This window comes from Mustela nigripes, chromosome 2, assembly GCF_022355385.1.
Source record: "Mustela nigripes isolate SB6536 chromosome 2, MUSNIG.SB6536, whole genome shotgun sequence".
In the NCBI taxonomy this organism is placed as follows: Eukaryota; Metazoa; Chordata; class Mammalia; order Carnivora; family Mustelidae; genus Mustela; species Mustela nigripes.
Genome location: NC_081558.1, coordinates 176,374,593 through 176,518,771, shown reverse-complemented (window position 1 = coordinate 176,518,771; position 144,179 = coordinate 176,374,593). Strand labels below are relative to the sequence as shown.

General features: G+C 36.1%; 1 pseudogene; it reads right to left on the bottom strand.

Annotated features, from left to right (window-relative positions):
• Window positions 1-76,636: 76,636 nt before the first annotated feature.
• On the bottom strand, window positions 76,637-78,265 carry LOC132010600 (protein NDRG4-like; annotated as a pseudogene).
• Between the last annotated feature and the right edge of the window lie 65,914 nt (window positions 78,266-144,179).

Here is a 144,179-nt window from a genome sequence, read left to right as displayed (position 1 = left end):
AACCTGGAAAGGAATTATTAGTTTCTGATGTAAGAAGTCCTAATAATTATGTGTCTTTGTAATTCTAAAAATAGCAAAAAATTAACCTAGGGTTCTTAGCATTTTGACCTCAGAAAAACTGCATTGAAGATTTGCTCCTACTTCTGGAGACCATGGAATAAACTATTGTTTATTTATGTTGTGGTTTGCTTCATACAAAGCTAACGCAAATTGCTTAAATGTTTCATAAATCCAAATAAATTGAAACTATTGTTTATAAATAATGTATTTTATTCACCATGGCTTCAGAATACAGGCTGAATATCCTAAAAGAGTATTTAATGACTTCTAACTGATTGATTGGAGGGAAAAGTGGAGAGAGAGTAATCATATTGTTTCCTATGTGAACTACAAAAATCAAGATTTATTTCAAGTTTTAAAACTCTGATTGACTAATCTATCAAAATTTAGAAGAATAAGAAAACTCTGGTTGATTATCAGAAATGCAGAGGAATTAGAAAAGTATAATAGTGATGACAGAATTTGTTGTTGTTGATTTGAGTACAGTTGACAGACAACACTAAATTAGTTTCAGGTATACAACATAGTGTTTCAATATCTCTATGCTATGCTCATCAGGAATGTAGCTACCATCTGTTATCATGCAACACTGTTACAATATCATTGACTATATTCCCTATGCCATACTTTTTATTCCTTGACTTTATCATTCCATAACAGGAAGCCTTTAGCTTTCGTACCCCTTTACTCATTTTGCCCATCTCCCGCTCCACTTTCCTTGCAACCATCAATTTTTTTCTCTGTATTTATAAATCTGATTCTGCTTTTTGTTTTATTCATTTGTTTTGTTTTTTTTTTTTTAGATTCCATGCATAAGTGAAATCATACAGTATTTGTCTTTCTCTGTCTGAGTTATTTCACTTAGGATAATACCCTCTAAGTCCATTACGTTGTCACAAATAGTAAGATCTCATCCCTTTTTATGGCTGAGTAATATTCCATTATATGTATATTTTTTATATATATATATGCACTGTATACAAACACATACACACAATTCACATATTTTTTGTCCATTCATATTGATAAACACTTGGGATGCTTCCATATCTTAGCTATTGTAAATAATGCTGCAATAAACACAGGAGTGGGTGTATCTTTTCATTTAGTGTTTCATTTCCTTCAGATAGATACTCAGTAGTGGAAACATTGGATCATATGGTATTTATATTTTTAGTTTTTTTTGAGGAACATCTATACTGTTTCCTACCATGGATTTACCAGTTTACATCCTCACCAATAGAATACAAAGCTTCCTTCTTCTCTACATTCTCACCAACACTTATTATTTCATGTCTTCATTGTTTGAGCGTAGACAGGTGTAAGGTGATCTCTCACTGTGATTTTGGTTTGCATTTCCCTGATGATTAGTAATGTTGAGCATCTGTTCATGTGCCTGCTGGCCATATGTGTGTCTTCTTTGGAAAAATAATGTCTATTTTAAATGGATTATTTATTTTTTGTGTTGAGATATATTTGTTATTTATATATTTTGGTTATGAACTCCTTATCAGATATATTATTTTCAAGTATCTTCTCCCATTCAATAAGGTACCTTTTGGTTTTGTTGATAGTTTCCTTGGCTGTGCAAAAGCTTTTCATTTTGGTGTTATTCCAATGATTTAATTTTGCTTTTTTCCCCTTGCCTTAAGAGGCATATCTAGAAAAATGTTGCTTTAGCAGAATTTTTTTAGCAGAAATTACTGCACATGTTCACTTTTAGGAGTTTTATGGTTTCAAGTCTCTGTAATCCATTTTAAATGTGTGTGTGTGTGTGTTGTCTTAGAAAGTGGTCCAGTTTCATTCTTTTGCTTGTAGCCATCCAGTTTTCCCAATGCCATTTATTGAAGGGATGGCCTTTTCTCCATTGTATAGTCTTGCCTCCTTTGTTGTAGATTAATAGACCGTATAAATGTGGGTTTATTTCTGGGGTCTTTATTCCATTCTATTGATCTATGTGTCTAGCAAACTGCATTGAACTATACACTAAAAGGATCATTCACCATGATCAAATGGGATTTATTCCAGATGTACAAGGATGGTTTAATACTTACAAATCAATCAGTGTAATATAACACATAAAGAGAGCAAAGGATAAAAATCATATGATCATCTCAACAGATGTAGAAAAAACATTTGATAAAATTCAGTATCCAAGGGCACCTGAGTGGCTCAGTCATTAAGCTTCAGCTCAAGTCATGATCCAAGGGTCCTGGGATCAAGCCCCACACTGGGGTCCCTGCTCCCACTTCCCCTGCTTGTGTTCCCTCTCTTGCTGTGTCTCTCTCTCTGTCAAATAAATAAATAAAATTTTTAAAAGACTTTATTTATTTATTTGACAGAAATCACAAGTAGGCAGAGAGGCAGGCAGAGAGAAAAGGGGAGGCAGGTTCCCTGCCGAGCAGAGAGCCCGATGTGGAGCTCAAACCCAGGACCCTGGGATCATGACCTGAGCTGAAGGCAGAGGCTTTAACCCACTGAGCCACCCAGGCACCCCAATAAATAATCTTAGAAAAAAATTCAGTATCTGTTCATAATAAAAACTCAACAAAGATGGTTTAGAGAGAACATACCTCAACATAATAAAGGCTATATATGAAAAATCCATGGCTAGCATCACACTCAATAGTGAAAAACTGAGAGTTTTTCCTCTAAGATCAGGAACAAGATAAAGATGTCCACTCTCACCACTTCTAGTCAATATAGTACTAGAAGTCCTACTTACAGCAATCAGACAAGAAAAGAAAAAGGCATCCATATTGGAAAAGAAGAAGTGAAAATACCACTATTTGCAGATGCCATGATACTATGCATAGGAAACTTTAAAGACTCTACCAAAAACTATTAGAAATAACAAATGAATTCAGTGAAGTTATAGCCTACATAATTAAAACCCTAAAGTCTATTGTGTTTCTATACATAATGGAGTAGCAGAAAGAGAAATCAAGAAAACAATTCAATTTACAATTGCACTGAAAAGAATAAAATATCTAGGGATAAACTTAACTAAAAATGTAAAAGACATGTACTCTGAAAAGTGTAAAACACTGATGAAAGAAATACAAATACATGAAAAGATTTCCATGCTCATGGATTAGAAGAAAGTATTGTTAAAATTTCCATACTGTTCAAAGCAATCTATTGATTGAATGCAATCCCTATCAAAATACCAAGTAATTTTCGCAGAACTAGAACAAATAATGCTAGTATTTGTATGGAACTACAAAAGATTCCAAAAAAAAACCAAAGGAATTACGAGAAAGACAAACAAGGCTGGATGTATCACAATTCCAGGTTTCAAGATATACTGCCAGCTGTAGTTATCAAATCAGTATGGTGATGACAGAATTTTAGTGGGTCCAGACTTACCATATATTTCTTAAAAGGTAGGAATTATAGGTTGGATAATGTGTTCTAAGAATATTATAAACCATTCAAAGTATAAAACTTCAAAATGACTTGGGCTCTCCATCATTCATATAAATTAATTCACCTAAAATACATTGAATCCCTTTAAAAGTTAGACACTAGACTAGTTTCTGGAGATTTGATAGCAGTAAAAAAAAAAATGCTTACCTTCTAATAACATGATACTTAAATTTTTTAAATTCCAGGAACGAGTTTATTAAATCTATATTGTATTCAAAAAAGTTGCTTTGTACTTTCAGAACATTTCTAAGCATACCTCTTTGCAATGATTGTTGTAATAATTTGTTTGCATTTCTTCTACTAGACGTGGTTGATTAGGGAGTTGAAGGATCATTTTCTGTATTCTGTATGTTTTTAGTGTATGCTAAAAAGTCCTAAGCTTAGAGATTGTATCCACTCAATCTTCTTTCAGTGGATGAGTCAGTTAAAACTGTATAGTTACATAGCAGTCCTATTGATGTTTGAAAATGAGAAGAAGAAAGAAAGGTACATTAGTGATCATCAAAAAATTTTGTTTAGGTTTGACTGAATCTATCCATGCTACCTTACACTAAAATAAAGTAAACGAACAAAAACAAATTCAGCATAGAAACTAAAAGCTGAAAACCTCACAAATTCAGGATAGTCAAATTATTTGTTCCTCATCAATATGTTCTTGGAGAGATGTAGATACAAATGCTTTACAAATGATTTGGGGAAGACAGTTATCAAAATGAAATCAGTGGCATGGATGGATATAATTCAGTAGTACAAAACATTTATCATTGTAAGGGAAGAATCCTTAGTTCGTGTAAGGGCAGAATCCTTAGTTCTTTGTAAAGAAGAATGTTAAAATAAACCTGAGTATAGTTGTTTATTTGAAAAAAATCCAGTAAGTGCTCTATATCAACAAAGTGCCACTATGATGGGAAGCCCAAAAAGCAACTTAGATGTGTATTTCTGGACATTTTCAGATACTGATATTATCTCTTTTGTGGATTTTAATCATACCTTCTAAATCTACAACTAAATTTTTATTGATTTATTCAATTTTGACCAATTATTAAGCATCCATTTTGTACACAACACTGTGAATATAAAATTAATATGAAAATGCTATTTCTTTCAGGAAACTTCTATGTGAAAGAATGCATTATCTAGAAAATCTTCAAAATATTTAAACAAGTGGATAAAATAAAATGATCACCATATGGTAATACAAATAAAGAATGAAAGTTAATTTTTCAAAATTAGATCATTTACTTAAAGGAGAAGTCCAGAGATGGAGAGACAAGTTAAGGAATCATTTGAACACGTGAAGCTAAGGAAAATCTAGTCAATGAGTGGAGAAGGGGCATAGAATATGCAGAAGCCTGTCCCTGTTGTTGAAATCTTGGGTAACACACAAACATTTTCTTTTCAGATCTCTACTTATATTTAGATTTTTCCTGCCTCCTGTACATCTCAAGTTTCTCTTTACTTCGGCCAATACCACAGTTGGTAGGATTCTTTACTGCATCATGATGGATCTGAAACTTTGTAGTTCTGTGTAGGGATAATACAGTGTTCTATTAAACTGTAAAACTGTATACATTAGTACAAGGAGACATCCTAGGGATCAGCTGGGTTCCATTTGTATTGCTTTCTGTCCCTATCATATTAAAGCATATGTTTTTTTCTTACAATCAAAAGGAATTATCAGACCAAATGCAAAAATCTTATTTTCCCCCTTCACTTTATTCACCATCATGAGAAACCCTAAAACACTAGATGAGTCTCTGCTTCCAATTCTATGGCATCATTTATGTCTCTTAGTGGAAGCATACCCTTCTTGGGCATAAGACTTCTTAAGCACAGACTTGAGAATAGTGAGATTGAAAAGACATATTTCAGTAAGTGTTTAGTATATGATGAAAATTTTGATCCCTACTTATACCACTTGGTTCTGTTAGAGTTATTGGAGAAACAACACCACATATTGGCTATTGACTTAGAGCTTACAGCACTGTGTCTTGCCACACTATATTGGTTGATAGTTGAAGTAATAGTACATAGTACATCATTTTTCCTTTCCCTAAGGTCAGGTATTTTTGTGTGATGTGGTAGATGGCAAGTCCTTGGACATAAAAGTGTTGCTTAACTGCTTGCTACTAATTAAGTTGCTTAATTAGAATCAATGTTGTATGTGATAATAAAATGGCATATAAAAATTTTAGTTGATCTAGGGTTAATAATGATAAAAGAAGAATGACAGATAAGAAATGCAATTCCTCAACTAGAATAAGTATTTTAGTGAAGAAAAATTGTTTATCCAAGCTTCATGGGTGGGGTTCGAGTGTAATCAACTTGCTCTCAGGTAACTATATGGCTCTTGCAACACCACAATTTGAGAAACCCATAAGGGCTGCATTTTTGATGGCTGCTAAGGGAAAATCTTATACTAAATATTAGTGATTTATTGGATTAATGGGGCAAGCCCACTGTGTGGTCCCATTCATTGACTATCTCCACTGTTGGGGATGCTTTTTCATGAAATCAATAAACATGCACTATAATGCTATACTAAAAATCTATGGTGGCAAACATGAACAGAGCAGTTCATCTTTCCATTTGATTATTAAGATCTTTATACAAAATGGCAATCTATTGAATGTGAACAAAAACATGACCTAAATATTTTTAAAAGTGGGCCCATTTGAGAGATCCACATACAACCTTCTTTTCCAAGCACCCATGTCAACAATCTTCTAATATTCCTTCTTTAAAATGCCTGAACATCTAGCCTAACATTAGTTACTGCCAATGGACAAATAAATATCATAAGTACAGGCCTCTTCTTCTTATAAAGAAAGTGTATAATCAGGTAGCTAGCTAAAAGCTCTTCCTAATATGGTTAATTACCTTTTCTACTGCTAGTGGGTCTATAATGTCCTAGCCATCCACATCTGTGCAATGCCAACATTTTGTGCAAGGCCATCAGGTTTAATTTATTTCTTTTTTGGACAACTGATGATGACACAGAATCCTCATGGGTTCACTGGTTTATGTTGATAGAGAGTTGAGTTATAGCTGGAATGCATGCCTTGGAAATATGAGGGAATTTCCAGTGTGAACCATCTGTACTTTCTGCACAGGACTGGGCATTGTTCCATGTGTACGACTTTTATATATTATAATTAAGTGATATTTTACACTACTAAAATATTTGTCTGGATAAAATAACATCCCATTTATGACTAGAGACAGGTTAAAAGGTCACTTATTATTCTATGGTCAATTGCTCAGGCTCTGTCAGGGTTTCTCAGCAAATCAAAAACTATTTTGCAAAGGAAAGATGGTAAAGAAGACATACAACAAATCCTTCAGAGTACCCACTGACCTTATCACAGATACCACACAACTTTCTTATGCACCAGAGATCTTTGGGTGCAATTAATTTCTATAAAGTCTTCATAGCCTAGAGGCAGAGATACTTGCCCAATAGCTTATATCATGCAAGAGAATCTTCTTTTTTGTGGGATCCAATTCAGACTGCAGGTTTTTAGGGCATCTGTAAGTAGGTGTCACTGGGGCACCAAATGCAGTTTATGTTATTTGAAACTACAAAGTTGCTCTCTAAATATTGTTTGTTTGTTTGTTTCTTTTTTTTAACTTTGGAGTAAAATTTTAATAGTTATTCTATTTAAATGTATATGTACTGTTCAAGAGGAACAACATTACATATTAATACATATGTAATGTCTCTTTCTTAATTGTGGAGAATGAGGGTATAGCAACTTACCCTTCATTTTCAAGTGAATGTTCTGATATGCTTAAAACCAGAAACATGTATTTTTTTTTAATGGAATTTGTTTTTAGCTTTTTCTTGTTTATATAGCTGTCTAAAATATATAGATGATTCATGAATTGAATTAAGTTGTTTTGGAATTGGAACCACATATGGAAGAGTTATTATAATTTAGAGTTACTCTCTAGTAAGTTTTATAAAAATTTACTCTCCTTTTCAAATTCTCATCCAACTAACTTGGTGAAGCAGCCAAGATACATTCATCTTTCAAGTTTCAGTGGTACTTCTCAACTCTGTCATTTTCCCAGTTATGTGGTATACCGTCTGGTTTTATTATTTTGGTAGGAGGCAGGAGTTCATAGGACTTTGTCTTTGTTATGTCTGCCATCATAATTCTCCTTCATAGGACAATTTTTCCAGTCAATATCTTCTTTAAGAACTGGAAATGTAAAGAGGCATGAGTCGGAATTCCCTGACACTGTCATAAGGGCTACAGAGAACGGTGCCTAAATGCTTTTCGAATATGTTTCTAGAACACCTCTTTTATTTTGTTTATTTTTTTCCAAAGATTTATTTATTTATTTTAAAGAGAGAGAGAGAGAGAGAGAGAGCGCATGCACGAGTGGGAGAGGCAGAGGACAGGGAAAGAATTTCAAGCAGACTCCATGCTGAGCATAGAGCTTGACTCTGGGCTCCATCTCATGACCCTGAGAACATGACCTGAGCTGAAACCAAGAGTTAGACTCTTAACCCTCAGCACCACCCAGGTGCTCCTGGAGCACCTCTTTTAATTTATTTCTTATATTACACACAAATTTCTTGACAAAATTAACAAGCTTTGAGATTACTTTAGTACACAAACCGTTTACCCTTGATGGGATCTGACTATTCTACCCAATCCCATCCCAGGCATGCTGGAATCTGATTCTACTTACACCTCTGGAGTCAGTAGGAGATAAGAGTGAGAAGGGAGCATTAAGAAGCATTCCTTCCTTCTTTCTTTTTCTTTATTTATTTCTTCTTTCTTTCTTTCTTTTTTTCTTTCTTTCTTTCTTTCTTTTTCTTTCTTTCTTCCTGATAAGGTTTTAAAATAAGGGGAAAAAAGATTTTCGGACAAGGGGCTGCTTTTCCTGCTGGAGAAATATCAGAGGGTATCCCATGCCATTCAGATCTTCAAATATATTCTTTCTAGTTTTTAGGATCCTAGGTTTTCCAAAACAGTGCCATATCCCATACAAAAGATAGCGCTTGGCTGCAAATGCAACTGTCATTAAAATCAGCAACTTACAGGATTAATCTTTGCATTTGGTTTTCAACTATCTGTCTGTGACTACAGGTGATAATAGATATTTTAACACCATCAAAAAGTCTCCAGATTTAAGTCCATTATTTGAGCTAAAAACTTAGAAATGTGATTTTGTGCTCTCTAAATCTGTCAAACTGTGTTAAGAGCAATCACAATGCTCCCTATTTCTTGAGTTTCTCATTTTTTGAAAAAATGACCTGTGTTAGCCTCTTAGGGCTACCATAACAAAATACCTCAAAGCCAAAGAGGCTTAAAACCAAAGAAGTTGATTGTATCCCTGTTCTGAAGGACAGAAGTCTTAAATCAAGTTGTTGGCAGGGCATACTTCCTCTGAAATCTGTGAAAAAAATACCTTCCTTGCCTCTTCTTAGCTTCTAATGGTTTGCAGGCAGTCTTCGGTATTCTCTGGTTCACAGTTGTGTAAGTTCAATCTTCGCTTTCATTGTCACATGGCATTCACCCTGTGTGTGTCTATCTTCCCATAGCTGTATTCTTATAAGAACACTGGCCATATTGGACTGGGGTCCCACCCTCCTCCAGTATGACCTCATCTGACTTAACTAATTCCATACACAATGGCCCTATTTCCCAAAAGTCTTACTTTGTGAGGTACTGGAGGTGAGGACTTTAATGCATCTTTTTCATGGTTACAAAATTCCACCATAACATATTCTTGACTCCAGCTACATTTATAAACCCATAGGTCTTGCTTCCAGGAAAACCTAAGTTATAATTCAGCTAATGGCTTTTCTTTTGCATGGGTGAAATTGTGATTCCTGAATATTAATAGATTTTCACTAATTTTAGACCTTAAGATAAATAATGCATCCTAGATTTCTTTTATTTCCCTAAGGGTGTGGGTCTTGAATCCCACTCCTGGTACCATAGACACACAAAGACATACAAACAACTGGGGCTAATTTAGACTTTTTTTTTTTTTTAAGAGATATATTGTTAAGGCACCTGGAGGCTCACAGTATACGTGGGAAGGCTGGCTAACTGCTTGATAGCACGTTACAGGCAAAAAAATGACCAAGAATCTGGCTAAGATTATACCAGAAAAATAATCACAAAGAGTGCACACTGAAACTATGGACCTCAGTTAATAATAATATATCAATATTGGCTCATCACTTATTAAAAAATGCCCCATACTATTGTAAAATGTTAATAATAGGAGAAATTATATGTAGGGTATTGAGGACCCTTACTTTCCATTCAATTTTTCTATAAACCTAAAACTGCTTTAAAAACTTAGTCCATTAAAAATATATGCATTGATAAAAAGAAAAAGAGTACATTGAGATAGTAAAATAGGATGGAGGTTCACACAGGGTACACTTCCATGACTATCTGCCTGAAATATTGGCTGAACTAGAACCAAGTGAAGGGCAAGTGTTGGAAGGGAAGCTAGTCTGAGGAGGCAACCTGAAGCTAAAAGATCTTTGAGCAGAGGGATGGATTGCTGCAGTTAGTTTAGAATAGCCAGAGGATTTCTGAAATTTGAAGAAACTTGATATCTTAAGATAGTAGGGGGTAGCATCTTCATCCATGAACAAGACATTTCCTTAAATTTTTATTCTTACCTAAGCAATGCCTTGTTTTAAATTTAAGATTTATTTATTTGAGAAAGAAAGAGAGATTGAGAGCACAGTGGGGAGGGAGAGAGAGAATCTTAGCAGGCTCTATGCCCAGTGTGGAGCCTAATGCAGACTTCATCTCAGGACCCTGAGATCATGGTCTGAGCCAAAATCAAGAGCTGGATGCTCAACTAAATGGACCACCCAGGTGCTGCCTACCCAAACAAGATCTTAACACCTCCTTTTTGCTACAACATACTTCTTGAGAGAGTAATTACCCTCACTGTATTCATATTCTTAGAAATCATTTTCTTCTTAGGAAATATTTTTCTTTATTTTTTCTATTTCTTCTTCTAATTTGGATTATTATTGTTTTTTATTCTCCACATTTTTCCCCCTGGCTATTCTTTTTCAGCTCACTTGTTAGTGTTGGCATTCTCTTGAGTAGTGTCTGCCTTTTCAGTGGAAATATAAGGAGGGTTCTGAATTCAGACCTCTTTTCTTTACAACATATGCCTCCTCTGTAAGAAGTCTCATATATATTGAGGTCTTCCATCTTACATTCTCTATCTCAGATGCCCCTTTTCATTCCATTTTCTTTTTTTTTTTTTTAAAGATTTTATTTATTTATTTGACACAGAGAGAGAGATCACAAGTAGGCAGAGAAGCAGGCAGATAGAGAGAGGTAATCAGGCTGCCTGCCAAGCAGAAAGCCCGAAGAGGGGCTCAATCCTAGGACCCTGAGATTGTGACCTGGGCTGAAGGCAGAGGCTTAATCCACTGAGCCACCCAGCTGCCCCTTCATTCCATTTTCTTCCTCTGAGTTCCGCAGTCAACTCAAGCACAAAATGTTTAAAACGAAACACTTTTGTTTTCTGTATAAACTTTCCACTCACCATCCTCTAACGTGGAAATCTTGTAATTATATATAACGCTTCTTCCTGACAACATATCCCGCTTACCCAGGCCGTTTATCATCAAGTTTAGTAAATTTGACTCTGAAATGATTCTGAAATGATTCTCAGGTCTACCTTTTTTTTTTTTTCCCCTACCTGGACTTCTTTGGGTATTCTCTGTCACTTACCTGAATGATTATAATGGCTTTCTAACAGGTTTGTGGTTACCAGGGTCTTTTTCCTTTGATGCCACCATTGTGTAGCTGCTAGAATTCTCTATCATGAGCATATGTGTCTATTCTAATTTTTGGAACTTTTTTTAATAGGATAAAATTCAAATAATTCAGAATGCCACACAACCTGTTTTACAGTCTAGCTTCAACATTACTGTCTAGGCCAGTGCTTCTTAAACTATCTGTGGAGAAGGCTGTTTTTTTTTTTTTTTCTCCTTCTTTTAATCTATTGTGGGCCATACTTTTATAAAATTCAATAAAAATTCTTTATTAGAACAATTATCACCTGCTGGAAGCTATAGTAACGTCAAATTGCTAGAAAAGTATTTAAACATTTTATCACATTTTCTCTAGTGTCACAAAGTGTGCATAGCCTGCAGTCCAGCACAAGAGCCATGGATCTAGGATAGTATTTTGGCTTTCCTCATAATACTTTTTTTTTTTTAATTTTATTTATTTATTTGACAGACAGAGACCACAAGTAGGCAGAGAGGCAGGCAGAGAGAGAGGAGGAAGCAGGCTCCCTGCTGAGCAGAGAGCCTGATGCGGGGCTCGATCCCAGGACCCTGAGATCATGACCTGAGCCGAAGGCAGAGGCTTTAACCCACTGAGCCACCCAGGCACCCCTCCTCATAATACTTTTGTGTAACTTTTGTGGTAATCACAAAATTTGAGAAGTCTGATTAAAGTTAATGCTTGCTGAATAACTCTTTAGTGTGTAAAAATGACACACAAATAAAGGAATTAAACATAACTTTGAGTTCCTATATTTGTAATTTTAGAATATTGCTGTCATTGATAGTAACAGGAATAAGAACATGGATATTTTAAGAATATTAGCTCTATAAATACAAGATACACAATTAGATAGAATTATAAAATAATTCAACCACTTTGGAAAACTGTTTGGTAGTATTTATTGAAGGAAAATATACATATCCTCCATGACCCAGTCATTCCAGTACAACACGTAGTGAAATAACAGAAATATTGTATACTCCACAGCCATAAATAAGAACCCACACTATTCATGATAGTCCCAAACTGGAAACTGCCCAAGAGTCTGTTCACCATAAAATGCATTTAAAAAATTAGTATATTCATACAATGAAATTTTATTTAGCAAGAATATAAATGTATTCCAACTAGCCTCAACAGCATAATGGACATCTTAAAAATAATGATGAGTGAAAGGATCTAGTTACATAAGCGTATACACTTTATGATTCCACTTAAATCAAATACAAATAAAAACAAGAGTATTTGAGCATGTTAGAAGTCAGGATAATGCATAGCCTTAAAGATATAGTAGCTAATACAAAGCACAACAGTGAATTCTTGGATGCTACTGATATATTATTTCTCTATATTTTTGCCCCACAGATCCTCATGCTCCATTTATAAAAATTCAGTAACTTATGCAAATATGGTTGCACATTTTATTTTGTGTTTATGTTGTACTTTAGTATAAATTTTACTTTAAAATGTTAGTTCTAAATTGAGTTTCTGCTGAGGACATATCTAAGAGGAGATTACCTATACACAGGTGATAATGAAGGACCAAAGAGTAAGAACTTAGCTGCTGAAGTCAAAAGGAAGTAAATGCTAAAATCATTCACATGGAGGAGCTGTCATTTTGGATGAATATGTGTGGAGCTAGAAACTGGAAGTCAAATATTCAACTTTAAGTTGTGCATCATTTTATGTCAGAAAGAAAAAATGGCAACAAAAAGGGAGTCAAAGATAGAGGGAAGGGGAGAAATTAGAAAAAAAGTTTATGGGAGTTGAAGGAGCTAAGAATTTATTTTGAGACTATACCACTTACTCCATGATATTAGAAGAAACACAGGAAAAATCAGTAAATGAGTAGTGAATAATCTCACAAGGAATCACTGGTCTTTTTGGCAAACTGTCAATGGTTTAGCCATAATTTAAATCAGATTTAGGATTAGTGATAAAATAGGTAGTGAAGAATGGAGGCAGTAGTCATTGCACACATTTTGAAAATTTCACTGGTTGGGACGCCTGGGTGGCTCAGTTGGTTGGACGACTGCCTTCGGCTCAGGTCATGATCCCAGAGTCCTGGGATCGAGTCCCGCATCGGGCTCCCAGCTGCAGGGGGAGTCTGCTTCTCTCTCTGACCTTCTCCTCGCTCATGCTCTCTCTCACTGTCTCTCTCTCTCAAATAAATAAATAAATAAAATCTGAAAAAAAAAAATTTCACTGGTAAATGTGAAGGAAATGATGACTTTGTAAAGAGCACTTACAAAGTTTCCTATAACAAAAAGTACAACTCATCAAAATATCAACCAATCCTTTATTTTTAACTTCACTTTTTGACAGACATCAATATCAGAAACTTTAAAATGAAAACATCTATAAAAAACTTCTGCCACCTTCATAATTCTTCTTTTAAGTTATATATTTTAGATATATCTATGGACTTAGATAGTTCTTAGGGTGACTAAAGATAATAAATGTTACAGAAAGATACCAAAAATTCATTTGGGTTGCTTATTAAAATTATGAACACATGTAAGCATTTTCAAAATAGACAAATAAAACCTGAAATATGTAATTAGCTATGAATTGAGTTATCGATGTTCAGACAGCATAACTGATTCAATGAAACATGGCTCCATGCACTTCACATTTGTGAGTTTATTACACTTATTACAAACTAATTAGCATTGCAGTGTAATAGTATAACCTAAGGGGCTGGCTTGCCTTCCATAGTTCTGAAAGTAATGGAGGTTGAAAGCTTGTCTATTCTGGTAAATAGTTCTCCTCACTCATGAGGTATCTTTTTTTTTTTTTTTTAAAGATTTTATTTACTTATTTGACAGACAGAGATCACAAGTAGGCAGAGAAGCAGGCAGAGAGAGAGGGGGAAGCAGGTTCCCTGCTGAGCAGAGAACCCAATGTGTGGCTCGATCCCGGGACCCTGGGATCATGACCTGAGCTGAAGGCAGAGGCTTTAACCCACTGAGCCATCCAGGTGCTCATGAGGTGTCTTAATGCAATATATGAAATAAGAACATGATGCAGTATAAACCTGCACACTTAGAAAAATGTAAGATGAAAATGTTGGAAGTTTTTAGAAACAAAGCTTAGGATGTGTCAAGTCATGTGTCTATCAAGGAAATAAATATATAACTAGAAACACAGAACTAAACAATCCCTATCTCCACCCCGCCACTATAGGAGGTGATGGCCTTTCTCCTGGAATCAGCTGCTATCTACAGTCTTCCAATTACAGAGCAGTGTTGAAAAGTAGTCGACTGGAACCCTATTGCCTCAGTGCAAATCCCAGTTGCACCACTTCCTCGTTGTGTGACTTAGCCAATTTTTAAAATTGCTTTCTACCGCAGTTTCCCCAACACTAAGAGGGGATGTGGTAATAGTCCCTTTATCAGAGGTAAATGGTGAGGACTGATGATGTACAAAAGCATTTGAATAGCCACATACAGAAGAATGAAACTGGACAACTTTCTTATACCACACACAACAATAAACTCAAAATGGAGGAAAGACCTGACTGTGAGATAGGAAACCATCAAAATCCTAGAGGAAAAACACAGGCAGCCACCTTTTTGACCTTGGCCACAGCAACTTCTTGCTAGAGGCATCTCTAAAGGCAAGGGAAACAAAAACAAAAATGAACTGTTGGGATTCCGTCAAGTTAAAAAGTTTTTGCATAGCAAAGGAATTAGTCAACAAAACTAAAAGGCAGCCTTCAGAATGGGAGAAGATAGCTGCAAATGATTTACCAGATAAAGGGCTAATGTCAAAAATCTACAAAGAACTTACCATATTCAACACCCAGAAAACCAAAAAATCCAGTCAAGAAATGGGTAGAAAACATGAGCAGACAGTTTTCCAATGAAGACATACCAATGGCTAACAGATGCATGAAGAAATGCAAAATATCACTCAGCATCAGGGAAACACAAACCAAAACCACAATGAGATACCACTTCACTCTGGTTAGAATGGCTAAAATAAGTCAGAAAAATTCACTGCTTGTGGGAATGCAAACTGGTGCATGCATTCTGGAAAACGTATAGAAGTTCCTCAAAGTTTAAAATTAGAGCTACCCTGTGACCCAGCAATCACATTACTAGGTATTTACCTAAAGGTTACAAACAGTGATTCAAAGGGACACTGCACCCCAATGTTTATAGTAGCAGTGTCCAGAACAGCCAAATGATGAAAAGAGCCCAGATGTTCATCGACAGATGAATGAATAAAGAAGATGTGGCATATATGTACAATGGAATATTACTCAGCAAACAAAAAGAATGAAATCTTGCCATTTGCAGTGATGTGACTGGAACTAGAGGGCATTATGCTAAGTGAAATAAGTCGGTCAAAGACAAATACCATATAATTTCACCCATATGTGGATTTAAAAAAAAAAAAACAGATGAACATAAGGGAAGGGAAGGAAAAATAAAATAAGTTGAAAACAGAGAGAGAAGCAAACCATGAGACTCTTAACTGTAGGAAACAAACAGAGTTGGAGCAGAGGTGGATGAGAAGAAGGAATAATTGGGTGATGGGCATTAAGAAGGACATTTGATATAATGAGCACTTGGTGTTTTATGCAGCTGATGAATCACTATTCTACCCCTGAAACTAATAATATAGTATGTGTTAACTAAATTGAATTTGATAAAAAATTTAAAGAAATAATTTTAAAAAATCACCCGCCCCCCAGAATAGTCTGTCATACAGTAAGTGCTAAATACTAGCTCCTATTTACATTATTTGACCTAGGTCTTTGGATATTTAAATGGAGGTCTGAGCTTACAGTTAAGGGCTAGAGGAAGTATATTGTTCTTCATGATACAATCTAAGCATTTGTGTGTTGCTATTGTTACTGAGAGAAAGAGCAAGAAAAGAGAAGAATTAAATTAAAGAGGAGAGAAAGATAGGGTCAAAAAACATGTGAGACCATAATTCAAGAGGGATGGTATTTGAGTATCTTTCATTAAATTGTATTTTATAGAAGAAGATTATTTAAGAACCTTTCAGTATAGAATTTTTCAAACATGCAAAGAAAGAAATAGTATGATGAATCTTGTCGCCCCTGACCCACCCACCCACCCCGCCACTGCCAATGTACCTATCTCTATTTCACATGTTGCTAATTGTTTCATTTATATACTCTCTGCTTCTTCCTCCCTCCAATTGGATTATTTTAAACCAAATCCCAGCATCAAATCACTTCATCTTTGAAGATAAGTTCTCTTGATATATATAAAAATCACAATTTCATTGCCACAATGTAACAAAACATAATTCCTTGGCATCATCAAATATTTATTCAGGTTCAGATTTCCATTTCTGGTATGAGTTTGGATATTTTGCATGCAATTTAAAATTGGTTACCTTGTTAAGATGTAAACCATATTTTCTCTCAGGCTCTAAGGGAAATTGGTTATATACATAAGCTTGCTTTGCATGGGTATGTGTGTGTGTTGGGGTGGAGGAGGTTGGTTTACATTGAAGTGATGTGAAGTGGAAAGTGCAACGGATTCAGGAAATAACAACATTTGGATGTTATACTGAACTAATCTTTCAGATGATTAATCTGGTTCAAAACCGGAGGTGAATGATTCATTCATTCAATGACTATATATTGAGTACTTTCTATATATCAAATGTATGTGTGATCACTAGGAATCCAGCAATCTTGGGAGAGTATAAATCTTTTTTTTTTTTTAAAGATTTTATTTATTTATTTGACACAGAGAGAGATCACAAGTAGGCAGAGAGGCTGGTAGAGGGAAAGGGGAAGCAGGCTCCCTGCTGAGCAGAAAGCCTGATGTGGGGCTCAATCCCAGGACCCTAGGATCATGACCTGAGCTGAAGGCAGAGGTTTTAACCCACTGAGCCACCCAGGCACCCTAAGGGGAGAGTATAAATCCTAAAAAAAAACCCTTGGAATAAGATTCAAACAATGTTGTATTTATCTTAGTGAACAGAATTTCCCTAACTGGCATATGGATTGCAAAATTTCTTGAAAAAACTAACATTAAACTTGCTGAAAGAGCCCCAACACAAGAGAGGAGAAGAGACCATCAGAGTAAATTTGTAAAATACTTCCAAAAATGTCTTGGTCACTCTCAGAACAGAACTTTATAAAAGACACAACATGTTACAGTCATACAGGATGAAGATTCAAACTAAATTAAGATATCTGAACTTCCCTTATTTGAGCAAATCTCTCATCTTCTCAGTTGAATGCATTCCTTTCTTAGATACCAGCAACTGGCAGAAATAATATTTATATTTCAGATATACTTGGTCGTTCATTTTTGTATGTAGATCTCTAGCAAATGTTTGAATAATGCCATATCAAAGAAACATTGAATCCTTCTCTTTAGAGATAAATTTATCACTGTCTTCTCATTAGATTTATTTATTTATTTATTTAAAGATTTTATTTATTTGTTTAAGAGAAGAGAGCAAGCATGAGGAGAGGGAAGAGAGAGAGAGGGAGAAGCAGACTTCCGGTTGAGCAGAGAGCCTAACCTGGGCTAGATCCCAGGAGATCCCAGGGCCCTGAGATCATGACTTGGGCTGAAGGCAGATGCTTAACGGACTGAGCCATCCAGGTGCTCCATCATTAGATTTTATTTAAAGAATTATTTTTTGCTGTGTCATAGTCAACTACAACTTTTTCAGTTGGCATTTACAGAACAACAGGGACCAGCAGGGCCTTGTGGCAGTTACTGTGTTGGATGTACAGTTGTTTATATGTTGTTCCTGCCTCATGAGGGAGAACATCATACACTAAGTATCATTTGATGACTATTAACTAAGATTTATAAGAATAGATGAAGAGTAATCTGAAAAAAAAATGTGAAAGACTGAAAAAAAAATTGAGATCCTAATTGGCAGGAATGGCATAATTTACTTTTGTTGCTGTAACAAATTATTATCAACTTTGTGACTGTAAACAACAGAAATTTATTGTTTTATAATTTTAAAGTCCAAAATGGTTCTCACTGGGCTAAAATCAATTTGTCAGCAAGACTGCATTCCCTTTGGAGGCTCCAGGATAGGAATTGTTCCCAATGGAATAATCTCTTCTTTTTAAGTGCAGGTGGAACCTGTGATTTGCTTCTAACTGAAGGAAAAAAAGGGGAATGAATTCACTTCCAAAATCATTCTCCCTGTTGGCTGAATTCAGTTCTTTGCAGTTGTTGGGCTGAAGTTCTCATTTCTGCCTGCAATCAGCCAGAGCCTGGTCTTTGCTCCAAGAGGCTGGCCTCATTTTTTTCTCATGGCCTGATCCATCTTCAGACCACCAGTGACATGTTGAAGTCCCTTCTTGTGTTTCCACTTCACTTTTTATTTTTAACAGGGCCTGTGTGCTTTAAATCAAGTACATGGCCTTCCTATGTTGAAGTAAATGTGTGCTGTATAAAGTAACACTCATGAAAGTGATATATCTCACTATATTACCAATACAGGAGATTAGGACATGAAATCTTGGGAGCCATTCTCAGAATTCTGGCTCTGAGTTCTAAATTTATAATTTAGACTCCATCTTAGCAGACTGGTGAGAGCCTCCTACTGGCCTTGAAGAAGCAAACAATCATGTTGTGAACTGCCTATGGAGCGAGATATATGGCCAAGAACCACAGGCAGCCTCTAGGAACTGAGGTTAGCCTTTAGTCAACAGTCATTAATAAGTTAGGACTCAGTTCTATAACTACAACCTCAAGAATCTAAATTCTGCCAACAACTGTACAAGCTTGGGAGAGGACCCTGAGTTTCAGAAAAGTAGATAGCCTGGTTGACATTTTTATTTCAGGCTTGTAAGATCCTGAACTACGCTTGACCCACAGGAACTCTGAAATGGTACAAGATAATACATGTGTTTTGTTTTGAGCAACTACGTTGTGATGATTTGTTATCCAGCACTAGAAAACTTATACAGGGGACTCACCTCTGTAGATTTTGATTCAGAAAGTCTGGGATCAGAATCCAAAATCTGTAATTTAACAAATCAGACATGGGAATGTGATGCAGATAGTCTCTTAACTAGTTGGAGAAACACTGACTGACTTCTCACAATTTCCATCTTTCATTAAGATGTGGGAAAAGCTCATCACTGTGATTTTGTGCCTTGGAGAACTGCATGTAGCCAGAGTTTTCATTCCTTCATTTCCTTTAGGAGAACATTATTCACTGAAAAGAGCTTAAAAATCTGTAAAAACCTGAGAAAGACCCCAGAGCTAGAGAATCTACAAAATCCATGGCACTCGAGACATAAAACAGCTTGTTCCTTCCAAAGATTGGGTAATTCAATCATCTTCCAGAAGGCCACCAGCAGGAGAATGATAGAAATGACATATTTGCTGTTCATGGAAGAAAAAAAAATGTAATTGGAAGGAAATAAGACAAGATGTTCACAGATAAAGGAGGAAATATCTGCTGGTTTAAAAAATTGTGTGCTAGTTTACTCCTCTGCCAACAATAAGTTTCTATTTTCATTTTCACAATTGAAGCTTGGTTAGAATTAAATGCAGAAAGTTTGTGCATTCAACAGGAATTTTTTTTTTTTTTAATGCCTAGAGATGGATCTATAAAGAATAAAGGTTAGTCACTTTAGCAGAGCAAGGACCTGTTTATCACTTCACAAACCTAATAACTGATTTCCTAAGAAACAGTAGTGAGCACTGGGGCTGTAGTTATAACTCCAGCACATACATTTTGGCATTTAGGAGCAAATTCGATTTTGTGATTAGCAAGCAAACTGCCTCGCCTGTGCTTATTGGACTATATATTTTTGAAGTGGCTTTGGGGCTTTGGTCTGTGAGCTCTTTTACAGGCTGTATTAATGACTTTTTTTTTTAACTCCAAGTATACTTTGACATCAATGAGGAATCATTATAGCTAATTCTGCATTGAGGGCAATGTCTAGTACTGTGTTGATACTAAACTTGTTAAATCATGGCATATTCAGGTAGAGAGGATCACACTGTCAAATTTGTATGTCTATTTAAATAGGTACATGGAAAGTTTTCTATTTGTCACTCATATCACTTGAAATGAGAACATAATATTGAAGTACTTCTTTAAAAAATAAAGTTTTATAATTGATGAAAGGTAGAAAAAAGAATTTAAGGCCCTATGACAACTTTTGAGGAGTGAAGACAAGAGGTCGAATAAAAAATAACATTTTACTGGAAATAACTGAGAGGCTTTTATTGAACTAGATTTGTACTATTCGTAAAATGCATTTGAATGACGCATTAGGATTTACCAAACAAAATTTGTTAAAACTTGACCTGTGACAGGAGACATTGCTCTAGCGGTTAGCAAGCTAGAGCCTGTGGGCCTATGAAGTTCACAGCTCAATTTGGCATAGTTGATAAGCTAAGAATGGTTTTTACATTTTTAAAGGATTGAAATAGAATATGCAGCAGAACTTGCCTGTGGCCTACAAAGCCTGAAGTCTAGCCCTTTACAGAAAAATAGTTTGCTGATCTCTGTTCTAGAACTAGGTAGGACAGTTTGCTGAGAACCACATGGCTAGTTATAAAATTTATAAAGATCTCTCTTATAAACACTCTCAAAGGCTTTCCATAATAAAGTACTACAAACTAGGTGACTTACACAGCAGAAATTTGTTTTCTCATAGTTTTGGAGGTTCCCTGGAAGTACAAAATCAAGATGTTGTCAGAGTTGATTGTTTTGGGCATCTGTGAGGGAAGAGTCTCTTCTAAATCTTACTCCTTGGCATATGTGGCTATCTTCTCCCTGTATCTCTTCACTCAGTCTTTCCTCAGTATGTCTCTCTGGGTCCAAGTTTCCCATTTCCTACCAATCATCTTGGATTAAGGACCCATTCTAATGACCTCATTTTAACTTGACTGCCTCTATAAAGATCCTATCTCAGATAATGTCACAATCTGAGGTACTGGGGCTTCAGATGTTAATATATGAATTTGGGGAGGGAAGATACAATTTAACTCATAATAGTAGAATTCTCTAATATCCTCATCTCAAATAAAATTAATTTGAGGGGCGCCTGTGTGGGTCAGTCAGTTAAATGTCTGTCTTCAGTTCCGATATTGGTTCCGGGGTCCTAAGATCAAGCTGTACATTGAGGTCCCTGCTCAGTGGGGTCTGCTTCTCCCTCTCCCTCTGCCCCTCCTCCCTGCTCATTCTCTCTCTCTTTCAAATGGAATAAATAAAATCTTGAAAAAAAATTAAAAAAAATAAAAAATTTCAATTTGAGAGAGGCCTAAATAGGTTATATGATTTGCCCAAGGCCAAATGTCTCATACCCACAGAAATAGGATATGACTCCAGAATTTATTGCCCCAAGTATATTTTATATTTCTTTCAATTGCCCTGAGGAACGAAAATAATAACCATATCACACATTATTCATTCATTCAGTTATTCAATTCTATAAATATGTGTACATTATATGACATGTATGCTTATATAAATAATTCATCTCCCTCTGTATCAAGGGATATGCATGTGCAGATATTTGTAATAAAAGGTAAAAGGTGATGAATGTCATTACAAAATATCAGTAACTCAAAGAAGAGAAGATTTTATTTCTTCATAAGTACACTTTTAGTTCAAATGGCTTATGTCTTATGATGTGTGTCACTTCAAGATGCTGTTAAGATAGAAATCTCCCCTCTTCACACTCCGGAACCAGAATTTTGAAAAGCCACTACAAGTTAGGGTCTATCTTTTTGTGGTATCTTTTCTAGTAACACATGGTAGGATTCTTTAAAGTGGGACGTTGGAAAGATAATAGAAGAGAAAAAAGGTTAAGAATGAAATCTATAACATGCGATGAGAAGTGTATAGCAAGCATTCATAAGAGCTCCTGCCGCAAAGTAAATATGCACTGTGATACGTTACTATCCATTCCTGTCTTATACTTTGGGAATCTAGTCACCAGGTAGCTCAAGTCAAAGCGACCTATTTAGTTTAGTTCTGTTTGTCTGCTGTGATTGCTGTTGTTCTTGTCATTCTGATATTCTGAATCTTGTCCTTGGAGTCTGCTTTTCTCTGATCTCCTTAATTTAAGCTCTGATCTATTGGATGGCCATTTTCGTTCTTTTTTTTTTCCAAGTAGGCAGAGAGGTGGTGGTGGTGGTGGTGGTGGTGGTGGTGGAACAGGCTCCCTGCAGAGAGCCCGATGTGGGGCTCGATCCCAGGACCCTGAGATCATGACCTGAGCCCAAGGCAGAGGCTTAACCCACTGAACCACCCAGGCGCCCCAGCCATTTTCTTTTATTAAGGAACTTAATGTCATTGTCAGGGAATTCTCGGGATCACTGAGCAATTTCTCAAGGTTTTTATGAAAGGGGGAACCCTTTCCCAAAACATGGTCTTTACAAAATGCTGGCCTCCTGCCTCCATTCTCTGCACTGTGACACGGGCTTGGCCTCCGGCTAAGCTAAGCTAAGCTACTTGGTAGAAGGACTTTCATAGCTCCTTGATTTTGGCAAGAAGAGAACCGCTACCAAGATGAATCTAAACTGAGAAAGTTTCATCCACTGAACAGATGTTATTGATTTACTTATATTTCCTGTGATAAAATATTGAATGTCTCCTCCTAGCCGCCACCACCTAGAGTTTTATTGTTTAACTACAATAAACATCCTATTTTTGAAACATTTTGAAACATCCTATTTTTGAAACATCCAACTGTGATACATGAGTTCATCATCTTTTTTTTTTTTAATTCATTATCTTATTAGAGACCAGAGGAAAACACACATTTGAAGTAACTGTTCCAACTTAGTTTGACCAGCTTACTCTCTGTACTATGGTTTCACCAGAAAGATAAATATTAGCTTTTTTTCTGAGTTAGCTTACAGAGTTATAGGTGTCTAAACAATTTGAACAAAATACTTACATTGAATTGTACAACCAGCATTTTGTAGCTGTTGGTCCAAATTGTACTAAGAAATGCCAAGATTCCATGTTACATAGTGAATATTTTTTAGACATTTACTTGTATGTCTGAGTAAATACATGTAAACATTTACTCATCACTCCTCTCTTCTATCTCGGTAAAAATATTAAATTGATTTCTTTAAAAAATCTATTATTATTTTTGTATAGAATATCACTTTAGTTGTATTTTATATGTAATTTGTATACGTAATCTGTACATAATTACAGTGATTTACGCTAATTACTATGCCTTATTTTTTTTGAAATTAGGAAATCAACAACACACATTAAAAATGTGTGTGCCATGCTATTTTGCTTTTACAACCTAATGCGAGGGCTTCTGCTCATTAGAACTCTTGAATCGTTGCACTCTTCCTTCCGTGAAGATCCTGGCTAAAGTTGAATAGAGACTGAAAGTGGGAGAGTGTAAGACTTCTCGGTGGGACACTGTGTCATTCCCACCACACAGCATATTCCCCAAACCCTAGGAAACCCATGTCAGGGAGTGGGATTTGAAGAGTTCTCCATACTTGGTAGTCATGGTGGAATTCCTCCCAATTCCAGGAGGTATGGGGAAATCTCGACGTGATTCTCACAGTAAAGTTTCCCTGGAAACCTGTGGAAACCACTGGAAATCTCAACATGCTCAGTTTTGAGGATAAACTGAATTTGCTCTCTGCAGAAACTTCAAAGTGGAAGGGAGCTTTTGTGGCTTGAGGACTACTCTAATATTGTGTCTGTCTATGATTTAGAGGGGATTGCTTCTCCCCACATGGCCAAACATGTGAGTTGCTAAAACAGATAAAAATACATCTGTCTGTAGGTACTGGTAATGCTTCACATGGATCCTGCAAATCTTAATTTAGTGCCATGGGTTGAGGCCCAGAAACTTCCATGTTCAACAAGCATTCTGGTATTTCTCATTCAGGTGATCTTTCCTTTGAGAAACCAAATTGAGAAAGTAACAATTTTTAGTATTATCTCATTATTTGCATAAGTAGAAAGAATTATTTTGCTGTTAAATCAAACAGGAAAAAATAATTTGAAATAATAAATAATAACCCTGTATTTGTCCCGTCTATCCCAGTAGATTACATAGGATTTTAAAAAAATAGATTTTTCTTTTCAAATTACCTAGTAATGCTATTTTGTCAATTCTGTGGAGGTATAATATATGTAAAATTATTATCTACGAAAACTGCATCCTATTTTAAGTGTACAATTTTATGAGTTTTGACAGATATATACACCCATAAAACCACTGCCACAGTCAAGAAATAAAACATTCCTGTTACCCTGAAGAATTTCCTCCATACTCTTTACATTCTCTCTCCCCCAGGGCTTTTGTCCCCAGACAACTGCTGATCTGCTGCTTCTCACTTTCTCATGTGCTTATTGACCATTCTTATATTTCTTTTATTAAGTGGTCAAATCTTTGTCCATTTTCTATGGATTATCTTCTTCTTACTGGATTTAAAATTTCTTTATGTTATTCTGGATCCAAGTTCTCTATCAGCCATTTAGGTGAAGAATATTCTCTCCCAGTCTATGGATTATGTTTTCGTTTTATTAATAGTATCTTTCAAAGAGAAAACACTTTACATTTTGATGAAGTTTAAGTAGTGTCACATTGGGGGCTCAGCATTCACTGATGTGAGTAGCGGATGGGACATTCGGGGTCAGCAGTAGCCAGACTGGCCCTAGCACAGCAGTAGCTAGACTGTGTGCTAGAGGACACATGTGTAACCTCTATCTCTGCTGCTATGGCCACTTCTCTCAAGCGCTCATCAGGCCAGTACTGGAGTTGCCAGTCGGGAAGGCCAGGTAACATCAACAGGCCTAATCATTTTGTCTGTTTGTTTATGTGATGCCTTTTCCATGGAGGGGAATTTTTTAATGATAGGCTAAAATATACTGTGATACAAAAACCGTCACACATTTTGCCTCTTTTCATTTCTCCATCTTGTTTCTACGACCTCTAATCTTGAATCTTCTAATTTTCTTTTTTTTCTTTTTACTTCTGTTCATTTGGTCATACAATTGGTGACTGCCCACAAATCTCTATATATTTTTTGCCTTGAGCCACTTTCCTTTGCCTATAAAATAAATGTCTAAGTACACCATTTACTACTCTGTCCATAAAGAATATTTTCCCCCTCCAGCTGTCTTTCTATTACAGACATGTATTATAATCCAGCTAGTGTCTATTTTTTGGCTTGCGTGCATATCTAAAATCCGAGCTCAGGTTTTTCTTCTTCCTTCATTTGTTCTTATGGGACATCTTATATTTTGAGTCATAGGTACCAACTGGGGAGTGGTGCTGGTACAGTTGTGGTGAGTGACATGGACATTTGTGCTTTCTACTCATGCTCCTTACTTACATCTGGTCCTGTTCAGGATCTATCCCAGACATAACTTTTTCTTCTTATTAAGGATTGTTATTGGGCCCATCCTGCTTTAGGAACTGATGCATCCAACAGAACACAACTCAAACTGAGCAGTTTTATATGTAAAATCATGTAATGGCTGTGGTTAAATGGCTTGTCTTTACCAGAGCCTAGTGATAGAGCACCTCATTCTATACAATTTTATTTCAGAGTGATTCTCCTAGAGGCATTTGCCAAAAACTCTACGTTCTTTCCCCACAAATACTAAGATCCACTGGATCGTGGTTACATGCATGGTTCGTGTCGTAGGGCTGATTGCAATTAACCTAGACGCACTGTGGAGCTCTTTCCTGCTCTAGGTCCCACTCAAAGCTGGCAAATATATGTATCACCAGGACTGACATCTAATGAAGTATTCCTAATCATGGACTATTTTGCTTCCAGAACCTAGAAAAGCTTACTGGACACTGCTGATGCAAGATGCAACATATTTCTTAAACTTTTGGAGATAATATCCTGGTATTCTGTGAGCATTAGATCCATAAAATCTTCACAGAAGTGGTAGCTACTGACCCTTTGTAAGGTTTTCCTATATTCTACTGTGACACATGTGTCTTATTAAAGCCCCCAGTGTACTAGCCACCTCTTGTTCATGCTTTTTGGTCAAGATGATATTGTTGATGTAATGTATCATCTGTGTAATGTTCTGTGGGATGTCTTGGCAGTCCAGATTTCTTTGGACTATATTATGACAAAGTGAGAGAGTTGATGTAGATCTAAGAGAAAACTGTAAATGAATACTATCATCTGTTCCATGAGAATATGAACTTTTTCCAGCCCTCTTTTTTTTTTTTTTTTAAGATTTCATTTATTTACTTGACAGAGAGAGATCACAGTAGACAGAGAGGCAGGCAGAGAGAGAGAGAGAGAGAGAGGGAAGCAGGCTCCCCGCTGAGCAGAGAGCCCAATGCGGGACTCGATCCCAGGACCCTGAGATCATGACCTGAGCGGAAGGCAGCAGCTTAACCCACTGAGCCACCCAGGTGCCCCTCCAGCCCTCTTTCTTAATCAAAATGAAAAAGAATGCATTCACCAAGTCAGTGATTATAAGGCATGTACCCAAAGTTTTATTAAACTACCTTAACAACTGTATCATGTCTGACATAGCAATTGATATTGGGACAACTGATTAGTTAAGCCTACAGTTTTCAATCATTCCTCAGGATCCATACAGATTCTTCAGGGGCAAGTATGGTAGGATTACTTGAAGATAGAAACTACCAGTTATGCCTCCCAGTGGACCTTAATGGTGGTAGCAATCTCCTTCCTCCATCTCCCCTGGCATGCAGTGTTGATTTTAACTTTATATCTTGGCCAGTGGTGAGAAGTTTCAGATGCTTCCACTTGGCCTTTCCCACTATGAAAGATTTTACCCTATAGATCAGTTATGTATTGGTGGGTTATACTTCAATGGCTAAGTATTATAATTTTAATTATTTACTTGGAGACTGGAGAAATGACCACTGGGTGGGTATGAGCCCACTCCTATTTGGATTTCAGTCATAATTCCATTCTATTATATGGTGCCCATTAGCTCCCATTCTAAAAGGGGGCCATAATGATGCTTTGGATCTCTAGATATCAATAACCTATCTCCAACAGTACTCAAAATGTTTGAGTATTCTTTTCACAGTGTAGTCAAACTAAGTAAATGGTTTGGGGTTCCTTTGGGTAAGGACTGGAGAAACCATCATATGTATCACTATATGTATCAATGTGTTCTAGATCTGAAAATAAACGTAGGTCTGGGAACTTAGCAATAGATCATGACTTTTGACAGAGAGAGAGATCACAAGTTGACAGAGAAGCAGGCAGAGAGAGGGGGGAAGCAGGCTCCCCACTGAGCAGAGAGCCCGACGCGGGGCTCGATCCCAGAACCCTGGGACCATGACCTGAGCCGAAGGCAGCGGCTTAACCCACTGAGCCACCCAGGCGCCCCAAGATCATGACTTTTATATTGGGACAACTTTCCTTAGATCCCTTCTCCTTCATTCTTGTCTTTTAAATTTTTGTATTGGATTCTAATTAGCACTTTTGTAAAATATTGTCTAGTTTCTAGTTTGCTGCTAGGGATGCCACCATGCTTTATTAACCATCTGTGCAGTGGGTACAGCCTGCTTCAGTGCTCCTCTTACCTAATCTTATCTTACCTTAGGGCCTCCTGGATTCTTGTAGTTAAGTACTAACCCCTCACCCCATTATCCCCATGGATATTAATGAGGTCAGCTCTATGGCTGCCTCTCCTTCCATCAACGTGAACTCTGGAAGGGACCATATTGTACTTATTATTTATACTGGTCCTTCATTCACTAGAGCATACATAATGGCCTTAATGAATGATCTGGACTGCTTGTTTCCTTCTGGGGAAGATAGATCTCAAACATCTTCCAGAATGGGGAAAGGTGAGCTGCCTTTGTCAGGTTTGAAGGCTTGAGGGGCATCTGCTGAGCCAATATGATCAGGGGAGTTCATCCAGAGGTCTTTATGTCATGTCTCAAAATCGCACATTACTCATTACCAGGGCCCTGAGGCTAACAAAACAGACCTGCCATGGCTGAGATTCAAACATCTCTCAAGCTCTGCAACTCTATCAGGTCATCACTTTCTTGATTATCTTTCTCCAGATGAACCATTTACTACTTGTCAGTGGTCTTCAGTTTCTCATAATCTCTCTTTAAGCCATTAAAACAAATTAGCAACAACCAGTCAACTTCACTGTCATTGTCTGTGGGGACTCTCCCCATTTTCCACTCTATTTTCTTTTCTTTTTTTTTTTTTTTTAAAGATTTTATTTATTTATTTGACAGAGACAGATCACAAGTAGGCAGAGAGGCAGGCAGAGAGAGAGGAAGGGAAGCAGGCCCCCTGCTGAGCAGAGAGCCCGATGTGGGACTCGATCCCAGGACCCTGAGATCATGACCTGACCCGAAGGCAGCAGCTTAACCCACTGAGCTACCCAGGCACCCCTCCACTCTATTTTCTAAATGCTTGGATCACTAGACCTAGAGTGGCATTCCCATCCACTGAGACATATTCCCAGGTCACTACCAGTGAAAGTTTTAGCTGTTGTCTTATGCCAGGGACTCATCATACCTCATCTATCCTTTCTGTCCACTATGTGCTGAGTCCTAAATTCAAATTTTATTGCCTGTGTTTTCTTGGACCACTCCCAGTACCACTAGTGTTAGTTTGGGTCCTGTGAGAAGCAGGTGCTAAGATGGGATTGTATATCTAAGGATTTATTTGGGGAAAATGCCTATCAGGGAAAATGGGATGAAACCAGAGGAGATGGTGGGTAAAACTATGAGACCATAATGCAGGAATGACCTCTGCAAGGTAGAGAAGGAAGGGTTATAGAGGAGGAGTCTCAGAGTGCAATACATTCTAGGAAAATTTTGACCAGGCCCATGGGGAGTCCTTAAACCAAAGTCACTTGACAGAGAAGTCCCACTTCTCATAAGAATGGACCTGCTTTAGTATCACTGCCATACTCAGTAATTTTCTGGGAGCAGCTGTGGGAAGCATGGTCTCAGTACAATTGCAATGGCTTCAGAGTACAGCAGCTGAGGCTGTCTGTCAATTATGTTCCCCATAGCAGGAGATGTGAATGGTCTATTTTCATGGCCCCCACACACACTTAAGAAAAAAACATTTCCTGGCAAAAATAAAATTCCTTTCAATACATGTAGAGATGTTAAATATATAAAAACAAATCACATTATTTCATTTGAACATTATATTTGGCTGCACATAGCTTAAAATTTGTTATATCAGTGATTCTGGAAGGTCATTTGATTTGCTAAATACAGCAAAATAGGGTTTGGAATGGCATCATGGATCTTTTACTGGAAAATTTGACATTGGTTTTGGAAACTTAGAATGGTGTATAGGTGAGAGGCAGAATTAGAGATTTTACACTAATAGATGAAGGCCAAATGGAGTTCAAGGATGAACTTCTTAGGTAAAGAGTTCAGGTTGAGGGGATGAGGGAAAGGTAAGACAGGGGTTTAATATCTGACCTCCATACTAAGGGTTATAAACATGTCTCAAAATTTAAAATACTATCAGCAGTAAAATCCTAATGATCCAAGAAGAGACTGTTTCTTTAGGAAGGCTCTGGTCTCTTGATGTCTCTGGCATTGGTTGCTTGCTGTTGTTTTCCCATACCACTTTTTCTTCATGTGTGTATGCTCTATTTCTCTCTCTTTCTCTCTCTCTCTCTCTCTCACACACACATCTGCCTCATTCTTTCTGTTGGTTCTTTTTCCTTTTTATTTTCTACTTCTTAGTCTCTCCTTTCTTTTCTCTTTGCATCTTTATTTTTTTCTCTCCTTTAAGGTCAGGATGGTTGAACCACAATATTATGTCACAGTGAAGTGAGAAAAAGAGAGATTGGCAAAGCTGACTGAAAATAAGCAATCAAAAAGGTTATGGGAGAACTGGTAATTATAAATGAATTCAATCTAATAAATTTTATTATACAGAGAAATATAAAAAAAAGCTAGTAAGCTTTAAGGAAGTCTGGATATGAATCAGATTTTAATTAGTTTTCCTGTATTTGCAGGGAGCTCTTAGTGCTTTCCTGTCAATAAAATTATCTGGAAAAATCTTTCTGTTCAAATTGTACCAACAAAGGAAAAGCTTACTGTTAACTGGGAATTAGTTTTTCCCTTGGGAGTCTGGTTCCAGTTGTATAACACTATATGGAATAATGAAAAAAGAAATATGTTCGCTCATAATTATTTTGCAAACCAATGAAAAATAAAATTTGAAATAGAAAAAAAAAGATATCTTAAGCATATTCTGAAATAAACCGATGATGTCTCAACAATACTGAGTGTGAAGAACATGGATAATCTATAGTCTGAATTTCTAAAATTAATTTGTTTTGATAGAACTCATCACTGATCTTCAGCTTTTATGAAATTCTTAGACCACACTGGTGATTTTAATCATTCTTCCCCACTCCATACGTGCAAAAAAAAAAAAAAAAAAAAAAAAAAACCAAACCAAAATCAAATTAGCTTGTAATATTAAATTGGTTCTTATTCCATTTTTTTAAATCCTCTTCAGTACTAAGCACAATGCCTTGCAATGAATTCACCTCACTAAAACTGTGAGATGCCTATCCCCAGACAATTCACATGCAAAGACTTTTGGAAAACTAGATGCATTTAATGATATCTCATTCAAAGAAGGCAGCTGTTTAGCTGTCTGAGAGTAGAAATTATTTTCTGTGAATAACTAGGTATTTTTTGCCCAATGTTTGGTATCTCCAGGGGCAAAGTGAAATGAATTTAACTGAGATTCTTATGGTTTTTTTGGAGATGAGTTAAGTCCTGAGTATAGTCAAATATGAAGCTAGGACCCTCTTCAGCTAAGTATTTCTCATAAGGAAAGGGCAGTATCTGATCTTTTGCACAAGAATAAGCTACAGATTCTTATCTCCTTAGTGTTCCAGTGGGGACACCAGCTGACTTGCATTTTCTCATTCTGTCACTAGTCCCTCTTGCTGCTGTTGTTGCTACAGTCTTTCCGCCTTCAGGACTTTGTATGCTTTACCCTGTCAGTGTCTGTCAACCCTAAATTCACCGTTACCCTTTCGTGGGTTCTTTTGTTTGAGCTTTAAATTGTTGCCAGGTACTGCTTTAGAGGTAACTTAAAAATTCTTTTTTTAAATATCCTGTGTCAAATGCCATGTGGTATTAGCATTTTAGTTTTTTTTTTTAATTTTTTTTTTAAATTTATTCATTTGAGAGAGATAGAAACAGAGAGAGCTGAAGCAGGGGGAGAGGCAGAGGGAGAGGGAGAAGCAGGCTCCCTCCTGAGCTGGGAGCCAGACATCAGGCTCCATCCCAGACCTCAAGATCCTAGCATTTGAATATTTTTTAAAGTAGTACATAGTGGATTAAAATAACTTGTGGGGAAATCATTCAAAACAGACTTCAAAAGTACCCTAGATGTTTAAAAATTAATTAAATGTATTTGAGAAACTGTTTATGTCCTGCTATTGCTTCTCATTTATTGGATATTTTGAAATTTAATATAATATTAGTTTCTGCCTAATTAATATTGAGTGCTAAAATTGTTGTGCTTGTTTTTGTTGGTGAAGTGAGTTCCTAGTGATGATTGTGAGCAGGTCAGAATAATAATTATGGTAATGATATCTGTTGAGAGATTGAAATTGTAAAATACACCTGGCTCAAATGCTGAAAAAAATAGAAAATTATGAACTATGGCTATTTTTAAACTGTTAAAGTGAGAGGGAAGCTTTTATATCATTAACTTAAAAAGAGAGAGAGAAGAAAAAAGTAAGTGATTTCCTTTTATTGAGGTATAATTGACATATAACATGTCATTTTCCTATGTACAACATGACACAATGATTCAATATTGGTATATATTGCAAAATGATCACCACAGTAAGTCTAGTAAATATCTGTCATCATCCACAGTTAGGAAAAAAAAAAATTTGTGATGAGAACTTTTAAGATTTACTTTCTTGGCAACTTTCCAACATGCAGTATAGTGTCATTAACTATAGTCACATTAGATCCCTATGACTTATTCATTGTAGAACTGGAAGTTTGTACCTTGTGATCACCTTCACCCATCCCACCTATGTCTGGCAAGCACTAGTCCAAAAAAGTGACATTAAAGAAAGAGTGACATTTTAATATTAGATCATCTATTTGGGCCATCCATTTTGATGTTATGCAGCTTCACTATTATTGCTTGTGAACTTCTGAAAGGGGCCAGCAATATCTTAGAAATGCCAAGCATTATTGATCGAATTTTCTTCCTATCTGCTTAAACGTTCCAGAGGCCAGATGCGCTGCCTGTCGCCATTTGGATCTCCCTGCCTTGTTCTTTGCTGCTTCTTACTACTTTTCCACTGCCTACCTAATCACTTTACATTTAGCAGAGCACTTCACCCAGAGCAAGGTTATCTAAATCCTGATTTTTGTAGTCATTTTAGGCATTAGTTCTGTTATACAAAATTTGAAGATATTTTGTAAAAGTGTTAAAGCTCATTAGAAATCATATAGTCACACTTTTTTTTTCCTGCAGATAACTTACCAAAAAAAAAAAAATATATATCTAGCAAAGAAAAAAGGGAGGAGGGTGCCTGGGTGGCTTAGTTAGTTAAGCATTTGATCTTGATTTCTGCTCAGGTCATGATCTCCAGATTATGAGATGGACTCCAGCATTGGGCTCTGCATTGGGGTGGAACCTGCTTAAAATTCTTCTCCCTCTCTCTTTGCCCCTTTCCCACCTTCCCTCTCTAAAGAAAAAAAAAAAATCTAGCAAGTTTTTTGTATTTTTTATATTTCAGTAAACATTGCTTTATATAGTGGTGAGCTGGTAAATGTTTACCAAAAGAAGGTTTCTCAATAGAAAATATTTTTAGAAAAAACTGATATGTAGCATTTGCTGATTGCCACGGTATAAATCCTTCCGCCACAGCTGATGTGAAGTCACTGAATAGGAACTTAGGGAATGATGTGCATGGTAAAATCTGGGAAGCGAGTGTGAGCCGGCTACAGCACCCCACTGCTTCTGGCAGAAGCTATCATTGTCTTATCCATGTTTCTTAAGACAATACAGTTTCATTGTATCCTGCCCTAATTTCCAACTGCTAGCTTTTGCATCTCTCTGGGAGTTATCTGTATATGTGGGATCTGTTTCTACTTGAGCCAGAAGTGCCAAGAAATTATTTTCCCTAGCAGCTGCGTTTGGCCAACTAGTGACAGTAGTTGCTGCATAAATTCACCATATCCCTCGTCTCTCACCAGGTAAGTTAGATGTCAGTGCTCTAAATGGCTCCCATCATTCCCCAGCAGAGTTTCAGGGCAATGCATCCTATATTGATTGTTTTCCTTCACCTTTGTTATAGTCCTCCTCATTTACAGGTATTTCCTGGAATCAACCTTAATAAAACTATTTGCATTGAATCCTTTCTCAAGATCTACTTCTGTTGGAGCCCAAACCAGTTCAAACTCCTTCTGCTCACTTCAATTTCTCCTTTTTGCAGATCTCTTTGGAGTATAACTATCTATATTCCTTATTCATGTCTCTATTTGGTATTTCCCATCATTGCTTCAAGCTCAAAATGATCTCTAATTCTATCAGTTCCTTTTCTTACCATATCATTTTCATCAGAGGTAGGATGGCTTCAGATACTTTTTGCTCTGGCTAAAGACATCATATATCACAGCATTAGGCCTCCATTAAAGGCTTTTTAATGGAGAGCATTTGCTATCAAATATGACCTACTCTCAAACCTGGACAAGATAGACTTTGATTCTTTTGTTGTGATTCCAGACTGTATTTTAAGAAATGTGGAGATCCAAGTCTAAGCAAAGGACTGTATGTGGGGGGAATTAAGTCCAAAGAACAGAACAAGAGAGACATGGAAAATATTTTACTAATATCAACCAAACTTAAATTTTTTGAGGTGTTTTTAGATCTAATCTGTGTGTTCTTATAACTGCTTTCTCTTTTTTCCTCTTCGATGGTGAAATATTTTCTCTAAATGACTTCTAAACATAAATTTGTTTCATTTTGTTTTGTTTGTCAAGTATTTTTGTGTTACTTTTGTTTTCTTTTTTTTTCCATACCAAAAAAATCTTGTCCCAAATACAGCAATGGTCACAAAAGAGTAATTTTAATGTCAGTCTCCATTTTCAAACTGGGACTCAACATTTACCAGGAAAATGAAAAAAATCTGCTAGAAGGAAACTTCTGAAATGTTTGATTTGTGGGGGCGGGGGGGGAGTCTCTCCTACAAGCCATAACACATGCATAATGACAGTTTCCTTCCTCCACGCTGGTAATGTAAACCACATAAGAATAGGAGCAAAAACTCAAGGGAGAATATGCAAAAAAATTATATTTTCCTCTCTCATGATGTACACTTTGCCTAATTATGACGGAAAAGATGCCATCTGTGAGAGACTGTTGGCTCAGAATTGCCTTTATTCTTCTCATGTATGCCATGGGAGCCATAAATCCTGTGGTAGTAAAGATAGGAAATGAAAGTATAGTCAGATTTGAAGGCTGACTTTCAGTGCTTCCCCTAGTTTATTAAGTTGTGGGAGTGATGCCATAAGAGGGTGACATAGGTTACTGACTTTATTTCCTTCATAAGAGCAACTATTCACAAGAACAACTATTTAAGAACAAGACACCACTTACCACTCGAAGAGTCTTCAAACATGGGGCTGAGGCTGAAGCACCCCCCACCCCAAACCTGCACCACAGAGACCAAGATGGACTGCATTATAGAGGTAGAAGGAGTGGCTGTGTGTTGACTGCATTGTCTCTCCCCCACGCCAACCCAGCCCAGCACCTTGAGAGGTTTTCCCTGAGCCCCTGGTGTCTCCAGTGGGAAAGAAAACAGGGCCGGGGACAACCAGCTCCCTCCCCCCAGCATTGGGGTGACATTGTAGAGAACATTTACATTTACTCGGATCTCACACCATGAGGATTGCAGAGAAATATCTGGGGGCTCAACCACTGGTTTTCTATGACAGAGAAGCAGGGAGGAGCTCAGAACAAGCAGCACACAGATCTCAGTAGACCGAGTTCATATCTGCAGTTCTCAGTAGTAACCCCAGCAAGTGGTTTTGCTCATCTGGAGAACAGGGGTGGGATGCACTCTGAACAGGGAACTTGGTGGGGTGCAGTTGTATCTGATTCAGATGCTCAAAAGAGAAATTTTGCCTACCCTCAAGCCTGTTTTGCCCACACCCTCACAAGGAGAAGAGTCACAGTCCCCCTGCTGTGGAGAGTATCTTCTGGCCCCTTATGAGCAGAAGGGCTGGCCACAACTCCTGGAAGCTGTGTGGCTCTGGGGCACTCAGGCAAAATTAATCACCCCTAGAGCAAAGTCAGTACTGGGCATGGAGACTCGTCATGCTATCACAAGCAGTAGGTTTAATTCATAGCCAAGACCTAGGGTAGCTCTCAGCCCCTTCCAGTCACAGAGCCTGTTTGGAAAATTGAGTGTAGCTAGAGTGGCCCCTCACCTCTTGCCTAGGCTGGAGAGCTGAAACATAGCCCTTCCTACAGTGGAGAGTATCTTCCAGTCCCACCTGACCAGAAGGGATGGTGACAACTCCTAGAAGCTGTGCAAGCCATTGTATTCCAATCTAGAAAAGGACAAGCAGAGTCAGTAGTTTGCAAAATGAAGCCAGTGTCCCTGGCTCAGCCAGGGAAATTGGGGTGCAGGTTGGCTTGTGTTGGCATAACAAACAAAGAGTTTTCCCAGCTTAAAAGTTTCTTCTTCCACTGCACCTGGGCGGGAAATCTAATTTGTTGCCCTAGTCATCACTGAATACAGCCTTTAGTCTGTCAAACCAGGGAAGCTAACCAGAGCAAATGGGAAACTATAGCCCATGCAACAGCCTTATGTCTAGTGCCACTTGAACAGAGAACCCAGCCTAGGCTTCCCAGTCTGCAAATCAAAACTGGTGGTCTCACCTGACTAGGGAATTCAGTGTATACTCAGTCCTGATTTGAGCCCTTAAACCCCAAACTCTATAGACCCTTGGGCCTGGCTTATTTCCCTACCCAGACAGGGAAACTAATTCATAGTCCATTTAGACTAAAAATATGGTAACCTGTCCTGACCATCCAGTACGCCTGACCCAAGAATCCAGTCAACTGTGGAGCCCAACCTATAGCCTCACTCAGGTAGGGAACTAAACCAGCAGTCTTATCCAGCTATTCTCAGCCAAAGGCACACTCCTCCTCTATCCCCATCCTCAGAGCTCAAGCAGTTGCCTTGTCCCCAAATAAACCATAATAGCATGTCCCACCTGTCCAAGGACATTGCCAGTGGACACACCCAAAGTGGCCTGAGTGGTAAAGAATAGTTTCTACCACCACAGAAAACCTGTAAAGTCTGGAAGAGGAGCCCAATTACAAAAAGGCATGATTACCAATAGAAGGAATCAAGGATCATGGGAAATCAGGTAACTATGACACCACAAAGGGAAACTAATAATGCTCTAATAACTGAGCCTAAAGAAATGGAGAACTATGAACCATCAGGCAAAGAACTCAGAAAAAAAAAAGAATCTTCTTAAAGTCTGGTGAACTACAAGAAAACACAGACAACTAAATAAAATGAAGGAAATAATACACGAATAAAATGGGAAATTGGACAAGAAAATAGCAACCATCAAAACAAACAAATCCTACAGTTGAAAAATATAAGAACTGAAGAATTCAATAGTTTCAGAAGTAGACTTAATCATGCAGAAGAATGAGCAATTTTTCTTTTCTGAAAAAGAAATTAATCAATCCCATTTACAGTGGCATCAAAACCAATAAAATCCTTAGGGACAAATTTAAGTAGGTGAAAGATCTCTATTCTGAAAACTACAAGATATTGATGAAGGGAATCAAAGAAGTCACAAATAAATGGAAAGGTATTTTCTCTCTCTGTCAAATAAATAAAATCTTTAAAAAAATATTGTTAAAATCTCAATACTAGCAAAAAACATCTATAGATTCAATGCAATCTCTATCAAAATTCCAATGGCACTTTTACAGAAGCAGGAAAAACAAAACCAAAACCAAAAACCACTCCTAACATTAATATGAAACCACAGAAGACATGAAATAGCCAAAGCAATCCTGAGAAGGAAGAACAAAGCAGGAAGCATCACCCTTTTTGATTTCAAGCTTTCCTGTAAAGCTGTAGTCATCAAAAAAGTATGGTACTGGCATAACAGTAGATAAAACAATAGAACAGAATCAAGAGCCCAGAAATAAACCAAGCGTATATGGTCAACTAATGTTTGGGGAGCCAAGAATACTCTGTGCAGAACAGGCCATCTCTTCAATAAGGGGTGGTGCGATAATTGGATATTCACAGGCAAAGGAATTAAAATAGATCCATATCTCACACCACTCACAAAAATTAAGTTGAACTGGATTAAAGACTTAAACGTAAAACATGAAACTCTGAAAAAAAGAGAAATAAACCTCCCTGACATGAGTCTCAGCAATGATTTTTTGAATATGACACCTAAAGCACAAGTAACAAAATAAATGGGACTGCATCAAACTAAGAAGCCTCTGTACAGCAAAATAGACATAAGCAAAGTGAAAGAAACATCCTATAGAATGGGAAAAAAATATTTGCAAACCAAATATCTGATAAGGGATTAATATTCAAAATATATAAGGAATTCATGCAATTCAATAACAGAAAAGCACCCCAATTAAAAAATGGGCAAAGGACCTGAATAGACATTTGTCCAGAGAAGATATATAAAAGGCCAACATCAGTCGCTATTCAGGAAATGCAAATTAAAACCACAATGAGCTATTACCTCACACCTGTTAGAATGGCCATTATAAAAAAAGACAAGCGGTAAGTGCTGGCATGACTTATCTACTGCTGATGAGAATGTAAATTGGTACAGCTACTATGGAAAACCACACAAAGGATCTTCCAAAAATTAAAAATAGAAATAGCATACGATCCAACAGTTCCACTTCTGGGAATATATTCAAATGGCATGAAAACACTAACTTGAAAAGATATCTGCACTCACATGTTCATGCAACATTATTTACAATAGCCAAGATGTGGAAACAGCCTCAGTGTCCATTGATAGATGGATAGATATAGAAGTATATATGTATGTGTGTGTATATATAATGGAGTATTATTCAACCATAAAAAATGGGGGAAATCCTACCATTTGTAACAAAGGGAACTTTAATGTATTACATTCAGTGAAATAACTCAGAAAGATAAATACTCATTTATGATCTCACTTATACGTGGCATCTTTAAAAAGAAAAAAAAAAAAACCCTCACAGAAAAAGACATCTATGATTGCCAGAGGTGAAATGTGGGGGTGGTGAAACGAGGAAAGTGGTCAAAAGGTACAAACTTCTGGATATAAGTCAGTACTAGGGGATGTCATGTATAGCACATGACTATAGCTAACACTGCCATATGACATGCAGGAAAGTTGCTAAGAGATTAAATCTGAGTTCTCATCATAGGATAATTTTTTTTCTCCACTTTTCTTCTTTCTTGTTACTGTAACTATATGGGGAGATTGATATTAGGTGAACCTATAGTGGTAATCATTTCACAATATATGTAAATCACACCATCATGCTATACTCTTTAAACTTAAAGAGGGATGTATACTAATTATTTCTCAATAAAGCATGGTGGAAGGGGAGATGTAAGTTCTACACTTAGCCAGGTACTTGAATGTCACAATGTCTTGTGAAGTCAGTTTACTGACACCTGGAGTGAGTCCTTTTTTAGACACTTGACAATGATATGTTTTGGGGTCAAAATTAAATCTTGAAGTAAAGTACTTCTTGTCAACACATGATTTGCTTTGGCTGTTATTACAGGTTAGCTGTTTTCATTTTAAGTGGAATTAGAGCTGCATTTTTCTTTCACTCAGAGCCCTTAGAGTAGCTTTCAATCATCAGTCGGTTGTGGAGACTGAGGGTTGGGCCTTGGTGAGAACATGTGTTTAGCTAGTGAATGTTGAATTAAAGGAAAATTAGGGAAGGTACATGTGGAAGAGTCAAGCAGTGCATGAATTAGACACATTGTTTTTGATATTTTGAGTTAATAGACAAGTCATTCAATGATGTTTTTTATTTCTTTGGCAATAATGATCCCAAACAGGGAATGCCCAGTAGTTGGTTTTATTGGCACTAGATGACATTGTTAGGCTTTATAATAGAATGAGAGTAGTACAAATCAAATAAACTTCTTCTTGGGAAATTTTTATTGAGATTTTTCTACATGGGCAAGGATGCCACTTTTCATAATTATATCATTTGGTATAAAATGTTTTATCATTATATGTTTAATGCCACAGTTTCTTATATTAAGACTTCTAATCTTTGATTTATACTTGTCTTTGGTACCAATTCACATTTCTAAACAATGGCTGAAGTGGGTTTTTGATATTTGTTTCTGAAGAAATTGTTCTTTTCTATGACTGCCATTATGGCCAATTGTTAAAGAGAAAGGGCAGCAGAGAATTTATTAGGGAATAGTATCATGAAAATGTAATGAAGTTTTCTGATATAGAATCATGTAAGTGGCCCATTATAGTTTTCTAATACTGGATAGATTTTGTTCTTAAGCATCTTTTGGCATTTTAGAACATTTTTTTTCACAATGCCAAAATGACATATGCCTATGGAAAAAAATGAAAAAAACAAAGTTAAAAAAAAAAACCCTAATATAGTCCTAATAAAACTCCAAAAATTTTGGAGTCCTCAAACTGAACACTGCATACAACCGAATGCTTCTGCAGGATCTAGAAGAGCCGAATTATCATTAATGGAACAGTGTTGGGTTATCTAATGGTCTAGGCAGAATTTAGGCTGATATTTTCTTTGGTCCCTTTCCAATTTCTAGGTTCTACTTCTTTGTCCTATGTGTAGTTCCTTATGCTTTTTTCTTGATACTCATTAACTCCTATTTTGACAGTTTACTCAAGTGTCTCCTAACAGAACTTTAATTTGTTTAGAGAAACATTTGTTAGTTGAAAAACAGAGGCATGAATGACACATAAAGCTAAAGCTTTCTGGGTACAAATTCTATCTTCCAGTGCATTCAAATCAACCTCTGATTAGTCAAGCTCAGTTAGGTGAAGGCAGATTATCTGAGAGTGAGAAACACATAAGCAATCCTCCAGCCCCCTCTTTTATTTTCATCAAACCGATGTGTGGCTTAACCATCTTAAACCTCAACCATTTCAATGAGGAAATTCATTGAAATCATAGAAATTTGAAAATCTTTAATGTAGAAAATGATCAAAAGCTAATTTTTATGTCTAATGCAAGCACAGAAACTCATGGGCTTGAAACTAATACCCGAGAATTTTGAGATTTAGGTTACAGAAACTATGTGCTTGGGAAAGCCACTTAGATCAATGTTTTCAAAATATATTCAGAAGAAAATTAGTCTCACAAATTCTACCCTTCAAGTCGTATGTCACTCTCTACTCCCAACTTCATGAAAACAAGAACAAGTATTTGATGGTCTTGAGAAACCCATCACACTGTATTCTCTCTTGGGGAATTATAATGTCAATTAGTAAAGTAAAGTCCTACAATGCTCTGCCATGGATTAACATCTCTACTGCTGTTTAAAGTTCAACATCTTCAAAATCTATTTGAATCAAGAATTATATATATATATACATATATATATTTTTAAAGATTTTATTTATTTATTTGACATATAGAGATCACAAGTAGGCAGAGAGGCAGTCAGAGAGAGAGGGGGAAGCAGGCTCCCTGCTGAGCAGAGAGCCTGATTCGGGACTCGATCCAGGACCCTGAGATCATGACCTGACCCGAAGGCAGAGGCTTTAACCCACTGAGCCACCCAGGTGCCCCAAGAATTATATATTTATCAGTATACTTTTTTGAAACTGAAACAAAATATTAATCTTCCTGGGGTGGTATTTTTGGTACCTATAAAATGAAGGATCTGAAAATAAGTGAGTAGTTAAAACATAGGTTTAATGATTATCTAATGGAAAAATTATATGGAGAAATCTATCCCCATATGGGAGTATACATAAGATGATCTCTCTTTTTCATTTTAATTTTGTGTGATTTTATGACTATATGAACTCCAAGCTTGTTTCCAGATCTAAAATGTCTTAATTCTTAGCAGTCTATATCAGTTAAAGTCTATATCAGTTGAATATTTTACTTAGTAAGTATTCAAATGGTTCATGAGAAGATTTTGAAGATTTTCAAAATACAATAACTTTATTGTATTAATAATTTTGTGGATTCATTCAGGAGTAGACCATTAACATGAAGGTTTACAGGAGCAATTGCTGCTTTTTTCATTTTGGTGTTTGGTTTTGGCACAATTAGGAATTATCTTCGGGGTTAGTGAAGTTGTCTAAATTTCTTTTTTAATGTTGGGTGACATACCTGTAGGCAACTGATGTTGATGTGTTATCCCAATTTCTCACCATGCGCACATTTTTTTTAAACTTATTTCTCTGGGGCACCTGGGTGGCTCAGTGGGTTAAGCCTCTGCCTCCAGCTCAGGTAATGATCTCAGGGACCTGGGATCAATCCTCACTTCGGGCTCTCTGCTCAGTGGGGGGCTGCTTCCCCCCAACCTCTCCCTCTGCCTGTCTCTCTGCCTACTTGTGATCTCTGTCAAATAGATAAATAAAATCTTAAAAAAAAAAGAAAAAACCCACATTTTTCTTTAAAAAAGTCTGAACTATTTCTCATGTTTTTTGCAACTTATTTTTTCTTTCTCCTTCCTTTAGTTTTCCTTCCTTTTTTAAAAATTTATTTTTATCTTTTTTGTTCATTTCTAAACCCTGTTACAAGAGCAAGATCCAGGTAATTGCTAATACAACACTTGTTCAAACATCTTTTCTCTCTAAACAGGTTGCATGGCAATTACATTTCTATAGATTGATTTTTTTCTTTCTCTTCTCTCTGTATTACAGCTTCAGAAACTTAGAAGGGTCACAGTTTATGCCCAATATTTCCTTTCTATCTCCTTTTTATAAAATTTCATTTCTTTAAACTCATTCTACAGGACATTTATGTCTCAAAAAATGAAACAGACAGTGTTAAGCACTGTTCATTACTACTGTATTCTTCTGTTTCACCATTGTAAGATACACTGAATGCCATGTTCAATTGTGGATGTGTCAAAACAAAAAGAGAGAGAAGTTTAAGGCCTCTGTTCATTTCCCTCCTATTATACTTGGACTATTCTATATTTTGAAATAGCTTTCAATTCATAAAAGAAAATTAAAAACCTTTATTCCTTTTTCCTTTTCAGCAAAACAAGACAGGAATTTTTCATTTAGCCATCTTTTCTATAAAAAAAAATAAAAATAAAACAAGTTTTGTGCTTTTGTGTGTTAAGGACCAAACAAACATGATACAATGCCTGCTATTATCTTGGAAAATTGGCTGAACAGCATTCAAAGGCTCTCTTCCAAGAGCTCACAATTCATTTCTTAGAGTTTTGAATAGAAATTTGGCCAGGCAGATATATGAATCCAAGAAGATTTTTTCCCTCAGAAATGATTTTTGACATCTCCAGTCCTGCTGTCTATCTTTATATGTCTGTCTGTGTAGCCTTGTAGAAACTAGTTTCATGAGACCACAATTTTCTGTCATACAGAAGACTTCTACCTTAGGAGTCCCACATATTCAAGAAGCTGTGTATCCAGGCAAGAATGTAGTCCACTGGGAACATTCTTAGGGAATGTTTGCAGTGAGAAGAGTTTTATCAATAATGTGACTAGCAATTTAGACATGATTTTGTGGCCCATAATAAATGGAAAGAGTCCACTGTCTATGTAATACAGGGTTACCATACACAAACTGAATCATGTTCACAACTGTTTTCAAAATCAACCTAGCTTTAGATAGGAGCAGATAGAATGAACAAATCTAGGGAAATTTTAGACTTTCAGGATGAATGATAAGAGGGATTTGTAGAAGAGGCAGAGTGAAAAGTAAGGCATGGTGTGGAAATCCCCCAGTGGGTTAGGGAAGTCATGGTTGATAATCTTTTGAAAAACCTCCGGTGGTGTAGTGCAAACTGTGCTGACTAGACCATAAGACAGACTGGATTCTGAGAGTTTTGATCAAGTTTCTTAACTTCTGTGAGTCTCAGTTTTCTCAACTGTAATGTCAACCTGACAGTATTATTGATAAGATCATGAAAGATAAGGCTTATAAAGTGCTTGACTCAATATCTGACAGCATGTTAGTTACTAAGTTATTATTGCTATGAATATGCTTATCATTACCCTCCTCTCCATTCCTTTGTTCAGGAATGAAGTTATATCTCTTTACATTGCTGCAGAAAACAACAATGAGAAGTCAGGGCTATGAAGAACAAGTTGTGGCTGTGGAAATATAGTCATTTCCCAGACGTTGTGCTGTGAAAACACTATGGAGCATGTAATTAATTTATGAAGACTAAATCTGAGAAAAGTATGTTCATTTTTAAAAATGACATGTTCTGTTGCTTGTTTTGTTGAATAAAGGAAAGCAAAATCTACAAGGTAGATTTAGAAGTTTTTCTGAAAACCACCAGATTGTGAAGATGCTCTATGCAGTATATTGTAAAGAGTGATACAAATTTAAATATGTTTCAGTCATGGTCATCTTCCTACTCTTTTCACCATTTGTTCTTAGTCTCCACTTTTTCATTATCCCTTTTATTCCACCCATTTCTCTTCCCCCTTTTTACATTGATTTCTTTTGTTATTATTATTATTATCTCCATTTTCCTTCAAAATCTCATTTTTTTAAAAGATTTTATTTATTTGTTAGAGAGAGAGAGATACAGAGCGCAAGCACAGGCAGACAGAGTGGCAGGCTAGAGGCTGAGGGAGAAGCAGGCTCCCTGCCGAACAAGGAGCCCAATGTGGGACTCGATCCCAGGATGCTGGGATCATGACCTGAGCTGAAGTCAGCCGCTTAACCAACTGAGCCACCCAGGCGTCCCTCAAAATCTCATTTTTAGAACATTCACATACTAAATGAATGTTCTATTTTGGAGGATGTGAATGGGCCTAGATATACTCACTAATATATTCAAATTAAGTTTTCATATTTTGTGGTATTTGAAAAAGTTGTGAAAGACATTCCAGCATGATTTTTGTGTGGGCAACAGAATGCTCTATCTCAAATTCATCCCTAAAAATTTTAAAAATATTTAAAGGCAGACACTGATAAGCACTATGGTTTAAAGACTTAAAGGAGCTTTGTCTCTCCAAAGAGAACCTTGAATTTTGTATTTGGGAAAAAGTTGTCTTTTGAATGGGGTTGGATGCTCAGGGTAAATTGTGTTATATGGGGCCCTGTTTATACTCTTAAAGCCAATAAAACCATCCATTATTAATGAATAAATAGTGAAATAAATCATAGGCACTTGTATTTTAGATTGAGAAACCAGTTTTCTCACCCAATAATGTGGAATATTCTTAATGGTTGTGCCACAGCTACATGTTGGAGACTTTTTCATTACCCTTGTATGGATTATAACGCACTGCCCTTGTAAAAGTCTGCTTGTTCTGGTGTGTGTGTGTGAGAGAGAGAGATGAAGAGGTAGAAGAGTTGGAAAAGTAAGGAGATGCTTAGATTTAATAATCATCTTTTGCTGAAGAAGTAGCTAAAAAAGAATTTGTTAATCTGCCAAGTTCAACACCAATTAGTAAGTAGCTGCTTATATCTGGATGAAAGAAACTGTCTTGCCATTAGACTCTTCAGCTCTGATGTACGTGTCCTATTTGGGTCCACGTGGAGTACACAACTCTGCTTTTTGGGGGTTGCAGATTTTCCCCAAAGCAACAACTGTTCCCACAGAATAAACAAACTGGGATGAGGCTTATCCTTGGGTAGGAATTGATGGCTGAAGATATGGATAATTATTAGTATACTCAGAGCTCTCCTGTTCGGGATGTTTGGATCTGGCAAGGGAAGGCTGATCACTAGGCTCTTAGGGCAGTAAGTACACAGTGAGAAAATCTCAGCCATGATATGGAACGGAAGGGTTGAGCCTGCTCCGATTGGGAAATGTGGCAAGAGGAGGGTACTGCTCTTTTACCTCCTTCCAGATAGACCACCTTTCTATAGTCACTGTTAGTTCACTGTCCCAGGGGCTTCCTGGGTATAATATGGGAAGAGACCTGAGAAAGAGGCAGACCACTCCAGATTGGCAGGTGGCAGGTTCAACTAAGCAAGGGAATTTGTATATGAGGCTTGTCTTGGGCAGCCACCATATGAATAAATCTCTGGACCCACCTTCCAGAATCTCAGAAGTTATATAGAGGCCTTAACTGGGTTCAGTTACATACCCAGTCTGCATAGCCTCAACACCACATTTCTATCTCGAGGCTATATCCTGGGTGTAGCTTCTGGGAGCAGGGAAGGGAAATGAAATAGACATTCCAAGGACACAGGAGGGGATGGGGAGCCTCCAATTGCCCAAGTCCAGCTCATGGGTCAACTAGTGGTTACGTCTTCTTGTTGACCTCCAATAGACTCTTCTTGAAGGGAAGAAGGATGGTCACAATGGTGGTTGAGTGTGGAGGCTGAGGGAGATAAAACAAGACTGATGTATTTGTTTGTACCAGATAGAACAGAGAGACCCCTGCTTGATTCTCTGATATACATGGGGACTCTGAAATGGCTTAATGCCTACCGTAGAAATGTAACCCCAGATAATATGAACTGGGGAAGAATGGATTACCCCCCTCAAAATAACCCCAACTCTGAAGGGAGGCTAATCTCTTTTGAAAAGTAATAGGATGAAACAGTATCAATTAAACATAGAAAATTCCTTTTGTTATTGAAGTCTAATGAAAATACTTAAGGGCAATTTTATTGATATGTAATTTACATGCAATAAAATGCAAAGATCTTAAGTATATAGCTTGATAATAAAAATGTATACGCTATGTAACCAACACATCAAACTGTAGAGCTCTTTTCTGTCTGGCGTTTTTTTGCTCACATGTTTTTGAGATTCCTCTATGATGTTTCATTTAGCTATAGTTCTTTCCTTTTTGTTGCAGGCTAAAAAGCAGTTTTAATCTGTTTTCTTTGTAGAATAAAGAAGTAAAAGAAAAATACAACTCCCTTTTTAAAAAATTTTATTTATTTTTTTTCCTAAAGATTTTATTTATTTATTTGATAGAGATCACAAGTAGGCAGAGGCAGGCAGAGAGAGAAGGGGGGGAGGCAGGCTCCCCGCTGAGCAGAGAGCCTGATGCAGGACTCGATTCTAGGACCCTAGGATGGTGACCTGAGCTGAAGGCAGAGGCTTAACCCACTGAGCCACCCAGGTCCCCCAATATAAGTCATTTTAGTTTGAGTAACAAGGAAATAAGGATTATGCTTCTGTAATTTTTCTGTAAATTGGATTTAAATATTTTTAATAAAAATAAATTTTAATTAGGTGTGAGTTAATGAGAAATACAAACTTCTAGAAATCAGTAGGAATTTTCCAAAAATTTTACATGTCATAGAACTATAATTCATTATACTAAATATCAAATCATTAAATTGTTTTATGATAAAATTTACAATTGAACATGTTTATTTCTTTTATTTGTGAACTAAATCTGTTTCTCTGACAATGGAGATGTGAATTTACTCATAGCAATTTAAATATGTTAGTTTTCTGATTTGATGCTAGAGAGTTTGGACAGAAGAGTGGAAATACACACTATCTGAAAATATTTATAAACTGGTTGATGTGATTATGCTCTGTTAGACATTTATCTACACCCTGTCTTTGGTTCCAGTGTTTTGCTGGATCCTTATTCTAGAATTACTTCTTTTTATTTTTATTTTTTTTCCCTATCATCAGCCTGTCCCTTCCTACTAAGTCCTTGTCTTTTTTCATTTTTCTTTTTTTCTTTCTTTAGTACAATGCCTTTCTTGCATTACTGGAGCAATTTGGCCAGATTGCCCCCTTTGGGGGAAGGTATTCAAGCACGCTCAGCTCTTTTCACCTTTAAAAAACAAAACAAAAACACATTCCACAAATACATAGAAATGCCCACAACTTCCTCAATATCACATTTCCCTTCAGTGTTCCTCTATTCATTGATTTCTTTCCCCATCTAGATTTCTTAAGCGTTATCTGTGTATTCTGCCTTCAAACATGAACCCCAGACGTGTTCTCCAAATCACTGTAATCTAGATCTCACATCACCACCGCTCCTTGTCCTCCCTAACAGGCCTCTCACTAAGGTGAACAATGACTTCCGTATAACGGTAGCCAATGCATTTTTTTTTTGATGTTTTAAATTTTTTAATTTTTTTATAAACATGTATTTTTATCCCCAGGGGGACAGGTCTGTGAATGCATTTTTAACCTCTCAAGCAGCATTTGACACTCCCTTGAAATTCTTCTTTTGGATTCCAGGTCATTTTCCAGGGTTTGTTCCAAATTCGGTCTGCAGTTTGCCAGTCTCTTTGCTGGCCTATGCTCTTTTACCCAGCCTTTGAATTTCAGTTTATTCAAAGTCCCTTTCTCTCATTCTATATTCTCCCTCTAGGTGCTCTTATTGTTACCATAGCTTCAATTACCAATATAGTAACTCCCAAATATTTATGTCCAGTTCTAACCATGCCTTTGAGTTCTTGTTTACATATTCAATTGCTGATTTTATATCCCTAATTAGTTGACCCAGAGGCACCACAAATATAAGATGGCATTATATCAAATATTCCCGCAATAAACCTAGTCTTCCTCCAGAGTTCTTGACCTCCATCAACAGCCACCTTTATGTTTACATTTGTTCAAGCTCAAACTCTTTTATGCCTTTCTTTCCCTCTTGTCATATTCAGTTCAAAATGCAGATAGTTCTTCCTCTTGTAAACATTTTGCATCTATTCATTTCCATATCCTCCATATAACACATGTTAGGAGCTACCATCATTTATCGCATGGGCTATTTTAGTAGTCTTCTGAATTTTCATTCATTCACAACCTATTTTCTAAAACATAGCCAATAATATTGCATTTTTAATCCAAATCTTGTCATCTCTCTGATTAAAATCCTCTGATGCCTCACATTTTTTACATTAATAGGCTCTACCAGTCATGCAAGGTCTGGCCTATTTCTACAGGCCTGTTCCATACCAATGTCCTCTATCCATCAGCCTGTGTCTCCTTGAGTTGCTTGAGTATCCTGCCCACCCTCCCATTTACTGGCCTTCCACATACTCTTTTCTGACCCAGAACATGAGTCACTTCACTACCTGCTCTGGTTAGGACATGCTTTCTTATCCATCAGAACTCAGATGAAAAGTCATTTCTGTAAGAATTCTTTACTGACACCCATATTACAAAGCTCTTTGTTTCTTTCTTTATCCTTTGTAGCACTTTTTTCATGGGTTATAGGTAATGACTAGATCCTACTCTAAACTCCATTAGGACAAGAGCATTGTTTTTCTCCTAGCTGTATTCTCAATTCCTGGCACCGTGCTTAGTCAATAAATAATAGGTACTTAATCAATAATTGTTACAAAGATGCTTAAATACGGAAAGTATTTAAAATATCTTCTCAGTCATGGAAAATGTTCTTCATATACTACTAGATGTTGGAAAAATCTAGAAGGTCTATGAGATGTTTATTTTTAATCAGGTATCAGAATGACATAACTTATTGACATAATCACTGAACAGATACATAAGGGAGGGGGTGTTTACATATACAGGGATTACTCTGACATTTTGAATAGTTCAAATATAAGTTGTTACAGAGAAAATAAGAGGTCAATAAAAGACCTATTCAGGTTTCTCCTTTTTTTTTTTTTTTAATTAGAAAAGCATGGAATACAGTATTTCCCATAGTATAGGTGATATGGACTAGTTATTACCACTGTATTTTAATGTTAACATGTGAAGGATTTAGAAATACCCAGATGTTTGGAATGTTTATATGTGTATTATTTCACACTTTATGTGGTTTACCAAGTCATCTTTATGTGTTCTCAAATAATTGCTTTGTTTTCTAGAATAAGAGGATGTAGAAATCCCTTAGACTTTGTCAAACACATGAAACCAAATCTTGTTACAACAAGCTGAGTTTCAGAGGTCACTAGTCCTGGTGTGTAGGCAAGAACAAGCCTTGATTGGATCTGGCAGGCCATCTGTTATATCTCAGGTGTCCTAGAAGCCTCATTTCCTGTATAGGTAGGTCAATTGATCCAGCATATGTGCCATACTTCTGAAAAGTTAGCTTCCTTTCTAAACCACCAGAAGGAAATAACTGGTGAATGTTTTTTTGGAAAATAATCACTGGCACTAGAATAATATCTTTATCAAAATTTATTATTCATGCCTACCTTCTCTTTTCCCTTATTGATTTTTTCCAGTTTTCTATTTCTAACAAACCCTCCAAAGCATCATGGTATGAAGCAACAACTTTATTGTACTCGCAGTTCTGGGAGTCAGAAAATTGGGCAGAGCTCAGCAAGAGCAGCATATCTCTGATGCATAACGACTATGGTTTAAAACTGTTGGAGACAGCTGTGCATCTCTCGAGTCTTGCTTCTGTTAGATGGGTTCCTTCATTCATATGCACATCAGCCTGCTGGGGTGAAATATCCAAATGCTTCTTTACTCACATGTCTGGGTACCTGGGCTGGGAAACCTCTAAGAGCTGAGGCTGACCAGGCATCTCATTCTCTACACATTCTCTCTACATGACTGGCTTGGAGCCATGTCAGGGAATTAGGACTTCCACAGGTCCCTAGCTTTTTCCTAAGAGAGTATTCCAAAAGAGACCAAAGCAGAAGCCTCAAGGCTTCTTATAACTTTGCAAGCCCTACCTTGTCACTTTTCTCCCTCATTCTGTTGATACACAGAGACAGCTCCTATCTATCTATTTATTTATTTATTTATAAGGATATTTTATTTATTAATTTAACAGATAGAGATCACAAGTAGGCAGGGAGGCAGGCAGAGAGAGAAAATGGAGGAAGCAGGCTTCCTGCTGAGCAGAGAGCCCAATGTGGGGCTCCATCCCAGGACCTTGGGATCATGACCCGAGCCAAAGACAGAGGCTTTAACCCACTGAGCCACCCAGGCGCCCCAAGACAGCTCTTATTTAGTGTGAAGGTCTGGATACCAGGAGGTGTGATTTTAAAAAGTGGTTGCTGTTTAGGCTCTATCAGCCACATTTGTGGTTTTGGATCACTAATTTTCTCTACATTTGTTTTCCCATAAATATTAATCATTATTGTATTTCTTGAAATACAAAGGAAAAAGGATTGCTGTCTTGGTTTTCATCACTGAAGTAATCAATGAATCTAAGGGGCTTGTTTGGAGAAAGTTACATCGGGATTGTGAAAGACGTGGGTGCAGAAATAATTACATACCTTTACCTTCTCTCTTGATGGCTAGATGATATGTCCCCTTAGGTTTAAACAGTATAAAAAGAAAAACATGAATATTTTATATATTACACTGTAATTTTTAAGTTTAGAATTGTTACCAGGCCAAAAAAACTACAATAAATTGAATTTTTAAATGATGCTGCATAATATGTACATAGCACTCTACTGTTGAGTGTAGCCAAGTGAAGTGTTTTTCGGAACATCCTTGTTCTTCTATTCCTAGCGAGTTTTATTTTTTTAAAGATTTTATTTATTTATTTTTTAAAGATTTTATTTATTTGTGAGAGAGAAAGAGTGAGAGCGTGATCACATGAGCACAAGCTGGAAGAGGGGTAGAGAGAAAGGAATAAGCAGACTCCCCACTGAGCAGGGAGCTCAATGTGGGGCTCTATCCCAGAACTCTGAGATCATAACCTGAGGTGAAGGCAGGTGCTTAAGCAACTGAGTAACCCAGGTGGCCCCATAATGAGCTTTAGAATGAAATAAAAATAATGTTTCTTGTATTTATTTGTTTTTAAGAAATAGTGCCTAAGAGACCAATAAGTAACTAACAAAAATGAATTTATTATAACATCCCTTCAGATGTAAAAATTCAAAATCTTAGTGGTTAAAATATACATAAATATATTCTGTCTTAAGGAAAAATAGTCTTTGCCTTCTTTAGCCTGTCACAGATGTTTTCTTTTCTTCTTCTTCTTCTTCTTTTTTTTTTTTTTTTCCCTGAGCGATCAAAACCAATTTAAGTTCAGGCTATGTTTGTACAACATAAAGGCTATGCTTACAACATGGAAGAGAAAAATTGCCATAGTAATTTCTTCACTGTATAAACCAAACCAAAACAGATAAAGCAGACTTCACTGTGTTGATCTACTCTTAACACAATTTAACAAATATTTATTGAGTGACTACTACATGTCAGGAACATTAGTAATGATAGTTACATTAGTAATTAGTTACATTAGTAATGATAGTTATTAATTGAAAATTAGTAACTGAAAATATGGAGATGGATATGACATAATCCTTGCCATTAAAAAGTCTATGCTTCAGAAGAAGAGATAGGCATCTAGACAAACAAATGGAATATAGGTACTCATCAAATGTTGTAGAGAGCTTTTAGGAGTCCTTTCTTTAGCCAGTTGTGGGAGGTGAGGAGAAGTTACATAAAGGAGGTGACATTCTGACGTGCATTCTATGGCCAGGGGATATACACAAGTGTATGAGCTTTCTTCCAAATTAGAGTTCCTAGTGTCATATAAAGATAATTGTGCTACCTCAAAAATAGAGATGAAACAAGTGAGAAATAGGACAACAGTGTTTCTGTATAGCTTGTTAAATGTCTTTCCATGGATCAAAAGAATTAAACAGAAAATACTAAGAAAATCATAAGAGAAGATAAATTTCCAGTATTGTACTTACCAAAAAATCTGTATGTAAGTGGACCTAGGCAGTTCAACCCAGTTGTTCAAGTCGTAACCCTTGAACAATGTAACTGAGTATTTTTAAAAAATGGGTTCTAAGTTAAATAAATCATTCAATTTCTTTTCTTTGAAAACAAAAGCATCTACATTTTATATAAATAATCTCATATAGGACTCTTAAAAATTGGGGTGCCTGGGTGCTCAGTGGGTTAAAGCCTCTGCCTTTGGCTCAGGTCATGATCCCAGGGTCCTGGGATCTTGGGATCAAGCCCCACATTGGGCTCTCTGCTCAGCAGGGAGCCTGCTTCCCAACCCCTCCTTCCTGCCTCTCTGCCTACTTATGATTTCTGACAAATAGATAAATAAAATCTTTAAGAAAAAAAAGACTCTTAAAAATCACAAATATCCAATCACCTTCATCTAAATCTTAATCTAAATTAGTACTACATGGGAATTCTTGATTCAAAGCCAGATATCATTCAGTAAGGTATGCTTACCAAGTATATGTGTATTCCAGCTTTGCTGATGCTTAACTTGATTATCGAATGTTTATTTCTTGTGTTTCGAAGTTTTCTTTCCATTTCTATTTTTTTGGAACAGTTTGAGAAGAATAAGTATTAACTCTTTAAATGCCCAGTAGAATTCCACTGGTAAGCCATCTTGCACAGGACTTTTGTTTGCTGGGACATTTTTGGTTACTGGTTCAGTTTTTATGCTGGTTATGGGTCTGTTCAAACTTTCTATTTCTTCCTGTTTTAGTGTTGGTAGTTTGTAAGTTTCTAGGAATTTGTCCATTTCTTTGTGGTTACCTGGTTTTGTTGGCATATAAATTTTCACAGTATTCTCTTATAATTATTTGTATTTCTGTGTTGTTGGTTGTGATCTCTTTCATTTGTGATTTTATCCTTTTGGGTCTTTTTTTTCTTTTTGATAGTCTTGGCTAGGGCTTTATCAATTTTATTAATTCCTTCAAAGAATCACTTCTTAGTTTCATTGATCTGTTCTACTATTTGTTTCTATATCATTTATTTCTGCTCTAATCTTTACCATTCCCCTTCTTCTGCTGGCTTTAGGCTTTTTGCTGGTTTTCTAGCTCCTTTAGGTGTAGGGTTAGGTTGTGTATTTGACAATTTTCATGCTTTTTGAGGTAGGCCTATATTGTAATATACTTCCCTTTATGATGCCTTTGCTGTATTCCAAAGGCTTTAGAATGCTGGGTTTTCATTTTCATTTGCTTCCATGTACTTTTTAAATTTCTTCTTTAATTTCCTGGTTCGCCCACTCATTCCTTAGTAAGGTGTTCCTTAACCTTCATGGTTTGTGGTCTTTCCAAATTTTTTCTTGTGGTTAACTTCTAGTTTCATAGTGTTGTGGTCTGATAGTGTGCATGATGTGATTTCAATCTTTTTATATGTGTTGAGAGCTCTGTTTTCACCCAGTATGTGATCTCTTCTGGAGAATGTTCCATGTACACTGAAAAGAATGTGTATTCTGCTGCTTTAGGATGAAATGTTCTGAATATATCTGTTAAGTCTATCTGGTCCAGTGTGTAATTCAAAGCTATTGTTTCCTTACTGATTTTTGCTTAGATGATCAATCTATTGCTATAAGCAGGATGTTAAAGTACCCTACTATTTTTTAAAAAAATTTTAAGATGTTTTTTATTTATTTGACAGAGAGAGAGGTCACAAGTAGGCAGAGAGGCAGGCAGAGAGAGAGGGGGAACCAGGCCCCCTGCTGAGCAGAGAACCCGATCGGGGCTCGATCCCAGGACCCTGGGATCATGACCTGAGCTGAAGGCAGAAGCTTTAACCCACTGAGCCACCCAGATGCCCCGCTACTACTTTTATATTATTATCTAAGAATTTTTTCTTAATGTTTATTATTAATTGATTTATATATTCAGGTGTTCCCAAGTTGGAGGCATAAATATTTATAATTTTAGATCTTGATGGATATACTCCTTAATTATGATATAATGCTCTTCTTCATCTCATTATAGCCTTTGTTTTAAAATCTGATTTTTCCGATGTAAGTATGGCTACTCTGGATTACTTTTCAGGTTCATTATTATGATGGGTGACTTTCTAATCCCTCATTTTCAACTGTAGGTATGTCTAAAATGATTCTCTTATAGGCAGGATATTAATAGATTTTTTTTAATCCATTCTGATACCCTATGTCTTCTGATTGGCACACTTAGTCCATTTATATTCAGAGTAATTACTGAAAGATATGAATTTGGTGTCACTGTGTTACCTATAGAATTAGTATTCTTGGTGATACTCTCTGATCCTTTCTTGTCTTTGTTGCTTTTTTTCCACCCCTCTCAAAAAGTTCCCCCTTAATATTTCTTGCAGGATGGTTTAGTGGTCACAAATTCCTTTAGCATTTTTGTTTTTTGTTTGTTTGTTTTTTGTTTTTTGTTTTTTTGTCTGGGAAACTCTCTCTCTTTCTATTCTGAATGAAAGCCTTGCTGGAAAAACTATTCTTGGGTGTATATTTTTACCATTCAGCACATTGAATATATACTGCCATGGTCTTCTGGCCTGCCAGATATCTGTGGACAGATCTGCTGCAAACCAAATCTCTTGAGGGTGAAGGACATTTTTCCCTCTTGCTGCTTTCAGGATTCTTTCCTTGTCTGCGTATTTTGTGAATTTAACTCTGATATGGCTTGGTGATAGTGGGCTTTGTTTCCCCTCTTCCTTTCAGCTTCATTATTTTCCATAATTTTATCTTCTGTATCATTGATGTGTTCCTTTACCTTATCCATCCTTGTTTTTATGACATCCATTCATGTTTGCATCCCAGTTAGAGCATTTTAATTTTGGCCTGGCTAGATTTTAGTTTTTTACCTCTATAGAAAGGGATTATCTAGTTTCTTATATACTTTTTCATGCCCAGTTAGTAACCTTATAATTGTTTTATTTACTTAATGAATTTATTTATTTTTGTTGGTGGGGAGAGGTAGAGGAAAATGTTAAGCAGGCTGCATGCCCAGCATAGAGTCCAATGTGAGGCTCTACCTCATGGCTCTGTGATCATGACCTAAGCCAAAATCAAGAGTTGGAAACCTAACTGACTGAGCCACCTAGATGCCCCCTTATAAATGTTTTAAATTGCTGTTCATACACCTTACCTGTAGCTCTATTCATTAAATCTCTGCCCATCATTTCTTCCTGGTTCTTTTGGGGTGAATTCCTCAGTCTCGTCATTTTGGAGGAAAAAATAAGTAAGATAAAACAAACTAAAAAATTAAAAATAAAATTAAAAAATAAAATTAAATATATGAAGGAAACTAGATCCTAAGTGTGTTTTTGTCTGCTTGTTATGAGAGACTTGATAGAACAAAGAAAGGAAAAAGAAAAGACAATTTATAAAATATATAAAACAATAAAAAATAAAAATTACTATTTCTGGGGCACCTGGGTGGCTCAGTCGGTTAAGCGGCTGCCTTCAGCTCTGGTTGTGATCCCGGGGTTCTGGGATCAAGCCCCACATCGGGCTCCCTGCTCGGCGGAGAGCCTGCTTCTCCCTCCCTTCTGCCTGCCTATCTACCTGCCTATCTACCTGCTTGTGCTCTCTCTGTCGAACAAATAAATACAAAAATCTTTAGAAAAAAATTACTATTTCTTTTATAGGTCTTTTTTCCTGTTCGTAGACATGCAGTTTTGTTCTCTGAGACTTCCAATCTATTTCTTGGGTGTGTAGAATGTTTTGATATTTATCCAGTTGTGTTCAAGGGAGGGGGCAAACATAGGGTTGCCCTACTTCTCCACATCTTACCCAAGGATAATCATTATTGATGTTTTTTAGGGCCATAGGATGTATGCTGTGCTTTGTGTTCACTAAATGTTCAATTAATGTTTTCTGTTTGAATGCTGAATGAATATCAATATGATACATATGCACTTCTAAAGATATGTTGATATTCATATTTTAACATGGATAACTTAGTTCTTTTGTAAACATTTGCTTTATCATGCTTGATTAAAATTTAAAACAAATGAAATAAGATGTGGTGTGCAATATTTTGCAAGTTGTTATTATCTGATGGAAATTCACACTTTCTCATCCTATTTATATGATGCCATTTTAATTACATGTCACTGCCTAAGCAATGGATGAGTGAGTGATTATGCCTACAGGAACATTTAGCACATGATGGGGGAAAGGCAGAAGATTTTCATTTATTATGACTCACTCAGGTACAAAATGTGACACTCCTGGACAAGGACTATGTTATTGTCAGCTTGTCACTAGCACTAATCCCTGATCCATCACAGGAATTTTCTTAGCAAACCACTTGAGAAAAAAATCACTCCCTGTTCAGGAAATCAACAGTTCAATTTAGAGAAAGGTGAAGAAATGGGGAATGGTTTGTACTGCTGGCTGAACAGTATGACTTGGTTCTTGTATCAGGTGACATTCCTAGAGAATAGAGCTAAGGATCCCTGATGATGGTCAAGAGGAAGTGAGAATTTCAAGAACAGACTAGTGGTAAATAAGGATCTATCACCAGGGTATGCCTTGAGGTAACATTCTGGGGGCTTTCCCAGAATTATGTTTTCTTAATATTTCCAAATTTTTCCCAGTCATATTTGGTGATTATATCTCAATCTTCCCAGGACATTAAGAAAGTGAATATATCAATATATCTCTTCTTTTCTTTCCTGGGCAAAAATTCATTGATACGTATATGTTTGTTTGTTTTTATATTTTAACAAAGCCCTTAAGATTAATTTGCTTACTCTTGGTAGTGAATCTATCATATTTAAACTAAAATGAAGCTATCAGAGAGAAGGATAATAATTCAGACTACAAACTATGCTCTCAAGTCATTAACTTTCTATAAGTAATGAAAAGGGAGGTCTATATAAGTTACTTTAAAGTGTATTCTAAAACAAAGGTAAACTATCATGTTTCCAAAAAATATGTTGGCAAGTCCCATGTAGTAGACTTGAGTGAGAGAAAAAAGGGAAAAGGTAATAAAGGGAAAGAAAGTTTTAAAAGAGAAAGGACTAAGTGTGAAATTGAGAGAAAAATAAATGGTTCTAAATCGATCTCCACTCATTTCTAGTTTTATGACTAGGGGCACATCTTTGTATTTCATTTTTCTTATCCATAATATGTGGTTAATAATAGTAGTTGTCTCATAGAGCTATTTTGGAGATCTAGTGAGTTCATATATTTAAAGTGCTTAGACCTTTTAAGAGAGTGACTGCCACATAGTAAGAGAGAATAAATGTTAGCTTTAATCATTACGTCTTGATTAGACAAGCCTAATAGGAGTTAAAAGATAAATAACCTAGGAATAGCAAAGGGCACCTGTAATATAAATACACGTTCAGTGTTCTAGGACATTCTTTTTTTTTTTTTTTTAAAGATTTTATTTATTTATTTGACAGAGAGAAATCACAAGTAGGCAGAGAGGCAGGCAGAGAGAGAGAGAGAGGAGGAAGCAGGCTCCCTGCAGAGCAGAGAGCCCGATGCGGGACTCGATCCCAGGACCCTGAGATCATGACCTGAGCCGAAGGCAGCGGCTTAACCACTGAGCCACCCAGGCACCCGTTCTAGGACATTCTTGTTAACTTATTCAAAATGAAGGAACTTTTGCTTCCCTACCACTAAGAAAGAGACAGCGGCTAGAATCTATGTATGTGCATTCTAGAAGATCCATATGCTGCTTGAAACCTATGGTAAATAGGGGATTTACTGAATTGTCTTCTGTGATTTTAGGAAATGTTGTCCTTCTTCAGTAGATTCATTTTGAGAAAACTCTCCTTATTCTAGAGGACCCTGGTAAGATCAAATGCCTGAGCACTCATGCACAAGTGAACAAGCACCCCAAGGGTTTTGTGTATGACAAAATGTCTATTTTGAACTAATTGTTGTATCTGTCCATTGAAAAATTTAAATGCTCTGTTTAGCATTTCAGAATTTCATAGACTCTGAAGCAAATACACATCAAAGCTTATACCAGTTCTTACATAGAGAATGCACATTCTTATGTCAGATTATAAATGTCTTCTCATTTCTTTGGGGAAGAAATTTTTGAAAGAGCTATAGGGATGGACATTTTGGAATAGACTCAGAATTGGAAATTTTGATATCCCATATGAATATTTACCAAAAAAAATCAACTGTATAAAGAGTCTCAAATCAATTGAACAAGATGGTCCATTCTTCTGAGGTCATCTGCATTCTTTAAGCCACTGTATTCATTAAGCCACTGGTACTGGCTTATTGGCCTAATAAAAAATAAGGCCTTGGAGTTATGCCTTGTTAAAACAGCAAGCATTTCCAATCTGGGTATCACCATTGCCAAGTGGCCAATTTACCAGAAACTGAGTCTCTGATATGGTTCCCATGTGGTGAAAAATAGTCAGCTTCTTGAAAGTGATTCCATTATATGGGTACCCTCTCTCATGAAACCTTCACCCTTATAAGTTACTATTCTAGATTTGGATTAGATTTGCCTCCTTTTCATCTTTTTTTAATTTCACTATCTGATACACACATACACTTAACATTCTCAAATTCATAAACTGTATTTCCATCCAATGACACATCCTTGGCTAAGGCATTTTCCTTATTTATGGCTGAATTTATGGTGAATGGATGGATGGATGGATGAATGGATGAATGGATGAAGATGTTTCAACTCTGTCTGAAGAAGTGTTAAGCCCATTATGCGGATATTCAGATGAAAAGAGACAAATTCATCTAGTCATTCATGTATTTCCATATATACTGATATACAGTGTTATATCAGTAAAATGCTTAAAAAATATTTGATTTTTGATGGTACATTTTTTTGTCATAGGTACATGGACATTTAACTTAACACAATTCGGGTAGTTTGGTATACTCATAATAAATTATACACATCCTAAATAATGTTTCACCAAAGAAATTAGTTCTTAAATGCAAGTTGCATAAAGGCACCTGCTTACCTCTTCTTTTAAGTCCGAAGCATGATTTGAAGATGTAATGTAATTTGTCATGCTCTGATTTCCCAAACATGCCTGTCCTTGAATGTCACTTTCTAAATGATGATTAAGGAAACAAACACATTCTTCTACAATAAAAAGGTGTTGAAAAAGTATGGTTTTTGCTCATGTCACTGCAATGTAAAGTTGGCTAGCTTCAGGACAATGAATATTCCTTAGCAATGGAACCACTATTGAACATGATGTATCAAAAGCCAACGTATTTCCTTTCAATCAATGTCTGCCCTCCAGTATATAATTTTTATTCAGTTTATCACTTATAAACCTATTTCAGGGGATTTGTGAAGTTTAGCCAGACTTTGTCTTTGTGAGAGAGATTATTTTTAGAAAAAAAATGACCATGTTTGTTTAATAACCTTTAGCAATGAAGTTTTTAATATATACCTTCTAAGGTCACACTAATATATGAGCTTTGGAGTTACTAGCTGATTTCTGAGAATTTTGAATATATCAAACAATAGAACTGTAAGATTGGAAGTGAACTTATATATCAAATATCCCTTGTGACCAGCCTGTTACTCTACCCCTTTTATCAAGCAATTATCTGTGTTGTGGATATTCTAGTGAACTAGTCACCTGCCTATGCAGCCTCTTACATTTTGAATTATTTCAAGGTTTGCTTTTCTTTTTAACTCTGTAGAAATAATGTCTTTCTATAATTTCCATTTATTAGTCTTAATTCTTCTTTCAGATGATACTGCTTCAGATATTTGAGGACTGCTGTTATGTTCCAATAAGTAATTTCTAAAGTCTTGAGTTCTCCAGCTCTTCTCAATATTATATTGAATGAGTGGGTATATTGTTTGTAGATTTCTTGACATTTTTATTACTCTCTTTTGGAGGTTTTGTTGTATTTTGTTCTCTTGATCACAGATAACTAGACTAAAGAACAATTCATGTTATGTACAGTTTTATATCTGGCTACTTGGAATTTGGGAACCAGTATACTATGGAATAGACAGGATGTTTCAATTTTTATTATTTTATGAATATTATAGTATCATATATTCTTATGTGAATATAGCTGTTTCCCTCAGTTTCTTTCACAACAGTTTTACCTCATGACAGGTTTGTTAAGAGAGGAGATCGGGGATAAATATACCTATTTTTCCTATTGAGTAGACTCCTATTGACTCCTATTGACTCTCCTTAGAAGAGTCATATTTTGTAATACAAAATCAGTGTGGAGGAGACCCCAAGTACACCTCACCTGGGAAAACCTTACCTACATGCTCCATTTGAAATGAACAATGTCTCCTCAGGGGACTCATTGTGAACAGATGCATCAGGGAGATCTAGAGCAGAGAGAGGAAGAATTTGTTTTGAATGTGGCTCCATTTTGGATTTTTAAACAAATTTCATCATAGAAAGACAGATATGAATATGCATTCTAAGTCTTCTGCATTTGGATAGAAATAGTCAGCATGAAAAAAATGACTAATGAATGTCAAGTTTAGATTTGTCACTTGATTTCTTAACTGGATGTCCAATACCTGTCAAAAATACTTGACTACAGGGTGCCTGGGTGGCTTACTTGGTTAAGCAACTACCGTCAGCTCAAGTCACGATCCTGGAGTCCCAGGATCGAGTCTCACATCAGGCTCCCTTCTCAGCAGGGAATCTGCTTCTCCCTCTCACCCTTCCCCTTCTCATGCTCTCTCTCTTTCTCATTCTTTCTCTTTCTCTCAAATAAATAAATAAAATCTTTAAGAAAACACTTTACTACAAATAAAGGACAGTCTCTTTTATAATTATAATAACCAAAATTAAGATATTAATATTAATACCTTCTTACCATGTAATCATCAGACTTATATCAGTTACCCTAATAGTCTCAATAATGTACTTTATGGCCAATGGATTCAGCTCCAAGTCAAGCACTTTACATTTAATGTTCGAGTCTCAGTCTGGAAATATTCCTTTGTCATTCCTTCACATAAAGTTACTGCAGAGTGTGAGCCAGTTTGAGTTTGATATTTCCTTATAAATAGAGTCAGGTTATGCATTTCTAGAAGGATAATCATAAAAATGATGTGCTTTTCTCATCTGCATTAAGGTGAAAGACATTTTGATTTGTCTCATTATATATGATGTTCAGTTTAATTACTGGATTAAGTGGTACATGTCAGGCTTATCCAATGTAAAGTTATTATTTACCCTTTTTAACTATCATGTATTTCGTGGGCAGTTACTTGCAATCTATATAAATTTTATATTCATTAGATATTTAATTAAATCTTGATTTATGATTTCCTATTTTATTCAGTGGGTTTTGATCTATTCCTAGCAGCTTTTATTTTGATGTTTAAATCGTCTCTGATACGAGCAGGAGGAGCCCTTTCAAGCCAGGTTCTGTTTTTTTCCTTTTCACATGCACCAGACTTTTTTATGTGTGTCTTTTTGAGCTCTTCCTTGTTTTTTTGACACAAACAGATATTCCTGGTTCACCTTGTGTTTTCTGTACCTTAGCCCTAGAGTCAAACATTTCTCTGAGGAGCCATTATTCCTTTTCCTGGAGAATCATGTTTAGAAGCCAACACTCAGCGCCAGATGTGCTCATTGTTATTGAGGTTTTGCTTCTCCTACATCCCCTTAGTGGGCAGAATTAGGGAATAAATTCATGCATGTGCATCTTACATGCATAAATATGTGGGAACATAAACTATATGCACAATACAATGCACACACATGCACATGACATATACACTTTATTATTCACATTCATTTTTCTATCTCTATCCATCAGAAATGTTGCAGTCATGTTGATATTTCTAATTCTAATCCAATCAAACAGGGTTCATTCTAGTTCTTTTCTTCCTTTAGCTCCCTTCTCTGACAGTGGTAAATATGGTTTCCATTACATTTAATATATTAATAATTTGATCAGTCTTTCATCATACAACCAATCTCCCATATCTACTGCCACACTCTCCCCCAACCTGTACTCTTCTTACCTACTAGGGCTCTGACCCTCCATGCTGTGCTTCCCCCAGGCAGACACTCTCTGTACTCATCTTGGGCTCCAGTACACTAGGTGGGGCTCTACCCTCTGTGTGAGAGATGTTCCCTCCCTTCTCAGGCTCTGCCACTCTGATCCGGGCTGTGTGTCTACCTTCCTCAGAATGCTCAGGCTCCAAAAGCCTACATGTCTTCTTTTCAGGGGCCATCTTTCTTACTCATCTTACTTGGGCACTAACATCTTAGGGGGCTGGCCCACACCTACCCCTGGCATGTGGTGTCCTTCTGCTCAGGCACTGACAGCCCATCCCTGGTTAAGGCCCCACGTGGGCACCCTCCTCATCCTGCTTGGGCTATGATTCCTGAGGCCAGGTTGCCCCTCATTCCCCATGTGGATGCATTACCCACTCCACTTAGGTGTTGACATCATACAGCCTACTGTCTCCCCCAAAGAAAGGCCTTTTCTTTCCACTTGCACTCCAGCATCCTATGCTCATTGCCATGTGTGCAGTTCTTGCCCCACTCAGTTTCCGACACTATGTGGGTCATACTCTCTCTCTCATTTCTTCTTTACCTAACAGGTTCTCATACCCTGTGCTGGCTACACCTTGTGTGGAGGTCTTCCTCTCTCTGCTCAGGTTCTGACACCCTGAGCCAAGCAGACTTGCTGCACCATTCAGACTGTAACACACAACTCTAGGTCATGGTAACTTCTACTCCTCACCCCCATTCGCTTGAAAGCCTGCTTTGCTTGGTCCACCTAATGGCTTTAGAGCTGAGTTGTCTGGAATGGAAAGAAAGAGGAAGGGGAAGAGAAAAGGCTAAAAGATATCTTATTTAGAAGAATTTAGTTAGTAGCCTATATATAAAACTAACTGCATTTTTCCAATGTAGAGTTTATTCATCACTCTGCTCCATTCAGTTCCCTTTCATTTCCAATAGATCTGAAAAATGTACTAATTTTAGAACTCTGGAAAACTCAATGTGAATAGGATCTTGGGAGGAAGAGTTGGAGTGTTTCCTAAGTTCTACACTTTCTGTCTTTTAATATCTGGACACATACACGGGAGATACTCTCTTTTGGTATTGGGAAAGTGTTCACTTAGACATATGCATATTTCTAAGTAAACTGACTTTGAAATCCTACAAAAAGTCCCTATGCTATCAACAGTTCAATGGTTCATGCCAAGAACACAGCTAAACTAAGATGTGCTTCTGCCTTTCTGCATTTTATGCCAAAAGCAATTAGAGTTGAGAGAATCTTGGGCTCAGAAAAGTAGGAACTTGCTCATGTTGACACACATTTGCAATGTTGATGCTTCCAGTCCAGCACAGATTTTCTATTTAAGTCCATTATGTAATCCTTTTCTACTGAATTGAAAAAAAAAAATACTGAATGTAGACTAAAAAAGACCTTGATGTATGAAAGCAATCATTAAGATCTACATTAAAACAAAGCATGTAAAATGTCCAATTTAACAGTTTAAGGTATCTTTCCCAAGCTAACCCAACTGCCAGGGCCTTGTAACCTTTTTCTCCTTTCTCTAGTCCTTCTTTCCTTCTTCCTCTCCTCTCCTCTCTTTTTCCTACTCTCCTACTCACTGCGTTTCCCTCTCCCTGCTCACCTCTCTCTCTCTCTCAGAATACACTCTACTTCTTGAATATCATGATTCTCATCTTTCACAAATTTTGGAGACTTCTCAGCTCGTATTATTTTAAACATTCTCTTTCTCCCCTTCTCTCTGTTCTCACATGCTGGAACTCCACTAAGTTTAGGTTGGTATTCTTATTTCAACCTTCCTGTCTTTCAGATTCACATGAATTTTCCATATTCCTTTCCTGTCTGTCTGCTGCATTCCTTATCATTTTCAAATATATGTTTTCCAAGTCATTATTTAATTCCTCAGAATTATGTGTTTAATAGAAGTCTAAGTGTCTAATATGATGTTTATTTCATTGATTGAGTTTTAATTTCAACAATCCTCTTTCTTATTCTTGTAATTCTTTTTGGTTCATTTAAAAACTTGTCCAGTGTTCCTTGCATGCCATTTTCAAGTGTGTTTATATATTTTTAAGGTTTTATATATAATACATTTTATATTCTACATGTGATAAATCTAATAACTAAGGTTCTTGGAGATTCTAATTTTTAAAATTTTTTGCTGTCATTTTTATTCAGTTATTCTTTTGTTTGTTTGTTTGTTGTGTTTTTTAGTTTTATGTAGTTCTTGGTAATTAACATGTATTTGGCTGTACTTGTTCTGTGGGACTCCAGAGCCTGGGAAAAAGTGAAGATTTTTAAATTTTAATTCTAGTACAGTTAAAAATGATTTTCTAAGGGAAATTTTTGTTTGTTTCTACCAGGTAGTGGGCATTTCTATCAAGCCTGGACAAAGGTAATTTAATATATGAATTTTATAAATATAAATTTTGACCCCTGAAAATGAGTTTATACTTAAAAATTCTTGTACACAAGTACTTTTTCTCTATTATCATTATATTAATACATCATCATCTAATGGGACTTATGACAAACATTTTTTGACTATATAAAAGTAGATAAAATGTGGATATTGAGAGAAAACTACAAGAAAAAATTCTATAGGTTGTTGATGGACTGAGAGCTAGAAAGAGAATAGAAAATATTAGAAAATATAGTACAGGAAAAGAGTTATCTGTGTCAATCTTTAGATGATTGGTATTCCCAATTTTCTTTTAACAATAAAACTTAATTCAGAATATTTCTTTTGAATTTCCCTCCTGTTAACATTGCATTTTTATTGCCTTATCAAACTAGGTCATGTTTGTCATATTCTCTCCACTATAATCCATTGTCCATATTCCTGTCAGAACTCACATTTCTAAAATACAAAAATGAATGTCTTGCTCATGATACTTATATATATAAAAAAAATATTGCTCAGATGGCGTTTATAGTTGCCCACAGTCAAATTTTACTTCCTCATGCCTTTTAGTTCTGTGATACATGTAACCCTGCAGGCAGCCTGCATTTCTCTTCACTCCACAAGCACACATTTCTAGCACTGCTCTGTGAGTTTGAACACCCCCCAATTATCTTGCCTTTCCCCCATCCTCAGTGAAGATCTTCTACTTGTCATTCATTCAATATACAGATTAATTACTCTCTTCTCTATAAAGCATTCCCTTGTTACTTTCCAGGAATAATTAATTGTTCTTCTCAATTCTTTCACAGAATTTTATATAAACTAAGTATATTATATTATATTATATTATATTATATTACATTACATATTATATTATATATTGGTAGTCACACTCTCCATGTTAGAACTTAAAATTTTTAGTGAACAAGGATAATGCTTATTCATTTTTATATCTTCAGAATCTTTCCCAACACTTAGATTCATGTGATGTTGAATGAAAGAGTGAACGGTGCCAAGAATTAATAAATCATCAAGTCCCAGAAGGTGGAACAATAAATATGATATTTTAGGAAGATAAATATTAAATGTATAAACATTGAAAGTGAACACCTTTGAATGCAAACTGAGGAGTAGGGAGACTTAATAATATTGGGAAAAGTACCCCTATGTCCATATTTTTACTCAATCGGGCATCTATTTTCAAGTAAAACACCATTTGGTAGCAGTTCATTCTTTTTAATGGAATTTAGAATAAGTCTTCTATAGCAAGAGTAGAGAATATCATCACAAAGAGGCTAAACATAGCTGAGGACAGAACATAGAACTACAGCATGATTCTGCCATTTCTTGTTAAAAGCAGAGGAGACTGCTAGTGTTTTTATAGTGTACAAGAGAAAGTGGAAAGTTTTAACAGTAGAATGATAAAATTGTCATAAAATAAAATCATTTTTCAAGTGCATAGACAAGACTAAAGATTTTCTACATTTTTTTCTGAAAGCTACAATCCCAAAGTAGGTTTTTGAGCATTATGGCATTACAGAGTAGAATATTAAAAAAGAGAGCAGAAGCTTACAAAAAGAAAAATCACAAAGGAATCAGGAGATGGAAACTGCTTTAGCCATGTTAATAAAGACTTATTAACACCTCCTTCATCAGAAGTACCTGAAGTTTCTAATAAAACAATCTATTATAGTATATCTTGGTGAATTTACAAGTTTCTACAATGTTTTTTTTTTTTAATTTGTTTGTTTTGTTCTGTTTTTTTGTTGTTTGTTTGTTTGTTTTTATTTTTGTTTGCATGTATGTGAATTAAGATATCTTTACAATTTGATGCCATGTAGGTGAGTCTGTATGCTCTGAAATTCTTGTTTCTCTACCTTGGTGCATCAGCACACCCAAATCCTGTCAATTCCAATTAAATCATTAAATTATGATGTATAAAAACACATACCTGATTATTGGTGAGACAGAAATTAAATTTTTCTTCTGAGAGATAAAAAATTCAGGTTCTGTTCTTCACAGAGAAAGTTATCTTGAAACAGATTTTCTTTTTTTTTTAAATTTTTTATTTTTTATAAACATATATTTTTATCCCCACAATTATGGACATTGAAACAGATTTTCTTAAGGCAACCACCATCTTGGTTCTAGGGATGGGCCTAACAAGCTTTTGGGCCTGGAGGCTGCCTGCCCTTTCGGTCCCTCCTTGTAATTCATTGTCTTATAGGTGTAGAAAATTTGCAAAGGTGTTCCAGGGCCTTCTGGAATGCATAACACTAATACCATGATGTGAGATTAGGGAAATCTGTTTAAGCAAATCCAAAGGAACTTTACCAAGTTCCACTGGTGGGAAAGGATTTAAGAGCCTGGTGTTTGTGCAGAAGTGACTAAAGTCCTATCATGAGTGGTTGAAATAGCTGTGATGGTTAAAAACAATATTTTTTTGTGAAATGAAAAAATATAACTTTTAAATAAATAAAATTCTCTGTAGGACTGTATAGTACTTTCCTGAAGAAAAGCTAGAAAATCATATTATCAGAGGTTTGCTTGGTGAGTGTGGAGCAGAGAGAAAGAACATACAATATTTAATGGCATTATTAGGTTCTAGGAAGTGCAGCATCTGCCTCATGTTCCCATGGCTCATGGGGAGGATCATCCCCACTCTGGGCAAGACTTGGATGAACCCAAGTAGGCATCTAATTTTTTTTTAATTGTTTTATTGCATTGCTGATTGCAATGAATTGATGAATATATATCGGTGCAGTAATTCTTAAATTCTTGGGTCTCTGGACCCCATTATAATGACTGTGGACCCCAGAGAGGTTTTGTTTCATATGGGTTATATCTACCAATATTTACTGTAATAGAAATTAAATGAAGAAGTCTCTTATATTTACTTACTAATTAAAAATAAATGATAAGCCCATTAAATATTAACATAAATAGCATTTTTTAATAAAATAACTTTCATGAAAGCACTGTTTTATATATATGTATATATATATATTTTAAAGATTTTATTTATTTTTATATGAGAGAGAGAGAGTAGGAGGGAGGGGCAGAGGGAGAAGCATGCTCTCTGTTGAGCAGGAAGCCTAATGTGGGAATTGATCCCAGGACCAGGATCCTAGATCATGGGATCCTGGATCCTGGGATCATGACCTGAGCTGAAGGCAGATGCTTAACCTACTGAGTCACACAAGCGCCCAGTTTTATATGTTTTCAAATCTCTTCCATATTTGGCTGACAAGAAGACAGAGTCTTTCTCATACACTGTTTACATTCAGTCTGTTGTAATATTTCGTTCTGCACCAAACCAGCTCTACAGGAAATATTGAAAGGGGTCATCTAAGCAAAGAGAGAGCCTACAAGTGGTAGATCAGAAAGGAACAGAGACGATATACAGTAACAGTCACCTTACAGGCAATACAATGGCACTAAATTCATATCTCTCAATAGTTACCCTGAATGTTAATGGGCTAAATGCCCCTGTCAAAAGACACAGGGTATCAGAATGGATAAAAAAACAAAACCCATCTATATGTTGCCTCCAAGAAACTCATTTTAAGCCCGAAGACACCTCCAGATTTAAAGTGAGGGGATGGAAAAGAATTTACCATGCTAATGGACATCAGAAGAAAGCAGGAGTGGCAATCCTTATATCAGATCAATTAGATTTTAAGCCAAAGACTATAATAAGAGATGAGGAAGGACACTATATCATACTCAAAGGGTCTGTCCAACAAGAAGATTTAGCAATTTTAAATATCTATGCCCCCAACGTGGGAGCAGCCAACTATATAAACCAATGAATAACAAAATCAAAGAAACACATCAAGAATAATACAATCATAGTAGGGGACTTTAACACTCCCCTCACTGAAATGGACAGATCATCCAAGCAAAAGATCAGCAAGGAAATAAAGGCCTTAAACGACACACTGGACCAGATGGACATCACAGATATATTCAGAACATTTCATCCCAAAGCAACAGAATACACATTCTTCTCTAGTGCACATGGAACATTCTCCAGAATAGATCACATCCTCGGTCCTAAATCAGGACTCAACCGGTATCAAAAGATTGGGAACATTCCCTGAATATTTTCAGACCACAATGCTCTAAAGCTAGAACTCAACCACAAAAGGAAGTTTGAAAAGAACCAAAATACATGGAGACTAAACAGCATCCTTTTAAAGAATGAATGGGTCAACTGGGAAATTAAAGAAGAATTGAAAAAAATCATGGAAACAAATGATAATGAAAATACAACGGTTCAAAATCTGTGGGACACAACAAAGGCAGTCCTGAGAGGAAAATATATAGCGGTACAAGCCATTCTCAAGAAACAAGAAAGGTCTCAGGTACACAATCTAACCCTACACCTAAAGGAGCTGGAGAAAGAACAAGAAAGAAACCCTAAGCCCAGCAGGAGAAGAGATATCATAAAGATCAGAGCAGAAATCAATGAAATAGAAACCAAAAAAACAATAGAACAAGTCAACGAAAGTAGGAGCTGGTTCTTTGAAAGAATTAATAAAATTGATAAGCCCCTGGCCAGACTTATCAAAAAGAAAAGAGAAAGGACCCAAATAAATAAAATCATGAATGAAAGAGGAGAGATCACAACTAACACCAAAGAAATACAAACTATTATAAGAACATACTATGAGCAACTCTACGGCAATAAATTTGACAATCTGGAAGAAATGGATGCATTCCTAGAAACATATAAACTACCACAACTGAACCAGGAAGAAATAGAAAGCCTGAGCAGACCCATAACCAGTAAGGAGATTGAAACAGTCATTAAAAATCTCCAAACAAACAAAAGCCCAGGGCCAGACGGCTTCCCGGGGGAATTCTACCAAACGTTTAAAGAAGAACTAATTCCTATTCTCCTAAAACTGTTCCAAAAAATAGAAATGGAAGGAAAACTTCCAAACTCATTTTATGAGGCCAGCATCACCTTGATCCCAAAACCAGACAAGGATCCCACCAAAAAAGAGAGCTATAGACCGATATCCTTGATGAACACAGATGCGAAAATACTCAACAAAATACTAGCCAATAGGATTCAACAGTACATTAAAAGGATTATTCACCACGACCAAGTGGGATTTATTCCAGGGCTGCAAGGTTGGTTCAACATCCGCAAATCAGTCAATGTGATACAACACATCAATAAAAGAAAGAACAAGAACCATATGATACTCTCAATAGATGCTGAAAAAGCATTTGACAAAGTACAACATCCCTTCCTGATCAAAACTCTTCAAAGTGTAGGGATAGAGGGCACATACCTCAATATCATCAAAGCCATCTATGAAAAACCCACCGCAAATATCATTCTCAATGGAGAAAAACTGAAAGCTTTTCCGCTAAGGTCAGGAACACGGCAGGGATGTCCATTATCACCACTGCTATTCAACATCGTACTAGAGGTCCTAGCCTCAGCAATCAGACAACAAAAGGAAATTAAAGGCATCCAAATCGGCAAAGAAGAAGTCAAATTATCACTCTTCGCAGATGATATGATACTATATGTGGAAAACCCAAAAGACTCCACTCCAAAACTGCTAGAACTTATACAGGAATTCAGTAAAGTGTCAGGATATAAAATCAATGCACAGAAATCAGTTGCATTTCTCTACACCAACAGCAAGACAGAAGAAAGAGATATTAAGGAGTCAATCCCATTTACAATTGCATCCAAAACCATAAGATACCTAGGAATAAACCTAACCAAAGAGACACAGAATCTATACTCAGAAAACTATAAAGTACTCATGAAAGAAATTGAGGAAGACACAAAGAAATGGAAAAATGTTCCATGCTCCTGGATTGGAAGAATAAATATTGTGAAAATGTCTATGCTACCTAAAGCAATCTACACATTTAATGCAATTCCTATCAAAGTACCATCCATCTTTTTCAAAGAAATGGAACAAATAATGCTAAAATTTATATGGAACCAGAAAAGACCTCGAATAGCCAAAGGGATATTGAAAAAGAAAGCCAACGTTGGTGGCATCACAATTCCGGACTTCAGGCTCTATTACAAAGCTGTCATCATCAAGACAGCATGGTACTGGCACAAAAACAGACACATAGATCAATGGAACAGAATAGAGAGCCCAGAAATAGACCCTCAAATCTATGGTCAACTAATCTTCGACAAAGCAGGAAAGAATGTCCAATGGAAAAAAGACAGCCTTTTCAATAAATGGTGCTGGGAAAATTGGACAGCCACATGCAGAAAAATGAAATTGGACCATTCCCTTACACCACACACAAAAATAGACTCAAAATGGATGAAGGACCTCAATGTACGAAAGGAATCCATCAAAATCCTTGAGGAGAACACGGGCAGCAACCTCTTCGACCTCTGCCGCAGCAACATCTTCCTAGGAACAACGCAAAAGGCAAGGGAAGCAAGGGAAAAAATGAACTACTGGGATTTCATCAAGATCAAAAGCTTTTGCACAGCAAAGGAAACAGTTAACAAAATCAAAAGACAACTGACAGAATGGGAGAAGATATTTGCAAACGACATATCAGATAAAGGACTAGTGTCCAGAATCTATAAAGAACTTAGCAAACTCAACACCCAAAGAACAAATAATCCAATCAAGAAATGGGCAGAGGACATGAACAGACATTTCTGCAAAGAAGACATCCAGATGGCCAACAGACACATGAAAAAGTGCTCCATATCACTCGGCATCAGGGAAATACAAATCAAAACCACAATGCGATATCACTCACACCAGTCAGAATGGCTAAAATCAACAAGTCAGGAAATGACAGATGCTGGCGAGGATGCGGAGAAAGGGGAACCCTCCTACACTGTTGGTGGGAATGCAAGCTGGTGCAACCTCTCTGGAAAACAGCATGGAGGTTCCTCAAAATGTTGAAAATAGATCTGCCCTATGACCCAGCAATTGCACTATTGGGTATTTACCCTAAAGATACAAATGTAGTGATCCAAAGGGGCACGTGTACTCGAATGTTTATAGCAGCAATGTCCACAATAGCCAAACTATGGAAAGAACCCAGATGTCCATCAACAGATGAATGGATCAAGAAGATGTGGTATATATACACGATGGAATACTATGCAGCCATCAAAAGAAATGAAATCTTGCCATTTGCGACAACATGGATGGAACTAGAGGGTATCATGCTTAGCGAAATAAGTCAAGCGGAGAAAGACAACTATCATATGATCTCCCTGATTTGAGGAAGTGGTGATGCAACATGGGGGCTTAAGTGGGTACGAGAAGAATAAATGAAAGAAGATGGGATTGGGAGGGAGACAAACCATAAGTGACTCTTAATCTCACAAAACAAACTGGGGGGAGGGGGTTTGGGAGAAGGGGGTGGATTATGGACATTGGGGAGGGTATGTGTTTTGGTGAGTGCTGTGAAGTGTGTAAACCTGGTGATTCACAGACCTGTACCCCTGGGGATAAAAATATATGTTTATAAAAAATAAAAAATTATATTAAAAAAAAAAAAAGCCCTTTCAGATCGTTGTGGATATTTGATCCTATGCAAAATTTAACAAGTGGTAGTCTCTGAAAGGTTAAGTTACCAAATGTATTTTGAAACTATCAGTAAACGTATATCCTGTTACATTGAAATCCACTGGTCTTTCCTGCACTGGAGACAGTCTTCTACCCATGCAAGATTTTTTTATTATCATATATTGGTAATTTGGAAAATACTGGTTCATTAGATTATGCTTTCCTTCCTAGAGTTGATTTATGAGACTACACTCCTTCTATCAATGTATTAATATTTAAGCCACTGGCACTTGGGTGGCTCAAATGGTTAAATGTCTGCCTTCAGCTCAGGTCTGATTTGGGGATCGATCTCTGGGTCCAGGGATCGATCCCCAAATCAGACATTCTGCTCAGTGGGGAGCCTGCTTCTCCCTCTCCCTCTGCCTTTTCCCCTGCTTGTGCTCTGTCTCTTTTTTTCTCTCTCTCTCAAATAAATAAATCATATCAGATTTTATATCAGATTTTATATATAGATTTTAAATCTATATGAACCAGCCTGTATTAAAATACTCAACTTAAAAACTAAAATATGTGTTAGATAAGAAGAAATATATTTTAATATTTGCAATAAAAATTTAAAATCTAGAATGTAAGAATTATGCCAAAAAACATTAAACACACACACGTACACAATTCCAATCTGGAGATAGGAGTATATTCCTAGAAACTGGAAAGAAATAATTAATTTAGAATAATTAAAAAGGCTAAGATTTTTTTGTCAACAGATACTGTGTTTTATTTGTTATTAGATATGTAATGGAGATTAGAAGAATGCCTGGAATGTTGGAATGTGATAGATGCTCAATAAATATTTCTTGAATGTTTAACTGACTTGAATACAAAGATGCTTATGACTGTTTTGAGGTTTATATAGTGGGTGACAGATGGCTGGGTCTTTTTTTTTTTTTTTTTTTTTAACTATTCCCTAGCAGAGACCAAAAAAAAAAAAGCTCTTAGATAAGAATCTGACCTTAAGCCATTCTTATCATCTTCACAGATAGACATATTCTAACTTCTTCGTGTATCAGTTGCTTTGTTCTTCAACCTTGGCAGGGAAGTGATAAGAAATTTTGTAGTCAATACCTTAAAATGGTAGTACTTTCCAGTTTCACTGCGATTTGATTTGTGCTTTGTTTACTGCCTGTGACATGAAAAATATGATTTAGTTGGTGCTAACTGTTGTGATAGTTAAGCCGCACCCTGCACTTTGTTTTCAGATTTTATTTGCAGTGACCAGATAGGCAGCAAGAGCTATTGATCCATTCTCAGTGGAACAAGTGAAGTGACCTATGGCACAGAGTTCTCATTAGGAATTTTGCACTTTTTAAGTGCTTGAGTACTGATAGCACAAAATCTCATTCTGAAGATTTGTGGCTTCATACCATTATTTTTCCTAAATTGTGTTTTGCATGACCATTTTGCCATGTGAGGATGTCAATTCACACAATGAAATGTTATTTCTGTCTCTCAGACATCGTGCCAAAGTACTGATGCCGAGTGGCATCTGTATGGAAAAGTTAATTTCTAACACTGAGTGTTATGGGTTGAATTGTGGGCCCTCCAGATTCATATGTTAAAATCCTAACTCCCAATATCTCAGAATATTACCTTATTTGGAAATAAGATCTTTACAGAGGTAGGGAAGTTAAAATCGGTCATCTGGTGTTCTTTCAGAAAGTGAACAATTTGGAGAAAGACTTGTAAAAGAAAGAGGATTAAAGTAAAGTTGAAGGCAGAGATTGGGTGATGCTTCTGTACCAAAGACTGATAATAAAACCACCAGAAGTTTGATGAGAGGCAGGGAACAGATTTATTCCTCACAGTCCCCAGAAGAAACTAACCCTACTGAGTCTTTGATCTAGACTTTGAGGCTCCAAAATTGTGAGAGAAAAAATTTCTATTGTTCCAAGTTACCCAATGCATGGTATTTTGTTATAGCAGTCCTACCAAATGAATACATTAAGAAACGTAATCATTTTTTTAAAAAGATTTTATTTATTCATTTGACAGAGAAAGACATAGTGAGAGAGGGAACCCAAGCAGGGGGAGTGGGAGAGGGAGAAGCTCTGCAGGAAGCCCGACATGGGGCCCTATCCCAATCATGACCTGAGCTGAAGGCAGATTCTTAACAACTGAGACATCCAGGCAACTCGAAACTTAATCATTTTTTATTATTGAAATAAATTACTTTTTTTTTTCCAGCTCCTAAGGCTGCATTCCCATTTAGTGGATGGGAAGCTCATCTAGGGCTAAAGCAATGTCTTTCTTGTCGAAAGTTTGTGAATGCTCTGTGTGTTCGACATGAACATTGGCATGATGAAATTATTTTGGAGGTTATGGAAAATGAGACTGCTGGTATTTGCAAAGTTTATTGAGGTTTATGGATAAAACCAGCAGATGAAGTATGCATTATAGGTATTATAATCAGCCTTAAACATACTGAGAGTCAGCTAGGATTGTGCCCAGTGGGAAGCTGACTAATTGCAGTACCTTTCTGATTAGGGCATAGGAAAGATACCTAAAATAATGGATTCCCTACTTGGTCAGTTGATTATGTTCTACCATCATTTTCCCTAAAATAGGTGACTCACATGGGATATAGTCAATATATTGAATGGCGTCTTACAACTCCCATGTTCTGTGTTGGGATCTCCAAGGAAAGAAATCACAGTTTAAAATCATCTCAGCATTATGTCAATGTGTCAGGCAGAGTAACGGTCCTCCAAATAAGTCCATGCCCTAATCCCCAGAACATGGGACTGTGTTACCTTACATGGCAAAAAGGACTTTGCAGATATGATGAAATCTATGAACCTTTAGGGGTGCATAGCTGGCTCTGTTGGTGGAGCATGTGACTCTGGATCTCGGTGTTTTGAGTCCAAGTCCCATGCTGGGTGTAGCGATAACTTGAAAATAAAATCTTAAAAAAAAAAAAAAGGTATAAACCTTGAGATGTGAAGATAATCTCATATTATTCAAGTGAGTCCAATTGAATCACATGGGTCCTTATTATTGGACTGAGTTCAGAGTCAGAGGGAGTTCAGAGTCAGAGGGAGATGTGATGAAGGAATAAAGATCAGACAGACACATTATCGCTGGTTGTTCTTTTGAAGATGGAGGAAGGAGCCGTGAGCCAAGAAATGAGGGCACCCTCCAGTAGCTCAAAGAGTCTCTCCCCTGGAGACATCAGTAAGGAATATCGCTCTGCCAACAACATTTTAGCCCAATGGGATCTATATTAGACCTCTAACCTATAGAACTTCAAAATGCTAAGTTTGTGTTGGTTTAAACTTTAAAATTTGGGGTAATTGATTTCAAGAGCAACAGGAAATTAATATAATCAATAAATTGTCAGTAAGTATTTTTCGGTTCTCTAATTCTGCAAGGTGCTTTAAAATTAGATGTAGCAGATTATAAACAGTAATAGTTATAACAATTTATTGTGAAACTGAATAAGAGATGAGACTCAATATTTTCAAACCCCTTTTATACCCATAGCAATCCTTTTTTTTTACTTTGACAAGCATTGTTATTTATTTTACATTTTGTCATCTCATAGTTTCATGACATTAGCCACCAGAATACACAAAAGTAGGTTCTTCATTTCATACAGAGAGGAAAATAATGAACTCCATTAAAAGTTCACCTTGACCAAAGAGACAACCTCTGATGGAAAAACCACATGCAGGAGAACCTGATATACCTATATTTATAGATATCTCATCTGAAAGAACACAGAAAAAAACAAATTAAATATTTGCAGCACTACCTATAGTAAAGAGTAATTTACCAGCTTTATAAACAGTCACATTCTATGTTCAAAGGAAGCACGTGAGTGAAGACAATTGGGGACAGACTAATATTCCAGCAAGCTCTAGAACAGTCTAGTAATGACCTAAGATTCTAGAAGGGAGCGATATGTGCAAAAGAAATGTGGATGCAGGAGTCCTCTCAGTCTCAGAACAGTCCCCACACAGCTGCCCCCCACCTTAGCCCTGGAGTTTTTATTGCTTTCTCCCCTCTTTCAATTGTTTTAGGGTCTGTGGCAATTGATTTAGGCTCCAAGAAAAATGGCTCTGGTTTCTGGGTCAGGAGATTCTCCCTGATAATATGCGTGGGCAGGAAGTGTATGGCACAGTCCTGGGCTTCAGGTAAAAGGAGAGGACCCGGGTACCTGGAGAGCCTTTCTCCTCAGCCCGGTCCATGTTCACCTCAGGAATCTTCACTTCTTACCCCAGGACCCGCAAGCCCCAATCCAAGCTACTCCATTAGTCCTGAGATGGTGATGCAGGGCTGCAGAAGTCACACTACCTTGGATCATATCTCTCCAGATAAACTGTATTCTTTCTTAGAATCATAAGATGTTGGCATAGCTTGATCAGAACACTCCTGAGCAACACCATGTTTCTAGTGGCCTTGGACACACTGCTTCTATTTAGGTTATAGTCCATGGAACCTGGGGGCAAAAATGGAGATCTACTGGGACTCTTAGGCAACACAGTCTCAGCCACATACTGGCTTCCAAAGGTAGACACCATGAAATTCTCAGGCAGTGTGTTCAACCCTCATGGGCTATCCCAGCATTTAGCCTCAAACCCCTTGTCAGGTTTCCATGGGGACGGAGGATCAGGCAACTTTCTACCACAAGGCCTTGGCTCAGCTAGGCAAAATGAGGAGGACTGCAGTCTATGAACAGGGGCAGGTGGGTGTCTTTGCTGTGTGAAGAGCTCCAACAGGACAACTCCATGGTGTGACTGATTGGGCCCAGCCACTCACCACTCTCTGAGTGGATCCAGGCCAGGAGGTGGCTGCCTTCCACCGAGCTGGCACCAGTTAGAGATGCAGGCAAGCCTGGTCCTGCTGGCCAAGGGGATGTAACCTATACCTTGCAGGAAGTATTTGAAGGCCTCAGTCAGCTTTTCTGACTATGTGACCTGGGGAAGCCCCTTAGAATTTGCCACCTAGAAAGGATGTGGTGGTTGGATCTGGTTTGGAGTTGCACTCCACCACCCATCCTCAGCTGGCACCAACCACCAGCATCACCAGGCAGAGAGTGTTGTTGGCATTGGGCACTGCCCCAGGCAGGTTAATGTCCAGGTCTCTGTAGTTGTTGTACGTGTTCCAGAAGAGCTGTGAGTTGGCTCCCTATGTTCCAATCTGCTGCCAGTAACTCTGAACCTGCTCTGTATTGTTCACGAGCTCCTCCTGGAGGAAGAGGTGGGATAACACTGTGTCAGTTAAAGTGCAGATTGACTGCAATTGGACTACTGGGTATTTACCCCAAAGATACAGATGAAAAGAAGTGAAAAGAAGGGCCATCTGTACCCCAATGTTCATAGCAACAATGGCCACAGTTGCCAAACTGTGGAAGATGCCCTTCAACTGATGAATGGATAAAGAAGATATGGTCCATATATACAATGGAGTATTATGCCTCCATCAGAAAGGATGAATACTCAACTTTTGTATCAATATGGGTGGGACTGGATGAGATTATGCTGAGTGAAATAGGTCAAGCAGAGAGAGTCAGTTATAATATGGTTCCACTTACTTGTGGAGCATAAGGAATAACACGGAGGACATTGGGAGATGGAGAGAAGTGAGTTGGGGTAAATTGGAGAGGGAGACAAACTATGAGAGACTGTGGACTCTTAGAAACAAACTGAGGGTTTTGGAGGGGAGTGGGTTGTGGGGTTGGGTGAACCTGGTGGTGGACATTAAGAAGAGCACATATTACATGGGGCACTGGGTATGGTGCATAAACAATGAATGCTGGAACACTGAAAAGAAATAAAATAAAATAAAATGGAAAAAAATAAAAAGTGCAGGTCAGGCCAGAGAGCTTGGTGGCTATGCAATCAGTCTAGTCCTTGCTGTTAGGATCAGGGTTCATCAGCACCAGCTCCTCCACCAGGCTGGGGAAGATGAATGCCAAGTTGGCCAGCACATAGGCTCTGGATCCCACTTGGAATCCAATTATGTACTTGAACCCAAAATACTGTGCCTAGGGAGCATGGCAGTCAGCTGCTCCTTGGAAGGGTACTGGTACCCCTGCAGAAAGAGTGAGCCCCCACCTGCTGACCAGGGTCATCCCTGTGGGACACCAGAGTGCTGGGTGACCTCCTGCATGTCCTCAAAGTTGAAGAAAGTGTTGGGTCACAAGTTATGTGATTGAGGCCCACGTCCTGGGTGGTGAAGATGGTAGGGTGGTTTCCCTTGGGGGAGACCCAGATCACCACGTGCAGAGGTGATAAGGCTTCCCAATATCGTGTTCCCCATCCCAGCACTTTACCAGAAGGCACTCTGCCTCTACCAGGAAGGATAAAAGAAGGCCTGAATCACCAGGTTCCACAGGGAGGGGGCAGTGCGAGGGGGAGGCGATGGCTCTGTGTTCCTAGCAGTCTTTTAAGCGAAAAGGTATAAGTGATTTTTCCCAGACCACAGAATATTCGTCTAGTTTTGTCAAAACTCTTAGCTCCTCTGCTCTGCTGCCTCTCAGAACAGCTGATACTGAAGCGCTAATACCCTACATGGGTCACTAACTTGGGTAACATGTTTATATTTAATAAAAGTGATATTCCAAAGAAAACTTGGATGTCTCAAGAGTAAACAAGTAATATTTCATGTATTATTTTTATTATATGTAAATATAACGACATTTGTGATTATCTTAATTAAAATGAGAAATAAAACTTATACAATATCTTCAGAGTATATCTATCTGGAGAGGCGGGGTCAAAGGGAGTTTGAAGAATATAGTTTTTGTTAATGATTTTGTTTTTAGTTGGCTGCATCCTCTTGGACAAAGCAAGAAATGGTCCTCAAGTCTTCTACCTATGGAGCATAAAACTCTTTTATAGGCACCTCTTACTTCATAGAGTTTAAACACAGTATTTTTTTGGCCTTTTCTTTGGGAAGGTCATGCATATGTCAGTTGGGGACCTCTTCTGCATCTCAGGGATACAAGTTTACCTTATGTGTCCCAATAGCATGATTTACAAAGTCCAAAATTCTTTCTAATGCAAGTTCCCACGGGACTTACATTTTCAGTCTTCTCTGCCTCTTGGGCTTCTGATTCCATATATGCTGAACCACACTGATCAACATTAGCCTAAAAAATTTTACAACGTGAATATTATTTTTCTAAAGACTTTAGTGGTAGAAAGCAGTGAGGTTTGTATAACAAACAACTTCAAATGGAAATAAAGACATCCTAATTCTTGAAAATCTCTTTCCCGCCATTGTTGACTTCCAAAAAATATGTTTCATTGTGATAAAATAGACATCACACAAAAGTTACCATTTTAACTGTTTTTAAGTCAGTAGCACTAAGTAGATTCATAATCCTGTGCAGCTATCACCACCATCCATCATCCAGAGCTTAACCATTTTCTCAAACTCAAACTTTGTACCCGTTTAACTGTAAAATTAACTCCTCATTTTTGTCTTCCTTCAGTTCCTGGCAACCACTATTCCACTTTATGGATTTGACTATTCCAGGTACCTCAGATAAGAGAAAGTCTACAGTATTTGCCCCTTGGTATCTGGTTTGTTTCATTTAGCATAATGTCATAATGTCATTTAGCATATGTAACATGTCAGAATTTTAGTCCTTTTTAAGTCTGAATAACTTTCTCTTGTGCCCATATGCCATATCTTGTTTATCCATTTATTTGTTGGTGGATATTTAGGTTTGGGCTGCTATAACAGTATCAAAGACTGAATGCCTCATAAACAACAGAAAGGTATGTCTTGCAGATCTGTAGGCTGGGAAGTCCGAGATGAGGATGGCAGGAGATTCAGCATCTGGTGAGGGTCATCTCCTGATCCATAAACCACTGACTTCTTGCTGTATCCTCACTGGTGGGAAGAGCTCCTGGGATCTCTATCATAAGAGCATTGAATCCATTCATGAGGGTTCTACCCTCATAACCACATCGCTTTTCACAGGCTCCACCTCCAAACAAGATTTCAGTGTATGAATTGGGGGATGCATATTCAGTCTAGAGCAGCACTTAAGAAGTATCTCCCCCTGAGATCATCTCACTCTGTCTTTTCTTCTCAGTGCTATGATCTTTCATCTTGCTCCACCCTCTTCACAACAATAAAGACATTTTCTCTCTTTATCTTAAACAAGGCAGTTTGGCCGTCTCTGAAGACTTTGTAACACCCTGCTTTTCTTGGATCTAAATTGTTACTGTAAGGGTTGCTGAAGCTATTTTTCCAAATTATTATAGTTCCCATACTAAGATGAATTCCTAGACCATCTACTAAACCAAACCACTTTTCTATTCCTTCTTTATAGGAGTTCATAGTTTGTTTGCTCTGAGGGTCTGAATTAAAAGTGGGGATGCCAATTCAGTATGTTTTCCTTTATAGTTTATTATTCTGTGTGGACTAATGAAACAGAGAAATATTTCCTAATTACTCTGACTGGCGTTTTTAATGTAATGAACTATTTATTTTTAAATAATATGAAATATTGTGTAATTTTTTAGCCAGAAAGAGTAATTGAAAAACTTGAACCTCTAAAATATATGGATAGCATGATTATTTTAACCCAGGCCACAGAATACATAATATTTCAGTAAATATCTACAGTGAGATAAGAACAATCTTTGGAGGATGCAAAAAATAAATTTGGCAGAGGCAAAACTGGAAAGAACTGTTGCTATTGATAATAATAAAAAAAATTAATCAGGTTTTCACGTTACAGACGTTGATCTCCTGAAAAATTTGTTTTTCCTGAGCAGTATAACATTTTTCACAAGGCTAAGTGTTAGAAAAGATAGTGCTCTATCACTGGACTGAAATATCCAGTATAATTTTACACAGTGGTATTCTTTTTGTTGTAAAATAGCAGAAAGTATGTGTATCTACAATGACATCTATTATCTGAAAGGGTTGTTGACTCATGTAATGGAAGAATCTGGGAATAGATCTTACTTCAGGCAGCGATACCTTTAAATTGGAAGGGAGAAAAATATGTAAATCCATCCTATAACAAATTAATATTGATAGATGATGGATGAATAGATAGATGACAAATAATAGATGGTGGATAGATAGATAAGAAGAAAGAATTGCAATCTATTCTAGATAAGGTTTTAAATAATTCAGACTAGAAAGTGGTAATTAAAACATTTGATGGGAGGAGAAAGAAAGATTTTTATCAGGAATCTTTGTTTTTGTTTGTTTTCCTGAAGCCTGAGGTTTTTATGCTTTTGTAGTGATACTATTTATAGTGCCTTTCAGCTTCTACATGGTATACCAGAGAATAGTTTATTATAAATACTTATGGATTCCAAGACATAGGTAATAAACAGAAATATTTAACAGTAATAATAATAAACAGTAATATCCTTGAATATTAAAAAAGGAATAGAGTCTGAGCAAGCTTCACAGTGTATTTCAGGGAAAACCCCCAACTATATTAAGGAATCCCATCTTGATATTGAGTATCTGATTATTTTGGATTATATGCGGTTTCTTTCTGAAATATTGGTAAACTCTGAATTTGTTAGTCAATTGAGATGTTCTTTTTTTTCAGAATAGTTATCCTTAATCGTTCAGATCTTGTGGTCCCATAATTCTAAAAATGGTTTAGCATTCTTTAAATACCAAACGGTAGTTAATTCTTTCTAGATAAATTTCAAGTTCTTACAAAAATGCTGGTGGAGAAAAATATTTGCATTTCAAGTAAACTAATTGTGATAACTAATAATTCAGGCTATTTGACACCTGATGCAAATATTGAAGAATAGCTTCTACTTGTCTCTAGTGTGATTCAGCAATAAAGAAATATCATCTACTTCCTAAAAGGTCAAGTGGATTATTAATTAAAAACTAATTACACCACTTGTGAATTGTGTTGTTAATTTGTGCTCAATAATTCTTGATACTAGATTCATTAGGCATTGTTTTTCCAGGCTATTGTTAATTTTTTAGATATGTTCATCATAATATTTATAGAAAATGAAATGTATATCAAAATTAGAAACCAACAAACTTTTCCAGGTTCATATTATAAGCTAGCTAAAATGAATGCCTTTTAACACTCAATGAATCAGGTACATTTATAATTAATTGTATTTCGATTTATGAAAAAAATGTATTCTTTGCATAACTTACTCCTTTTGTATTGCTGCAGATTTTAGTATCAATTTTCGCTACACTGTAATTTTCACTGATTTATTTTTCAGATATTTATTTTTCAGATACTGATTACATTTTGGTATGAATCTCTTTTTTTCACACACGGTAGTACATTATCATTTATTTAAAGGAACATGTGTGTTTTGATTTTGAGTATGAAAATTAATATAGCTTGCCTCATGTAAAAGCTATAATATTCATGTTCTGTATCAATTCCTATACCTATGCTGCTATCCATAAAGTAGACTCAGAGGCCTCACGTTATCTGTTCTCCCTCTGAATTCTCTCCCGAAGTAGGAGAGACTTTGAGATAGGCTATGTTGTGTTATCACAAATTGTGGTCCACACATGGAGTCCATAATTCTCTTGGAATATAACGGTAAGTAGGACTCGAGAATATAGACTTCTACCTGGGATGTAATGATATTTAGATTAATTCAACTCCTACTGTCCACAAAACGTTTTATAAATATTGACTCTTTTCATCCTTACAACAACACTATGAAGTAGGTATTATTAAATTTTGACTCGTTACATAAAGAATTAATGGAAAGAGCATAGACTTTTAAAAAATATTTTGAATAGGACTTGGATTCTGGATTTCACTTTCCAATGTTTCAAAGTTTCTTGGAATTTTTTTTTGTTTCAGTTGTTTTATTTTGAAAATAGTAATAAATACCATCCAATGACAAGATTGTCTACCAAATCTTATTAGAAAGTATAATTATAGGGACCATTTATCATGAATTTCTTAGGTACCAGGCATTATGCTAAGCAGTGGTTTTTTTTTCCCCTTCTATTACTTCATTTGATTGTTGCAACCACCATGTGAAGTAAATTATAAAATAACTCATATTTATGTTCTGCTTACCATGTTCTAGACATAGTTGGAAGACCTTCCATATATTACCTCACTTGATAATCACAAGGCATTGCAAATGAGTCATCAACCTTTGTTGTCTTTGGTCTTTTTAAAAAATCTTTTTATTTTTTTTGGATTTCATTGTTTATAAATGTATTTTATTTTTTTATTAACATACAATGTATTATTTGTTTCAGGGGTACAGGTCTGTGATTCATCAGTCTTACACATTTCACAGCACTCACCATAGAACATACGCCCCCCAATGTCCATCACCCCGGCACCCCATCCTTCTCACCCCCTTCCCCTCCAACAACCCTCAGTTTATTTCCTGAGATTAAGAGTTGCTTATGGTTTGTCTCCTTCTCTGATTTCATCTTGTTTCATTTTTTCCTCGCTTCCCCTATGATCTGTCTTGTTTCTCAAATTCCATATCAGTGAGATCATATCATAATTGCCTCTCTGATTTTGCTTAGTATAATACCCTCTAGTTCCATCCATGTCATTAGCCTTTTACAGGTGAGTCCACATTGGCATAAAGAGTTTAAGAAACGAACTTAAGTCACATGGCTATTCAGTGGGGGAGCCAAACTTCAAACTTAGGAAACCTGCCTCCAGACTTCATATCCATCACCCCTACATTTACTGCTCTCTAGTAAATAAATCTCCCAGCAGAGCACTGTAAGCAAAGTTAGGTCAATAAAAGCTGCTCTTCTCTCTCCTTTCCCTCCCCAGTTTGCAAGGAAAGGAACTGAAAGAAAAAATTAAGTAACCTGCCCAAGGGATCAAACTAGGGAAAGGGAAGCTGGACTCAAAACAGTCTTACACACTGGTTTAGTATCTTATTTTGGTTTATTGCCTTCCTGACATCTCTCTGCCTTGTCGACATTCATGTGATGACTCAGGCTTTGGCAGACAAATGTCTTGATTATGTACATTGTAGTATTTTGGAAGACACTCTAGATTCAGAATATTTTCAAAAATAAATTTCTTCTCATATCTTATATATCTTGGACAGAAATCTCACAAAAATGTTAAACTGCCAAATCTCAGAAGTTCCCAAAACTAAATACAGTCTTTCACAGTTAACGGGCTACTTCTTAAGCATTTATGCAGGATATTAGGCCAAGATATTGAAGAAGCCTTAAAAGACGGACATAAATTTACACAACAGTGATTTGAGTGATGGCACTCTTCTTAAGTATTAAACCGTCTTTGGGTAGAGGCTGCACCAGAAGCTCGTTCTCCAGTTTTATTAATTTCCTGTGGGAAAATAAATGAGCATTCTCACACTGGAGAAGAGTCACTTTATAGGAGAAGATCTTGACTTTCAAATATTATCTTACCTTTTGCATTAAGCTGAGCTTGATTCAGCTGGATTCCCTCAACAATCCCTAGAATGTGCTCGGAACAAACAAAACTCCTGGCTTATTCGGGTTTGCTTCCTAGCGCTTTGTTACCCTAAACTTGCTCTTACCTGCCTCACTCTGCCCACCTGTGCTCTGAAAATTATGTCCTTTCACTACTTCAAGGACCACACTTCGTCAGGTCTGCTCTGTCTCCTGTGCCTTCAGCTCATTTTACCCAAAAGTGTTAAACATATTGTGCTCTGTTCATATTAAAAAGAGCTCAGTAGTCTAGTCGCAGAGCTCCCTCAACACTGGCATCCTCCTGAGTGAACACACTGTTGTCTTTCAAAAGCCAACACCCTGGTAGAAATAATCCATCCTTCTGATCACCACTTGTAACACATTTATGGTCCAACATATTACAGTCTGGCTTCCAATAAAACTGCTCTAATTATGATTACATGGTTATTTGTAACCACATCCTGCCTCTGTTAAGTGGACGAACACTATTCAATCCTTATTACCGATGTTCGAATCTGTCAATACATAGCAGCATTCTCTTTCATGCCTGAGTTCTGAAACAGTTGAGAAATAGGACATGGGTCAGTGGAAATGGAGATTAGAATGTCAGCATTATCACTTACAACACCTGATTTGAAGGACATGGATTTTGTGTGCAGTCGAATGGGCTTTCTAAACCTCCATGAATCAAATGCATCCCAGGCTGTAAGCCTCCTTCACAGAGGCAAGCCCCCTCTGCCATGCAGGACATGTGTGGGAAGGCATGGTAGCTGCAGGCTCCTTTACCATTCTCCTTTTCTCTGGAGGAAGAGCAGTCAGGAAAGTCACTTGAAGAGCACTTTCTTTACATGGAGTCATGAGGCCAGGGTACAGGAGTTCCCTTTATAACACGTTTCTTCCTTGAGCTCTTCGGATATATGGCAGAATTATCATACATATATTCACTCTTCTCTCTCACCCATGGCGACAGCTCTTTTATTCTAATCTTTGATGTACATCTTTTGTTGTTTCTTGTCAATGTCCTTAATAAATTTTTATATTTAACTTGTTAAATGAGTTGCTCTGAAAGGTTCCTTTCTCCATTTTCCTTTACGCATTATGTGCCGTACTTGGGTCATTATATCTATTCCTCGGTTTATCTCCCACTTTTGTGCTCTTGATTCTAGGAGAAGTATCTCTAACCGAGATCTCTTTTCAGGGCTTAAAATCCATAAATTAAGCCATCTACCAAAATGCTCTTGGGATGTCTGATAAACAATTCAAATTCATTTTCTATACTTGAACTCATCATATTTCCCTTGAAATTACCTCCACAGTTAACAGCACAAAAATTCACATAATTGCCCATTACAGAAACTCAAACATTGTCTTTATCTACTCCTTTCTTACCCTACAAATCCAATATTTTCAGTGTGTCATGGACTTTTACTTTCCTTTTATGTGTCTTCTGAGAATTTTAATTCGGGTCTTCATTTTCACTTTGATTAATATAACAGCATCTGAATTTGTATTCCAGATGCAGTTATTTCATTTCCCTCTAATCAGTTTTCCACATGGTTGACAGGATAAACCTTTTCAAATGTGAATCTCGTTTTACTGTGTCCATACTCAATGCACTAAGTTTCAAGTAATGTGGCTCAAAAGAGCACAGTCAATCACCTGGTAAAAACAAGTTGATTGATCACCTAATTTCACTGAAACTGAGACTTTGTTAAAAATAAAGATCTTCAGGGTTTCTTTTTCTAAGTGTTATAAGTATTATGACCAATAGGGTAAGATGGGGCTGCTTTTAAGTTCTTCGTATGACTGGAACATTTTTGTCTCTCTGAAAGTGTTCTCCAAGTCAATTATATTTGTTTGCCAATGAACATAATTGCAAAATCTGGAAGCAATGTAAATATCCCCAAAAGATAAAAATTATAGAGAATTTGAGTACTTAATAATAGAAAATTGGTTGACTACAATTTCTGGTTAAAAAACCATGTACATTTGAAAAAGATCTATATCAAATACATACAGAAAATCTTAAAATAAAATAAGGTCATGATAGAGGAAATGTCTTTTGGTTAATAGGTGACTTTTTTGTGTTTTTGCTGGCTTCTCCTATTTGTTTTTATTTTCAATGAGGAATTTAACTTTAAGTAATAACTGTAAGTCATTAAAATGATAATTAAAAGTTAAAAATTGTTTGAAATAAAGAAAAGGATCTGGAACTTTGGGGAGTTTTTAACCCTTGAAGATCATTTTTAGGCACTTATTTTGACCTGCATGGCATATGTTTTCATAATTTTAAATATATTCAGAATATTAAAAATAGCTATTTACAGTTGTTGGTTTGTTTTTTAAACTTTTCTTTTCATATTGTAGTAACTATTTTATAACCTGCCACAATTTAGAGGCAGCTTTGTAATGTCAAACAATGAATTCTTTCTCATATTTATTTATTAACAATGCAGAGAAGAGATAATTTTTGGAGAATAGATTGAAAATATAAAGCAATTTCCACTAAGATCAGGACCACGTCAAGGATGGTGTCTCTTTCCAGTTGTGCACTGCAAGTCCTAACTAATACAATATGATAAGGAAAGGAAATAAAAGGTATTCAGGTTGGGGAGGAAGAAACAAAACTGTCCATTTTCACAGATAGCATAGCTCTCTATGTAGAAAGTATGTGTAAGACTTGGATGAATTTTTGAAGCAGTGAACAAGTGAATAAATGACATTTTGTTGAACAGCTGAGTGACCTAGATTAATTTGGGGCGCATGTGGGTACGTATCTGGAGAGATGAAGCTTGATTCCAAAGGACTCTTCCAGATACTATTGATTTTACTTTTTATTTTTTTTTCTTTACAAAATTAAATCCTTTTTCTGTGTCTTTTTTTTTCCTTTTTTTGAGAATAGCTTCTCCATGTTGAAGAGCTGTTTAATCTTCTTTTCTTAAAAGACATTTCAAAAAACAGTGGCTGGCATTGAAGTGTGTTGACCTAGGTGGGTAGGAGAATGTAAACTTCTCGATGGTTTACTGTACTAATTTTCCTTTTCACAAGTGAAATACTCCGCATGCTGGTATTATTATTTCCAATCAAGCATTAAATGAACAGCACATCAGAAATGAGTAAACATATAAGCTTTTAACTCTGCAAAATTCCACACAAACACAATATTAACTTCTATAATTAACAACTGAAAGTTGATTCTTTAGGTTCTAATGTGGTAGAGCTCAATCTTGCACTACTTTCTGAATTTCATCCCCTTTCTTGCTTTTCAAAAATACTGACTTCCCTGAGTTTTTATTTTCTCCTCAGCATGCCTATCAGAGGGCAAAAACAAATACTAATAGCTTGCAATTTCTGTCTCCAAGTCCAGCTCTAATTGTTAAAATGCATGTGCAATGTCACAGAAAGAACTTGGAACACCAGAAATGCCCATCACTATTTAGACTTGATTCATTAGGAAAAACAAAGAAGTTATGTTCCTATGTGTGTTTTTTTTTCTCCTGTACTGTTATGCAATGTTGCCAAAACTTTACCTTCTTTAGGGTAAATCAGCACTAACAAGGATTTAAACCTTCATCTGGGAAACTAAACGTACGCTCCAATGCTATTCCTATAATGACTGATAGACGAGGTGGCAGCTGTCACCAACAAATGTCTCTAATGCTTTAGTGTAGTGTCTATTCAGCAGCTGAATACAAGACACAGCTTGACACTCATAATGGCTGCCAAAAGTTTCATTGCCTTGATATTGCCTTTGTCTTTGAAAGACACAGTTTTCCCCAGGCATGGTCAGTAACAGAAACAGTTTTGTCTTCTCTACTAGACAGAATCAGAGCTGCTCCCTGTGAAGTGGACACATTACGCTGCTCAGAGAGGGGTGCATCTCAGAAAGACATTCTCATCAAAGGGGGGTTATGTTCTTCGATCAAATGCATCTTCAAGGTCAACTATGTTACAGTTAAAAGAGAGAGAGGAAAAAAAATTGACATATATATTGGATGTCAAAAATCCCCTTGGTAAAATTACTGTTTCTGACTATTTGAAAATTTGGGGTTCTATTGTTAAAATCAAACTGAACATTTATACATGTGACAGCACAGTGTCTCCAGTTTTGTTTTGTTTTTAGCCAAGATTGCACAGTTTTGTTTTGTTTTTGTTTTTGTTTTTCCCCATAGAGAATGAGTGTTGCCTATGTATCCTAGAGTAAGTCAACATTCTATCTTCTGAAATATAATCATGACAGCATTTTAACCTTCCTCTTGAGAATTTTGGTTCTGGTTACAGGAGAAAGGGAAGTGTGTCAAGGCTTTCATCATATATTGTGTAGAAACAGCTCTTGTTCTGTATCAAAAACTTTGATTTCTGGATTAAATAGTCTTCAACGTTCTCCAGTGAGAATTTGAGTTTGATTTCCCTAGAATTTTATGCTTAATTAGAGGAGACAAAAGCCATTGGAAGGAAAAATGGAGAACTAAGATGCTAAGGGGCTGGAGTGATGAGGGCTGTCCTATTTTTGAAAGTAATAAGGAGGAGTGTGTGGGCTTGAGAGAAACCCAGATTAAATGAGGTTTCAGTGTCTCCTTGAAAATGAAAATCTTTGAGCTTGTATTGGATAAACTTCTTTGGTGAGATCTTCCCTTATGAAACTTTCTTTTATTCATTTACTAGTAAAAATCATTCAATAAACTTTAACAGCCTGTAGTTCTACTCTACTTAAAAGAAAGGTCTCTATGTAGTATTATATCACCTGAAATTCTTGTAAATCTCTACGAGAAGCAATAATGTATCCAGAAGCCTGGAATTCCAAGATCTACTTTTGTATTTTATTCTACCATAAATAGAGATAATGCAAGACTAAAATAAAGTTTCTTTTATAAAGAAATATATATATTCTCTCTATATGCTATTTTACCTTTTATCTCTAATCATTAGATATTTTTTATTCCTTTACCTTTAACCATTTTTATCATGGTATATTTTCTTTAACTTAAGCTATTGTCCTGACAATTACATGGACAAATACAGATATGAATATATGCCTGGGACAAGGTCAGCAGTCTCTTTCCAGGGGGTATAGCAAACCTAGCCCTTCCATTGATAAATTTGTTAAATCAGAAGTTTAGCCTCTAGGCTAAGAAACTTTGCTATGATCAATATACCAAAAGCCAATATATCATTTAGCTACCAGGGACATACCCACATTTACTAGGTTTGTAAGATTATTGTATGAAACCAGAATGATGATTTATCCATTTAAAATAAGATTTATCATGACCCACAGATGGAAACCTCCAAGTTAGTAAGTACACGTTACCCTTACTTGGTCAAGTCGGATTGAGTACAAGTTCCTAAACACACCATGTCTTCATATTGTCATACCTTTCTAACTTGTGTCCCTGAGTTTTTCTCAGCGCACAACATTCTCTAGAGGGAAATCCCTAAATTAAATTTCAACTATATAACTCTGCTGCAAAAAAACAAAAACAAAAACAAACAACAACAACAAAAAACCCTTTAAGATAGCCACACTACAATCAGGATAATGTCTATGTTCCATAACCTAATTTTCCATAGACCAGAATGATTTGGCTTCTGCCTGTCTCCCTACCCATTTCTTTCACAGATCCCTTCTACCTTGGAAGTCTCTACTTTAGAACACTGACTTTCTTTAATTTCTTGAAAATGTTGTGCTCTCTCTCAGCTCAGATCTTTGCCCATGTTATTCTTCTCCCTAGAAGAGTGTTGCTACATGCTCGTCCCCCTCCGCCCGGCTAGCTATCTTTTCATCTTAGCTTAATGAAATTTCTTCCAAGAGGTATTCCCTGATCCCATTTTAAATATTAAGTATATTACATGCCCCTGATACACACCCATTGTAAGATCCTGATCCCTATAGTCATAACACTCATCACATTTTATTGCAAGCAGTTTTGTTAACTGTGTAAGTTCTTCCCTAGAGTGTAAGCTCAGTGAGAATGGGGACAATGGCTGTCTTGCTTCTTTTTATCATCTATCATAATTTACCTCATTATAGAAGGCTCTTAAAATATTGGTGAGTGAATAAAAAACCCTCTCAATGTCAGTTTCTGATTTTAAAATAATTTTAATATCCCATGAGAGAATCTGAAGTTCAGTATGAGAAGTACATGTTTTCTCTACAATAATTGGATTTCCATGGGGATTCAAATCAGAAACAGAATCTAGATATTGGACAGGAAACAGATCAAGGAGATGAATTTAGCTTTAAAGACACCCAGGGAAGATAGCCTGATGCATCTCTCTGACCATGAGTTCACCCCCAACAATAGCTACCAAACATGTTAGACCACTGGCTAAGGTGCCCTTTCCTCAGTAGTTATTTAGAAGGGCCTAGGGAAAATCTGCTTCTTTGATTCTCTCTCATATACACTATCCCAGTGATTGATAAATTTGCCCCTGGCTGACATAATCTTTCTTCAAATATATTGAAATTATGGTTCTATTCTCAGAGGCAGCTTGCTTTATATTCCCAAAGAGCTGGAAAGGATGCTATTCATTGTTCTTGAACTGTCAAATGCATATACAAAGTAAATAATTCCTGAATAAATTAATTAAATGACACAGACATTCTTGATAATACTGGAAAAGTTATTTAAGGTCAATAGATAAAAACAATGTCTGTAATTCATGATCACATAGGAAATTTTGCAAAAATATAGATGATTCTTTTCTCAGATAGATAAATTCAGTAAATAATGAAATGATCAAGGATTTTATAGAAATCAACAAATTTCAAAAAAATCAGATTCTTTGATTTTTTGTTTTTTTCCTTTACTTAATGAATATAGCATCCAGATAATAGACTTTGGCATTTTCACTTTTATAATCTTACTATAAGATTGTATGGATTAGGTGTTTTAGGTAGCAATTATTTCCTTAGATGAGCTATGCTAGATTTCAATGTTTATAGTACAATGTGTGTGTGTGGATATGTATTTATATCGATTCACGTGAATAGATATGATTATGAATCAGATATCAGATATCTCCTGATATGAAATAAGCAAAGTTTGTTGTCTCCCTGAAGGCTTCATTCTAATCTCATCTTTACTGGCAATACATTCTTATCAGACATTTCACAGAGTATTTAATTTATAATGCTACAAAAATACATGAACATACTTAAATTTGAGGACTCTAAAATCTAGATTATGCAAAATTTCCAACTTGATTGAAGACCATTTTAATTAAACTGCACTTTCTAGCTTTAAGCCATAATTTCTATAACTTAGATTTTCTTTATAGCCAGTACATAGATACATATATATCCATAATTCTAATAGTTAGTGAAATTATGACCAAAAGAAGCAATATCTTAGTAAAAATAGAAATGACTTGACTCAGTAACTGAAAAGATTTCTGTCTGGTACAAGTTGTGCATACCAATGTACAAGTTTTTTAAAAAGTATAGTTTATTTACTATATACTCATTTTTTCTGTTTATTAGGTACTGTTTAAAAAACTAGAGATAATAGGAGTAAGTAAGGCTGATGTGGTACTTATCCTCATGGGACTTAGAGTCCAGTATTTAACACAGCTGTTAAACAAATATTTATTTATAATTATGATACATACTATGCAGGAAAAGATCAGAGGAACCATTCAGGAAATTTCCAATAAAAGAATCATATAATATGTGATCTTTTGTAACTGTTTTTGTTTTAGCATAAGTTTTAGCAAACTTAGCATAATGTTTCCAAGGTTTATCCATTTTTTTTTTAAGATTTTATTCATTTGACAGAGATCACAAGTAGGCAGAGAGGCAGGTAGGGAGAGAGAGGAAGGGAAGCAGGCTCCCTGCTGAGCAGAGAGCCTGATGAGGGGGGCTCTATCCCAGGACCCTAAGATCATGACCTGAGCCAAAGGCAGAGGCTTTAACCCACTGAGCCACCCAGGTGCCCCTATCCATGTTTTATCATCTATCTGTACTTCTTTTTACTGGCAAATAACATTCCACTGTGTGGATGCATCATATTTTATTAATGGAATTCTTGCTGTGTCCTTTGGTAGAACCATGCTATGGAATCCAAGCCATCCAGACCCATAGAGCCTAGAATTTCAGGGAAGAGAAGTACACATTTTCTAAGTGAGTCCACTGGGCATGATAGAAGCAGGGTCACTTCTACTTTACCCTGCGGTTCTTGAACCATATTCTACCTGTTAAGATACAACACTTATGATTGTCATTGATTTAGGGCATATACCACATTTTGGGGGATGGTTCTCTTTCTTCTCAGGGTCTTCACTCCAAGATTGCAGCTCAAAAAGTGTTTATCCTTTTGTAAACTGGCAGCTTCTGAGCAGTATGGTATGTGAGAAGACTAATGGATCCCATGGTTATGTACCCAATACCGAACCTCATTTGCTCCAAAGCAGATCATTCTGTCCAATGAAATATGCAGAATTCTATGTTGGTGACTCAAACACTGTAAACCTTTGGAAGGTGGTATTGGCTGAAGCCCTGTGGAAAGAATAAGCAAATTCATATTCAGAATATTGGTTGGTATTTGTCAAGATGATTATTTTCCCTTGCAAGGTAGATGTGTTCAATGACAATCAACCTGTCGCCAACTCACTAGTTGGTCTTCTTAAGTGATGCTGCTCTTGTTAGTCTACACTGTGAGCATTTCAGTCACTTGGTGACAGCAGTGCCTGCATTGGCATTAGTAAGTGAGAATTTGTGCTATTCAATCTATTTACAGACTCCATTTTTGCCACCATGGGCCATTGTACTAGTGTTGAGGTGGATCACGATAGTGTTTGGCTATTATCAGCTACCCATTATGATGTACTTGGCTGTATGGTAAATTTTCAATGGCTGATGCTTTGTAGAGGCTACTAATATGATACAAAGATTTTCATACTTTTTGTTCTGTAAAATCTATTTACATGCCTCTTCCCCAAAATTTCTTGTTTTCAATTTTCCAATTATTTTTCATTCACATCACTGATCACCCAAAACATTTGCCACTGCCCATTAATCGCTCTCTATTCTTGCCTCATCCCTCTTTTCTTTCCACACAAAGTGAATGAACAGGTGCCTAGCATTTGGGAAGCTTTCCCCCCCCCCCCCCTCACTGCTGCTTTTCAGGCCACTGGAGTGTTGAAGAAATTTTGTATTGCACTCACATCTGAGCTGACTATTTTGTGAACCAAGTCAGCCTTTTTTCTTCTCCTACAGTTGGTCATTAGGGATACCCCCTTCCTGACTTGTGTCCATAAGCATGAGCTAAGGATAAATGAGTTGAGGGGAGATGATGCCATGGTTTCTGAGTCATCTGCTTATGCATCTTACTTGTGCTTCTGATCCTGTTTATCATTCTATCGTATGATAAATTGCTGTTGACCTCACATAAGTTTATTACTTTGTGTATCTAACCACTCAGATTTTGAAGAATAGTTCTAACTGCGTGGTCTCTGTATGTCCCAAAGTCAGGCTCTCCATCACCAAGACCCACTAGGAATTCAAGACCTACAATTTGAATGTTATATTTACTGCTGGAAAGGGCATTGTCATGCAGGTGACTTATTAGGAAGTACTTTTGGGAATAATACTTACAAAAGATGGGACAAAGCAATTTTGGACAAAGAGAATTTAAACTGTGTTGAAGAAGAGTGTCCTCAGCTAAGCTCTTAGGGATCTTTGAGGCTGAGGTTTTTCAGAGATATTCCAAAATGAGATAAGGGCTTTGGTCTTTATATCCATGTGTTTACCCTTATTGGAAGCTGACTTCCCAGGAAGGGCTTTGCCCTTAGACAAAGCAAACATGGGAACTGACTCAGTTATGGAAACTGGGAAAATGATCTGCATACTCAGGGATAGATCAGGGTGGTGCACCAAAATTTTTGAGACCTGTCCCACTCCTAAATAGACATTTTTTTTTTTTTTTTAAAGAACACAGATGAAGACTAAACATTGCTGTCCATATTTGGTATTTTTCTCTTCTTTCTATTGCCTTTTTAAAAGTTCTGTGCATGCTATAAACCTATGTAAATATAAGTTGCACCTTTCAAATACCCAAACTTCTGACTGTCCTTACCAAAAACTGTTTTCAAGAGAAATCAGTAAAGGGATAGAGGAACCAGGACAAGAAAGGGGAAGAATTTCTATGAGACTGGGGTTCAGACAGTATTCCACAGAGGGTTGTTTCTCCTGATCTTGGAGGATGACTCTGGTGTAAATCACACTTCAGATGTTGGAATTCTACTTCCAAAGCTCTACATCCTGCAGTCTTTTGTTAGCTGGGTTGTAAACTCCAGGTTTCCAGGCCTCTGCTCTGAAGACAAACAGGCCCAGCTACCTCTGCACAGCACACAGAAGAGAATCAGAGATGTGGGCCCAAGAGGCAAACACACAACAAAAAAGAAGACAGCACATTGAAAGAGTCAAAAACTACAGGCAGAGGGGAATATGGAATGAATATACCAACAGTGTTGGCTATGAGGAGTGCTGTGGAACATCCATTTCAAGAGTAATGATTTAGGGGCATCTGGGTGGCTCAGTCAGTTAAGCATCTGGCTTTGGCTCAGGTCATGGCCTAGGGATCCTGGGATTGAGCCCCATCTCGGGCTCCCTGCTCAGCAGGGAGTCTGCTTTTCCCTATCCCTTTGCCCTAGCTCCCACTTGTGCTCTCTCTCTCAAATAAATAAGTAAAATCCTTAAAAAATAATGATTTATAATCTAAACTACTTCATTTATCTATTTTTAAAAATTTTATGGTTCTTGTTTGTTGGTTTGTTTACTCTCTAACACTCGGAGGTATTAGACTATTCAATAACCCTACCTTTATCCATTAGATAGGGTGATGCCTCACCTTTTTGCTTAGAATGTTTTACTTTCACTTTTTTCCAAGTTGATGCAGAAAATTAATGTGATTTTTGTATTGATCTAATTTATTGATTTTGGAAATTGGAGAACACCTCCGAGATATTTCAAGTATCAAAATGTCAAGTAAAGGCCTGAACTATTAGGAAACATTTCAGTTTTTATGTGGAATAGATAAGATGCCAAGAGCTTGCAAAAGAAGATAAGACCTTGGAGAATAATAACCTCTAATTAAGGGAGAGTGTTACATTCATAGGCTGATTCCTTCCATATCTCCTGCTAATATCTCTTCTGCCTGACTTAGGATTTCTCTTGTTATAATACTTGCAAGAGAGCAGGAATTCGAATAAGGCAGTGAAATGCCAAAATGAGAGTAAAGGGGTGTGTGTGTATTTGAGTGTGTGTGAGTGTGAGTCTGTGTGAGATTTATATGCATTTCAAGTCCAAAGCTAGTTCTTTGAACCAGGTTGGAGATCTCATAGTCTTGTCTCCATTAAATAGCAAACATCAAGGCATAAATAAAATATTCTATGATTTTAAAGTCAAATTAAATCCATCTTCTTTTTGGTATTTTATAATCCCGAAAGTCCATTGAGGCTCAAAGATATGGAGTGGTTCTGATCCTTTAATCAGGATTTCTAAGGACTAACTTCCTTTTAAAGCCTTTTGGCTAAATGACCATATTTATGGCCATTTCTCAGGATCATTTTCCACTTTTCGCCTGTATCATGCAATTGTTATTTAACAAATTGATATTCCACATTAAACAACCTATTAATGCAATGCATATATACATATTCAGTGTATGAGTATGCTGTGTTTCTTTCTGATAATTTTCTTTTTTTAAAATTTTATTTATTTATTTGACAGACAGAGATCACAAGTAGGCAGAGAGGCAGGCAGAGAGAGAGAGGAAAGGAAGCAGGCTCCCTGCTGAGCAGAGAGCCCAATGCGGGGCTGGATCCCAGGACCCTGAGACCACGACCTGAGCTGAAGGCAGAGACTTAACCCACTGAGCCACCCAGGAGCCCCTCTGATAATTTTCTGAAGGGCATATATTAACATATAGTTCTTTCAGTTAAAGTCTTTAATAGGTTTTCATTGCTTTTGGGAAAATTGACAACCTCCTTCCATAAGGAGGTTGCCACCCAGGTTTTGCCTAGTTCTCCGCCTTCTTTTGGTATATATATTATATATTATATTATATTATATTATATTATATGTTTTATATATATATATCTACACACACATGCACATACACACATATATATAACACAAATAAAATATACAAAAATATATATTATGTGTATATATTATAAGTATGTAAGTATACAAATGCATACATATTTTAATTTTAACTTGTCATGTTCATTACTGTACTGAGTCAGGAGAGGGAGAAGCAGACTCCCCTCTGAGCAAGGAGCCTGAAGCAGGACTTGATTCCAGAATCCTGGGACATGACCTGAGCAATAGGCAGACGCTTAACCGACTGAGCCACCCAGGGGCCCCACACTCCTGTTTTTCAGACCTTTTCTCATGTCCAGAACATTTTTAAAGCTTCCTTTGCCTGTTTCCTGGCAGGATGAGTTGAGAGATCTCTTCCATTCTTCTGCATGTAAATAATATTGCACCTGTTCCACTGGGTTGCAATTGTTGGTTCACTTGTGTTTCTGTCCTATCATAATTTGTCAAAAGTATTTTACCAAACATATATCATGTTCCAGTCCCTGGGCTTGTGGTACAAAGATGAACGAAATAATCTCTGGTCTTTAGGAGCTCCAAAAGAATCACGATTATATTATAACATAAATACAAGCGAGATGTGAAAAAGAACCATAAGAACGTATATGACTAATGATTCGGGAGGAAGGGGCAGTTTGAAAAGGCGATGGATGAAGGGTGACATTCAAGCTACACATGGAATAATGAGGACTTTTTTTGGACTGAGTTCAGGAGTGAAGAGAGTATTCTATACACGAAACAGAACAGTCAGAGGAAAGTCAGGATGACATTTGGTAGTGTTTCTAGAACAAATAATAATTTGAGTCAATGAAGAAACTAAATCTATGTGAAATGAACAAGGTTTCTTGTTGTTTCATTATTTCCCTTTCTTTTATAATGTTCATAAATGTACTGTTTTGAAATAGGACATCATTTTTTGTCGTATTATCAGGTAATTGAGAAAAAAATAGAATGCATTAATACAGCCGCTATACCACCATTCAGAAATAACACTGGCTACGTTTGGTGAACATTTCTGTATGCTTCTCTGTGGTGTATGGGGTTGGGACAGAGGGGAGAAGGGTAAAAGGGAAAGAGAGGGTGTTTTTTAAGAATGGGATCATGATATTTAAGACATTTACAATAGAGAAGTGTTAAATTTACTTTATGAAAAAGAAATGTGAAGCATCACTGTTTAGGTAACTTATTTACTTATGTATTTTTACTGTGATGTGCAGTACGTTCAACAATGTCTCTTTAAGATTAAGTAAAAATATGATCATTTATAAAGGAAACAGAGACTTATTTTTATCATTTATTTATTTATTTAAGGTTTTTTTTTTTTTTTTTTTTTTTTTTTTTTTTTTTTTTTTTTTTTTTTGACAGAGAGAGATCACAAGTAGGCAGAGAGGCAGGCAGAGAGAGAGAGAGGAGGAAGCAGGCTCCCTGCCGAGCAGAGAGCCCATGCGGGACTCGATCCCAGGACCCCGAGATCATGACCTGAGCCGAAGGCAGCAGCTTAACCCACTGAGCCACCCAGGTGCCCCAGAGACTTATTTTTAAAAACAATTTCAGTAAATGACAGTAGAGATCAACTTCCTGCCACAAACTTCTAGTCAATTAACAGTTTTACATTTTCTTGCACACCATGGGCAGTCAGCTTTATTTTTGCTTTTATTAGATTTATTTTGTTAGTTATTTCACTAAGATTCTATTCTAAAGTAAATTTCTCCATTGCTGTGATTTATGTATTCATTTATTGTTATGTGGGATTTTGTAGCTATTTCCTTATCTCAGGGAATTTTGACCTCTGTTATTATAGAGGAGTCTACAGCCAGCCTGATGCATACCCCTCCCAATAAGTAGCTTGTGTTTTAGACCTGAATAAACTAAGTATTTTTTCTTTACTTTAAAATTATATAACAATATAAAAATAAAAAATAAAATTATATAACAATATAAAATCATATAACAATATAAATCAAAGCCATTAATATGGCTGTGATTTTGATCATTTTATATCATTTTATATCATTGTTTGTAGCTGAGTTCAGTGGGAATCAGAAGTGTATCTATGCTGTGTAACAATAAAAACTCTTTCCTTCTCTGTACTTTTCAAATTTTATTATACAAGGTAGAAGTCTTTTCCTTATTTGGTGCTGCTGGTGACTTTTGGCCAAAAAAAAGCCTCTATGTTTTCCAACACACTTGGGTGTTAGATAAGGGTCTCTGATCAGGGGTGCCTGGGTGGCTCAGTCAGTTAAGTGTCTGCCTTCTGCTTAGGTCATGATCTCAAGGTCCTGTGATTACGCCCTGCATGGGTTCCCTGCTCAGCGGGGAGCCTACTTCTCCCTCTCCATCTGCCCCTCCCCCTTGACAAGTTCTCTCTCTCTCTCTCAAATAAATAAATAAAAGATTTTTTTAAAGTCTGTGATTATAGTTCACATTGCCATCAATATCTAAAAGACCACTAGTTTGAGTAACAAATGACTCTTTTTTTTCTTTCCCTGCCACGTTTTTAGCATCTAGAACAGTGCCGGGTTAGACCAAGAATTTACTTATTTATTATTATTATTATTACTATTAAAGATTTAATTTATTTATTTGACAGACAGATATCACAAGTAGGCAGAGAGGAAGGCAGAGAGAGAGAGAGAGAAGGAGGAAGCAGGCTCTCCACAGAGCAGGGAGCCTGATGTGGGGCTCTATACCGTGCTCCATCCCAGGATCCTGGGACCATGACCCAAGCCAAAGGCAAAAACTTTAACCCACTAAGCCACCCAGACAACTCAGACCAAGAATTTATTAAACATTTGTTGAACAAAGAAAAAATAAATGAGCAATTGATATTAGATTATGAGGTAAGAATCACCTATTGGAAATATTTTATTGCAAAATTTTCACAATGGTATTATTTGCCTCATTTTGAATCTTCCAGGTTTTATTTTACTTTCCTTCATTTCACTACTATATTGAGGAGTTGTCAAACTATTTTTCCCCTGCATTTTCATCTTGAATATGTTTATAAGGCTAAAAAAATTTGTTTAATAATTCTCTAGTAAGCTTTCTTTTTCCTTTATTCAAAAAGGTATTTTAAAAGTTATAAGACTTTTGTCTAAGTTCTAACACTAAAGAGCTTGGAGTTCATCACTCCCATTTTTTACAAAAAGAACAAGCTGTACACATTGGAAATTAATCACTTTACTTAGATTTTTCAAAGAACTGATGTCAGGGCAAACCACCACCCAAAATCTGGAAAGGCCTTAAGATATAGCACCTAAGATCTGCTTACTTAAAAGGGAAGTCACTAAAGCCATAATCTGAAGATACAAGAGGAAAAACAAAAAGCAAAACAAAATCAACTCTGTCTAAAGAACAATGATAAAAATTATGCCAAGCTTCTTGTCAAAAATCATGCAAGTCAATAGAGAATGGACTGAGGTATTGAAGAAGGTGCAACAAATTAGAATTGTGTACATTCCGCAAAATTATTGGCAAAAGTAAAGGAGAAATAGGGTTTTTCAGAAAAACAAAAACTGGGGAAATTTGTTGACTTGTCTTCCAAGAAATGTTAAATGAATTTCTTCAAGCATAAGGAAAATAATAGAAGTAAGAAACTTGGATTTACATAAAGGTAGGAAGAGTGCATGAATATAATAAATAAAAAATAAAATACTATTTTATTTTTCTTATTCTTTTTTATTTTATTTATTTATTTTTAAGATTTTTATTTATTTATTTGACAGAGAGAAATCACAAGTAGTCAGAGAGGCAGGCAGACAGAGAGAGAGGGAAGCAGGCTCCCTGCTGAGCAGAGAGCCCAATGCAGGACTCGATCTCAGGACCCTGAGATCATGACCTGAGCCGAAGGCAGCGGCTCAACCCACTGAGCCACCGAGGCACCCCTCTTATTCTTTTTTAAAGTGTTTATTTATTTATATTTTAAGATTTTATTAAAATCTTTTTTAAAGTGTTTATTTATTTATATTTTAAGATTTTATTTATTATTAATATTATTATTATTTATTTATTTATTTGAGAGAGAGTGTGAGAGATCACGAGGAGGGAGAGGTAGAGGAAGAAGCAGAGCCCCCCCCCCATGAACAGGGAGCCCGATGTGGGGATTGATTGACCTTGGGATTGTGTCCTGAGGTAGGCAGACCCTCAACTGACTGAGCCACCTACGCACCCTCTCATTCTTTTTGTTGTTGTTGTTAAGATTTGTTTAGAGAGAGGGATAGAGCAGGAGCAGGAGGAGCAGAGGAAGAGGGAGAGGGAGTCTCAACCAGTCTCTGTGCTCAGCACAGAGCCTCATGATGGCCTGGATCTCACAACCCTGAAATCACAAAACCAAGAATCTGATGCTTAACCAAATACACCATCCAGGTCCCCCTATTTTTCTTATTCTTAATTGAACGAAAAGATAACTGTATCTTTAAAGCAATAAGAATAACGTATCAAGCAGTTATAACATGAATAAATGTAGTGAGTGACAGCAGTGCTATAAGGAACAAAAAGAGAGCAACTGGGAATGCTTCATTATAACATGCCTTGACTCCTCATAAAGCAGTATAGTGTTATTTGAAGGTTGGACTTAGATTATATTATTACAAAATATATATTGTAAACTCAAGGAAAATCATTGGGGAACTGGTTGATTCTGGGAGAGGGACAGGACAATAAGATGTAACTTCAGCATCTTGCAGTACTGGGAGATAAGAAGGTGCTGAAAAATAAAAGAATTAAAAAATAAAAGAATAAAAATAAGAGACACACAGTAATGAGAGTATGTAAAAGGGACACAAGAGGGAACTGAAAGAGCTGCCAGTGGCCAAAGCTGGAACAATTTGAACAACATAAATAAAATAGAATGGATTATAATAGAAAGTATAAAACAAATATCCATAGTCCATTCTGATAGGAAGAAAAGATTGATTAAAATGAGAAGAATAGACAAGTCTCTTGAAGTATCAAATAATTTATGTAGATTCCCACCTCCTTTAAGAACGTAGAGCCTAACTCTTTACTTCTTTCCTGTGGGATGCATAGCGTGACTTTCCTTCAAAGTCTACCATATGGAAAGGGGAAAAAGACTAACCTCACATTGGAAAAGCCTGGCAAACACTACCTTAACCAGATAATCAAGGTCAACATCATTAGTGATAAGTCATATAAATTGCAAAATTCTTAATATGATGTGATGAGAAAAACATCTGACAAACACCAACAGGGGGACATTTGACTTAATACCTGAGCAGTATTTGTCACGATCACCAAAAAAGTAAGCAAAATCTCAGAATCTAGAGGAACCTAAAGAGACATGATGACTAAATGTAATGTGGTATCCTGGATGGGATCCTGAAATGGAGGGGGGGAGTACATTAATTAAAACCCAGGACATCTGAATAAAGTATGGATTTATCTTAATAATAATATATCAACATTAGCTCGTTAATTATCAGAAAATCAGACATGAATGTTTAGTATTTAATGTGATAGTAATCAATAACAGCATCCTTGTCAAGAATAAAAGCAAGCATTATTAGTGGATATACATTTCTTTCTTTCTTTTTTTTTAAAGATTTTTTAATTTATTTGTCAGGGAGAGAGAGCGAACACAGGCAGACAGAATGGCAGGCAGAGGCAGAGGGAGAAGCAGACTCCCTGCCGAGCAAGAAGTCCAATGTGGGACTCGATCCCAGGACGCTGGGATCATGACCTGAGCCAAAGGCAGCTGCTTAACCAACTGAGCCACCCAGGCGTCCTGTGGATATACTTCTAAACTTGGTAACTTATTATGTTTTTGATTATCTCATTAAACTTCATCACCGTTTTAGGATTTTAGAGCCACCTAATTTTAGAGACAAATACTGGAAGAATCTTGGTGATGGAGAGTACAAGTGATAAGGAAAAGGATTGCATTTTTATTTCATATAATTTCATAAAGAGAATCTGAAATATGTGGCTGGAGGTGAACAGTACACTTACCTGGTAGTTGAAAAACACAGTGGAAGGAAATAATCTTCTAAAACTAGCATTTTCTCTGCTTAATTCTTTATTATAACAGATGCTTCATATTCTCTTTTCAGTTTAATGAGCAAGGAAATCCAAATTCTGAATCTTTAGTCAAATTTATGGCATCGCTGAGCAGGAGTACACTCTGTTAATAAGAGTAGTCTTATCTACAGAAAAAAATGAAAGTAGTAGAGAGTTGCCATATAGCCCAAACCCAATTCGAAAATTCTGGCAGTTTTTTGCTTTATAGGTTATATTGTATATTACATCAAAAACTGTTAAATACTTTTAGCAACTTGTTTCTTTTGACATAAAGTTTCCCTCACTAGGTTAAGGCATTTGTCTTGGATTCTATTTTATCTTATTTTCTTGAAGTTAAACCATCTATCTTTTACAAGATTTTGCCTATTTTTAAACCCTTAATTTTTATTATTTTAATGTAACTTTATTTTCTACCTTTTGTAACAAACACACTGCCGGATTTTATAAAATTTTAATTTTTATTTTGTAATGTTGAGTTAAATCTATTTGTATTTATTAATAACCTTCATATTTGGACTCATGTCCATCTGGGGAGAGCATTCATTGTCCAACCATGTAAATAATAGAAAATCTCTTAGTTCTAGCACAAAATATTCTCTACTAAGTGAAAAAAGCAACAGAATATTGATAATCTGCAATTTGATTAGAAACACACATACACATACACACACATATATACACAGAAAGTATTTCTGGAAAAATATATGAGAAACTGATAAAAGTTTTTAATATGACAGAAAAGATGTGGGTGGATATATGATATATATATGCACATATATGTGCATATATATATTTATTTGTTTTCTGGTTAGTGCTGTTGCTAATATTTGGTTTGTAAGATATCTTTATTGACTTTATCTTCTTTAATAAGCTTAAATTTTGGTTTGCAAACTCTTGTTAGAGAGGATGTTCTTCTCTTTCCTTATAGTTTTAGTTTTTTCCTCCCTAACACCTCAGGTAAAGGGGAATAACTTTTATGTCATTTTTAAACTTTGTACCATATAGATGTAATACTATTTAAAACATTAGATAAATGAAGACAGATGTGCCATGTGGCAGAATGCAAACTTGAAATTGAAAAAAAGAAAAAAAAGTATAGTTACAGAAAGATAGAACCATATTTTGCATATTTAAATTTGTGCCTGAGATTCTTATTAGCCAAACAGCTCTTTTTGTGTTATCATTATTATTTCAAGAAGGAAGAGGAAGGTAATGAATTAACAACAACAAAATATTGTCCTGGGAGTTGAGATAGTGGGTTTAAGTCCCAGGGATCTCATGGATCAACTGTTTGACCAAGGTAAGGTCTGAATTGACTCAACTACAAATTGGAGTGATTGCTTTAAGTAATGTCTCAAGACCTTCCTAGCCTGAACTCATTTTTGTAACACAATAGCCCCAACTCAAGTGTAAAAGTGTTTTAAAAATGACCTGAATATGTGAAATCGTGATGGTAACTCTTTCTTATAATCAACTAATATTAAATTTATGGAGCCTGAGTTCCTTTGCTAGGGCTTTTGCTTTGATTTTATATTATATTAGTGCTAATATAACTCAGTGATTATGCAAGTTATGAAACATAACTTGGATATCAAAGGGAATAGAGACCTCTTAATAACAATTTTTAAATGAGCTTCAGAAATAATTTTGAGAGAAGTATGACCTTTTTAAAAAAAATTGTACTATCTGAAAATAATTAGACACAAGTGTTCTCTCACTTTTTAGAATTTAGTTACTTTCTCTGCTCATTTGGTTTAGATCATTGTTCCTTTCTCAGGGCTGCTGTAACAAAGTATCACAAATTTTGGGCTGGCTTAAGGTGAAAGAAATATTTATTATCTCCCAGTTCTGGAGGCTACACTTCTAAACAGCCAGGCCAGGCTCCCACTGAAATCTGTAGGAGAAACTCTTTCCTTGCCTCTCATGGCCTTCCTAAGATGGTGGCCGGTCCCTGACTTTTGGTGGTTTGTAGCTGCCTTATTCCAGTCTCTGCCTCTGTCACCACAGGTGTTCTTCCCCTCCATTTCTTCTCTCTTCTTATAAAGACACAGATTGCATTGCTTTAAGAGCCCACTGTCCACTAATGCAACCTTACCTTATCCCAGCTAATTATATCTGCAGTTGACGCCATTTCTAAATAATGTCAAATTCTGATATATTTGGGGGTGAGGATTCAGCATATGTTTTGGGGGAAGCAACTTGACTCCTAATAATAATGCAAGGCAGATTAAATATGCATAGACATGCAGGCACAAAATAAGTATAAAATCATATTTTAAGTGTAACAAGCAGAGTTGTCGCCATTGATTGATGCAAGGGGATGGTATTGGCAGTTCAGCCTTAGTTCAAAATTAAGTAAACAAGTAGTAAGTCTGGAAAAAAGTGAAGAAATTATTTCTTGACGCCTAAGCATCATATCACAATTCTTCCCAGGAAGCAGTTATATATTAAGCTCTTACTTGACTTACAGAAAATAATAGGACACCCTTTGGTATTCTTATTTTTTTTTTTCGGCAGAATACATATGGTATATTCATGTAGCTTTCTGCCATTTCATGGAAAAGATGGCACCTGTGATATTCAGACAATAAGAGTCAGGCCCTCATTAGGGCATGCTGTTTGCTGCTGCCCAGGGCTCAGTTGATGACCATGTGAATGATTCACTGGCATCCTGTTAGTAATTTCTGATCAACATGTGGTCCCTGACTACTTTAATACATACCACCAGAATGCATTAACTTCCAAAGCAATTCCTTTTTTCATTAGCTCTCAGACAGGAACCACTTAATTTACACAATAAGATAAGCTATTGGAAGTCTTTAATAACTACTCTTTTTAATCACTGCTGTGGCTTTTATCAAACTTTCAGTATAGAACTTTTTGGGGAGTATTTATTTTTAAAATACCATATTTTTATTTTTTGTAAAATGCTAGACATTTTATATTATTTAAGACATTTTGTTTTGATTCTTTTTTATTTGAACAGCATTATCAATAAAACTCATCAATAAATGACATTTGTGAATATAATTGATTTTTTTTCATATCGGTTAAAAGCACATAACATAAAATTTACCTTTTTAATCATTTCTAAGTATGTAATTCAGTAGTGTTAAGTATATTTACATTGATTTAGAACTTGAATATATTTTTGTAAATTCTACATTTTCTTACACTAATTTATGTGTAATACCAGCATGTGTATGTGTGTGTGTGCACAAATTGCTACTTGATAGTTTCTTTAGAAATCTGTATTTACACATAGTTTGCCAGGTGACACCATGTGCGTGTGTAAGGTATAATTGAATATGGGTATTAATTTTTAAATTATGCCCCAATATAGGTCACCCTCAAATAAACAATGTGCATTAAATATTCCAACTTTTTATGAGTATAAAATCAGGTCGTAGAATTTAATTGTTAGAAAAAAAACTATAAAACTGAGTTTTAGTCTTTGCTGGTAAGTGAATTGTGTCACTATGACCTTTGTCTTAACACTAGAAGAAGGATCTGTTGCTTAGTGACTGAAACAGAGACTGTTAAAAATATTAGCTAAGTCTATTGGTTGAATCTTGAGCCAAATTCATGCTCTTTTTGTAGCTGGGGCACAAAGGTGCCAGAGCACCTGGTTGCAGGGGTCCCAGACAGGACAGGTTCAGCCCCTTGGGACTGACAGAATCCCAAGGTAGGGAAACAAGTGGTGATGAAACAAGAAAGTAAGTTTATTTCAGTAGGGCCAACACCAGGAGGACAGTCTTCCAAGTGCCAAAGCCAAGTTTATACAAGGAAAAAGGTGGGCCAAAGATGGGTGGATATATGCAGGTAGATGGTGAAGGTAAAATTGATCACCATGTTGGAATCCATCTAGGGTAGGGTCTTGCAGGCTCAGGGCAGCGCTTATTTCTTCAGGGGGTAATTTCAGTTCCCATCATGGGATGCTCAGTCCTCAAGTCTTCCCCCTCAGCCAAGAGACAAGCTGGAAAGAAGAACCCAACTGGAAAGCCTGAGGTCAAATAGAGCAGCCAAGTCCTCTTTCATTTTTGCATGGACTTCGTGCTAGGGATTTAGTAACTAAGGCAGCTCATTTCTTTAATTAAGTTGACATCTGTTTCCTTTCTCTGTGTCTGGGCTTACAATTTATTCCAGTGATAGTCCTTCCTGCATTTGAGGACTAATGTCATAGGTTGCCTTCACATCTATAGGTTCCCGTTTTTTTCAATTTTCTCTCCAGAAAGGAACAAACCATCAGACTCTTTCCTGTTATCCTGTGGATACAATTTAGATCATCCTTTTCCCACTTAAAGTGTGCTGCAAAAAAATGAAAATATTGTTAGAATCTAAACACCAACTGTTGCCAGGAGGACTGGGGAGACCTCCAGGCCCTGAGGCCTCCACCCAGCCCCTCAAGGGACATTGCTGGAGGCTATTAGTCTCTTTGCAAGAAAAGAATTCAACAATGGACCAGGCAAGGTGGTTGAAAAGGGTTTATTAAAGTGAGAGTACACTCTCAAGATGTGAGGGCCTGTGAACCTAAGGAATACCTACACACATCCCTGGGGCTCGGGTTTCTACTTTTACTGACAGTTATTAACAAGGAGATGGAATCTTTACTGGAAGTTGTGGCTTGGTCTACTGGGTGTTGACAGTCATTTCTTTCAATTTTGTTGTTTTATTTTGTTTTGTTTTTTGGTCAGGGTTGGTGCAGACCAGCACCTGGAGATCTCCCATGAAAGGCTTTGTTTAACCTCTCTGGAAGAATGGATCCGCACACAGAGTGATGTGTTAGCCACTATATAGACTCTGATTTCTGTAAGAATGTAGTGAAGGGCCTCTTGTAGCCAAATGGCTTGCTGCCTGATTTTATCGATATGGGTTTTTACTTTCCAGGAGGAGTTAATGTGGGTATAGCAGATAGTGTTAGGCATCATATAGTCTCTGTTTTGTTTAGCAAGCACTCAGGTGATTAAGAAGAGGCATTTCTATGGAAACAAAAGGAAGACACAGGTAAATGTTTAGAGCAAATTACAACCTAGTGTCTGAGTTCAGAGTGCTACCCTGAAATGGTTTCTAGATGTCAGGCTTGAAGCATCCTCACATGGAGTGAGAGCAGGCAGTGGCAATCTGATGGGCTTTTTTATCGTTGTTGTTGTTCTAGCTTGTAATTCAGATGTCTCTGGTGAGTAGCCCACAGAGCAGCAAGCACTAAGATTGTCTATACTTGAGTTTTGTAGCAGTTCCTCTGAAATTGACCTCAAGTTGTCCACCTTGAATTTGTAGGTCTTCAGGAAAGGGGGCAGTTTTAGTTTTTAATGATTTTTAAGTCAAGAGACTGGGAGAAAATTGGAAACCTTAGGTTGGAAAGTCATAACTAGGTGTCCGAGGAAACCAGAAGAATTTAGGATCCAGCCCAGTTTTATAGGCAACAGTAAACAGTCAAAAATGACTAATCAGAATTAGAATCTAACATCCACAAAGGTGTATTATTGAAACATAATCTTTCCCTAAAATCACCCTCATTTCTATCAAAGATAGCCAAATCAAGACTAATTTGATTGTAAAACAAGTCTGGTGTTAAGAAACTTGACCTAATTATTTACATAAACTCAGCAGGAATAGTAATTGATCATATAGATTCTTTAAAGTCTGCTTTCCTTGAACTTTTTACAAGTAATTTCTGATTGAACTTTTAACAGCCTCTCGAGGTCAGAATCCAAGCCAAATACTTGCCATCAGACTCGCCTGTAATACTTGTAGATTTAAGTGACTTTTTCTTCTTGAGATTCCCAAAATATTCTGAGGTTTCCTATACCTGCCAGGAAATAACATTTTATACTCAACTGGGAAGACTTCTGGAAACTCTTGGAGCAAAGTATGAGGCCAACATTTCCAAGGGGCTTTATTGGCTCCTTAAAGTCAACCTTAATCCTTTAAAGTTGTCTAATCATATCTGAGTCACTTCATGTGTTTCTCAAATATGACATTCCAGTCAAAGCCTTGGTAACATACCAAAGTTTCCCGTGGTGTCCTGTCATAATGAGAACTGATTCTTATTGAACTTATGCAAATAATTATAATTGCCATGAAAGAAAGAATACTCACTGTGACTTTCTGAACTCTGAATATTTCAAGTAGAGAAAAAACTCTTAAATGTTTCAATTTGTTCACAAAGGTATATTTTACCGTATTTCTGTAAGTCATAGATACCCTAAAGGAAATTTCCTTAAATCTCAAAGACCAAACATTAGAGAACTGGCAGTGTTTCAAACAATAGTCATAAAAACTATAATCATCTTCCTCAATTCATTCAGTCCCATGTCATTATTTCTTGTTTTGTTTGAATGCAGCTATTCCACAAATTCTTACCCAGTTTAATTTTATGATTTTAAAAATAGCATATACCTGTATTTGTCAAAAGTTATTTTCATGAATCTCCTTGATGATGAAACACATTTTGCAAGAGCATCAGAACAATAAATATAAATGATAAAAGACTCAAAATGGAAAAAATGGACATGGTTTAAGATTTGATGAGAGTTCATTATAACACATTTGACAAGAAAATTTTGTTATTTCTGTGACATACAACATTTCAATAATTAGAATATTTAGTGATGCCTTTATACCAGGACACATTAAAACTTCAGGAATTTCACATACTTAATCAAAAATTGGATAAAGACAAAATATAGAAACTGGTTTTCTGGGCAGACAAAGAAAAAAAAAAAAACCTGTTTATAGTTTCTTATCAAGAGCGACAATCCAAGGAAATTTTGTCTTTTTAACAGAGAGAAAAGCAGAGTTTCACTAGTATGATAGTGTCATTTTAAAATCCGTTCATTTCAATCTTAGTCCTTACCACACATAAAATTCTTTTCCAAAGTTTTTCCTTCACAAGGTTTCTATGACTTATTCATTCAGCTTTTATCTTAAGTCCTCTCTCTCTAAATAACCAGCCTCATTTTAGAACAAAATTAATTTCTTTTTTTCCTCAACAAAAAAATATATTCCCATTCCTTTTACCTTTCTTATACATCTTCTACTCTCTATATACAGAGTTGCTTTCATTATTTCCATCACCCTTAATTACGTTTAGGAGAATTTTAACTCAAAGAAACCTTATTCTCCAGTGAAAACTCAGTAGTAACCAGTTGTGAACCAGAATTCTTTCGATTGGAAATTTATGAATATATTTCATAACTTTTAATTTGTAGATTTTTTTAAGTCCAAGGAAGCCTGTGGGCCACTTCACAGTCCTTGGATCCCCTAAAGTAATGTGGGTCAGGGTTTGGTATAGGGCCATTAAGGCCTTATGAATCTCATAAGGAGGTGACCCAACAGGTTAGGGTGCTGTTTGCTTCTTTGATAGTGAGGGTAAGAGGAACAGGAGCCAATGGTGCAGAGGCACCGAGGCACCGAGGATGGTAGAGGAACCGACTATATGAGCACCATGGGTGGTGCAGAAAAAAACAGGAGGAAGGGGGAAGCAGAAGCAGAGGAGGGGAGGTGACCCCAACAAGATTGGAGATAGACAAAAACCCAGACAGAGAGGACTCCAGGTCTTAAAACTCAGCAGCTCAAACAGAATAATGGATATATGTTTTCTTTCCACCAACAGAAAGTGAAAATAGGCAGTCCATATCAGGCCAGAGAAGTCAGGGAACCTCCCTGAAACAAGAGTTTTGGCAGCTGCTTGGGAATACTCCTCAAAATTTATGTCTGGAGGTAGCATAACCACAGACAATTGGCTCAATTATCATAGCCATTAACCCAGAAACAATGAGAGAGAAGGTCCCAACAAAAGTCAGGCAACATTCATCCAGTTCTCTTAAGGCATATTTCCGATCTGACACACAAAAGAGAAAGAAAACAAAGAGGAGATGACTCAGGAAAAACAGAGGGAGACATGTAAGTAATTTTGGCAGCAACCTGTTTACAACAGAGACAAAGGAAGGCCACATAGAAAACTTGACAGAACATAGGTATGGTGGCAGAGAACAGAACTAGAAGGGCCCGAGGCAGCTGAGTTGATGGTGGATTGTAGGGTTGAAGGTGAGAAGAGGTAAGTCCTTGGATCCCCTAAAGTAATGTGGGTCAGGGTTTGGTATAGGGCCATTAAGGCCTGAATATATGGGATTGCAGTCCATTTCTCCTGTCTTTTATAGAAGAGATCAAGTTGCACTACGGTGTTACAGTTAAGAGTACCATTTTCTGGTCAGATTTCCCCACCCTCTAGTTTATATTGGGGCCAAGAACATAAGCATTTTTCTTTTTATTCTTTTAATGGGAGTTGATCCTAGTATCTGAAAATACATCCCAGAGGGGAGCCTTTGAGGTGGAGGTGGAATTTCCCATTGTCTTCAGGGAGAGAGTTGACTCTGATTAATAGTGTCACTCAGTGTGCTGCTACTTTGTTCCCTCCTGGTCACCAAAACAAGGAATTGTAGAGGACTACCAACTCCATTGTTCAGGAGAGTTTCTGTAAATTCTTGGAACTAAAATCCATGTTATCCCCTTAGGAATGCATTGAACAGGGGCACCTGGGTGGCTCAGTGGGTTAAAGCCTCTGCCTTCAGCTTAGGTCATGACCAGAGTCTTGGGATTGAGCCTGCATTGAGTTCTCTGTTCAGCAGGGAGCCTGCTTCCTCCTCTCTTGGCCTGCTTATGATCTCTGTCTGTCAAATAAATAAATAAAATCTTTAAAAAAAATAATGAATTGAACATCACTTTCTCCCAGTGACAGTTAAGCTTTTCTAAGAAGAATAAAGTTAAGAAATGTGTGATAGTATCATTTTGGTCAAAATTAAAAATAGAAATTATTTTTATAACTCTTGTTTCTGTTTAAGTTCTCTTAAAAAACTCAAATTCAGAAACTATTTTGGTTGAATATACAACCACTTTTGCTTATAAAATAAAAACCATATACCTTTAAAAAAATTTTTTCTGAGCATAAAATTAATATGCATTTATTATTTCTTATAGTACAAGAAAGTATAAAATACAAAATAATTCCAAAAATCATTAATATATTTAAAAATCAGAACTGATCATTGTTACACACACACACACACTCCTGTGTATTCCATGAAAGAAGATATTGCTTAGGCTACTTATTTCCTACTCCTTTTGCAGTACTGTAGGATCTCTCCAACTAGTTATGATAGAATTTAAATTCCTTTAAAATGTAATATAAATACAAATTTATCTTATAAAGCCCAGGCAGTCAGCCTCTCACTCATTGCCAAATGTTTCTTGGAAACAGAGGGGGAATCAACTAGAAAAATAGATCCTTGTGGTATGTATTTTATTCTTATTTAAGTGAAGATTGTCTTCCTGATCAAGAACTCAACATCAGTTCAATCATAGCTAAAACCTCACATTCTAAAGCACAAAGAAGTTTTATTTTAGTTGACCTTAGAATTCTAAAAATTAAAGAAACTTAAATGGACATGATATATATTTACATATGATGCATAGGGATTGATCTTACTATAAATTATGCACAAAGCATATAAATTTGCCTCGAAGTTTTGATAAATGTTCCCTAAACTGACTATAATGTTTATCATAATCACTATTTAAACAAAAATAATGTTATTTTCATTTGTAAAATATTAACACAGTTTGGGTCAATTATATGAATGACCTATGATTCTTAAAAATAAGAGATATCTCAAAAATTTGAAGTAATTCCATTTTTTTCTTTTTTATATCAGTAATCAGAGACATTCAAGATATTGCTCTTGACTTTAGAGAGCTACCTTCAGAATATTTTGGAATTACTTCATTTATTGAAACACTTCATATGCCACTGGAAAGCCACAAAAACTATTGTCTGATCGTCTATCAGGACTTTTAAGTAGAAGCTCCAGTGTAGTACTGCATGTAGAAAGAGGTTACTTGGAGTTTTACACTCATTCTATTAACTCAGTTTCTGTGTGATCTGGAGTAATTTACTCCAACTTTTGGAGATTCTTTTCCCCTTATTTGTAAAAAGGAGTGAATCCAAACAGAGACTGTTTTCAGCTTAATAAAATCCCTTTAAAGAAGTACCATATAAAAAATGTACAGTAGTCATATAGTCCCTAAAATTATACTTCAGGAATGTTGTTGACATAGTCCATATGTATAAGTTTGAACTTTGACTTTACAAAATTTTGAAGTAACCTGGGAAAAGAAGATGTGTGTGTGTGTGTGTGTGTGTGTGTGTGTGTATCATTCTGCACACACATATGGTCAATTGTAATGCTGGCCATTTTCCTAGCAACACAGAACCCCCTGCCAATACAACATCTTTGTCTATTGATTTAACTCCACAAGTAGTTATATTAAGATAGATGTGTGAGCCCATCCAACTATTAAACTCAAAAGTGGGAATGACTTTTTATCTGTGATAGTTCTTATATCAGAGCCCTATTTAGTTTGAACTATTTGTCAAATAATAAAGACAAAAAATGAAACTAGGACAGTGTTATCAAACTGATGATCCATGAGCTGAATTCTGTCCACAGATGCATTTTTTTTTGCCATCAAAAAATGATTTAAAAAATATATTTCCTAGTCAAAGGTTACCCATAAATCATCAACAGCAGGAAGGCAGCATTCTTTGGTTCCTACCTACAAACAATTGTCTGTAACTGAGAGCAGTTGCTCACTTATCAAGGGACATGCTTTCTAGACCACCCTACTTAGTCTGATTTACCCAGTTCCAAATCCTCTACCCCAAGTATAGAACTTTATTCTTCCTCCATACTGTTTCTTGAACACTGTTGATTAATTTCATGATCACTGTTATTGGTACAATTGATAAAATACCAAGGGCAGAGCCTTCCTTATATTCGGGTTCTGTTTTCTATCTTAGCTTTTGTCCTTTTCCTCCTCCTTTCCCTGAACCTGTTCTCAAAATAAAATCATGTTTAAATTGTACTCAACCTTTTTTTTTTTTTTTTAATCTCCTAACTCTGAGAATGGAGAAAGCAAGGAAAATATTCCAGGAAAGTGTGTGGGCTCTGTGATGGTGTTTGTTTCCCCTTGCGTATGCTTGAGATTCATGGATATAATTTATGGACATTTTGTGTGTAGATGTTGTCCATGTTCTTGTTGTCTCATTTCTTTCTGTTTTGTTTTGTTGTTGCTTGGTATGGATTCCAAGACATTAACGAACTGTGTTGCCATTGTCATCTTTCCATACTTCATAATTCAGTTGTTGTTTTTTGATGTGGGGCAAAATAATACTTAAAAAGAATTAGATAAAAAATTTGAGTAAGTTCTAGAAATAATTATAGCCAATTATAGCCATGAAGGTAATAATTTCTCAACATAGGGAAAAATATACAATCAAATTTTGTCAGAATTTAAATTAATTGGGACTTTATAATGCTTTTCTCTTCTTTCAGGATTATAATTAATAACTGATCAGATTCCATCATACTATCTATTTTTTTACTGTTTTTTATAGGTAATTTTAACAAAACTAAATTAAATCAACTATGTAATAAATCTCTCTTTTTGGTTGTTGTTTTGCTTTCCCTGTGAATCTTTTTTTTTTTTTTTTAGAGTTTAGCATAAATAGCTTTAGGCCATTTTCTCTTCCTTTACTCTATGAAACACCATTTTTATACTCTATCAATATTTATCTTAAACTTATTTTTAATTATTTCTAAGAAGTAAAACATTTGAACTAAATGACGTGCTTCCTTAACATCCTCGATCTATTATATAATGCTAAAATTCTATCGTTCTCTACACTGTTTCCCCAGTGCTACCTAGGAAGAATAAACTTCCCATGAAAGACACAGTCCTTCTCTAGATGGTGTTGGAGATGTAAGTAAGAAGGATTTTATTTATGTGGATAACCTTGACCAGACTGTAATTCATAGAAAGCAAATCCTTCCCACAGTATGGTACCTTAAATATTGTTTGTAACAAATTACCTGTAACACATCCCTGTGACTGATTACAACACACCAATTTGTCATTGCTCTGTACCTGAAAACCACTGGATTACAATTTGACCTTTCCAATGGCTTTTCTAAAGGGTTTGTGCAAATCTTACATTTTAAAGGAAGCTCCTTGTGTGTGTTGTAAAATGTCATCATAATTTGTCTTCACTCCTGTAGGTATTTTTATTACTCAGGAGAATTACCTTGCCTCAGGAAGAAGATTTCTGTTCCTGGCATTCTTTTAACTTCACCAGAGAGTAATTTTTACAGAATGCCCTCATAGTAACCATTCTGAAGTTCATAAACATGGACTTATTAACACACAGTTCTCCTTTGGTACCGGAGCAGTCATATGTAACTGACAGAGTTTTGTGGCTCTGTAGTTTGGGAAGTAATGGTATTGTAAATAGGTGTTGTTGTTTTTCTCATACGGGTATTCTCTGATTTCTGTTCAAAAATGCATTGAGATATGCTTAGGATTTTACCCTATCCATTCTTGTTAATTGAAAAATATTATTCTAAGGTCAAAATAATTTTCATTTTAGGAGAGATTTGAGATAAGTAACGTTTTATTTCTTGGCCCGCACAAAGTTTCACTAGCCATGGAGCTAGGAGAGAATACAGTTGATGGTGTTTTCTGTGTTTGTTTTTGTTTTTTCTTTAAACTACCTACTATATGACCTCAGCTGCCAAAATGTCATTTTATCTTGCATTGGAACACTTTCTCTCCTGCTGACTGTTACCTGTTTATTCCCTAATATGCATTTCTTAAAATGTGATCAAATGTCATTTTTATACATCTTTATAAACAGTGTACCTACCTAAGTAGACTCAACACAGCGTCATAAAAATGGAAAAATTCTCATTATCTTATTTAATGCAGATACTGTTATAATTATTTGAGTTTTATTTTAGAAATATCCACCTGTTCCTTTTTAAGTTAGTGAAAAAAAATGACACAAAACACTGAATCCCTAAATAATAAATCTTCATTCTTTCTACTTTTTAAAAAATATTTTATTTATTTGTCAGAGAGAGAGAGAGAACACAAGCAATGGGAGTGTCAGGCAACAGGAGAAGCAGACTCCCCAGTGAGCAAGCAGCCTGATATAGGACTCGATCCCAGAATCTTGGGGTCATGACCTGAGCCAAAGGCAGATGCTTGACTGACTGAGCCATCCAGGCAACCCAGAAGCTTCATTTTATCTAAAATAATGATTTTTTAAAAATACCAAACCCCTTAATAGAACTTCCAATCAATAGTTTTATTATTTATCATCAATTTTTATCGAAAGTTTGATGAAGGGAATAGAACGGATAAAAATAACAGCATGTTTTTCTTGGGTGAAAAAAAGGAAATATTGAATTATGAAATTAAGAATCATTTTCTAAATAGTTTATACATTTTAAAAGAAAAATAATTGTCGTTTGTCTGTTGATCACCGTCACCCCATTACCCGTGGTTCCAAGTGATAAGCCACAGAAATGATTTGGGCTATAATTACTAGAAAATGAATTTATCAGAAGGATATTAGGTAGTTCAGAGTATTGCTAAGATTTTAGGAGACTACGCAGGCTGATAATTTCCAAAATTAAACCACAGATCCAGTTCCATGAGGGCACCATTCTCTACTATGAGCACATACCCTAATTTGAAACCCGTTTGTTCACCATGCACACTGGACTCTAGATGCTGTGGAACCAGAGTTGCCAGTGTTTTTCCTTTAGGAACTGCTTATTTTCACTGCTGTAGCATCTAGGAAACACAGTCATTTTTCCTGTTTCATGGTATGGGGCAAGCATTTGGATCTTATTGGAAGGATCTGTGTCATATGCTTATACCCAAGCTGCAAAAGAGTCTGGAAAGTGGATATTTCTATTATTGATATAAGTTTTGCTTCCTACAGGGACATATAAAGTCACACAAACATAGAGAAGAAGTTTAGATACTAGGTAAAAAAATTTTTTTTTCTAGATGATTTTTTTTAGAGCTTATTTTTTTCTTTTATGTTTATTGGTGCCAATCCTTCAAATACTATTGAAACTCAACAAAAGTTACTGCTACATGTTAAAACCTAAACATGACCAAGTAATTTCCTTCAGTATTTCAAACTATTTGTGTGCATGTGTGGGCATGATAGCTTATGTGTGTTATTAAGAGAATACTGTATTCATTTGCAGAACCTGAATTTCTTAGTATTTTTTTTCCTTTTGGCTTCTTTTTTGGCAGAAAAAGAAAGCTCTTCCCAATGACAGTTGTCTATTCATGAAGCAATTACTTTGACTGTGACAGATTAATCGTCAATCAATGTGTCTTTAACAAATTGTAAAAAAGATGCACTAACCTTTTCAAGTTTCTATCCTGAGCTTGGCCAGAGGGCTCAAGTGATTTAGTAACTCATTTGATTTTCTCTTCCTAAAGTTGAAGAACACAAAATTTCTTTGATTTTGCCTTTTATATTCTCTGTGTTGCTTCCTGGACTCTGACTTCTGACAAAATGTCAAATAACTTAGGGAGAAGGTTTATTAAATGTTGCCTTTATGCCCTGCCACCTGGAGGTAATTCTGGTTCTGGTTCAAATCCAGACTTCTGCCGGGACTTGGAAAAGTTCCTACTTGGCCTTGGGTCACAGTCAAGCTGTGTATACTCAAAAGCCTCAGAAAATATTGAAAATGGAATAGGGGATTCAGTCAGAGATAAAAGCCCTCAGCATGGCTCATTGTTGCCTGAGAGAATCCACTGTCACCATCATAATCTACTATGAACATTTCACTCTTAAGGATATATACCGAATAGAAATGTGTGTATTTATTCACAAAATGCATGTCCCAGAATGTTCATAGAATTGCTATTTTTAATAACCCAAACTGGAAAGAACCTAGTTGTTTGTCAACAGTACAATGGATAAATAAATTATTTTGTAGTCAGCAAAATGAACACTAGACTGCAATGGGAATGAATGACCTATTGCTATAATAGCAACATAGATGGATTACAGAAAATATTTTTGGGCCAAAGAAGTAAGACACAAAGAGTATATGCTGAAGAAGTCCATTTTTTTTTAAGTATTAAAATAGGCGAAATCAGTCTGTACTAATAGAAGTAATAGTGTCTAGAAGTAATACAAGGGGGGTTTTAGTTACCAGCATCGTATTTCTTGATGTGAGTGCTACTTTTATGAGGTGTTCACTTTGTGCAAAGCTCTTTAGTTGAACACATAACTTTGTACTTTTCTGGGATGAATTGTTGGAGTTCAGTAAAAGTTAAGTACGCAATTCACTTAACTGAAAATAGTTTACATTGATGCATTTAACTATTGCTTTGACTTTTATTTTTTAATTTTTTTAAGATTTTATTTATTTATTTGACAGATAGAGATCACAAGTAGGCAGAGAGGCAGGCAGAGAGAGAGGAGGAAACAGGCTCTCTGCTCAGCCCAATACAATGCGGGCTCCATCCCAGGACCCTGGGATCATGACCTGAGCTGAAGGCAGAGTGCTTTAATCCACTGAACCACCCAGGTACTCCTTGTTTTGACTTTTAAGTCTGTGGTACTACTCTCTAGATCAAGGTAACTTTCAGAATTTTTTAAAAAGATTTAATATTGATTCTGATTCTCCTGAGTATCGTTACCATTCTCTATTTATGGGCAATCCACTAAGCTCCTTTATTAGAGGGTTATCTATAATGAACTGAAAATAAATAATCAGTGAGTGGCATCATTTGGAAGTAAAATAATGAAACACAAACAGTCCATTTTATTTGGCTTTCACAGGAAAATGAAAGACATGCTGTCTGAGAAATATTCAGTGGTATGATGACACAGAAAATGTCCCTCTACAGTACTTACCCTTAATTCAGATTTTCTGTACTTAATCACATAAATGCATAATATTATCTGCCTATATAAAGGCTAATTGCTTATATTTTGTTTTAATATGAAGAAATACCAAAGTCTTAATATATGTTCTTACAACAATATCTAGTACCTCCCCAATTGTATTCTTGTCATACTTCATTGTACTTTCTTGATTAACTGCTAGTCTTTCTAGCTATAATGCAAGCTCTATCAGGGACTACACAATGTTCACTGTTTAATCTCCAGTTATTTTCTGCAATAAAGGATGTATATTAAATATTTCAATTAGATATTGAAGTATATTTACAGGTGACTGAATGTAGTCATCCAACTAGAAAATTCATGCAGAAACATCTTTCTGACTTCTCTGGAAGAGAATCTCAAATCTCAAATCCTGATAATAAGCAGTTGACAAATTGGAAATATAAGAAAAATTATTTACAGTTCTCCTGTGAGATTTAGACCATAACTATAAATGTAGACTACTGATTTGAAGATTCTATTCATAGTAAGTCAACAGCAAGAGCAGAAAACACTTATATACATTGAATATTAAGGTCAGCATTTTTGAGAACTAGAACAGGAGTATGTAAGAATAAACAAGTTACTACATAATCAGGAAGTCTTTTTATAGCAGTTAATATGCTAAAATGTGTATTTTTGACCTTAACTTTTGCTAATGGTGAATCATTCTTGCAAATTAAGATAAATAGATTGATAGATATTATACTTTGTACAAATCTTATGAATGGTATGCCAAAAAATAACAAATAACAAATGTAGGATGCTAAATACTTACATGAGCAGTTTTAACACATGATTCTGAATCAAACTGTTACTTCACTAGGAGAGCAGAACCATTAAGTCTTTCAAAGACTTCCCAGTAATGTACACTGATGTTTTCCAGTATTTGAACTTTTGCTGAGGTTAAAATTCTTAGTAAATATAACTAAAATTGTACTGAAATAGTAAACAACAGTACTATTACATATTGTACTAAAATACTAAGTACTGAACTTCCCTTTATAAATGCTACAAAAATGCAGAAATTTTCAAGATTTTAGGATTTCCTAGAAATTCCTGGTTATTCCAATCATTGTTCCCAAATTCTGAAGATTTAATTTCTGTTGGACTCTTAGGAACAGTAAATCCAACTAAGTGCTTGATCTGAAGATGCAGTATCTATTTGGAAAGAAGACACTACTTAGAAAATATAAATTATCTAGATGGCAAAATATGCAAGTACCTCTGAAAATAGGTACTTGACTACAAAGTTATAAGATGTAGATTTCAGAAGCGTGGAGGATGCGTTAGTTGATGGCTTTGGGAGGTAAGAGGTATTTGAGATTTCAAGTCTGGGTTGCCCTCAAATAAGTGGACAAGGGAGGAAAAGAGGGAGGTAATTTTAGGTAATAAGAATGGAATCATCAAAGTATATAGGAAAAGACTTTCATGGCTAAATCATTGAACACATTTTTCTTTTCTCAAAAAAATGAGAGTTCATATTATATATGAATAAAACTTAGAAAACCATGGTGAGACAGATAAAAATCACTTGTGTTGGTACATCAATTGTTGAACAGAAGTACTTGAATGAGATCAATGCTGGTCCAGGTTTACCCTAAAGGCTACTGGAGTTTTGATGAAGTGTGGGTAAATTCTGCATGTAAGGAATTGAGAGAAGCTGTTATGAATGAATCCAATATTAATTTTAGTTAAAAAATAATTCCCAGGGCACCTGGGTGGCTCAGTGGGTTAAACCTTTGCCTTCAGCTCAGGTTGTGATCTCAGGGTCCTGGGATCGAGCCCCACATCGGGCTCTCTGCTTGGTGGGGAGCCTGCTTCCCCCACTCTCTCTCTGCCTGCTTCTCTGCCTGCTTGTGATCTCCATCAAATAAATAAATAAAATCTAAAAAGAAAATTTCCATCCTTATTTTGAATATAGTTATTGAAGCACAGTGAATTCCACTATTAAAAATTAAAATCTCTTAAATAAAACCTCCCAACAGAGATGAAATCTACAATATGGCTTATAACATTATTTGAAATATAAAGATACTTAGAGGGATTCAAAAACCAATGTGAAATATATCCAGTATCAAATTTACTCATTCCATTGTTTATTCATATGTCCATCAAATATTTAATGGTTCCCTTCTATTTCCCAAATAGTAAAAACTGTTGAATCACTTAGATTCTCTAAATGGATTCCCTAAAGTGGGAGTATGTCTGGAATTCTTTAGGGATAATATGGAGGTCAGTGTAGATCGGACAAAATGAACATGGCTAGAGGCTCCTAATAAGGGAGGAGATCTAAGAGGTAGGAACAGGGCCACAAATGGTGGGGTTTAGGTTCAGTAGGGCCTTGAAGGCCTTTGGGAGGACTATGATTTTTACTCTAGATAAATGGGATACTCTGGGATATTTGAAAAGAAAAAATGACATTATTAGGCTTATGTTTTTAAAAGATCCTTCTAAGGCACCTGGGTGGCTCAGTCAGTTAAGCATCTCCCTTTCACTCAGGTCACGATCTTGGGATCTTGGGATTGAGCCCCATGTCATTGGGTTCCCTGCTCAGCAGGGAGTCTGCTTCTCCCCGATCCCCCCTGACTCCTGCTCATGTTGTCTCTTGTTATCTCCTCTCTCTCAATTAAATAAAATCTTAAAAATAAATAAATAAATAATCACTCTAACTAGCTTGAGAATAGATTGTAGGAAGAAAGAATTAAAAGCAAAAAAGACCAGTTAAAAAGCTTTTGTAATACCATATGATTTCACTTATATGTAGAATCTAAAAATAGAAAACAAAAACACCAAGCTCACAGATACAGAGAATAGGTTGGTGGTTGCCAGAGGTAGGCAGTGGGGGGAGGGGTGCATAAAAGGGGGTCAACAGGTACTAACTTTCAGCTATAAAATCAATAAGTCATGAGGATTAACTATACAGCATGATGACTATAGTTAATAACATTATTGCATATTTGAAAGTTGCTAGAAGTGTAGTCCTTAAAAGTTCTTATCACAAGAAAAGTGTTTATCACTACCTATGGTGATGGACATTAGCTAGACTAATAGTGGTGATTATTTCCAGTATGTACAAATATCAAATCATGTTGTATATCTTAAACTAATATAATGTTATATGTCCGTTATACCTCAATAATAATTTTAAGAAAGTTAAACAACCAAACCAACAAAATAAAATAAAATAAACCAACAAAATCAACCAACCAACCAACAAAATACACAAAAACATCAAAAAACCTAAAAACCAAAACCATAAACTTTTGCAATAATACAGGGAAGAAATAATGATGGCTTGGTGATAGTTGGAGTGGCAATCAGAAAAAGTGATCTGATTCTGGGCACATGGCAAAGTAGAACCAACCAATTTTCTGAAACATTGAATATGGGTTATGTTACAAATGAGCATTCAAAAATAGCTCCAAAGTTTTGGGAGGATCAAGTTGCCACCAGTTATGATTTGGGATATCTTGAGTAAAGCCATAATTTTGGGAAAAGATCCAGTTTAGTTTAGAAATGTTAAGTTTGGGATGTCTGTTAAACAAAGGTACAGTTAGCAAACCATGATTTGAAATCACTGATTTCCTTTTAACATTACATACAGTCTAGCTTTACTTTTATTATGTTGACTATCTCAATGAAAACAATTTACAACCGTATTTGGTATTTTTAAGAATCCTCAGCACAAAAGTTACATTTGGAAAGCTTATGAAATCACTGTTCAATTGTTTTCTTAAGAATTCCTCTTTTTGATGAATTTAGCATTTAAGACTGAATCCAGAAGCTTAGAATAACATCATAATTGAAGGGCTCAGAAATGTTGTGGTGGAATGAAGTAAATAATCATGGAAAATTAATAAAATATTTTTTCTATTTTTAAAAGCTCTTCATTTCTTTCAAGTCTTCTGACATCCTCCTTCCTTTTCTCCTTTCTTTCCTTCCTCTCTTACTTTTCTTTCAATTATGATTTATCTAATTGAACATTTGTTATATTCTAGGCATAAAATAAGCATTTAAAATGATACAGAGTTTGGGTCCCTGGGTGACTCAGTCCTTAAGGGTCTGTCTTCAGCTCAGGTTATGATCCCAGGACCCTGGGATCGAGCCTGGCTTTGGGCTTCCTGCTCAATGGGAAGCCTGCTTCCCCTCTCACATCCCCTTGCTCATTCCCTCTCTCACTCTCTCTCTCTGTGTTAATAAATTAAAAAAAAAAAATCTTTAAAGTGATACAGAGGTAAATAAGTTTCAGGTACATTTAAGTAATTGAAACACTTATTACAGGATATAGAACATTGTCCTTGCTAAATATAACACAGTGTTGAAGATATTGCATGGAATGAGAAAGGAACAGATAGATTTTTGTAATTTGTTATTTCATGTTGTCCATATATTCCATCTTATATAAATAAACTTTATGTGGAAAAATAATTGTCAGTTATATGATGTGGCATGCCAGGTCTCCTAATGGTACACTATGATTTGTCATCAAGCAAACTCTTATTTGTTAGGCATTAAAAACTAAAGTGTAGGGGGGTGCCTGGGTGGCTCAGTGGGCTAAGCCTCTGCCTTCAGCTCAGGTCATGATCTCAGAGTCCTGGGATCGAACCCACATTGGGCTCTCTGCTCAGTAGGGAGCCTGCTTCCCCCCTTTCTCTGCCTGCCTCTCTGCCTACTTGTGATCTTTCTCTCTGTCAAGTAAATAAATAAAATCTTAAAAAAAAAAAAGCACTAAAATATAAACTTTCCAAACATTTTTCTGTGACTATAAATATTTGAGAATAGAAGAGAAGTAAAGTGCAAGGAAAATTGAATTTTTAAAATCTATATAAATATTAAGTACATATCAGGCCTACATAAGTCTTGGAAGGGTTCTGTAGAGAGAATCAGCCTCATTTGCACAAATGACTGTTGGCAGGCATTATATCACAAGGTCCTTGAAATTCCTACTAATAATCTTGTCTGTACATCACATGAAACAGCTGGGCTTAACTCTGAGTTTCATTTGCCATTGACTTACTGGGTTACTCGATTCAGAATCTGAATTTAGTTCTCGGACACTGTGAAGACAGGGTAAACAAAATACAGAGTCATGTCATTAGTTTGAATAAAACATGTCTACTCTGAGAAGGCCCATTTATCTCTATTAAACATAGAGATCTCCTGGGCTGAAGAAAGAGGTATAAAGTCATGGATAAGGAGGATGTTGTACAAAGTATCTGAGGAAGTGGATTAGAATTTTGTAGAGAAGGATTTCAAGTAATTCAGACAATTCAGTGAAAAATTAAATGAAGAGTTTGGCAGGCTTCTTATCATGGCAAAAGTATGATATTACAATTATATACTGATATGTGGAAATTTAGAAATGAGATATTAGCATCTAAACCACTATTAGAGGACACATTGGTAACCCCAGCATTGAGAATATGGTGACCCAGCCTTGACTCCCAAAATGGGTGAAATGCTAGGTGAACAATTTGAGAAAATGGATTCCAGAGACTTCAACCAACATATAGCTATACTCTGTTCCTAAAAAAGATAATATGGCTATGAAGCACAAGATGTCTCTGGATATAGAAGTATGTGTCTGTTGATGGGTATGAGACTGACTAAGAACACAGTTAGTATGGAAATGAAGAGTAAAAGTTTGAACCCTCACAGATGTCTGACCAACTATGTCTGTCTCTTGTTATTTCAATAGCCTGTTGAGATCAGGGTAGAATTTTACTTTAGCCTGTTGAGATCAGGGTAGAATTTTACTTTAGCCTGGACCAAATCCTGGATCTTTGTACTTCATTACATATATCTGTCTTAAGATTTTGCCAAGATTTCTGCAATATAGCAGAAGCCCTACCTTACATTTCCTGGGTTTTACTCAAGCTAGATTCCTGGCTTTGGTTTATTTCTGATGTAGCCACACTCCTTCCTAAGACAGCTGATATAGCTCTTTAGGGAAACAAACCTGGTTATCCTAAAACTAACAATTTTAAAAAAGAAAAAAAACCCCAAACTCCATTTTTTTAGTATGTGTTAGCAGCACTCTGATAATAATTAATGCCCTCAGTATTTGCATGCTACTTTCTCTATACAAATAATCAAGATTTTTTAAAAATTTGAGTAAAATTTTATTGGAGTTATAAATTCCTTGAAGTGACTCTCTGATAAAGTCACTCCTCAATTTGATTGTAATTTTTCTCCAAATGGTTTCCTGGATTTCCTCAAAAGACAGTAAATATCTTTGAAACTTCATAGTTGTATTTATTGATATGACAACTGCTTGCAACTATGGGACGAGGACAGAGAATGCTTATCAGTCCTTGTGTTTCTTTTTATCCTCTTATGTTCAATGTTCCTCAGTGTTTCTCAGATCACTTACACTTACATTAGGGACACAGAACTGAGTTCTGGCCAATGGAATGTATACAAAAGTGATACAGACCACTTGGAGAACTAGCCCATAAAACTCTCTTTTCCCATGGCATGATGATGGTGGAGACAACACTAAAAACTCATAGTGTATAAGATGAAAACATCAGGGTACCTAAGTGACTCTGTGTAACATAGCATTCCTCCCTTACCTAACTGATTCTTTTTGGAATTTGCTGTCTTAAAGGGAGCCACATCTGAGATGCGGCTGAGCAGCACAACATTTTAATGTCTAGTCTTTCAGTTAGAAGCAAAGATGAGATGGAATTTTGAGTTTTCTCCTTTGGAGAGGATGTTCTGTGTATGGAAAGAGAAACAAAAGAAAGACGTGACCATTAGGTAAGCCATCATTGAGTTAAGTTACTGAGATTTTGGGGTTGCTTGTTAATAACAGCATGTAGCAACTTGTTATAATAGCATATAAACAATATTAAAACTGGACTATCAAAATATACAGTGCTGCTGTAAGAAAAAAACAACTCAAAATAGATGATATTGGCATAATTGTCTAAATGTGGGAAATAGATATTGGGGAATGAAAATATGGTGATACATGTTAATGAAATGCCAGGTATTTTTTACCAGGTAAAAATGTTACCTGAACACAGTCTAGATACCTACTGAGTGAGTACATCTGAGGGAGTTGGCTGGGGGAAAAAAGCATTAGTGAGTATTGATATTGGCTATATTTAGCATTGTATTTCAACAAGTGATGAGCATAGAAGAGATTTAGAAGTTGGATGGTTTAAAAGCAAAACTAAAAAATAGTTCAGAAATGTAGGGCCTTAAGTAAAAGCCAGCTGCTGCTAAATATCATCTATTTGGAAACAGGATAGAAAATTCTTTTTACCATTGGCAGTCCATTAACACCCAGCCTTTTTCAAAGATCAGATAAAAGAATGCTCTCTCTCTTTCTTTCTCTCTCTCCCTGTAGTAAGATGAGGGGGAAAAACATGGAGGCAAGGAGGCAAATCTGTAGACAATGTGAGTCATGTCTAAAAAGAACTTCATGTGTATTTCTGGTACATGGAATCATTAAGACCAAATAATTTAGAAGTCTATGAAGATTTTGATGAAATTATACTGATAAAAATCATCTGATCTCAGATTTTAAAAGCTTTTGACATTTCTAGTTGTAAAAGAGCTTTTAGGCCCCCAGACTTGATCCAGCAGGAAGTTCATTTTTTTGTTGTTGTTCTCTATATTTTATTCCCTTTTTTAAAAAATTTATTTTCAGCATAACAGTATTCATTATTTTTGCACCACACCCAGTGCTCCATGCAAGAAAGTTCATTTTTAAAAATTTATACAGATCCCAAACAAGGTATGCTCCTAAATCTGCTTTTCAAATATGTCCAGGGACATCGTATTTCTGATTCATTATGGAATTTGTAGTATGGGGTTGCAGAGTAAGCATATAACTGGCTTTATACACCTAAAGTTGCTAGAGCAAGAGTACCACATCTGACCCCAACAAAGATGACTGAACAACACAACTTCTAAAATTTCTAGTCTTTCTGCTGTATGCAAAGACTAGATGAAATTTGGGGTTTTCTCCTTTGGGGAAGGGAGAGAGGGTGTTCCTATGGAAGGAAAGGACCAAGATTGTATTTGGTTATAGAATGCTAGAATGTGGTACAGAAGGCTAGTGCTTACAAATATTTTCCCTCTCCTTTCTAGACACATAAAAATGTAGGGCGCTTTCCCTTCAAGTAGGTTGGACCCGTGTACCTGAGTTCTGGTCAATGGAATATGGGTAAAAGTGAGAGGAGTTGCTCCCAGTCTCGACCCATGAAAATCTGTCAGGTGTTATCCTTCATTCTGCAGTAAAACTGAAAATCCAAGGTTGGAATTAAAGATGATGGTACCACAGATGGAATAAACTAGGGGCTCTGAATAATAGGTTGAGTAGAGTCCCCTTCTATTCCCTTACTCCTGACTACCCAGCACAGATGGGATTGTGACTTGGGACACAAATAAACCTTTGCTATGTTACTCTGTTGATATTTGGAGTTTGTTTTTTACATGGCTAGAATTTTCTATTAAATACACACACAGGGAATTGAAATTGGGATTGCCTCAAACATTTGAGGAACATAGTGCAGTGTAAATTCTATAAAAACTTGCTGCAAGAAATGTGTTGGAAGATCCATATTATCTTTGTCATCTGGGGAAAAAAAATAAATAAGAGAGACCAAATTTATAGGAGGTGAATTTACTGAGAATGGATGGTGTATGATGATTAGGGACTAAGTTTAAAATATTTTCACTTCTTCTGTCCTGAAGACCCAATCTAATCATGGAAATAAAAAAATACAGAAAAATCCTAGACAGAGCCTTTGAAATTCATAGAATAATGTAGCATACATAACAAAGGGTTACGACCCAGTTACTCAATACAAAGGAATTCTATTGAATAAAAAAACAGGGAGGGAAGAGATAGAGGACCTCATATGGGCCAAAACTATCATGTAGTTATTGTAGAAATTAAAATGTGCCTAAAATGCTAGAGCCTAGGGGTTCTAGAGGTCCAGGAGACAAGGATAGAACTGGCCAGGAAGTAGTAGTGTAGTGAGTCCTGGAGAGATGCAGAAAGCCATCACTCAGTAAGTTTGTGGAAATTCCTAGATCAGGAACAGCTTATATTTAATTATGTCCAGGTGATGAGAAGCCATATGATAAACTAAAGAGAGGTGATACAGGACCTCAGGACCCCCAGGTACTCCTTAGGGACTGTTGAAGTAGGTCAAGAACAGGGTTTACATGAATACATAGGTTTGGGGGCTTTTGTTTTGTTTTAGTTGGTTACTGCTTTTCTTTCACTGCTGCTCCTCCTATGCAACCAAACTTTATAGAGACTCTGTATCTGTCACCTAGAATAACATTTGGCAAATGGAAGGTACCCAATAGTATTTATTCAATGAATAATAAATATTTTCTGTTAAAATGCCTTAGCCTCCCAGTCTGTATTCCGATATATGTATAGTTGGGCTTTCTTTGAGGGGGGCAGGGGGGCAGTAATTCAATGTTAAGAAACAACAGAAATAAAATATTGTATTTCAAAGTTAGAATCTGATGTCATGATTTATATAAAACTATGATTATATATTATTATACTATAAAAAACTGTACTGATTTAATTTCATCTTTGCTTTTTTTACCATGGTATTTGGGTAAGAAACTAAATCAGCTAGCTTATTTCGGAATTGCATTGAGAATTTATTATTGTCCTACAAGTCTCTAAGTATGTTATATTCTTACTTTATCCTGACTTTTTGAAACAATGATTTATTTAAGCTTTCTCTAGTGTTTGTTTTTCATTAGTTGTTTTTGGAAGGTCTTCGATACCAGAAAACTGGGGAGTTGGCTGTCCCTCACTACCACCCCTCTACCATGTTTGTTCTCATCCTTTCTTAAAATAACAAATTACAAAAGAGAAAAAAAACAAAAACAAAAAACAAACCTGTATCTGAACTACCTGAATGTCAGAGCATTTGATATATCAAGGTGTTGTGGATGTAGTGATACATCTGTCATTGCTTTTCTCATTATTAATGGGATTCTAATTAGACCAATCAGTTTTAATTAGTATGCTGTCATGTAGCAATCTAATAAAATACTGTGTCAGGAAAATTGATCTGGCCTTGATGCTAATTACTCTCCTCGATTCTAAGCTTCATAAAAATAGGAACTGATAACTTCCAGGCAACTTATGTGCTGTCTCCCTTCCTTTGTCTTATCTTGCTTTCTTACACACAGAATCTTCTACTTAAGTTGTCTCCTGAAGTCATACTGTGTTCCTAGTCTCAATTTATTTTAACCACACCTTTGTCTTTGGTGTAACCTAAAAAGAGTAGGGCTTTATCACTTGTTAGGAAAAAAACATTTCTCAGTTAAATTTTTCCTCTAAGGAATGTACTAGATCATAGTCCCATAGAGCCAGCCCTAGAGGCTGGCTCAAGACAGGGTCAGCCTCTGCATAAATCAAACTCAGAGAGGGAAGGGGCTGTGGCTAGAATCATTGATTTATGAAGACAGCAACATTAACATTACAAAAGAAATATTTTAACAATGTTCATATGGGATTTGTTTATATTTGTTTTTTCAAAGATGTATGGCATATTTAAAGTTAAATAAATGAATATTTCCAAGAATCAGGTGACTGATATTTTCTTTACTGCTATTTAAATTTCTTTAAAATCAAGCTACTTTAAGAAAACTGATATTTTCTTTTAGTCATAAGGCTCTTAGGATACAAATCTTGAAGACTGACTTAATGACTCAGATTTCTAGATTTATTCTTAGCTCCCTATCTGCACATCTAGGCTTTTTTTTTTTTAAGATTTTATTTATTTAATTATAGCAAGAGATACAGCGAGAGAGGGAACACAAGCAGGGGGAATGGGAGAGGGAGAAGCAGGATTCCTGCTGAGCAGGGAGCCCGATGCAGCGCTGATCCCAGGAATCTGGGATCATGACCTGAGCCAAAGGCAGATGTTTAAAGACTGAGCCACCCAGATGCCCATATCTAGGCTTTTTAATGAAATTGTTATTGGAGACAAATTTAAACATATCTTTTCATTTAAAAATAAACTGAATTCTACTTTTTTCTTTTGAGCTAAATTTATCTTAACAGTGTTTCAAATTCAAGGACAGGTAGGAATTAATTCAAAGCAAAAGATTTCTTGATGTTCATGAAAGTGCCTTTCCATTAATATTTCCATAACCATTGCTTGGACATAGATGATCTTTATTAATTATGTAAATTGGTTTTTGGACACGATCTTCAGAAAGTGAGTAGCTCTGAAGTTTCTGAAATATATAAAATATATATATATATATATATATATCCTATGTAGCTATATAGCTATTGGGAACATATCAATAGTTTTATGTATATTTGTTTCTAGGAATCCGCTAGATTTTTACCTTGTGGGCGAGAGGAAAGGAAAATCAGATTGAAGTGATATTGATTCACTAATCCACTCTTTATTTTTTTATTTTTATTTTTATTTAAAAAAAAATTTTTTAATTGTTCCAAGATTCAATGTTTATGCACCACATGCAGTGCTCCATGCAATACATGCCCTCCTTAATACCCACCAGCAGGATCACCCAACCCCCACCCCCCTTCCCTTCAAAACCCTCAGTTTGTTTCTCAGTGTTCACAGTCTCTCATGGTTTGTCTCCCCCTCCAATTTCCCCCAAATCGCTTCTCCTCTCCTTCTCCCAATGTCCTCCGTGTTATTCCTTATGCTCCACAAGTAAGAGAAACCATATGATAATTGACTCTCTCTGTTTGACTTATTTCACTCACCATAATCTCCTCCAGTCCTATCCACGTTGATATATAAGTTGGGTCTATGGGATATGGCAAAGGGGAAAAGACATAGCCATCCAAGACTCAGTCAAAAAAATTGAGAAATCCAGAGTACACCAGAAATGGAAAACCAACAACAAATTAAGCCAACCCCAAATACAAAAAGGGAAATAATCAAGATTAGAGCATAAATGAATGAGATAGAAACTACAGAAACAGTAGAACACATTAAGGAATCTAGAAGCTTATTCTTTGAAAGAATAAATAAGATCCATAAACCACTCACCAAACCAATCCAAAAGAAAAGAAGGAGAACCCAAATTAATAAAACTATGAATGAAAAGGGAGAGATCACGACTAACACCAAAGAAATAGATACAATCGTCAGAAATTATTATCAACAGTTATATGCCAATAAGTTAAGCAATCTAGATGAAATGGATGCATTCCTAGAAACCTATAAACTTCCAAAACTGAATCAGGAAGAAATTGACAACCTCAATAGACTGATATCTATTAATGAGATTGAAGCAGTGATCAAAACCTCCCAAAAATCAAGAGCCCAGGACCTGACGGATTCCCTGGAGAATTCTACCAAATGTTCAAAGAAGAAATAATACCCGTTCTCCTGAAGCTGTTTCAAAAAATAGAAACAGAAGGAAAGCTTACAGACTTTCTATGGAGCCAAGATTACCCTGATCCCTAAACCAGGCAAAGACCCCATCAAAAAGGAGAATTTCAGACCAATATCCCTGATGAATATGGATGCCAAGATTCTCAACAAGATCCTAGCTAATAGGATCCAACCGTACAAAGATTATCCACCATGATCAGGTGGGATTTATCCTTGGGATGCATGGGTGGTTCAACATTCTCAAATCAATCAATGTGATAGAACAAATCAATAAGAGAAGAGAGAAGAACCACATGGTCCTCTCGACTGATGCAGAAAAAGAGTTTTTCTTTCTTTTTTTTTTTTTTTTAAAACTGTGTTATGTTAGTCACCATACAGTACATCATTGGTTTTTGATGTAGTGTTCCATGATTCATTGTTTGTTTAGACCAGAGCTTTTCACAGTGTGATCTGGTAGTACAACCCATCCATGAACTATTTGTTACCTGTGCGAACAAGTTAGGAGTTTATGGGAGAAGGAAAATCACCTGTCATCAACACATTGTTTAGGTCAGCTGACATTTGCTTTTTTTGTAACAGGACTCTATTAATGAGGAAAGTAGCAAACTGAATTACATCCAACACAACTTCCTTACTTCATTACATGCTGTCACTTTGAGTAGGCCCAATATAGACAGTCTGGTTACATTGAAAACATAAAAGATGTTTTCCTTGATGATACTATGTGCACAGATTATAGGAGCAATATGAGGAAAGAGTGCTGTTTATTCCATTCTAACCAGCAAAAAATACTGGATTGGTAATTTGAAAATGATGAAAAGTTTGAAAGAATATGATTTTTTTCATGAAAAAGTATGTGAGCAGTTATCAAGGGTATTTGAACCATAGTTAAACATATAAGTAAAAATTTGAGAGAGACTGTTTTTTTAAAAAGCTGAAAAAGTAAGTGTTGAATCTGGAAGCCAAGGAGTCTACACAGGACAGTTAGGAGGGATTCCAGGCACTCAAGTATGAGTCGTCTACTCCAAACTCTTTGAGAATGAGGACCCTGCCTTGTTCACTGATGAATCTCTTGTTGACTGGCCTGACTGCTGTGCTCATTTCTCCCTACGTATGCATAGCAGTAGGAGCTTAAAAGTGCCTACTTGGAATGCTTTCTCTATATCTCTTGGAGTCTTTTTCAGTTAAATACTAGTATGGGACCTACACCTGGTAAAGCATATCAGTGAAAAATGAGAGCTAACTAGTTGTTCTCCCTGCGGATCAGGGAAAAGAAACAATAATGTAAATCCCTTGCTCAATTTGTCAAGAAAGTAAGAGTGTTTCTCATAATCCGGATATCAGTCATTTAGGAAAACAAGCAACTTTTGAGTTGTATTAAGGTAGGTTGTACCAAGAGGTCCAATTAGAGGAGCAATGGAGTCTCACAGGTGGAATGTTATGGTAGACTGCCAGAAAATCAGAGCTGGGAATACTCTTGCACACTGTCTGAATTAGGGGACTGCAAGAAAAAGATCCCAAGTAACAGAAGAATTCTCTGCAAAGTCATGAAAGCAAACTCAGTTCTGAATGTCTAGAAATATGGGGAGAATCAGGAATAGACAGGGAGAATAGCTGGTCAGAAAAAATTTGGTTATCGGGCATACATGACCTCCCCAGTCCCTCAAATTTGTCTTCTTCTGCTTTTTTTCTCCAACTCCAGAGAAACTAAAAGGCAGCCTCATGCTATTATAATGATGGAGGAGATTACAAGTTAGAGGTGAGTGTTATAGCTCATCATATCCCTCTTCCCACTGTAGGCTTCCCAAACCTAAAACTGTCATAAGCCAAGGGAAGGGAGAATATAAAACTCTATGTAAAGTTGAAGTATTAAATGCTTGGATATTTTGCTTACTGAAATGAGATTGCTTCGCTTGAAGTAACCAGAAAATATTTTATTATCTAAGATTGAAAAATGATGTAAAATGTGCCTCAAACTTCATCAGAAGATGGAGAAATAACTAGTTCCATAGAATAGGTTTGAATGGGTAGTAGAGGAGGAAAATAAATTTGTGTTCAATTTTGCATCCGGTGAATCTTGCCTATTAAATTAGCACAGTTGTTCAGGAAGTTTACTTTCCTTTCCAGAGAACAACTCATGCCACGCTAATCCAAATTCAATTCACATAAAAACCATATTAGATTCACCCCAAGGATACTGAGGCTATAACAGTGAAAAGAGATAAAATGTCTTACGTTCATGAAACTTACATTCTTGGGTGGCAAGGGGAGAAAACTAGTAAACAAAGAACTTTTAAAAAATTTCATGTAGATAATATGCCAAAGAATTTAAAACAAAAATGATATGATGAAAAAAATATGGAGATTATAGAAGTCACTCTATATTACACTAAATTCTGAATGATAACAAAAAGACAACTACACATGGAGATGAGGATAGATAATTCTATAAAAAGGGACAAGCAACTGAAAAATCTCCTAAATGAGAACAAGCAAGCTTGTTTTTTTTTTAGCATAACAATATATTTTTAGCACATTTAAGAATACTTAAAATAATAAGTATTTAGTATTTTTATATAAGTATTATTTTTAAATAAGTATTTAAAAATAAGTATTTAAGAATACTTAAAATAATAAAGGGATTGGATCATATATATATATATTTTTGGATCATATATATTTTGATAGTCATTAGTGATGTTTGTGAAATACTTTGGTTTTTCCATTTCTGCACATTGCAGACAAAAGGCAGAATTGCATTTTCTAGCTTTCTTGTGGGCCATATAAGTAATCCTGGACAATGAATTGTGAACTGGAATGGCATTTTTATATTTTGGATCCAGCATTTAATTGCCCTTAAAAGTATTTTTAAATTTTTCATTCTTGTGTGGCAACTGGCAACATTCAAGAGATTGGTTGATTTATTAGTTTAGGATCTGAGTGATAGTACTAAACAAAGTCCTCCTGTGACCCATAATGGATACATAGCTTTAATGAGGGGGAAAAAATTAAATCACTGAAACTTTTAAGTAGTTTTACTTGTTTGTATATTATCGATTGATTGTTCTTGAATCATAACTTCCTCTGGGAGTCATCAGGTCATGCAAAGATTGGCTTTTATCCGGAGATGAGAACCTCTGCTGGGATCTTGGGCAAAAAATTACATTACTTGGTTTTAAATTGTGAAATATATTTTTGGTTGTTGTGTGGAGGGCGAATTGTAAAGAAGCAAAAAAGAAGTGGATAACAACTTAGAAAAACAGTAGACTAATCAGTAATCCAAGCAATAGATCACAAGCTGCTGCCTGTAATCAAGATGCAAGATGTAGAGAAAAATGGAGACAAGCTGGAGATATTCATGGAATATTTTAGAGATAATGCCAAGAGGGTTTAGTAGGATTAAAAAAAAAAGTGAAGAAAATTAATTCCAGTGTTCACCTGAGAAACTGGGTAAGTAAATTTTGAAGTGCACTAATAAGGAGCCGGTGAGGAATAAGTTGAGAGAGAGAGATTGAAAATTAGAGTTTACATTTAAGTGAAATACTTAATTTCATTTCAAAATGAAGACATCAAGCAGAAAGTTTGTTTTGGAATATGGAGTTTAGCAAAGAAATCATAATTGAGAGATTAAGTTGAAAATTACTAGAACATGGACAGAATTTATAGCCCTGGGACTTCATAAGTCACCAAGGAGAGGTTGTAGATAGTGGGATAGGACAGATTGTCAAGGAGAGAACATTCAACAGCGCTGAAAACAGCTGAAAAATGAAGCATAACAGATGGGATATAATCATGGTATTTGAAAACATCCCTGAATCTATGATCTAAAAATTGTTTTTCATCATTAGCATATTTTTGTTATAATTATATGATAAGCCAATATAACAGCTTTTTTTTAATTTTATACTTTTATAGAAGGGTAATGAAATAGATTGTTTTGCCTAAATATTTTTCAGTTTTCCCAAAGGCCTCTCACTCTCTCTTACTTACTTGATAGACAATCTTTCACTTGAAGATTTCATTTTGTCAATCTTCTTATCAAAAATTAACCAGTCATCATTTTTCAAAATATTATGCAAAATACAAGTATATTTAGTAAGATTTGCAATTTGCTCTTTAAGAAAAACCAAAAAATCATGAAAAATATTTTGATACTTTCAGGTGGTAACAGACAAGTTCTGTTTCCAAAAGTAATAGTGCAACTTAGAGAACCAGAATAATAGGGATAAAATATTATATATTTTCTCTTTACAGATTTTTTTCTCAAAACATTATATTTAGGTTATGGATCTACCTTTTAAGGTTAATGTTATTGACAAGCTATAAGGATTCCAATTTGGATAAACAAAAGGTTAAAGAAATATATGTTATGAGTAACAGTGAAAGTAATTATATTTGGCTATGAGTAAAGAGAGGCTCAAAGGGGCCAAATATTTTTTAAAATATCACAAGAAAGGAAGTAGACTTCTTGTCACACACTATTCCCTACCAGACAGAGAGAATATTATACAGAGCTATGGAATCTTTGAAGAAACTGAATATAGATCATGAAACATGCAGTATTCATATGGTAGGTTAGCCCTCAGCTTCTAGTCCAAGGTTCTTCTAGTATGCTGTCCTATATCAGGTTTTAGAAGCCTATCTCAGGCTTTCTTCTAGATGTTTCTAAATACAAATTAGGTTCCATAAAATAATGTTGTTCACGGGCACCTGGATGGCTCGGTGGGTTAAAGCCTCTGCCTTCAGCTCAGGTCATGAACCCAGAGTCCTGGGATTGGGCTCTGCATGGGGCTCTCTGCTCAGCAGGGAGCCTGCTTTCATAATCTCTCTCTGCCTGCCTCTCTGCCTACTTGTGATCTCTGTCTGTCAAATAAATAAATAAAATCTTTTAAAAAAATAATGTTGTTCATATAAAATTGTGCAGACAGCATTGAAGTAGATGCCATCTTTCTTGATTTTTTTGTTTACTCTATAAAACTGTGAGTGCCCAGAAACAGATGGGTCATCAGTGACAGCTAGAGTCAGGTTTTCGATGTCCAATCACAAGACTTGTAGTAGGTGAAGAACAGTTACAGAGGCAGCAGGAATAGCTTTCTTACTCCTGTGTCACGATTGTGTTACTCATCAGTGCTGTGCACCAGTATTTTGAGCATTTATCTTCCAAACATGTGGTAGGATTGCACTTCTTTTTTTTTTTTTTTTTAAGATTTTATTTATTTATTTGACAGAGAGAGATCACCAGCAGGCAGAGAGGCAGGCAGAGAGAGAGGAGAAAGCAGGCTCCCCGCTGAGCAGAGAGCCCGATGCGGATCCCAGGACGCTGAGATCATGACCCAAGCCGAAGGCAGAGGCTTTAACCCACTGAGCCACCCAGGTGCCCCAGGATTGCACTTCTTAAACCTCTTGAAGTAGGTGGGGCCACATTACTTGCTTTGACCAAGGGAATGTAAAGAAAGTGGTATTTATCTTTTCCAGGGAGAAGCATACAAGAGCTGGTATATAATTCTTTATCTTTTTCATTTTTTTGGCCATAGCAAAGGTAGAAGTATGTATTGAAAAGGAGTTATAATTGAGCTCTCACATGCATCACTGTCTTGGAGAGTAATCAGATATATAGTAAGTCTTGTCTGAGCAAGAAATATACCATCATTTTTTTGTTTGTTTGTTTACCATTGTTATTTTAAACCACCATGATCTGAGGATAATTTGTTACCATAACATGACCTAGGTTAATGTCAATACTATAGATGCTGGTTCCAGGTTCAGAATTTTATGATAATAACACTTAAAATATGTATCATTGGCTTGATAGGAGTGATGAGAAGAGTGTCATTTGAGGTTGAAAATTGATAGTCCATACTGTTCATTGGCAAAGTAAATTGTAAAATGGACTTTTAAGGAAATATGGGAGAATGATCATGTACTTAATGACCCTGTAGGTCTAGAGGAAGAAGATAGCAAAGCGAACATGAGTAGTGTGTATCGATTACTATTGACTGTGGTTGGAAGGTGTATGAAAGAAATGAGCTCAGAAAAGAAATGGACCATTTAACAAACAAGGTAAAAAGGAATATAAATAAACTAGAAACTTAGGGGTTTCCAAGGTTTGAAAAGGCAGATGATTTTTAGGCTTTCACTGTTCATGTACTTGTAAAACATGTTAAAAAGAAATAGAAGGCTTTGAATGACAGGAATCAAATTAAGCATATGACTATCATACCTGTTATTATAATCTCTGAATGGATTAAAGTATCCCAGATTTAAGATACAACTAGGTGTGTGGCTAAGTAAACCTTTTAATTAGTTAAAGTGTCTCATGAAAAAGAGATTAAGGTACATCTCGGCCTCAGGGCTACCACAACCAAAGTACAAAGAATCACAACTCAGTCAAAAAAAAGAGATGCTGGTGAGACAGAAACTAAATAAATACTACAAATTTGTAAACCAAGAAGGAAAATGGCAAAGGAAGAATTTCTCACGGACCACAGTCAGAGGAGATACTCTTCATGAGCAGGAAATGGGCATAATGAAGGAATATTTCCCACACCTAAATTCACTGGGAATTTGGAATGTTACAGATCGGTGTCTTCTCTGTATCCTCCAATCTTCTCCTCACAAAGTGGTAGTGTTCATTGTCTTTGATGTTGTCTTTAGTATGTAGATCTCTGGATTAAGAACAACCACATCTGGACTTCATATAGAGACAATCATGGTGTTCACAAAGAATTCTTGTCTTTGAGTCTCTTCCCACAGTTAGATGAAATTTTGGAGCATTAAAAGGGCATACTATGGTAGTCACTATTACTACCCATCAACATTGCTCCTTCCAGACCCAAGTTATGGGTATATTTTCCTGGCTACTAGACATTAGAGGTAGCCATGTGACTTGCTGTGACTGATGAAGAATCAAGCAAAAGTGACACATGTAAATTTTGGGAGAAAGTATTTAAGAACAATTGAACAGTTTTCTGTTTTTCCACCTGCCATGGTACTCACACAAGCCCCATATTTACATAGAGACACAACCATGAAACATCTCATAGAAGATTGCTGCCCAAGAGAATCCCCATGACTTACAGTGGACTTTATGTGAACAAGAAACAAAGTTTTGTGTTTGTTTATTTGTTTTAATGCAATGAGATGTTGAGATTTTTTTTTTTTTTATTACAACATGACCTAGGCAAAACAGAATAATACAACACATATGGGTTTTGGTCCTAAAAACAAGTTCTGGTACTAGCTACTCAATTTCCCATCAGCCTGACTAGGACAGAAATTGAAGCTCCTTTGGAAAGCTCAGGGTAGCCTAAAATTCTGTGCTCCAGCTCTTCTAGTAATTTTTTACGTACTTAATTCTCTCTTAAATCTCTTTCTTTTAAAAATAGAGTGTGTTGTTTCCTCAAACTGAACCCTGACTAAAATTCCTATCAAGGCAGAATCCTACTGGTTAAGAACTAGGATAGGTTCCATAATTGGTAGATATTCTGATAGATAATTCGGCAGTAGAAGTAAAAAAAATAAAAACTCTTGAAATTCAATTATGAACACTATAGAAATGAATAGGTGGCCTGAATTATGGAATTGAAATCTGAGACTTCTTTAAAACCAATTTTCAAAATGATTTGCTTAGTAATCTTAAATGATTTCCGTATAAGCCTGTGTAGGTGTGGTGGATAAATTCAACGTAACTACGAGTGATGGCAAATGCAATTCTAGATGGTCCAGTGGTGTGGGGGAGGGTGGGGTAGGATTAAACTGCTCTGTGTAGTATATGACACAAATTTCTAAAACTAAAAGCTATTCAACATTCCTACCTTGCTTGAGGCAATGCATTTCTATTTCACAGGAAATGTCTGAGCATGTTATGCACGATATTGGCAAAGGATATAGCCAAGAGAGTTTCCATATCAGAAAGGAGTCACACTTTTGGTTCAAAATGGCAAAAGAACAACAAAATGATTAGTGGAAAGTTCCACTTAAAGCTGTTTTATATGTAATAAGTTAACAAGCCATAATATATATACACACACACACACACACACACACACATATTTTCACACCCATACACATCATCTTATGCTCCAAAAATCTATTTTTGGAGAATTATTAGGTTGATGGTATAAAATCTTATGTAGCTCAAGAAATCCTTGCTCTTGGATGACTCTAAAATGAGATGAGTTGTCAGAGCCTTGGATGAGTTCATGCCAGAGGGTAGGATCCTGGAGAATGAGCTGCATAATTCTGCCAGGCACTTTGGTTTTAAGATTGTCTGAATGAGGGAAATAGACTGCAAATGAAAATATAATTCTTTTCAGTAATGAAACTGTGTTAGTTCAAATGAAGCTACAGAGAATTATATAATGTATGGATAAAGCATGTCTTTTAGAAGAAGTAGCTGCTAAGAAAACAGGAAAAGTGCAATGTTCCTCTGGTTAGAAATATTGTTTGATTTGCTTTTGCAGGTGAGATGAATTTGATATGGTCATTAAAGCATAACGATATTATTATTCTATGATAAAAATTTATACCCAAAAATACTGGTTATGAGAAAGCATTTCAATTAGATGATGTTGGGTTAAAAAAAATGGAGGCTAAAGACTAGTTTTTTACTAAAACAGTTACTAGAAAAATAAACAACATGGAAATAACAAATGTGTGATACTAGCAACAGGATGCCACCTAGCCAGTTTGAGAACGCAGCCTATAAAATGTGTAATCCTCCCTGAAGTATTGTAAATTGACCACATAACAACGCAAACTTTCACTTGTGAGAAAAATGAAATAACACATGCAGGCCAATTGCTGAGAAGAGACTGTAAAATAAAGTAAAATGTGTTATTTGAGATTCATATTATGATAGTTGACAGTTGCTTTATTTTGAGGTCCCACATTTGTGTTTGTTTTCAAAAGCCTTATATTGGGAATGAGGCTTGTGCATGACCAGCTACAGCAGTGAATATTTTTAAAAAAGCTCTTTTGAATAGCCAGTAACTTACTCTCCCCTCTTTAAAAAATATATTAATTATATATATTAAGAAAATTTATATATATTAAGAAAATTTATATATATATATATTTATAGAGAGAGAGAAAAAAAAAAGCAGAGACAGAGACAGAGATAGAGACACAGAGAGAGATTAAGGGAGAGATTTTAAGGAATTAACTTACATAACAAGTGCAAAATCTCCTGGGTCGGCCAGCTGGCTGGAGACCCAGGGAAGAGTTGATAATTGCAGTACAGAGGCAGTCCAGTCAGGAGGCAGAGTTCCCTCTTTCTTAGGGAGCTTCAGTTTTTTTCTCTTAAAATCTTCAAATGATTGGATAAGGCCCACCCACATGATGGAGGGCAATTGGCTTTCCTCAAAGTCCACCAAGTTCAATGTTAATCTCATCTAAAATATACCTTCACCAGAAACATCAAGACTGGTTTTTGACCAGGTCTTTGGGTACCATAGCCTAGCTGAGTTGGCATATAAAATTTACCACCAAAATTTATAAGGAAGTCTAGGACTCTTCCAATCATTTTTTCAGAACTTTCACCTCTAGTCTGCTTCCAGAGCTGTGATTGACTCTTGGGACTAAATGTCTAATAACAGTTTAACATTTCACTTCACTCTTAGGGGGTTTGTATTTTAATGAGAAAAAGTTTTTAACTGAAAATGACTAAACTCTCTCCACATATAATTTCAAATTTCACTTGATCAGCAGAGAATGATTATTTTGAGAAATAACTTTTCTTTTGGTCTGTAAATCTAAGACATAAACAGTTTTCTGTTTTACCAGGACATGCTATTTATCCTGGTTATAATCACCCAGACATTGCTGCTCTCAAATGCCAATTAATTCAATTCAGTAACATTGATTGAGGGCCTGCTTTGTGCCAGGACTGTGCTAGAAATATGAAGGCAAAAACAGATAATCTCATAAAACAACTTATAGTCTGGCAAGGGAGATATATATACAAATAAATAAAACACAGTTTGACAAGTGCTGCACTAATTGTATAAACTATGATGGGAGCAGAAGGGAGTTAGTAATGGTTTCAATCTCAGGTTGTCAAAGAAGTTTTCAAAAATGTAAGATGGCAATTAGCTTTGTGTTGAAAAATGACTTGTTGGATTACAGACAGGGAAGCAGGGAGTAGAGTTTAGCACACAAAGTAGGGGGATGTCTGTGGAAAGACAGAAGCTGCTTAGAACACAGTCTCTCTGAGAATATTGGGGGGACCAAACGGAGAAGATGGGGTTGGACTAGATATGGAAAGCAGTAATAGGAAGACTGAAGTCAGAAATTGGGGATGCAGATCCTTTGAAATATTTAAGGTGAGAAGCAACAGGACCAGATCTCTGTTTTAGAAATTTAAGTCTAATGGATAAGTGGAAGATGAATTAGAGTTTAAGAGAGAACTTGGGTCAGATAAAACAATTAGGAAACAGTTATAATAGTTCCAACAAGAGACAATCTAGAATATAGTGATGGAAATGGAGAATGAAAGAGAGATTTGGAAATATATATTCAGAGAAATGTTGACGGAATGTTTGACTGGATGTAGGGAGATAAGAATTCAAAGACTATTCCTAGTTTATCAGAGCTTCAAATATTACAATTCTAAGTGTTTGGGTGAGTTTTTCTAAAAGTTATTGGCTATTTTCCCATCTTTTCAAAGAGTTATTAAATATAACTTTGCTTTAGACTAGAATAACTGCTATGAACACTCTCTATTTTACTTTACTGTAGTTTATAGTATAGCTTTATTTACATTTGTGAGACTTTGTTTTCTTTTTCTGTTTTTAGACAATTCTCCTTGGGCCATTGTAAGAGACCTAGCTATTAGAGATTTTCTGTAATTTCTAGTTTACTGATTCTAACAGAGGGTGGACCAGGAAATCAGAACAAAATCCTAAAGGAAGTACACTAGTGAGTGGAAAATTCATGAACAAGAGTCATGGAGTATTTCCTCTGGGGTAAAGAGAAAAATTTTGTGCTAAGGCTTTGTAATAGGTTTCTGTGTGTGTGTTTGTGTGTGAGTGTGTACACACTCAGGGACTTTATTTCCTAACTTTTTATTTCAAGACTATGTATTGAAGAGTTTAGATTGACTGTAGTCTAACTCCAGATGGGGAAGATTTTATTATTAATATATATGTTACATGTATTGTGTATAAGTAAAAAAAAATATATTAAATTAGTTCATTGTCTGTAACTCCATTGTTAACAGTAGAAATGCAGTGTGTTATAAACATACCACTACAGATTAGACATTGGCAAAACTATGGCTCACAGGGAAAGTCTGGTCTACCACCTTTTTTTGTTTGTTTGTTTGCTTTTCTTTCTCTCTTTCTCTTTACCTTTTTTTTTTTTTTTGTTATATACCTTAAGGGCTAAGAACAGCTTTTATATTTTTAAAGATATATATATATATATTTAAAAAGTTAAATATAAGAGACCATGTAAGACCCAGAAACCCTAAAATGTTTAATATCTGGATTTTTGCAACAAAAAAATACACAGACCCTCATTATGAATAAAGTCTTACTTCTCATATGTGCATTTTGTTTTCACTTCTGTTTTATTTATTCACTAAATGAATGGTAAACTCATTGAAGGCAGGAACAAAGCCATAGATCTGTGTATCTCTGAGCATTTGGCACAGAGTATCACAATAGCTCATATCTGTGATTCTGTAATTATAAAAGTTTATATAGGTCACAAAGCTTCCTAACATTTGTAGGATCCAAAAAAAGGGAAGAGGGAGAATGACAAATTCTGCAGGGAAAAAAAAAAGAGCAAAAGAAATTCATATAAGAATCCCAGTTTGATTTGTCAAGGACCCTCCAAGGCTCATTTCTCATTAATTTTTTCATCCTTGTACAAATATAAATTAGATTTTATAAAACACTACCTTGGAAATATTCAGGAAGTAACAAAATGTACAACCATCTAACTTTTAAGCATTATATGACTAACTAATACCATTTTAAATAAGGAATGAATTTATGATGAGTACAATGGAAGCTTTATTGATCTTCTAAAGAAGAGGTTCTGTGAGAACGTGGCATAGTCAATAAAACCTGCTTTCTTTTTTTTTTAATACTGAATTCTTTTTTTATTTTTTTAAAGATTTTATTTATTTACTTGAGAGAGAGACAGTGAGAGAGAGCATGAGCGAGGAGAAGGTCAGAGGGAGAAGCAGACTCTCCATGGAGCTGGGAGCCCAATGTGGGACTCGATCCCGGGATTCCGGGATCATGACCTGAGCCGAAGGCAGTCGTCCAACCAACTGAGCCACCCAGGCATCCCTAAAACCTGCTTTCTAAAGGGATTTATTATTCCTTTGACTATATCAGTTTACCTCATCTGCTTTGAAATTGAGTAATTTCTATAACACAGATTTGAAATAATTCATATTTATTTAAAATATATATTCTATAATATATTTATTTAATAATTTAATAAGGAAAATAAGTCAGTAAAAGAGCAGGTAGGCAATATTTTAGTACTTCAGTGTATAGACTCTGTCCTGATACTGCCTTAGTGTGAATATCTCTCCCTTCTTGAGTTGTGTCTGTAAAAGGTAAACCTATTGTTTTTCAGTTTCCTCATCTATAAAATGGGTATAATACTAGATCATTCTTCAGAGAGTTTAAATGGCTTATAACCGACTGGGTGGCTCAGTTGATTAAGCCTTTAGCCTTAAGCCTAAGCCTTCAGCTCAGATCATGATCCCAGTGTCCTGGGATGAAGTCATATATCAGGCTCCCTGCTCAGCAGGGAGTCTGCTTCTCCCTTGCCCTCTACCCCTGCCCTGGCTCATGCTCTTTCTCTCTCTCTTTCCCAAATAAATAAAATCTTTAAAAAAATTAAGGCAATATATGTAGATACCATAGTGCTGAAAACATAACTAGTAACTTTAACTAACTTTTCTTTTCACTGTCTTTGTGCCAAGCAATGTTTGCCATTATTCATTGCAGGGATGGAATGCATAGGATGTCTTTTTCAAAAGAGCTTTAATTTTTAGTCCCAAATCTCCATAATTTCTGGGAATCCCTTTCAGGAATGGAATTAAGGGAGAAAAAATATTGTTCGGCTTTTCTGAAGCTATTTTATTTAATTAACAGGATGTAAATTAGCACTCACGACACATCTATATTTTCTAGACCACACTGTATTTTTAAAATGATAAAGATAACATAACACTCATGGTTCTATATTTAATAGAGTGAAACAGATAATTTGAATTTCTGATGATCATGAAAGGCTTCCTCTTTTGGTCTCATGAATAGCACACAACATAAAAGTAGTGGTTTGTTTATAGAGTCATTAAAGTCACAGTATCACGTAACCATCATATTAAAAAATCAGGGGTTAAAGGAGTACTTTAAACAATTGTGATACAAAATCAGATCAAAATAAAAAACAAACACAGCAACGTCAACAATAATTAGATGATATAATCCACTATAGACAGTAAACTTGA